The sequence below is a fragment of the Scyliorhinus torazame genome, chromosome 2 (assembly GCF_047496885.1).
Source record: "Scyliorhinus torazame isolate Kashiwa2021f chromosome 2, sScyTor2.1, whole genome shotgun sequence".
NCBI classification, from domain to species: domain Eukaryota; kingdom Metazoa; phylum Chordata; class Chondrichthyes; order Carcharhiniformes; family Scyliorhinidae; genus Scyliorhinus; species Scyliorhinus torazame.
In genome coordinates, this window is record NC_092708.1 from 373,844,396 (window position 1) to 373,988,574 (window position 144,179).

The 144,179-nt window shown below is 50.1% G+C and overlaps 1 protein-coding gene, 1 long non-coding RNA gene and 1 other non-coding gene across 3 annotated transcripts; 1 reads left to right on the forward strand and 2 right to left on the reverse strand.

The window, feature by feature from the left end:
- Positions 1-41,710: 41,710 nt before the first annotated feature.
- LOC140408152 (U2 spliceosomal RNA) lies at positions 41,711-41,901 on the forward strand. Its single transcript, XR_011940068.1, has one exon. It is a non-coding gene; the product is annotated as a U2 spliceosomal RNA (small nuclear RNA).
- Positions 41,902-46,274: 4,373 nt separating this feature from the next.
- On the reverse strand, positions 46,275-103,582 carry LOC140407664 (cation channel sperm-associated auxiliary subunit beta-like). The gene is made up of 7 exons (XM_072494996.1): positions 103,429-103,582; positions 103,249-103,340; positions 101,834-101,983; positions 82,149-82,209; positions 71,977-72,072; positions 46,516-46,674; positions 46,275-46,324 (listed from the first exon to the last, which is right to left on the reverse strand). Exons 1-7 carry the CDS (start codon positions 103,580-103,582, stop codon positions 46,275-46,277), a joined length of 762 nt encoding a protein of 253 aa, XP_072351097.1.
- An 18,886-nt stretch (positions 103,583-122,468) lies between these two features.
- On the reverse strand, positions 122,469-136,669 carry LOC140407926 (uncharacterized). The gene is made up of 3 exons (XR_011939897.1): positions 136,550-136,669; positions 125,705-125,800; positions 122,469-122,797 (listed from the first exon to the last, which is right to left on the reverse strand). It is a non-coding gene; the product is annotated as an uncharacterized lncRNA (long non-coding RNA).
- Positions 136,670-144,179: the final 7,510 nt, after the last annotated feature.

Genomic DNA, 144,179 nt, shown 5'->3' on the forward strand with positions numbered 1-144,179 from the left:
TAAAAAACAAGGCCTCAAACTGTTTGTAGAATTCCACCAGGAAGCTATCGGGCCCTGGTGCCTTCCCCGGCTGCGTTGAACCAATACAGTCAATAGACTCCTCCAATCCCAACCAGTGCCTTTAACCCCTCTCTCTTCTCCCTCTCCACTACCAGAAAGTCTAACCCATTCAAAAACTGCTCCATCCCCAAGTCATCCTCCAGAGGCTCAGATTTGTACAGCCCCCAGTAGAAATCCTCAAATGCCCCATCAATCTTATCCAGAGCAGTAACCAGCCCTCACCCCCACCCTTAACCTGGGCTATCTCCCGTACAGCCGCCTGCTGCCTCAACTGAGTTCAGTGAGTTGGTCACACCGCAGTTAAAAATTACTGAGGGAGATAGAAAATGGGTGACTACCAGACAGAGGAGGAGTAGGAAGGCAGTGTCCCCTGCAGTCATCTCCCTCCAAAACAGATATACCATTTTGGATATGTTGGGGGCGATGGCTCACCAGGGAAAGATGGCAGCAGCCAGGTTCATGGCACCGTGGCTGGCTCTGCTGCACAAGCAGACAGGAAAAAGTGCGGCAGAGCTATAGTCATAGGGGACTCAATGGTAAGGGGAATAGATAGGCGTTTCTGTGGACGCAAACAAAACTCCAGGATGGTATGTTATGTCCCTGGTGCAAGGGTCAAGGATATCTCGGAGCGGCTGCAGGACATCCTGGAGGGAGGAGGGTGAACAGCCAGCTGTCGTGGTGCATATAGGCACCAGCAATATAGGTAAAAAACGTGATGAAGACCTACAATCTGAATTTCAGGAGTTAGGAGTTAAACTAAAATATAGGACCTCAAAGGTAATAACCTCAGGATTCCTACCAGTGCCACGTGCTAGTGAGAGTAGGAATATCAGGATAAGATGAACACATGGCTTGAGAGATGGTGCATGAGGGAGGGATTCAAATTCCTGGATCATTGGAACTGGTTCTGGGGGAGGTGGGACCAGTACAAACCGGACGGTCTGCACGTGGGCAGGACTGGAACCAATGTCCTAGGGGGAGTGTTTGCTAGTGCTGTTGGGGAGGGTTTAAACTAGTGTGACAGCGGGATGGGAGCCGTGCAGGAAGTCGGAGGGAAGTAAAGTGGGGGCAGAAACAAAAGGCAGTAAGGGGAAAAGTGAACCGCAGAGAAACCAAAGTCAAAAATCAAAAAGGGCCACAGTACAGAGTACAGAGACTGTGGATAACCCAGTAAGGCTAAGAGAAATCAAACACAGGGAGAGTGTACAAAACATGACCGGACAGATGGTCTGGGAAAGCAGGGCAGAGAGCAAGGGAAGTCTAGATTAAACTGCATTTATTTCAATGCAAGAGTCCTGACGGACAAGGCAGATGAACTCAGGGCATGGATGGGTACATGGGACTGAGATATTATAACTATTACTGAAACATGGCTAAGGGAGGGGCAGGACTGGCAGCTCAATGTTCCAGGGTACAGATGCTATAGGAAAGATAGGACAGAAGGTAAGAGAGGAGGGGGAGTTGCGTTTTTGATTGTGGAGAGTATCACAGCAGTACTGAGAGGGGATATATCTGAGAGTTTACGGACTGAGTCTATATGGGTAGAACAGAAAAATAACAAGGGAGAGATCACTTTGATAGGCTTGTACTACAGGCCCCCAAATAGTCAGCGGGAAATTGAGGAGCAAATATGTAAGGAGATTACAGATAGCTGCAAGAATCATAGAATTTACAGTGCAGATGGAGGTCATTCGGCCCACCGAGTCTGCACCAGCTCTTAGAAAGAGCACCCTACCCAAGCACACGCCTCCGCCCTATCCCTGCAACCCCATCTAACCTAAGGGCAATTTAGCATGGCCAATCCACCTAACTTGCATATCTTTGGACTGTGGGAGGAAACCGGAGCACACGGAGGAAACCCACCCAGACACAGGGAGAACGTGCAGACTCCGCACAGTGACCCAAGCAGGAATCGAACCAGGGGCCCTGGTGCTGTGAAGCCATAGTGCTAACCACTATGCTGCCGTGCTGATAACACGTGCCCAGATCAGTTTTGGGGCCTTTGTTGTTCGTGGTGTATTTAAATGATTTGGAAGAAAATGTAGCTGGTCTGATTAGGATGTTCGCAGATGATGCAAAAATTGGTGGAGTTGTGGAGAGTGAGGAGGATTGTTAGAGGATACAGCAGGATATAAACTGGTTTGAATCTTGGGCAGAGAAACAATAGATGGAGTTTAATCCGGACAAGTGTGAGGTAATGCACTTTGGAAGGTCCAATGCATGTAGGAATTAAACAATTAATGGTAGATTAATGACAAGCAGAGAGATCTGGGCATGCATGTCCACTGATCACTGAAAGTGGCAACGCATGTGGATAAGGTGGCCAAGAAGGCATACGGCATGCTGACCTTCATCAGTGGGGCATTGAATATAAAAATTGGTAAGTCATGTAGCAGCTGTCCAGGAGCTTAGTTCGGTCTCATTTGTAATATTGTGTACAATTCTGCTCGACACACACCAGAAAGATGTGGATGCTTTGGAGAGGGTACAGAAACGGTTTACTAGGATGTTGCATGGTATGGAGGGCATTAGCAATGAGGAGCGGTTAGATAAACTCGCTCTGTTATCAATGGAACGACGGAGGTTGAGAGGCGACCTGATAGAGATCTGCAAGATTATGAGTGGCATGGACAGAGTGGATAGTCAGATGGTCTTTCCTAGGGTAGGAGGGTCAAGTACTAGGGGACATAGGTTTAAAGTGGGTGGGGAGAAGTTTAGAACTGATGTGCGAGGCAAGTTTTTTACACAGGGGGTGGTAAATATATGGAACGCACTGCCTGGGGAGGTGGTGGGGTACGATAGCAGAATTTAAGGGGCATCTAGACAAATACATGAATAGGGTGGGAATGGAAGGAAATGGACTCCGTAAGTGCAGACTATTTTCGTTTAGGCAGGTAGCATGGTCGGCGCACGCTTGGAGGCCCGAAGGACCTGTTCTTGTGCTGTATTGTTTTTTGTTCTTTGTTCTTTGTCCAGGGGTGAGTTTATGAGTGGCTTGTGTTAAAACAGGAAATTACGCAATGCGGGCATACATCAATTCTAAGGAAATTAAATCCAGGAGGCTGTGCATAACAAAGTAATTTGTAAACGTGAGAGTGCGAAACTAGGAGAATGTGTTAAAGAAAAATAGGATGGTAATAGTTGGGGACTTTAACTTTCCCAACATCGACTGGGACAGCAATAGCATTCGGGGCTTGGATGGGGCTTGGATGGAGAGAGATTTGTTGAGTGTACTCAGGAGGAATTTCTCGTTCAGTATGTGGATGGCCCGACTAGAGAGGGGGCAAAACTTGACCTCCTCTTGAGAAATAAAGAAGGGCAGGTGACAGACGTGTTCGTGAGGGATCACTTTGGCACCAGTGACCATAATAGGCAGCACAGTAGCATTGTGGATAGCACAATTGCTTCACAGCTCCAGGGTCCCAGGTTCAATTCCGGTTTGGGTCACTGTCTGTGCGGAGTCTGCACATCCTCCCCGTGTATGCGTGGGTTTCCGCCGGGTGCTCCGGTTTCCTCCCACAGTCCAAAGATGTGCAGGTTAGGTGGATTGGCCATGATAAATTGCCCTTAGTGTCCAAAATTGCCCTTAGTGTTGGGTGGGGTTACTGGGTTATGGGGATAGGGTGGAGGTGTTGACCTTGGTCAGGGTGCTCTTTCCAAGAGCCGGTGCAGACTCGATGGGCCGAACGGCCTCCTTCTGCACTGTAAATTCTATGAATTCCATTAGTTTTAAGATAGCTATGGAGAATGATAGGTCTGGCCCAAAAGTTTAAATTCTAAATTAGGGCAAGGGCAATTTTGATGGTATTAGGCAGGAACTTTCAAAAGTTGATTGGGGGAGTCTTTTGGCAGGCAAAGGGACGGCTGGTAAGTGGGAGGCTTTCAAAAGTGTGTTAACCAGGGTTCAGGGTAAGCACATTCCTTTTAGAGTGAAGGGCAACGCTGGTAGAAGTAGAGAACCCTGAATGACTCGGGATATTGAGGCCCTGGTCAAAAATAAGAAGGAGGCATATGACATGCATGGGCAGCTGGGAAAGTGGATCCCGAAAAGAGTATAGAGGTTGTCGGAGTAGAGTTAAGAGAGAAATCAGGAGGGCAAAAAGGGGACATGAGATTGCTTTGGCAGATAAAGCAAAGGAGAATCCAAAGAGTTTCTACAAATACATAAAGGGCAAAAGAGTAACAAGGGAGAGAGTAGAGCCTCTTAAGGATCTACAAGGTCATCCATGTGCAGATCCACAAGAGATGGGTGAGATCCTAAATGAATATTTCTCATCAGTATTTACTGTTGAGAAAGGCATGGATGTTAGGGAACTTGGGGAAATAAACAGTGATGTCTTGAGGAGTGTACATATTGCAAAGAAGGAGGTGGTGTCTTAAAGTGCATCAAGGTGGCTAAATCCTTGGGACCTAATGAAATGTATCCCAGGATGTTGTGGGAGGCTAGGGATGAAATTGCAGATCCCCTAGCAGAGATATTTGAATCGTCACAGGTGAGGTGCCTGAAGGTTGGATGGTAGCAAATGTTGTGCCTTTGTTTAAGAAGGGCCGCAGGGAAAAACCTGGGAACTACAGACCGGTGGCCCTAATGTCTGTAGTGGGTAAGTTGTTAGAACCTATTCTGATAGACAGAATCGACAGGCATTTAGAGAGGCAAGGACTGATTAGGGACAGTCAGCATGACTTTGTGAGTGGAATGTCTCAATTTGATTGAGTTTTTGAACGGGTAACCAAGAAGGCAGATGAGGGCAGTGCAGTCGACGTTGTCTACATGGACATTAGCAAGGCATTTGACAAGGTACCACATGGTAGGTTGTTGCATAAGGTTAAATCTCACAGGATCCAGGATGAGGTAGTCAATTGGATACAAAATTGGTTTGACGACAGAAGGCAAAGGGTGGTTGTAGAGGGTTGTTTTTCAAACTGGAGGCCTGTGACCAGCGGTGTGCCTCAGGGATCAGTGCTAGGTCCACTGTTATTTGTTATTGATATTAATGATTTGGCTGAGAATTTAGGAGGCATGGTTAGCAGTTTTCAGATGACACCAAGATTGGTGGCATAGTGGGCAGTGAAGAAGGTTATCTAGGATTGCAACGGGATCTTGTTCAATTGGGCCAGTGGGCCAATGAATGGCAGATGGAGTTTAGTTTAGATAAATGTGAGGTGATGCATTTTGCTAGAGAATCGGGGCAGTGCCTACTCAGTTAATGGCAGGGAGTTGGGGAGAGTTATAGAACAAAGAGATCTAGGGGTACAGGTTCACAGCTCCTTGAAAGTGGAGTCACAGGTGGACAGGGTGGTGAAGAAGGCATTCGGCATGCTTGGTTTCATTGGTCAGAACATTGAATACAGGAGTTGGGACGTCTTGCTGAAGTTGTACAAGATATTAGTAAGACCACACTTAGAATACTGTGCACAGTTCTGGTCACCCTATTATAGAAAGGATATTATTAAACTAGAAAGAGTGCAGAACAGATTTACTAGGATGCTACCAGGCTTGATGGTTTGAGTTATAAGGAGAGGCTGGATTGACTGGGACATTTTTCATTGGAGCGTGTGAGGCTTAGGAGTGAACATATAGCGGTCTATAAAATATTGAGGGGCATAGATAAGGTAGATAGTCAACAATTTTTCCCAAAGGTAGGGAGTCTAAAACTAGAGGGCATAGGTTTAAGGTGAGAGGGGAGAGATACTAAAGGGTCCAGCGGGGCAATTATTTCACACAGGATGGTGAGTGTCTGGAACGACTGCCAGAGGCAGTAGCTCAGGCGGGTACAAGTTTGTCTTTTAAAAAGCATTTAGACGGTTATATGGGAATGCTGGGTATAGAGCGATATGGGCAAAATGCGGGCAATTGGGACTAGCTTAGTGGTAAAAACGGGGCGGCATGGACAAATTGGGCCGAAGGGCGTGTTTCATACTGTAAGCCTCTATGACTCTATAACTAAAACATAGAACATAGAACTGATGCACGATCAATTACACTCAAGACAAAGTGATTTCACAACTGAAGGCTTTAATCGACTAGAACTTGTTCCCCAGCAACTTTGGTACAGAAAGTGAAGGCTGCTGGGACGGCACCGGTTCTTATACTCCGCCTGTCAGGGCGGAGCTACGTATCAACAGCCAATGGTAAACTCCTAGGTTTAACCAATGGTCATCAGCCTCTTAGGTACAGAAATACCTGATTACCACATTCACCCCCTGTTAAAAAAAGAGTCCGGCGGGGGTGGCGGACAGTGCTAACAGTCGCCTTTAACATGGTATGATCAGATATGGAGGTACCGTGATACCTCCTTACAGGGCTGTCGAGAATATTTACAAAGTGTTCGTTCACGGTTAAAGTCACAGCGAAGCAATCAGTCAATCGGGTGGCCTGGTCATCCTTCTGGATCATATGGGCCTCGGTGGTGATTCTGGTGAGGGTCCAGGTGGTTGCGACTTCGGGAGCGTGGTTTCGGCCTCCCTGGCAGCTTCGTCACCCCTAGGCGGCGCTGTTAGGGCAAACGGTTGACCCGGGGGGGCACCTGTAGGGGGCGTCGGTGGGTGGGCGGGCCTCGGCAGGAGCGGCGGAAGTACTGACCCTCCAGTGAGGTGCTGTGGGGGGGGTAATGGTTCGGGTACGTGTGGGGTTCTGGCGGGCGCCAGGTCCCGAAGGGAGACTGTATCTTGCCGGCTGTCAGGGAACGCCACGTAGGCGTACTGGGGGTTAGCGTGCAGCAGGTGGACCCTCTCGACCAACGGGTCCGACTTGTGCGCCCGCACGTGCTTCCGAAGCAGGATGGGTCTGGGTGTCGCTAGCCAGGTTGGGAGCGAAGTCCCGGAGGAGGACTTCCTGGGGAAAACAAGGAGACGTTCATGAGGTGTCTGATTGGTAGTTGTACAGAGCAGCGGCCGGATGGCGTGGAGGGCCACCGGGAGGACTTCTTGCCAGCGGGAGACTGGGAGATACCTGGACCGTAGGGCCAGTAGAACAGTCTTCCAGACCGTTCCGTTCTCCCTCTCCACCTGTTCGTTTCCCTGGGGTTGTAACTGGTCGGCCTGCTTGAGGCAATGCCCCTGCTGAGCAGGAATTGACGCAGTTCGGCGCTCATGAAAGAGGACCCCCTATCACTGTGTATGTACGCGGGGAACGACCGAACAGTGTAAAGATATCCTGGAAGGCCTTGATGACAGTGGTTGCGGTCATGTCTGGGCAGGGGATGGCGAATAGGAACCGGGAGTACTCGTCAATCACGTTCAGGAAATACATGTTGCGGTCGGTGGAGGGGAGGGGGCCTTTGAAATCCATGCTCAGTGTGGTAGTATGTATTGGGGGTCATGTGGGACTGGAAGCCCTAATGTCATTGGCTGACAGATCCCGGGTCCTGGTTGGCCGTTGACCTCATACTCCGCCCTGAAGGCGAAGTATAAGAAGCCGGTGCCTTCCCCCGCAGGCCAGTTTACTATCGGGCTGCTGGGGAACAGACACGCTTAATAAAGCCTCATCGACTTCACTCTTTTCGTCTCATGGAGTCTTTGTGCGCTACAATTTATTAAGCGTGCCTAAAAAGGACTATGGAGCTCAGGATCATTCCAGAATGCCTGAGGATCAGCCCCCACGCAGTGAATGCGGCAGCAGCCTTCAAACACTGGCAGACTTGCTTCGAGGCCTACCTCAGACCGACCACTGGCCGGGTCTCAGACGAACAAAAACTGCAGGTCCTGCACTCGAGGGTGAGCACGGAGATTTTCACCCTCATTGAAGACACTGACGATTTCCAGACGGCGTTCGCAGCACTGAAAAGTCTCTATGTCCGCCCAGTTAACCAAATCTACGCTCGCTACCAGCTCGCGACGAGACGGCAAGCTCCCAAAGAATCGATGGACGAGTTCTACGCCGCGCTACCCGCGCCTACGGCCCCGACCGCGCGGCAGGCCATTGGGCCCCGTACGTACCCGTCGCGGCAAAACCCCCCCCCCCCGGACACCCCAAAGGCTTGCGCGGCCCAAACGCCGAGTCGCACCGGGGGCGCCCGCTGTTATTTCTGCGGCCAGGCGAACCACCCCCGACAACGCTGTCCGGCCCGCGCAGCCATCTGCAATAGCTGCGGGAAAAAGGGCCACTATGCGATGGTGTGCCGATCCCGCGAGGTCGCCGCCGTCCCGGGGCCAGAGGGAGCCCTACAGGCAGTCTATGCCTCCCAACCCCCCCAGCACGCCATGTGTGACCGGCAGGCGCAGCCGCTCTGGGTCCCGACCACCGCGGCCCCGGGAGAACTGGGAGCCCTGCACGCCGCCCACGCTCCCCAACCCCCCTCCCCGCAGTCCATGTACGACCCGCCGCCGGCGCTCCCGATTTGGGTGCCGACCAACACTCTCCACGGAGAGGAATGGGTCTTTCGCGTCCCGAACGCCACCCTCACCCCCCTCCCGCGCCCCACGCCTGACCCGCCGGCTCCGCCAACTTGGGCCCCGACCACCGCTGTCCCCGGTGAGGGAGCTCCGCGCGGTCCTAGCTCTCGCCGCCCCACGCCTGTCCCGCCGGCGCCGCCGACCTGGGCCCTCACCCCCGTCCCGCGCCCCACGCCTGACCCGCCGACCTGGGCCCTCACACCCGTCCCGCGCCCCACGCCTGACCCGCCGACCTGGGCCCTCACCCCCGTCCCGCGCCCCACGCCTGTCCCGCCGGCGCCGCCGACCTGGGCCCTCACCCCGCGCCCCACGCCTGTCCCGCCGGCGCCGCCGACCTGGGCCCTCACCCCCGTCCCGCGCCCCACGCCTGACCCGCCGGCGCAACTTACCTGGACCCCGACCGCCGCTGTCCCCGGTGAGGGAGCTCCTTGTGCTCCTTGCGCTCGCGGACCCACGACTGTCCCGCCGGCGCCGCCGACCTGGGCCCTCACCCCCGTCCCGCGCCCCACGCCTGACCCGCCGGCGCAACTTACCTGGGCCCCGACCACCGCTGTCCCCGGCGAGGGAGCTCCGCGCGGTCCTAGCGCCCGCGGCCCTGGCGCTCGCAGAGAGGGAGCTCCGCGCGGTCCTAGCGCCCGCGGCCCTGGCGCTCGCAGAGAGGGAGCTCCGCGCGGTCCTAGCGCCCGCGGCCCTGGCGCTCGCAGTGAAGGAACTCCGCGCGGTCCTAGCGCTCCCAGACCCCCAAGCACACCATGTGCGACCCGCAGACGCCGCCATTTTGGGTCCCGACCACCACGAGGGGAGGAGGGGCGCCGCCATCTTGGACCGCCCCCGACCTGTACGACGCATGGGGGCGGCCATTTTGTCCACCCCCGACGCCATCTTGTGACCCCCCAGCCACGTACGATGTATGGGGGCAGCCATTGTGTCCATCCCCGACGCCATCTTGGACGGCAACAACGGACCCCACCGCACTACTACAACCACGGCTCGCTTCGGTTACGCTCGATCAGGCTCGGCCCCGGACTCTCCAGACGACGACGACAACGGTCCTAATTAACGGCCACGAGACGCCATGCCTAGTCGACTCCGGGAGCACGGAAAGTTTTATACACCCCGACACGGTAAGACGCTGTTCCTTAACTACCTACCCCAGCGCACAAAAGATTTGCCTAGCTGCAGGATCCCACTCCGTACAGATCCAGGGATTCTGCATAGTCACCCTAACGGTACAGGGGAGGGAATTCAAAAACTACAAACTTAACGTCCTTCCCCAACTCTGTGCCCCCACCTTGCTGGGCTTAGACTTCCAATGTAACCTACAGAGCCTTACGTTTAAATTTGGCGGCCCCATACCCCCACTCACTATCTGCGGCCTCGCTACCCTCAAGGTGCAACCCCCGTCCTTGTTTGCGAACCTCACCCCAGATTGCAAACCCGTCGCCACTAGGAGCAGACGGTACAGCGCCCAGGACCGGACCTTCATTCGGTCCGAAGTCCAGCGGCTACTAAAGGAGGGCATAATCCAGGCCAGCAATAGTCCCTGGAGAGCGCAGGTGGTAGTAGTGAAGACAGGGGAGAAACAAAGGATGGTCATTGACTATAGCCAGACCATCAACAGGTACACACAACTAGACGCGTACCCTCACCCCCGCATATCCGACATGGTCAATCGGATTGCCCAATATAAAGTCTTCTCCACCGTGGACCTCAAGTCCGCCTACCATCAGCTCCCCATCCGCCCAAGTGACCGCAAGTACACAGCCTTCGAGGCAGACGGGCGATTATACCATTTCCTACGGGTCCCTTTTGGCGTCACAAACGGGGTCTCGGTCTTCCAACGGGAGATGGACCGAATGGTTGATCAACATGGATTACGGGCCACGTTCCCGTACCTCGACAATGTAACCATCTGCGGCCACGATCAGCAGGACCACGACGCCAACCTCCAAAAATTCCTCCAGACCGCCAAAGCCTTGAACCTCACGTACAACGAGGACAAGTGCGTTTTTAGCACCGATCGGCTAGCCATTCTGGGCTACATAGTGCGCAATGGGATAATAGGCCCCGACCCCGAACGTATGCGCGCACTCATGGAATTTCCCCTCCCGCACTGCCCAAAAGCCCTGAAACGCTGCCTGGGGTTCTTTTCGTACTACGCCCAGTGGGTCCCCCAGTACGCAGACAAGGCCCGCCCCCTAATACAGACCACGACCTTCCCTCTGTCGACAGAGGCTTGCCAGGCCTTCAGCCGCATCAAAGCGGACATCGCAAAGGCCACGATGCGCGCCATCGACGAGTCCCTCCCCTTCCAGGTCGAGAGCGACGCCTCCGACGTAGCTCTAGCGGCTACCCTTAACCAAGCGGGCAGACCCGTGGCCTTTTTCTCCCGAACCCTCCACGCCTCAGAAATCCGCCACTCCTCAGTGGAAAAGGAAGCCCAAGCCATAGTGGAAGCTGTGCGACATTGGAGGCATTACCTGGCCGGCAGGAGATTCACTCTCCTCACTGACCAACGGTCGGTAGCCTTCATGTTCGATAATGCACAGCGGGGCAAGATTAAAAATGACAAGATCTTAAGGTGGAGGATCGAGCTCTCCACCTTCAACTATGAGATCTTGTACCGGCCCGGAAAGCTGAACGAGCCGCCCGATGCCCTATCCCGCGGCACATGTGCCAACGCACAAATTAACCGCCTCCAAACCCTCCACGAGGACCTCTGCCACCCGGGGGTCACTCGGTTTTACCACTTCATCAAGTCCCGCAATCTCCCATACTCTTTAGAAGAGGTCCGTACAGTCACAAGGGACTGCCACATCTGCGCGGAATGCAAGCCGCATTTTTTCAGGCCAGATGGAGCGCACCTGATTAAGGCTTCCCGCCACTTTGAACGCCTCAGTCTCGATTTCAAAGGGCCCCTCCCCTCCACCAACCGCAACGCATATTTCCTTAATGTAGTGGACGAATACTCCCGCTTCCCTTTTGCCATTCCCTGCTCCGACATGACCGCGGCCACAGTCATTAAAGCCCTGAACAGCATCTTCACGCTGTTCGGTTACCCCGCATACGTCCACAGCGACAGGGGGTCCTCTTTCATGAGTGACGAGCTGCGCCAGTTCCTGCTCAGCAAGGGCATAGCCTCAAGCAGGACGACCAGCTACAACCCCCGGGGGAACGGGCAAGTAGAAAGGGAGAACGGCACGGTCTGGAAGGCCGTCCTACTGGCCCTACGGTCCAGGGATCTCCCAGTTTCACGGTGGCAGGAGGTCCTCCCGGACGCTCTCCATTCCATCCGGTCGTTATTATGTACAAGCACTAATCAAACGCCGCACGAGCGTCTCCTTGTCTTCCCTAGGAGGTCCTCCTCTGGAACGTCGCTGCCAACCTGGCTGGCGGCCCCAGGACCCATCCTGCTCCGAAAGCATGTGCGGGCACATAAGGCGGACCCGTTGGTCGAAAGGGTTCACCTCCTCCACGCAAACCCCCAGTACGCCTACGTGGAGTACCCCGACGGCCGACAGGACACGGTCTCCCTGCGGGATCTGGCGCCCGCCGGCACCACGCACACCCCCCCGACACCATCAACCCAACCGCCCCCCTTCCTGCCACCGCCGCACCCCGCGACCGCCCCCTTCCCAGGAGGATCAGTCCCCCTCCCCTTTGCACCGACAGCTGAAACCGTGCGGCTCCCGGAGGCGACAACGCTGGTACAAGCACCACCACCACCGCGGGGGCCGAGGCGATCGACACGGACGACCAGACCGCCCGACCGACTCGTGGCGTCGATGTAAAACAAAGATGGACTGTTCAATGAACATTTTGTTTTTCCTATACCCTCTGTAAATAGTTGTAACAGGACGATACTGTCCAATACTGTACTACCATGTAACTGTTCTATCCTCCCAGGACCAGCCCTGTAAACTCTTACCACCATACGAAGCATCACCCCGCCGGGTTCATTTTTGACAAGGGGTGAATGTGGTAGTATGTATTGGGGGTCATGTGGGACTGGAAGCCCTAATGTCATTGGCTGACAGATCCCGGGTCCTGGTTGGCCGTTGACCTCATACTCCGCCCTGAAGGCGAAGTATAAGAAGCCGGTGCCTTCCCCCGCAGGCCAGTTTACTATCGGGCTGCTGGGGAACAGACACGCTTAATAAAGCCTCATCGACTTCACTCTTTTCGTCTCATGGAGTCTTTGTGCGCTACACTGAGGCATTCAAACGGACGGGAAGTCTTTATCAGGTGCGCCCTCTCTGGCCGGTAGAAGTGCGGTTTGCACTCTGCGCAGATTTGGCAGTCGCTGGTGACTGTCCTGACCTCCTCGATGGAGTAAGGCAGGCTGCGGGTCTTGATGAAGTGGAAGAAACGAGTAACCTCTGGGTGGCAGAGGTCCTCTTGGAGGGCTCGGAGGCGGTCCACTTGTGCAGTGGCACAAGTGCCGCATGACAGGGCATCAGGAGGCTCGTTTAGCTTCCCCGGACGGTACACGATCTCGTAATTGAAGGTGGAGAGTTCTCTCCTCCACCGCAAGATCTTGTCGTTTTTAATCTTGCCCCGCTGTGCATAATCGAACATGAAAGCAACCGACCGTTGGTCCGTGAGGAGAGTGAATGTCCTGCCGGCCAGGTAATGCCTCCAATGTCTCACAGCTTCAACTATGGCTTGTGCCTCTTTTTCGACCGAGGCATGGCGAATTTCGGAAGTGTACTGGGGAAGAAGGCCACGGCCTGCTCGCTTGGTTGAGTGTGGCGGCCAGAGCTACATCGGACGCATCGCTCTCGACCTGGAAGGGGAGGGACTCGTTGATAGCGCGCATCGTGGCGTTTGCAATGTCTGCTTTGATGCGGCTGAAGGCCTGGCGGGCCTCCGTCGACAGGGGGAAGATTGTGGACTGGATTAGGGGTCGGGATTTGACTGCGTAGTTAGGGAGCCACTGGGCGTAGTAACTGAAAAACCCTAGGCAGCGCTTCAGGGCCTTGGGGCAGTGAGGGAGGGGGAACTCCATAAGTGGGCGCATGCGCTCAGGGTCGGGGCCTATAATTCCATTTCGCACTACGTAGCCTAGAATGGCTAGACAGTCGGTGCTAAATACGCATTTATCCTTATTGTACGTTAAGTTCAGGATTTTCGCGGCCTGGAGAAATTTGCAGAGGTTGGTGTCGTGATCCTGTTGGTCATGGCCGCAGATGGTGACGTTATCCAGATACGGGAACGTTGCGCTTAAGCCGTACCGGTCAACCATTCGGTCCATCTCTCGCTGGAAGACCGAGACCCCATTAGTGACACCAAAGGGAACTCTTAAAAATTGATAGAGCCGCCCATCAGCTTCGAAGGCAGTGTACTTGAGTCAATATTACGGAGGGGTAGCTGGTGGTAGGCGGACTTGAGATCCACCGTGGAGAAGACCTTGTATTGCGCGATCCTGTTAACCAGGTCGGCTATACGGGGGAGAGGGTACGCGTCCAGCTGCGTAAACCTGTTGATGGTCTGACTGCAGTCAATGACCATCCTATGTTTCTCCCCGGTCTTTACCACCACTACTTGAGCTCTCCAGGGACTGTTGCTCGCATCGATGACACCTTCCCTCAGCAGCCTTTGGACCTGGGCACTGTACCGCCTGCTCCTGGTGGCGACGGGTTTGCAATCCGTGGCGAGGTTCGCAAACAGGGAAGGTGGTTCGACCTTAAGGGTCGCGAGGCCGCACAGTAAGGGGGGGTATAGGCCCGCCGAATTTAAAGGTCAGGCTTTGCAAGTTACATTGGAAGTCCAACCCCAGGAGTGTAGCCGCGCAGAGGTGCGGCAGGACATAAAGGTGGAAATTGTTGAATCTCCTGCCTTGGACACTGAGGTTCGCTAGGCAGAACCCCTTTATCTCCACCGAGTGTGACCCGGAGGCCAGGAAGATCCTTTGGTTTACAGGGTGGGTAACAAGTGAACAGCGCCTTACCGTGCCGGGGTGAACAAAGCTTTCAGTGTTCCCAGAGTCAATCAGGCAACACGTCTCGTGCCCGTTGATGAAGACCGTCGTTGTTGCTGTTGCGAGTGTCCGGGGTCGACTTTGATCCAGTGTCACCGAGACCAGATGAAGCAGATGCGAGTTCTGATTGGGCAGCGTGTAATCGGCCGTGTTGGGGGCCTGGGGCCCCATCCAAGATGGCGTCTCCTATGGGTTGCACATGGTGGCCGGGGGTGGACAAGATGGCGGCGGGGATGGACAAAATGGCGGCGCCCACCCGTCCAGGGCGGTGTCCGGGGGGCAAGATGGCCGCGCCCGTGGCCCTCGGATAGGGGGGTGGCGGTGAGCGCTGGCCGGTCGGGTCCTGAAGGGGGGGTTGCCGTGGCTGTCCGGAGTCGCTGGAGACCGTGGCCACGGCACGGGCCTGGCAGACCCCCACAACGTGGCCCTTCTTGACGCACCCTTTGCGGGCTGGGCAACGTGGGCGGGGTTGATTCGCCTGCCCGCAGAAGACACAGCAGGGCCCGGCATCATTAGCGTGCCGCCTTGCAGCGCAGGCCTGCGGGGTCAGGGGGAAGATCTGTGGGGCTGCCGCTGCGGAGTGCCACGCAGCCCAGGGACCGCCGCACGGTCGGGTGCATAGAACTGCGCGTTTTTGTAGGCAACGTCCATGGACCCTGCCAGGGCCCATGCCTCTCTAAGTCCCAGGGTGTCCTTTTCGAGGAGTCTTTGGTGGATCTCTGAGGAGCTCATACCTGCTACAAAGGCATCCCTGATTCAAACTTCGGTGTGCTCGCTACCCGAAACTTGCGGGCAGCCACAGATTCGGCCCAGCACCAGTAGCGCCCGGTAGAAATCCTCCAACGATTCCCCGGGGCTTTGCCGTCTAGTTGCAAGCATGTGACGTGCGTAAACCTGATTTACAGGGCAGATATAATGTTCTTTTAACAGTTCGATCGCGGCATCATAGTCCTCTGCCTCCTCGATAAGGGTGTAGATCCCAGGGCTGACCCTTGAGCGCAGGAGATGCATTTTCTGTCCTTCTGAGGGGGTGCCTCTGGCCGTCTCGAGGTAGCCTTTAAAGCACGCCAGCCAGTGTTTAAATATTGCAGCCGAGTTCTCCGTGTGGGGGCTGAGTTGTAGGCACTCCGGTTTGATTCGGAGATCCATCCTTCCAGCTTAAGTCTAGTCGATTAAATTGATGCACGATCAATTACACTCAAGACGAAGTGATTTCATAACTGAAGGCTTTAATCGACTAGAACTTGTTCCCCAGCAGCTTCGGTACAGAAAGTGAAGGCTGCTGGGATGGCACCGGTTCTTATACTCCGCCTGTCAGGGCGGAGCTATATATCAACAGCCAATGGTAAACTGCTAGGTTTAACCAATGGTCATCAACCTCTTAGGTACAGCAATACCTGATAACACCACAAGAACATTACAGCGTAGTACAGGCCCTTCGGCCCTCCATGTTGCGCCGACCTGTGAACCCACTCTAAAGCCCATCTACACTATTCCCTTTTCGACCATATGTCTATCCAATGACCATTTAAATGCCCTTAGTATTGGCGAGTCCACTACTGTTGCAGGCAGGGCATTCCACGCCCTTACTACTCTCTGAGTAAAGAACCTACCTCTGACATCTGTCCTATATCTATCTCCCCTCAATTTAAAGCTATGTCCCCTCGTGCTCGACATCACCATCCGAGGAAAAAGGCTCTCACTATCCTCCCTATCCAATCCTCTGATTATCTTGTATGCCTCAATTAAGTCACCTCTTAACCTTCTTCTCTCTAACGAAAACAGCCTCCAGTCCCTCAGCCTTTCCTCATAAGATCTTCCCTCCATACCAGGCAACATTCTGGTAAATCTCCTCTGCACCCTTTCCAATGCTTCCACATCCTTCCTATAATGCGGCGACCAGAATTGCACACAATACTCCAAATGCGGCCGCACCAGAGTTTTGTACAGCTGCAACATGACCTCATGGCTCCGAAACTCAATTCTTCTACCAATAAAAGCTAACACACCGTACGCCTTCTTAACACCCCTCTCAACCTGGGTGGCAACTTTCAGGGATCTATGTACATGGACACCGAGATCTCTCTGCTCATCCACACTGCCAAGAATCTTATCATTAGCCCAGTACTCTGTCTTCCTGTTATTCCTTCCAAAATGAATCACCTCACACTTTTCCGCATTAAACTCCATTTGCCACCTCTGAACCCAGCGCTGCAGCTTATCTATGTCCCTCTGTAACTTGTAACATCCTTCGCACTTTCCACAACTCCACCGACTTTAGTGTCATCTGCAAATTTACTCACCCATCCTTCTACGCCCTCCTCCAGGTCATTTGTAAAAATGACAAACAGCAGTGGCCCCAAAACAGATCCTTGTGGTATACCACTAGTAACTGGACTCCAGTCTGAACATTTCCCATCAACCACCACCCTTTGTCTTCTTCCAACTAGCCAATTTCTGATCCAAACTGCTAAATCACCCTGAATCCCATGCCTCCGTATTTTCTGCAGTAGCCGACCGTGGGGAACATTATCAGACGCTTTACTGAAATCCATATACCCTCATCCACCTGTTTGGTCACCTTCTCAAAGAACTCAATAAGGTTTGTGAGACACGACCTACCCTTCACAAAACCGTGTTGACTATCTCTAATCAAATTATTCCTTTCCAGATGATTATACATCCTATCTCTTATAAACCTTTCCAAGATTTTGCCCAGAACAGAAGTAAAGCTCACTGGTCTATAGTTACCGGAGTTGTCTCTACTCCCCTTCTTGAACAAGGGGACAACAGTTGCTATCCTCCAGTCTTCTGGCACTATTCCTGTAGACAAACATGACTTAAAGATCAAAGCCAAAGGCTCAGCAATCTCCTCCCTAGCTTCCCAGAGAATCCTAGGATAAATCCGATCCGGCCCAGGGGACTTATCTAGTTTCACACTTTCCATAATTGCTAACACCACCTCCTTATGAACCTCAAGCCCTTCTAGTCTAGTAGCCTGAATCTCAGTATTCTCCTCGACAACATTGTCTTTTTCCTGTGTGAATACTGACGAAAAATATTCATTTAGCACCTCTCCTATCTCCTCGAACTCCACGCACAACTTCCCACTACTGTCCTTGACCAGCCCTACTCTTACCCTAGTCATTCTTTTATTCCTGACATATCTATAGAAAGCTTTAGGGTTATCCTTGATCCTACCTGCCAAAGACTTCTCATGTCCCCTCCTCGCTCTTCTTAGCTCTTTCTTTAGGTTCTTCCTAGCTAACTTGTAACTCTCGAATGCCCTAACTGAACCTTCATGTCTCATCTTTACATAAGCCTCCTTCTTCCTCTTGACAAGTGTTTCGACTGCTTTAGTAAACCACGGTTCCCTTGCACTTCCTCCCTGCCTGACAGGTACATACTTATCAAGGACACGCAGTAGCTGTTCCTTGAACAAGCTCCACATTTCCATTGTGCCTATCCCCTGCAGTTTTCCTCTCCATCCGATGCATCCTAAGTCTTGCCTCATCGCATCATAATTGCCTTTTCCCCAGATAGAACTTTTTTTAAAAAAAATAATTTTCTAAAGTCTAGTCTTTTTTTTATTTACTTAATTAATTTAAAAGTTGCTGTTTGGTTTAGAAGAAGGTGAATTTTCAATCAGCTTTAAACAAAGGTTCTACTTGTAGGTACTTGCAGCTGGAGCTTATTAATTAGTTAATTGCATTAGGCCAGTTTTCAGAGGCTAGATTCACAGTATAAAAGTGATCCACCTACAGTGCAGACTTTGTTTGCACTGAGTGCTGAATTTGGTGCATTTGAGTGCTATAGTGAGAGTTTGGTGACTGAGGGAGTATAAGGGTTCATTTTTATCTAAAGTCTAGTCTTTCTTTTATTTTGTTAATGAACTTAAAAGTTGCTGTTTGGTTTAGAAGAAGGTGAATTTTCTTTTTTTTTAAATAATTTTTATGAAAGGTTTTCATAAAATATCAATAACAAAATGAGAAAGAAAAAATAACCCAACAGGGTTAAGTACAAAACACAATCTAAAAAATTAACTCCCCAAACCCCTCCCCCTCGTACCTAAATAATAAATTAACATTAACACCCCGACTTAAGACAACAGGTGTATACACCCCCTCAGACCCTTCCAGTGTAAATAACATAAACAACCCCCTGCTGCTGCTGCCATTGATCAATGTCTATCGTTCTGCCAGAAAGTCTAAGAACGGATGCCACCGCCTAAAGAACCCTTGTACCGACCCTCTCAAGGCGAATTTCACCCTCTCCAATTCAATGAACCCTGCCATATCGCTGATCCAGGATTCCACACTTGGGGGCCTCGTATCTTTCCACTGAAGGAGAATCCTTCGCCGGGCTACCAGGGACGCAAAGGCCAGAATTCCGGCCTCTTTCGCCTCCTGCACTCCCGGCTCCTCTGCCACCCCAAATATTGCGAGCCCCCAGCCCGGTTTGACCTGGATCCTACCACCCTCGACACCGTCCTCGCTACGCCCTTCCAAAATTCCTCCAGCGCTGGGCATGCCCAGAACATATGGGTGTGATTTGCTGGGCTCCCTGAGCACCTAACACACCTGTCCTAACTCCCAAAGAACCTGCACATCCTTGTCCCGGTCATGTGTGCCCTGTGCAGCACCTTAAACTGTATGAGGCTGAGCCTCACGCATGAAGAGGAAGAGTTCACCCTCCCTAGGGCATCTGCCCACGTCCCCTCTTCGATCTCCTCTCCCAACTCCTCCTCCCACTTACCTTTCAACTCCACCACCGAGGCCTCCTCCTCCTCCTGCATCACCTGGTAAGTTTCCGAGATCCTCCCCACTCCCACCCACCCCCCCCGAGAGCACCCTGTCCTGTTCTGTGTGTGGCAGTAGCCGTGGGAATCCCACCACCTGCCGTCTGGCAAACGCCCTTACCTGTAAGTACCTGAAGGTGTTCCCCGGGGGGAGCCGGTACTTCTCCTCCAGCTCACCCAAGCTCGCGAACATCCTGTCCACAAACAGGTCCCAACTTTCGTATGCCTGCCCTGTGCCACCCCGAAAACCCTCCACCTGTTCTTATTGGGCGAACCGGTGGTTCCCCCGTAATGGGGTCCACGCCGAGGCCCTAACGTCCCCCCCATGCTGCCTCCACTGCCCCCAAATTTTGAGGGCCGCCACCACCACCGGGCTCGTGGTATACCTCCTTGGAGGGAGCGGCAGCGGCGCCGTTGCCAGCGCCCCCAGACTCGTACCCACACAGGACGCCGTCTCCAGCCTCTTCCATGAAGCCCCCTCCATCACCCACTTGCGAACCATTGTCGCATTGGCGCCCCAGTAGTACCCAAAGAGGTTGGGCAGTGCCAGCCCCCCCCTATCTCTACTCCGCTACAGGAACACCCTTCTCACCCTCGGAGTCCCTCGCGCCCACACAAACCCCATTATACTCCTGTTAACCCGCCTGAAAAAAGCCTTCGGGATAAACACGGGGAGGCACTGGAACAGGAACAAAAACCTTGGGAGCACCGTCATTTTGATTGCACCCTACCCGCCAGGGACAGCGACAACGCGTCCCACCTCTTGAACTCCTCCTCCATTTGCTCCACCAGCCTTGCAAAGTTAAGCCTATGCAGGGCCCCCCAGCTCCTGGCCACCTGGACCCCCAAATATCTGAAACTCCTCTCCGCCCTTTTTAGTGAGGGCTCGCCAATCCCCCTCTCCTGGTCCCCTAGCTGAACTACGAACAGTTCGCTCTTCCCCATATCGAGCTTGTACCCCAAAAAGTCCCCGAATTCCCTAAGCATCCTCATTACCTCTGGCATTCCTCCCACCGGGTCCGCCACATACAGCAGCAGGTCGTCCGCATAAAGCGACACCCTATGCTCCTCCCCATCCCGCACCAGCCCCCTCCAGTTCCTCGACTCTCTCAGTGCCATAGCCAGGGGTTCAATCGCCAGTGCGAAGAGCAGGGGGGACAGGGGACACCCCTGTCTCGTCCCTCGGTGCAACCGAAAGTACTCGGACCTCCTCCTATTTGTGGCCACACTCGCCATCGGGACCTCATACAACAGCCTAACCCACCTGACAAACCCCTCCCCAAACCCGAACCTCTTCAGCACCTCCCACAGGTACCCCCACTCTACCCTATCGAAGGCTTTCTCAGCGTCCATCGCCACCACTATCTCCGCCTCCCCCTCCCTCGCCGGCATCATGATAACGTTCAAAAGCCTCCGCACATTCGCGTTCAACTGTCTCCCCTTCACAAACCCAGTCTGGTCTTCATGGATGATCTGCGGCACACAATCCTCAATCCTCGTGGCTAAGACCTTCGCCAGCATCTTGGCATCTACATTTAGCAAGGAAGTCGGTCTGTAAGACCCACATTGCAGGGGATCCTTGTCCCGCTTCAGGATCAAGGAGATCAGTGCCCGGGACATCGTCGGGGGTAAAGCCCCCCACTCCCTTGCCTTATTGAAGGTCCTAACTAACAGCGGGCCCAACAGGTCCATATATTTTTTATAGAACTCGACCGGGAAACCGTCCGGCCCCGGTGCCTTCCCCGCCTGCATGCTTCCTATCCCTTTGATCAGCTCCTCCAGCCCAATCGGGGCACCCAGTCCCACCACCAGTCCCTCTTCCACCTTTGGAAACCTCAATTGGTCCAGGAAACGGCCCATCCCTCCCTCCTCCCGTGGGGGCTCGGATCGGTACAATTCCTCGTAGAAGTCCCTGAAGACCCCATTGATGCCAACCCCACTCCACACCACGCTCCCTCCCCTGTCCTTAACTCCCCCAATCTCCCTAGCTGCGTCCCGCTTCCGAAGCTGATGCGGCAGCATCCGGCATGCCTTTTCCCCATACTCGTAGACCGCCCCCTGGGCCTTCCTTCACTGCACCTCCACCTTCCTGGTGGTCACCAGGTCGAATTCGGCCTGGAGGCTGCGCCTCTTCCTCAACAATCCTTCCTCAGGTTCTTCCGCATACCTCCTGTCTATCCTCACCATCTCCCCCACCAGCCTCTCCCTCTCCTCCCGCTCCCTCCGCTCCTTGTGGGCCCTGATGGAGATCAGCTCTCCTCTCACCACCGCCTTCAGTGCCTCCCATACCATCCCCACTCGGACCTCCCCGTTGTCGTTGGTCTCCAAGTACCTCTCTATACTTCCTCGGACCCGCTCGCTCACCTCCTCGTCCGCCAATAGCCCCACTTCCAAGCGCCACAGCGGGCGCTGGTCCCTCTCCTCCCCCATCTCCAAGTCCACCCAATGCGGGGCGTGGTCCGAAATGGCTATTGCCGAATAATCGGTATCCTCTACTCTCGCTATCAGCGCCCTACTCAAAATGAAAAAGTCGATTCGAGAATAAGCCTTATGGACATGTGAGAAGAATGAAAATTCCCTAGCCCCTGGCCTTGCAAATCTCCAAGGGTCCACCCCTCCCATTTGGTCCATAAATCCCCTCAACACTCTAGCTGCTGCCGGCTTCCTACCCGTCCTAGACCTGGAGCGATCCAGTGCAGGATCCAACACCGTGTTAAAGTCTCCCCCCATTATCAGGCCCCCCACTTCCAAGTCTGGCATCCGACCCAACATACGCCGCATAAAACCCGCATCATCCCAGTTCGGAGCATACACATTGACCAGTACCACCCTCTCTCCCTGCAACTTACCACTGACCATTATGTACCTACCGCCATTATCTGCCACAATGCTCGACGCCTCGAATGACACCTTCTTTCCCACCAAGATCGCCACCCCTCGATATTTGGCATCTAGCCCCAAGTGAAACACCTGACCTACCCACCCTTTCCTCAGTCTTACCTGGTCTGCCACCTTCAGGTGTGCCTACTGGAGCATAACCACATCCGCCTTGAGCCTCTTCAGGTGCGCGAACACGCGGGCCCGCTTAACCGGCCCATTCAGTCCCCTTACATTCCAGGTTATCAGCCGGATCAGGGGGCTAACCGCCCCCCTCCCCCGCCGACTAGCCATGACCCCTCCTCGGCCAGCCACGTTCCCGCACCCCACACCCGGCCCGTTCCCCACAGCGGCATACCCCCGTCTCGACCCACCCCACGCGCTCCAGCTCCTCCTTGATCTTAGCAGCAGCAGCTCGATTCCCCCCCCCCCCCCTCCCCCCCTGCTAGGATCCATCCTAGCTGGTTTACTCCCCCCATTGCACTTCCGCAAGTCAGCTGACTTCTGCTGACCCCGGCCACTCCCGCCTCCCCTTCGACTCCTCCCATTGTGTGGCACACCCTCCTCTCCCGCTCCCCATTCACAGGCTCTCCCCCTCCGTTCTAAGCGCGGGAAACAATCCTCGCTTCCCCGCCCCGGTCCCGCCGCCCCCCAGTCTTCGGCGCGGGAAACAAATCCCGCGCTCTCCACCTACCAGGCCCCGCCACCAACCAAAACAGTGCCCAACCCACACCATCCACTCTCCCCAACCCGAAAGAGAAAAACACAGAGAAAAAGAAACCCAAAACAATGCAAAGGCCCCCCCGCCCCCCGAACCAAAAATAGGCATAACATATCCACCGCAGTCCCCAATCGCCCATCCCGGCCCTCAGTCTGTGTCCAGCTTCTTGGCCTGAACAAAGGCCCACGCCTCCTCCGGAGACTCAAAATAATGGTGCCGGTCCTTGTAGGTAACCCACAGTCGCGCCGGCTGCAACATGCCAAACTTCACCCCCCTCCTGTGCAGCACCGCCTTCGCTCGATTGTACCCGGCCCTCCACTTCGCCACCTCCGCACTCCAGTCCTGATATATCCGAACCTCCGCGTTCTCCCACCTGCTGCTCCTCTCCTTCTTGGCCCACCTGAGCACACACTCCCGATCGACGAACCGATGGAACCGCACCAGCACCGCCCGCGGAGGCTCGTTAGCCTTGGGCCTCCTCGCCAACACTCTATGGGCCCCAGATAGAACTCTTGCCCTGCGGTATATACCTATCCCTTTCCATCACTAAAGTAAACGTAATCGAATTGTGGTCACTATCACCAAAGTGCTCACCTACCTCCTAATCTAACACCTGTCCTGGTTCATTACCCAGTACCAAATCCATATTTGGCCTCGCCTCTCGTTGGCCTATCTACATACTATGTCAGGAAACCCTCCTGCACACATTGGACAAAAACAGACCCATCTAAAGTACTCGAGCTATAGCGTTTCCAGTCAATATTTGGAAAGTTAAAGTCCCCCATAACAACTATCCTGTTGCTTTCGCTCCTATCCAGAATCATCTTTGCAATCCTTTCCTCTACATCTCTGGAACTTTTCGGAGGCCTATAGAAAACCCCAAACAGGCTGACCTCTCCTTTCCTGTTTCAACCTCAGCCCATACTACCTCAGTAGACGAGTCCTCATCACACGTTCTTTCTGCCACCGTAATACTGTCCTTGACTAACAATGCCATCCCTCCCCCTCTTTTACCACCTTCCCTGAGCTTACTGAAATATCTAAACCCCGGCACCTGCAACAACCATTCCTGTCCCTGCTCTATCCATGTCTCCGAAATGGCCACAACATCCAAGTCCCATAACTGGCTGGCCTTCTCACCGTACTCATAAACTGCCCCTCATGAGCGACGCAGTAGGCTCGCCGCCTTCCCCATTGAATCCGGCTCAAACTCCATCTATAAAGCCTCTTTCTCTCTGCTAACAACTCCACCATCGGGGCTGTGGACTATTGCCGGTCCACCTCCAGAATGGAGTCAACCAATCTCTGCCTTTTTGCCCTCCCAACCTTATCCCTATGGGCCTTATTCAAAATTATCTCCCCTCTGACCACCGGCTTCAAAGCTTCCCAGAAAGTGGAAGGTGAAACCTCCCCATTCTTGTTAAAACCTACATAGTTTCCGATAGCTGAGGCCACCCTTTCACCGAGTACTCAGCTCCCACCCCTGGGAGTAACTATTTCTCCACCCCAGAAAAATCTATGCGGGAATAGACCCGGTGCAATGCGAGAATAAGGAAAACTACCTCTCCCTCAGATATCTAAACCTCCACGGATCCGCTGCTCCCATCTGCTCCATGAACACTGCCAGCTCCTTTATCATCCCCAAAGTTACAAAAGACTTGGGATGACTTATCCATTCTCTGATCCAAAACACAGTTGAAATCTCCCCCCATGATCAATTGGAGCTTGATCAGCTTGACGATGGTTGCCAACACCTTCTCAATAAAGTCTATGGAGTCCCAATTCAGTGCATAGATGTTCATTAAAACCACCAGGGCGCCCGTCAACAACCCACTCACTATCACGTTATCACTGCCCCAGGGTCCGTCAAAATACTGGATGCTGAAAAGGCCATTCTCCTGTTAATCAAGACCGCCACCCCCCTCGTCCTCACATCAAACTTCGAGTGGAACACACCTGGCCCACCTTCCCTTCCTTAGTCTTGTCCGATCCCTGACCCTCAAATGCATCTCCTGCAAAAAGACTACACCCGCCTTCAAACTCTTCAACTGGGCAAATACCTGGGACCTTTTAACCCCCTCACATTCCATGTAACCTTCCAAACTGGGGTTCTCTGGAGCCTCCCTACTAGAATCAGCCATATTGCACCCGTGAGGATTGCCAACAGGGCCAAATCTACCCCAATTCCAGGCCCACCCAAAATGGCCACCATCACCACCATCACACAAACCCATAAACAAAGAAACCTTCATTGCTAGCTGATGCGCGATCAATTACACTCAAGACGAAGTGATTTCACAACTGAAGGCTTTAATCTACTAGAACTTGTTCCCCAGCAGCTTCAATACAGAAAGTGAAGACTGCTGGGACGGCACCGTTTCTTATACTCCGCCTGTCAGGGCGGAGCTATGTACAACAGCCAATGGTAGACTCCTGGTTCTAACCAATGGTCATCAGCCTCTTAGGTGCCGCAATACCTGGTACTACCACATTCACCCCCTGTTAAAAAAGAGTCCGGCGGGGGTGGTGGCCAGTGGTAACAGTCGCTTTTAGCATGGTATGACCAGGTATGGAGGTACCGTGGTGTCGAGGATATTTACAAAGTGTTCACAGTGAAGCAATCAGTCGATCAGGTGGCCTGGTCATCGTTTTGGATCGTCTGGGCTTCAGTGTTGATTCTGATGGGGGTCCCGGTGGTTGCGACTCCAGGAGCGTGGTTTCGGCCTCCCTGGTAGCTTTGTCACCCATAGGTAGCGCTGTTGGGGCAAACGGTTGACACGGGGGGGGGGGGGGGGGGGGGGGGGGGCGTCTGTAGGTGGTGTCGGTAGGTGGGCAGGCCTAGGCAGGAGCGGCGGGAGTGCTGACCCCTCCCACTTCTGTGGGGGGGGGGAGTAATAGTTCGGGTGCGCGTGGGGGTCCGGCGGGCGCCCGGTCCCGAAGGGAGACTGTATCTTGCCGGCCGTCAGGGAATGCCACATAGGCGCACTGGGGGCTAGCGTGCAGCAGCTGGACCCTCTCGACCAACGGGTCCGACTTGTGCGCCCGCACGTGCTTCCGAAGCAGGATGGGTCTGGGTGTCACTAGCCAGGTTGGGAGCGAGGTCCCGGAGGAGGACTGCCTGGGGAAAACAAGGAGACGTTCATGAGGTGTCTGATTGGTAGTTGTACAGAACAGCGACCGGATGGCGTGGAGGGCCATCGGGAGGACTTCTTGCCAGCGGGAGACTGGGTGATCCCTGGACCATAGGGCCAGTAGGACAGTCTTCCAGACCGTTCCGTTCTCCCTCTCTACCTGTCCGTTTCCCCGGGGGTTGTAACTGGTCGTACTGCTCGTGGCGATGCCCTTGCTGTGCAGGAATTGACGCAGTTCGTCGCTCATAAAGGAGGACCCCCTATCACTGTGTATGTACGTGGGGAAACCGAACAGTGTAAAGATACCCTGGAGAGCCTTGATGACGGTGGTTGTGGTCATGTCTGGGCAGGGGATGGCGAATGGGAACCGGGAGTACTCGTCAATCACGTTCAGGAAATACGTGTTGCGGGAGGGGAGGGGGCCTTTGAAATCCATGCTGAGGCATTCAAAGGGACGGGAAGCCTTTATCAGGTGTGCGCTCTCTGGCCGGTAGAAGTGCGGTTTGCACTCTGCGCAGATTTGGCAGTCCCTGGTGACGGACCTGACCTCCTCGATGGAGTAGGGCAGGTTGCGGGTCTTGACAAAATGGAAAAAGCGAGTGACCCCCGGGTGGCAGAGGTCCTCGTGGAGGGCTCGGAGGCGGTCCGCTTGTGCAGTGGCACAAGTGCCGCGGGACAGGGCATCAGGAGGCTCGTTTAGCTTCCCCGGACGGTACAAGATCTCGTAGCTGAAGGTGGAGAGTTCTATCCTCCACCGCAAGATCTTGTCGTTTTTAATCTTGCCCCGCTGTGCATTATCGAACATGAAAGCAACCGACCGTTAGTCCGTGAGGAGAATGAATCTCCTGCCGGCCAGGTAATGCCTCCAATGTCTCACAGCTTCTACTATGGCTTGTGCCTCTTTTTCGACCGAGGAATGGCGAATTTCGGTAGCACGGAGGGTACGGGAGAAGAAAGCCACAGGCCTGCCCGCTTGGTTGAGGGTGGCCGCCAGAGCTACGTCGGACACATCGATGGCACGCATCGTGGCCTTGGCAATGTCTGCTTTGATACGGCTGAAGGCCTGGCGGGCCTCCGTCGACAGGGGGAAGGTTGTGGACTGGATTAGGGGTCGGGCTTTGTCCGCGTAGTTGGGGACCCACTGTGCGTAATAGCTGAAAAACCCGAGGCAGCGCTTCAGGGCCTTGGGGCAGTGTGGGAGGGGGAACTCCATGCGTTCAGAGTCGGGGGCTATAACTCCATTTCGCACTACGTAGCCTAGAATGGCTAGACGGTTGGTGCTAAACACGCATTTATCTTAATTGTATGTCAGGTTAAGGATTTTCGCGGTCTGAAGAAATTTGCGGAGGTTGGTGTCGTGGTCCTGCTGGTCATGGCCGCAGATGGTGACGTTATCCAGATACGGGAACGTTGCGCGTAAGCCGTACCGGTCAACCATTCGGTCCATCTCTCGCTGGAAGACCGAGACCCCATTAGTGACACCAAAGGGAACTCTTAAAAATTGATAGAGCCGCCCATCTGCTTCGAAGGCTTTGTACTTGCGGTCACTATTACAGAGGGGTAGCTGGTGGTAGGCGGACTTGAGATCCACCGTGGAGAAGACCTTGTATTGTGCGATCCTGTTTACCAGGTCGGCTATACGGGGGAGAGGGTACGCGTCCAGCTGCGTAAACCTGTTGATGGTCTGGCTGTAGTCAATGACCATCCTATGCTTCTCCCCGGTCTTTACCACCACTGTGGTAGTATGCATTAGGGGTCATGTGGGACTGTGAAGCCATAATGTCATTGGCTGACAGATCCCGGGTCCTGGTTGGACGTTGACCTCTAGCTCCGCCCTGAAGGCGGAGTATAAGTACCTGGAGTCCTCCCCCGCAGTTCGGTAGTAGACTGCGGGGGAAACAGTCACGCTTAATAAAGCCTCATCGACTTCACGCTATTCGTCTCTCGGAGTCTTTGTGCGCTACAATTTATTAAGCGTGACTAAAAAGGACTATGGAGCTCAGGATCATCCCGGAATGCCTGAGGATCAGCCCCCACACAGTGAACGTGGCAGCAGCTTTCAAGAACTGGCAGACTTGTTTTGAGGACTACCTCAGAACGGCCACCGGCCGGGTCACAGAAGACCAAAAACTACAGGTCCTGCACTCGAGGTTAAGCACGGAGATTTTCTCTTTCATAGAAGACGCAGAGGTTTTCCAGACGGCGTTCGCAGCACTAAAAAGTCTCTATGTCCGCCCAGTAAACCAGATCTACGCTCGCTATCAACTCGCAACGAGACGGCAAAGTCCCGGAGAATCGATAGATGAATTCTACGCCGCGCTACTAATTTTGGGACAAGCCTGCAGCTGCACGTCGGTGAACGCAAATGAACACACGGACATGTTAATGCGTGATGCTTTTGTGGCATGTATGAACTCCTCCCAAATCCGCCAAAGACTTCTAGAAAAAGAGTCGCTAGGACTCTCAGAGGCACGGGCCCTAGCAGCCTCCCTAGGCGTGGCCGTGCGAAATACCCGCGCCTACGGCCCCGACCGCGCGGCAGCCCATTGGGCTCCGTACGTACCCGTCGCGACAAACCCACCCCCCCCGGACACCCCACAGGCTTGCGCGGTCCAAACACCAAGTCGCACCGGGGGCGCCCGCTGCTATTTCTGCGGCCAGGCGAAACACCCCCGGCAGCGCTGCCCGGCCCGCGCAGCGATCTGCAAGAGCTGCGGGAAAAAGGGCCATTTCGCGGTTGTGTGCCGATCCCGCGAGGTCGCCGCTGTCCCGGGAGAACAGGGAGCCTTGCACGCCGCTTACGCTCCCCAATCCCCCCTGCGCCCCATGTACGACCCGCAGGCGCAGCCACTCTGGGTCCCGACCACCGCGGTCCCTGGAGAACAGGGAGACCTGCACGCCGCTTACGCTCCCCAACCCCCCCCCCCCGCGCCCCATGTATGACCCGCCGGCGCTACCACTTTGGGTCCCGACCACCGCTCTCCCTGGAGAAGAGGGAGTTCTGCGCGGCTCTAACGCCCCCCAAACCGCCCCCCCCGCGCCCCACGTATGACCCGCCGGCGCTACCAATTTGGGTCCCGACCACCGCTGTCCCCAGAGATGAGGGAGCCCCGCACGTTCCTAACGCTCCCCAACCCCCCCAGCGCCCCATGTGCGACCCGCAGGCGCAGCCATTTTGGGTCCCGGCCACCACGAGGGGAGGAAGGGCGCCGCCATCTTGGACCACCCCAGACCTGTACGACGCATGGGGGCGGCCATTTTGTCCACCCCCGCCGCCATCTTGTGACCCCCCAGCCATGTGCGATGCATGGGGGCAGCCATTTTGTTCAACCCCGACGCCATCTTGGACGGCAACAACGGACCTCAGTGTCGACGGCTCCACGGGGTTCGAAGAAGACGCTAAACTACTACAACCACGTCTCGCTTCAATAACGCTGGACCAAGCTCGGCCCCGGACACTCCAGACGACGACGACAACGGTGCTGATAAACGGGCACGAGTCACCATGCCTAGTCGACTCCGGGAGCACGGAGAGCTTTATCCACCCCGACACGGTAAGACGCTGTTCTTTGACAACCCATCCCAGCGCACAAAAGATTTCCCTAGCTACAGGATCCCACTCCGTACAGATCAAAGGCTTCTGCATAGTTACCCTAACGGTGCAGGGGAGGGAGTTCAAAAACTACAGGCTCTACGTCCTTCCCCAACTCTGCGCCCCCACATTACTGGGATTAGACTTCCAGTGCAATCTACAGAGCCTTACCTTCAAATTCGGCGGCCCAATACCCCCACTCACTATCTGCGGCCTCGCAACCCTCAAGGTGCAACCCCCGTCCTTGTTTGCAAACCTCACCCCGGATTGCAAACCCGTCGCCACTAAGAGCAGATGGTACAGTGCCCAGGACCGGACCTTCATTCGGTCCGAAGTCCAGCGGCTACTAAAGGAAGGCATAATCCAGGCCAGCAATAGTCCCTGGAGAGCACAGGTGGTAGTAGTAAAGACAGGGGAGAAGCAAAGGATGGTCATAGACTATAGCCAGACCATCAACAGGTACACACAACTAGACGCGTACCCTCTCCCCCGCATATCCGACATGGTCAATCGGATTGCCCAATATAAAGTCTTCTCCACCGTGGACCTCAAGTCCGCCTACCATCAGCTCCCCATCCGCCCAAGTGACCGCAAGTACACAGCCTTCGAGGCAGATGGGCGATTATACCATTTCCTAAGGGTACCATTTGGCGTCACAAACGGGGTCTCGGTCTTCCAACGAGAGATGGACCGAATGGTTGATCAACACGGGTTGCGGGCCACGTTCCCGTATCTCGACAAGGTAACCATCTGCGGCCATGATCAGCAGGACCACGACGCCAACCTCCAAAAATTCCTCCAGACCGCCAAAGCCTTGAACCTCACGTACAACGAGGACAAGTGCGTTTTTAGCACCAACCGGCTAGCCATCCTGGGCTACGTAGTGCGCAATGGGATAATAGGCCCCGACCCCGAACGTATGCGCGCCCTCATGGAATTTCCCCTCCCGCACTGCTCAAAAGCCCTGAAACGCTGCCTGGGGTGTTTTTCATACTACGCCCAGTGGGTCCCCCAGTACGCAGACAAGGCCCGCCCCCTAATACAGACCACAACCTTCCCTCTGTCGACAGAGGCTTGCCAGGCCTTCAGCCGCATCAAAGCGGATATCGCAAAGGCCACGATGCGCGCCATCGACGAGTCCCTCCCCTTCCAGGTCGAGAGCGACGCCTCCGACGTAGCTCTAGCGGCCACCCTTAACCAAGCGGGCAGACCCGTGGCCTTTTTCTCCCGAACCCTCCACGCTTCAGAAATCCGCCACTCCTCAGTGGAAAAGGAAGCCCAAGCCATAGTGGAAGCTGTGCGACATTGGAGGCATTACCTGGCCGGCAGGAGATTCACTCTCCTCACGGACCAACGGTCGGTAGCCTTCATGTTCGATAATGCACAGAGGGGCAAAATCAAAAACGACAAGATCTTAAGGTGGAGGATCGAGCTCTCCACCTTCAACTACGAGATCTTGTATCGTCCCGGAAAGCTGAACGAGCCGTCCGATGCCCTATCCCGCGGCACATTTGCCAATGCACAAATTAACCGCCTCCAAACCCTCCACGAGGACCTCTGCCACCCGGGGGTCACTCGGTTTTACCACTTTATCAAGTCCCGCAACCTCCCATACTCCTTAGAGGAGGTCCGTACAGTCACAAGGAACTGCCACATCTGCGCAGAGTGCAAACCGCATTTTTTCAGGCCGGATGGAGCGCACCTGATTAAGGCTTCCCGCCCCTTTGAACGCCTTAGTCTGGATTTCAAAGGACCCCTCCCCTCCACCGACCGCAACATATACTTCCTTAATGTGGTGGACGAGTACTCCCGCTTCCCATTCGCCATCCCCTGTCCTGACATGACCGCGGCCACAGTCATTAAAGCCCTGAACACCATATTCACACTGTTCGGTTGCCCCGCATACATCCACAGCGACAGGGGGTCCTCCTTCATGAGTGACGAGCTGCGCCAGTTCCTGCTCAGCAACGGGATAGCCTCGAGCAGGACGACCAGCTACAACCCCCGGGGGAACGGGCAAGTAGAGAGGGAGAACGGCACGGTCTGGAAGACCGTCCTACTGGCCCTACAGTCCAGGGACCTCCCAGTTTCACGGTGGCAGGAGGTCCTTCCAGACGCCCTCCACTCCATCCGGTCACTACTGTGTACTAGCACTAACCAAACGCCTCATGAGCGCCTCCTTGTCTTCCCCAGGAAGTCCTCCTCTGGAACGTCGCTGCCGACCTGGCTGGCGGCCCCAGGACCCAACTTGCTCCGAAAGCACGTGCGGGCGCACAAGTCGGACCCGTTGGTCGAAAGGGTTCACCTCCTTCACGCGAACCCGCAGTACGCTTACGTGGAGTACCCCGACGGCCGACAGGACACGGTCTCTCTGCGAGATCTGGCGCCCGCCGGCAACACACACACCCCCCCGACACCAATCACCCAACCCCCCCCCTTCCTGCCACCGCCGCACCCCGCGACCGCCCCCTTCCCAGGAGGATCAGTCCTCCTCCCAGGCCCGACCAGGAATGAAGCCCAAGCTGAAACCGTAAGGCTCCCGGAGAAGACAACACCGAAACAAGCACCACCACCACCACCGGGGCCGAGGCGATCGACACGGACGACCAGACCGCCCGACCGACTCGTGGCGTCGATCTAACAGTACAATGTGGACTTTGTGGACTTTTAACGAGAACATTTTGTCTTTTCCTGAGGATTACTGTAAATAGTTTGAAACAAAAAAAAACAACCTTGTACATACTGTTATAACATGTGAAAGTTTTCCTGACAAGACCAGCCTTGTAAACCCTTACCACCATGCGAAGCATCACCCCGCCGGGTTCATTTTTAACAAGGGGTGAATGTGGTAGTATGCATTAGGGGTCATGTGGGACTGTGAAGCCATGATGTAATTGGCTGACAGATCCCGGGTCCTGGTTGGACGTTGACCTCTAGCTCCGCCCTGAAGGTGGAGTATAAGTACCTGGAGTCCTCCCCCGCAGGCAGTCTACTACCGAACTGCGGGGGAAACAGTCACGCTTAATAAAGCCTCATCGACTTCACTCTATTCGTCTCTCGGAGTCTTTGTGCGCTACAACCACTACTTGAGCTCTCCAGGGACTGTTGCTCGCATTCGATGACCCCTTCCCCCAGCAGCCTTTGGACCTCTGGCCTGATGAAGGTCCAGTCCTGGGCACTGTACCGCCTGCTCCTGGTGGCGACGGGTTTGCAATCTGGGGTGAGGTTCGCAAACAGGGAAGGCGGGTCGACCTTAAGGGTCGCGAGGCCGCAGACAGTAAGAGGAGGTATAGGGCCGCCGAATTTAAAGGTCAGGCTTTTCAAATGGCATTGGAAGTCCAGCCCCAGGAGGGTAGCCGCGCAGAGGTGCGGCAGGACATACAGGTGGAAATTGTTGAATTTCCTGCCTTGGACAGTGAACAGCGCCTTACCATGTCAGGGTGAACAAAGCTTTCCGTTCTCCCAGAGTCAATCAGGCAATTCGTCTCGTGGCCGTTGATGAACACCGTCATTGTAGCTGTTGCGAGTGTCCGGGGTCGACTTTGGTCCAGTGTCACCGAGGCCAGATGAAGCGGTTGCGAGTTCTGATCGGGCAGCGTGTAGTCGGCCGTGCTGGAGGCCTGGGGCCCAATCCAAGATGGCGTCACCCATGGGTCGCACATGGTGTCCGGGGATGAACAAGATGGCAGCGGCAATGGACAAAATGGCGGCGCCCACCCGTCCAGCGTGGTGTCCGGGGGGCAAGATGGCCACGCCTGTGGGTCGCACGTGGCCCTAGGATAGGGGGGGTGGCGGTGAGCACTGGCCGGTCGGGGCCTGAAGGGGGGGTTGCCGCGGCTCTCTGGAGTTGCTGGAGACCGCGGCCATGGGGCGGGCCAGGCAGACCCCCACAAAGTGGCCCTTCTTGCCGCACCCTTTGCAGGTGGCGGTGCGGGCCGGGCAGCGCGGGCGGGGATGATTCGCCTGCCCGCAGAAGAAATAGCGGGGCCCGGCGGCGTTAGCGGGCCGTCTCGTAGCGCAGGCCTGCGGGGTCAGGGGGAAGGTCTGTGGGGCTGCCGCTGCGGGGTGCCACGCAGCCCAGGGGGCCGCCGCACGGTTGGGCGCATAGGACTGTGCGTTTTTGTAGGCAACGTCCATGGACCCTGCCAGGGCCCGTGCCTCTCTAAGTCCCAGGATGTCCCTTTCTAGGAGTCTTCGGCGGATATCTGAGGAACTCATACCTGCTACGAAAGCACCCCTGATTAAAAGCTCCGTGTGCTCGCTCCCCGAAACTTGCGGGCAGCCACAGTTTTGGCCCAGCACCAGTAGCGCCCGGTAGAAATCTTCCAACAATTCCCCGGGGCTTTGCCGTCTAGTTGCAAGCATGTGACGTGCGTAGACCTGATTTACAGGGCGGATATAATGTCCTTCTAGCAGTTCGATCGATCGCGGCATCATAGTTCTCCGCCTCCTCGATAAGGGGGTAGATCCCAGGGCTGACCCTTGAGCGCAGGAGATGCATTTTCTGTCCTTCTGAGGGGGTGCCTCTGGCCGTATTGAGGTAGCCTTTAAAGCACGCCAGCCAGTGTTTAAATATTGCAGCCGAGTTCTCCGCCTGGGGGCTGAGTTGAAGGCACTCCGGTTTGATTCGGAGATCCATCCTTCCAGCTTAAGTCTAGTAGATTAAATTGATGCGCGATCAATTACACTCAAGACGAAGTGATTTCATAACTGAAGGCTTTAATCTACTAGAACTTGTTCCCCAGCAGCTTCGATACAGAAAGTGAAGGCTGCTGGGACGGCACCGTCTCTTATACTCCCTCCGCCTGTCAGGGCGGAGCTACGTACAACAGCCAATGGTAGACTCCTGGGTCTAACCAATGGTCATCAGCCTCTTAGGTACCGCAATACCTGGTACTACCACACCAGCATTCTACCCTTTCCCCCAACCCCTGCCCCCCCAACCCCCCACCCAACATTACTCCCCATCCCTTCCCCCTTCAAGCTACAGATAACCAACCCGCCCAGCTCCAAAAAGCGCCCTTCCCAATCCCCCACCCCAAAGAAAGCCCAGTCAACCTAGGCTAGTTTCTTTACCCCACAAACAAAACAGGAAACACGCCCTCCCTCTCAGGTAAGCAGTCGCAGCCCTCTCCCCACTTTGCTCCCGTTTACTAGCATACCTGCTAGCAGGATGACCCCCACTTGGGGATCAAGAAAAGAACCAAACAACAAAAAATCAAACACCCCCTTTTCCCAATCCCTCATCAAATACTGGGAAGAAAGAACCCGCATCTTCCGTCGATGAAACAAGCAATCCCATACTACCATGGGGAGGAAAAAAAATGTAAAACAAAATAGCAAAAACGCAGAAAAAGGCAAGAAACATGAACATGTAGCTTTCAAAACTCCATCACATCCAACAACCACAATCAGATCTCTCCCAGTCCATTTTTCCTCACAAAGTAATTTGTTTCCTCCAGCATATTACAATAATGGTCTCTGTTCCTTGAACAATCGAGCCAGGTACACCACTCTGAACTGCAGCTTGCACTTGTAGAGCGCCACCTTGGCCTTCTTGAACCCAGTTCATTTTGCCAGTTCTGCCTCGATGTCTTGATAAACTCGGATGGGATCGCCTGAACCGAATCTCCTGGTCATCCACCTTGACATTCAATACCTTTTGGGCCTCCACCAACAACACCACTTCTGACTCCAAAGACGTTTTCCAGTCACTCTGGTCTGTGACCGCCTCCTCCACCTCCCAAATCGTCGTGGCCTGCGATTCCAACCACTGCTCCACCCTATCCAAATCACGCGAATGGGTCTCACTGCCACCTCAATCACTTTGGACAGGTCCTCCAACATTGCTTCTGGAACTCCCCCACAAGTTTTGTTTGCACTGAGTGCTGAATTTGGTGCATTTGAGTGCGATAGTGAGAGTTCGGTGACCGAGGGAGTTAGGTGAGGAGGGAGTAAGGCGCTCCTTTCATTTTGTTTCCGACATTTCCGCAAAGAGTGCGAAGAGAGCCAGGAGTTTACAGAAAGTGTAGCTGACTGGGAGCAGGGTCGGTGGGCGGAGATCTAGTTAGTCCACAGGGCAGCTATATTCTGTCAGGTAAGAGGGGATGGAGGCTAGGCCAGTTACATGCTCCTCCTGTAGGATGTGGGTGGTGAGGGATACCACCGGTGTCCCCACTGACTATACCTGCGGGAAGTGCACCCAACTTCAGCTCCTCAAAGACCGTGTTAGGGAACTGGAGCTGAAGCTGGATGAACTTCGGATCATCCGGGAGGCAGAGGGGGTGATTGAGAAGAGTTACAAGGAGGTAACCACACCCAAGGTACAGGACAAGAATAGCTGGGTTACAGTCAGGGGGAAAAAAACAAACAGGCAGAAAGTGCAGGGATCCCTCGTGGCCGTTCCCCTTCAAAACAAGTATACCGTTTTGGATGCTGTTGGGGGGGATGACCTACCGGGGGAAGGCCCTAGCGGCCAGGTCTCTGGCACTGAGTCTGGCTCTGGGGCTCAGAAGGGAAGGGGGGAGAATAGTAAAGCAATAGTTGTAGGAGATTCAATGGTTAGGGGAATAGATAGGAGATTCTGTGGTCGCGAGCGAGACTCCCGGAAGGTATGTTGCCTCCCGGGTGCCAGGGCCAGGGATGTCTCGGATCGTGTCTTCAGGATCCTTAAGGGGGAGGGGGAGCAGCCAGAAGTCGTGGTGCACATTGGTACCAACGACATAGGTAGGAAAAGGGGTGTGGAGGTAATAAACAAGTTTAGGGAGTTAGGCTGGAAGTTAAAAGCCAGGACAGACAGAGTTGTCATCTCTGGTTTGTTGCCGGTGCCACGTGATAGCGAGGCTAGGAATAGGGAGAGAGTGCAGTTGAACACGTGGCTGCAGGAATGGTGTAGGAGGGAGGGCTTCAGGTATTTGGATAATTGGAGCGCATTCTGGGGAAGGTGGGACCTGTACAAGCAGGACAGGTTGCATCTGAACCAGAGAGGCACCAATATCCTGGGAGGGAGGTTTTCTAGTACTCTTCGGGAGGGTTTAAACTAATTTGGCAGGGGAATGGGAACCGGATTTGTAGTCCAGCAACTAAGGTAGCCGATATTCAGGACGCCAAAGCGTGTAATGAGGCAGTGGGGAAGGGAACACTGACAAAGGAGAGTACTTGCAGGCACGGAGAGGGGTTGAAGTGTGTATACTCCAACGCAAGAAGCATCAGGAATAAGGTGGGTGAACTTAAGGCATGGATCGGTACTTGGGACTACGATGTGGTGGCCATCACGGAAACTTGGATAGAAGAGGGGCAGAAATGGTTGTTGGAGGTCCCTGGTTATAGATGTTTCAATAAGATTAGGGAGGGTGGTAAAAGAGGTGGGGGGGTGGCATTATTAATTAGAGATAGTATAACAGCTGCAGAAAGGCAGTTCGAGGAGTATCAGCCTACTGAGGTAGTATGGGTTGAAGTCAGAAATAGGAAAGGAGCAGTCACCTTGTTAGGAGTTTTCTATAGGCCCCCCAATAGTAGCAGAGATGTGGAGGAACAGATTGGGAAACAGATTTTGGAAAGGTGCAGAAGTCATAGGGTAGTAGTCATGGGCGACTTTAACTTCCCAAATATTGAGTGGAAACTCTTTAGATCAAATAGTTTGGATGGGGTGGTGTTTGTGCAGTGTGTCCAGGAAGCTTTTCTAACGCAGTATGTAGATTGTCCGACCAGAGGAGGGGCAATATTGGATTTAGTACTGGGTAATGAGCCAGGGCAAGTGATAGATTTGTTAGTGGGGGAGCATTTTGGAGATAGTGACCACAATTCTGTGACTTTCACTTTAGTAATGGAGAGGGATAGGTACGTGCAACAGGGCAAGGTTTACAATTGGGGGAAGGGTAAATACGATGTTGTCAGACAAGAATTGAAGTGCATAAGTTGGGAACATAGGCTGGCAGGGAAGGACACAAATGAAATGTGGAACTTGTTCAAGGAACAGGTGCTACGTGTCCTTGATATGTATGTCCCTGTCAGGCAGGGAAGAGATGGTCGAGTGAGGGAACCATGGTTGACAAGAGAGGTTGAATGTCTTGTTAAGAGGAAAAAGGTGACTTATGTAAGGCTGAGGAAACAAGGTTCAGACAGGGCATTGGAGGGATACAAGATAGCCAGGAGGGAACTGAAGAAAGGGATTAGGAGAGCTAAGAGAGGGCATGAACAATCTTTGGCGGGTAGGATCAAGGAAAACCCCAAGGCCTTTTACACATATGTGAGAAATATGAGAATGACTAGAGCGAGGGTAGGTCCGATCAAGGACAGTAGCGGGAGATTGTGTATTGAGTCTGAAGAGATAGGAGAGGTCTTGAACGAGTACTTTTCTTCTGTATTTACAAATGAGAGGGGCGATATTGTTGGAGAGGACAGTGTGAAACAGATTGGTAAGCTCGAGGAAATACTTGTTAGGAAGGAAGATGTGTTGGGCATTTTGAAAAACTTGAGGATAGACAAGTCCCCCGGGCCTGACGGGATATATCCAAGGATTCTATGGGAAGCAAGAGATGAAATTGCAGAGCCGTTGGCAATGATCTTTTCGTCCTCACTGTCAACAGGGGTGGTACCAGGGGATTGGAGAGTGGCGAATGTCGTGCCCCTGTTCAAAAAAGGGACTAGGGATAACCCTGGGAATTACAGGCCAGTTAGTCTTACTTCGGTGGTAGGCAAAGTAATGGAAAGGGTACTGAAGGATAGGATTTCTGAGCATCTGGAAAGACACTGCTTGATTAGGGATAGTCAGCACGGATTTGTGAGGGGTAGGTCTTGCCTTACAAATCTTATTGAATTCTTTGAGGAGGTGACCAAGCATGTGGATGAAGGAAAAGCAGTGGATGTAGTGTACATGGATTTTAGTAAGGCATTTGATAAAGTTCCCCATGGTAGGCTTATGCAGAAAGTAAGGAGGCATGGGATAGTGGGAAATTTGGCCAGTTGGATAACGAACTGGCTAACCGATAGAAGTCAGAGAGTGGTGGTGGATGGCAAATATTCAGCCTGGATCCCAGTTACCAGTGGCGTACCACAGGGATCAGTTCTGGGTCCTCTGCTGTTTGTGATTTTCATTAATGACTTGGATGAGGGAGTTGAAGGGTGGGTCAGTAAAATTGCAGATGATACGAAGATTGGTGGAGTTGTGGATAGTAAGGAGGGCTGTTGTCGGCTGCAAAGAGACATAGATAGGATGCAGAGCTGGGCTGAGAAGTGGCAGATGGAGTTTAACCCTGAAAAGTGTGAGGTTGTCCATTTTGGAAGGACAAATATGAATGCGGAATACAGGGTTAACGGTAGAGTTCTTGGCAATGTGGAGGAGCAGAGAGATCTTGGGGTCTATGTTCATACATCTTTGAAAGTTGCCACTCAAGTGGATAGAGCTGTGAAGAAGGCCTATGGTGTGCTCGCGTTCATTAACAGAGGGATTGAATTTAAGAGCCGTGAGGTGATGATGCAGCTGTACAAAACTTTGGTAAGGCCACATTTGGAGTACTGTGTACAGTTCTGGTCGCCTCATTTTAGGAAGGATGTGGAAGCTTTGGAAAAGGTGCAAAGAAGATTTACCAGGATGTTGCCTGGAATGGAGAGTAGGTCTTACGAGGAAAGGTTGAGGGTGCTAGGCCTTTTCTCATTAGAACGGAGAAGGATGAGGGGCGACTGGATAGAGGTTTATAAGATGATCAGGGGAATAGATAGAGTAGACAGTCAGAGACTTTTTCCCCGGGTGGAACAAACCATTACAAGGGGACATAAATTTAAGGTGAAAGGTGGAAGATATAGGAGGGATATCAGAGGTAGGTTCTTTACCCAGAGAGTAGTGGGGGCATGGAATGCACTGCCTGTGGAAGTAGTTGAGTCGGAAACATTAGGGACCTTCAAGCAGCTATTGGATAGGTACATGGATTACGGTTAAATGATATAGTGTAGATGTATTTGTTCTCAAGGGCAGCACGGTAGCATTGTGGATAGCACAATTGCTTCACAGCTCCAGGGTCCCAGGTTCGATTCCGGCTTGGGTCACTGACTGTGCGGAGTCTGCACGTCCTCCCCGTGTCTGCGTGGGTTTCCTCCGGGTGCTCCGGTTTCCTCCCACAATCCAAAGATGTGCAGGTTAGGTGAATTGGCCAATGATAAATTGCCCTTAATGTCCAAATTGCCCTTGGTGTTGGGTGAAGGTGTTGAGTGTGGGTAGGGTGCTCTTTCCAAGAGCCGGTGCAGACTCAAAGGGCCGAATGGCCTCCTTCTGCACTGTAAATTCAATGATAATCTATGATTAATCTAGGACAAAGGTTCGGCACAACATCGTGGGCCAAAGGACCTGTTCTGTGCTGTATTTTCTATGTTCTATGTTCTATGTAAGTATTTCCACTAACTTCTCCATTGCCCATTGGGAAGGCACATCGATGACACGGAGGCTATGGGTCCTGAGAATATTCCGGCAATAGTACCGAAGGCTTGTGTTGCAGAGTGTGCCGTACCCCTAGCCAAGCTCTTCAAGTGCCACTTGATAGCACTGTTGAAGACCCCTTTCACCACTTTACTGATGATGGAGAGTAGACTGATGGAGCGGTAATTGGCTGGATTGGATTTGTCCTGCTTTTTGTATACAGGGGATACACAGGGCAATTTTCCACATTTCCAGATGCCCATATTGTAGTTGTACTTGAAGAGTTTGGCCTTTGTAGTATCTAGTGCCTTCAACCAATTCAATGAAGAATGCAAGAGGGCATGCCAAGAGCAGCACCAGACATACTTAAAAAGGAAGTGTCAACCTGGTGAAACTATAACACAGGTCTAATTGTGTGCCAAACATCATAAGCAGCAAGTAATAGACAGAGCTAAGCAATTTCACAACTAACAGATTCAGGGTGCGAGATATAGGAGGGATGTCCGAGGTGGGTTCTTTACTCAGAGAGTGGTTAGGGTGTGGAATGGACTGCCTGCTGTGATAGTGGAGTCGGACACTTTAGGAACTTTCAAGCGGTTATTGGATAGGCAAATGGAGCACACCAGAATGACAGGGAGTGGGATAGCTTGATCTTGGTTTCGGACAATGCTCGGCACAACATCGAGGGCCGAAGGGCCTGTTCTGTGCTGTACTGTCCTATATTCTATGCTAACAGATCAGACGTAAACTCTGCAGTCCTGCCACAACCAGCCGTGAATGGTGGTGGACAATTAAACAACTCACTGGAGAAGGAGGCTCCACAAATATCCCCATCCTCAATAATGGAGGTGCCCAGCACATCAGAGCAAAAGATAAGGCTGAAGCACTTGCTATAATCTTCAGCCAGAAGTGCTGAGTGGATGATCCATCTCGGTCTCCTCCAGAGGTCCCCAGCATCACAGATGCCAGTCTTCAGTCAATACGACATGGACAACATTCAGCATTGAACAGATAAATGGCAAGTAAGATAATTGCACAAATGTCAGGTAATGATCATGTCCAACAAGGGAGCATCTAACCATATCACCTTGATATTCAATGGTATGACCATCTCTGAGTTCTGCATCAGCAACATCCTAAGCTTCACCACTGAATAAAAAATTAACTGGACAAGCTGAACAAATACAGTTGTTACAAATGCAGGTGAGAGGTTTGCTTGGGAATTCTATGGCAAATATCCCAACTCTTGGTTCCTTAATCCTGTCCATTGCGTAGGGGGCATAAGTCAGGGAACTGTCTGGGTGAGTGCAGTTCCAAAAACACTCAAGAAGCTTAACACAACCCTGAATAAAGCAGCCTGCTTGATGGACACCGACTCCACCATCTTAACCATTTAATCCCTCACAAGTGGCTGCAATGTATACCATCTACAAATGCACTGCAATAACTTGCCATAGCTATTTTGACAGCAACTTCCAAACTCAGAACCGTTGGCACTTAGAAGGGCAACGGCAAGAGGTGCATGGCAATACCATCACCTGCAAATTCCTCTAAGTCACACACCATCCTGACTTGGAAACATCACCATCCTGACTTGGAAACATATCACTTTCACTGTTGCTGCGTAAAAACCTTTAAACTCTCTCCCTAATAGCCCTGTGGTTGTACCTATACTATGTGGATTGCAGCAGTTCAAGAAGGCTGCTCACCACCACCTTCCAAAGGTCATTTAGGGATGGGCAATGAATCGCTTCATGGCCTTTTGGCTCAGATCAAGTGTAGTATCTGTTCTTATCAGTTTGGTACCTGATACGTCCCCTATCTGGGGACCAAATATTAAATTGATTTTTGGGACTCAGAGATGGTTCAGGGGCTTGCTCCTTCCGCTCCAAGCATTAACTTGGTCTGGCAGTGCTTCCAGGAATGGTGCCCTCACCCTGCTTTGGGGATGTAAAACAAAAGGGATGGGCAATGAATACAGGCCTTGTCAGCAGTGCTGACATCCCATAAATTAATTTTTTTCTAATTCTTTTTCGTCTTATTGCTACAGATTTCTGATTCTGGATTTTTATGCATCTTCCCCATACATTTCTTTCGACACACCGACAGCAGCAAAGTCTTTGGTTTTCTGGACCGTAATTAATTTCCCTAAATTCCACTGCTCTTGACTTTTCAACTTCTATAACCTGTTTCTTGCCAAACGCTTTCACTACAGCTTAATGTCTATTGCCTTATCTAGTCTCACTTATCTTGTTCTTTTTCTTTTAAAGTGCTTTAGGACACTTTCTACCCCTAATTAATGTTCATTATTGTAGATATGCCATTATTTATTCCCTTAGAATGTTCTCTAAATATTTTATTTAATATGGTTGTCAGAGTCTTAGGTTTATAATTCCCAGAATTTTCAGTTTTCAGGCACCATTCCTGTTACCAATTAAGCTCTGAAGGAGCCCATTGGTTGATGCCTGATTTAAACCCACAAAACAAATGGGACGTTTTAACCTAAAAACTAATCTTCAAGAGAATAAATTAATTCAAATTACCTCCTTTGAGTACAGCACACAAGGTAGGTTTGACATCATACCACTGGTCGTATTCTGATGTAAATCCACTCCTGGTTACCAACAGATAAATACCTATACAGAAAAAAATAATAAGGATTAGTCAAGAAATACTGCAAAAGAATTTGTTTAAAAGATGCAGTCCACAATGTTTCATTTTTCATTTTCTGGAAGCATACGTAAAGAGAATAGAAGATAGAAAGAGTGAGACAGAAATCATGAGGAATTATTATTCAGTGATGTATATCTTAATGGGAAAACTGTGTGCCTGCTTGAGAAAGAGTACTTGGAACTACGATGTTGTGGCCATTCTGGAAACATGGGTTTCGCAGGGGCAGGAATGGTTGTTAGATGTTCCGGGGTTTAAATGTTTTAAGAAGAATAGGGAGGGAGGTAAAAGAGGAGAGGGAGTGGCACTGTTAATTAGGGAGTGCACCACAGCTGTAGAAAAGGAGGTAGTCGAGGAGGGTTTTTCTACTGAGTCAGTAGGGGTGGAAGTCAGAAACAAGAAAGGAGCAGTCACTTTATTGGGAGTGTTCTATAGACCTCTCAATAGCAGCAGAGAGATGGAGGAACAGATTGGGCGGCAGATCTTGGAAAGGTGCAGAAGTAAGAGAGTTGTTGTCATGGGTGATTTCAACTTCCCCAAATTGACAGGAACCTCCTTAGTGCAAATGGTTTGGATGGAGCAGATTTTGTCAGATGTGTCCAGGAAGGATTCCTGACTCAATATGTAGATAGGCCGACTAGGGGGAAGGCCATATTGGATTTGGTGCTTGGCAACGAACCAGGCTAAATGTCAGATGTCTCGGTGGGAGAGCATTTCAGTGACAGCGACCACAACTCCTTGACCTTTACCATAGTCATGGAGAGGGACAGGAACAGATAGTATGGGAAGGCATTTAATTGGGGGAGCGGAAATTATACTGCTAATAGACAGGAACTGAGGAGCATAAATTGGGAACAGTTGTTCTCAGGGAAATGCACAACAGTAATGTGGGGGTTGTTTAAGGAGCATGTGCTGCGAGTGCTGGATAGTTTTGTCCCACTGAGACAAGGAAGGAACGGTAAGGTGAAGGATGCTTAGATGACAAGAGAAGTGGAGCTTCCAGTCAAGAGGAAGATGGAAGCTTACGTAAGGTTGAGGAAGCAAGGATCTGGCACAGCTCTAGAGGGTTACAAGGTAGCCAGGAAGGAACTCAAAATTGGACTTAGGAGAGCTAGAAGGGGACATGAAAAAGCCCTAGTGGGAAGGATTAGGGAAAAACCCCAAGGCGTTCTACACTTATGTGAGAAATAAGAGGATGATCAGAGTGAGTGTAGGGCTGATCAGGGATAGTGGAGGGAACTTGTGCCTAGAGTCTGAGGAGATAGGGGAGGCCCGAAATGAATATTTTGCTTCAGTATTCACTAGAGAGAGGGACCTTATTGCTCATCAGAACAGTGTGAACCAGGTTAATAGACTCAAATAGGTTGCTATCAAGAAGGAGGATGTGCTGGAAATTTTGAAAAGCATCAGGATAGATAAGCCCCCTGGGCCAGAAGGGATATACCCAAGGTTACTACGAGAAGCGAGGGAGGAGATTGCTGCACCATTGCCGATGATCTTTGCATCTTCACTCTCACTGGAGTAGTACCGATGATTGGAGGAAGGCGAATGTTGTTCCCCTGTTCAAGAAAGGGAATAGGGAAAGCCCTGGGAATTACAGACCAGTCAATCAGACTTAAGTCTGTGGTGAACAAAATACTGGAAAGGATTCTGAGAGATGGGATTTATGATTATTTAGAAAAACATAGTTTGATTAAAGATAGTCAGCATGGCTTTGTGAGGGCAGGTCATGCCTCACAAGCCTCAATGAATTCTTTGAGGATGTGACAAGACATATTGATGAAGGTTGGGCAGTGGATGTGATGTATATGGATTTCAGTAAGACATTTGATAAGGTTCCCCATGGCAGGCTCATTCAGAAAGTCAGGGGGATGGGATACAGGGAAATTTGGCTGTCCAGATACAGAATTGGCTGGCCAAAAGAAGTCAGCGAGTGGATGGAAAGTATTCCGCCTGGAGGTCGGTGACCAGTGGTGTCCCGCAGGGATCTGTTCTGGGACCTCTGCTCTTTGTGTTTTTTATAAATGACTTGGATGAGGAAATGGAACGGTGGTTTAGTAAGTTTGCCGATGACACAATGGTTGGTGGAGTTGTAGATAGTGTCGAGGCCTGTTGCAGGTTACAACAGGACATTGACAGGATGCAGAGCTGGGCTGAGAAGTGGCAGATGGAGTTCAGCCTAGATAAACGTGGTGATTCATTTTGGAAGGTCAAATTTGAATGCTGAATACAGAGATAAAGGCAGGATTCTTGGAAGTGTGGAGGAACAGCGGGATCTTGGGGTCCACGTACATAGATCCCTCAAAGTTGCCATCCAGGTTGTTAGGGTTGTTAAGAAGGCATATGGTGTGTTGGCTTTCATTAACAGGGGGATTGAGTTTAAGAGCTGCAAGGTTTTGCTGCAGCTTTATAAAACCCTGGTTAGACCACACTTGGAATATTGTGTCCAGTTCTGATCGCCTTATTATAGGAAGGATGTGGATGCTTTGGAGAGGGTGCAGAGGAGATTTACCAGGATGCTGCCTGGACTGGAGGGCATGTCTTATGAAGAAAGGTTGAGGGAGTTAGGGCTTTTCTCACTGGAGCGAAGAAGGAAGAGAGGTGACTTGATAGAGGCGTACAAGATGATGAGAGGCATGGATAGAGTGGATAGCCAGAGACTTTTCCCCAGGGCAGAAATGGCTGTCACGAAGGGGCATAATTTTAAGGTGATTGGAGGAAGGTATAGGGGAGATGTCAGAGGTAGGTTCTTTACACAGAGAGTGGTGGGTGCATGGAGTGCACTGCCAGCGGAGGTGGTGGAGTCAGAGTCATTAAGTATAGTTAAGCAACTCTTGGACAGGCATGGACCGTAGTAAATTGAAGGGGTGTAGGTTAGGTTGATCTTAGATTAGGATAAATGGTCGGCACAACATCATGGGCTGAAGGGCCTGTACTGTGCTGTACTGTTCTATGTTCTATGTGAGTACACACATCTGTGGAAGACAGTGACAGGAAATATGAATCGGATTGAGAACAAGAAGCAAAAGCAATAAAAATATACTTTATAATATTACCTTGTGCTACATGATGTAACTATCATGTCATTATAAACAGCATAGCTCTGACTGAATGCCAAATCATGAGGTTAACTCGTCATTTCAGTCTTTACTGTTTTTGAGAAATTACTATGTGCAAAATGGCTTTTATGTTTTTCTGCATCAGGCGTTTCAAAATAGTTCATTGTGTGAAGCAATTTTAAGACATTTGTTAGGCTCGTGATAAAGCACTAGATATTAACTATCCAAATAGAACAATTCTCTTCAAATAAAATCTCTCACTGATCAATAGAATCTGCAGAATCCCTTTAGTGCAGAAGAAGGCAATTTGGTCCATCGAGTCTGAACCGACCTCTGAAAGGGCCCCATACCGAGGCTCACTCCCCCACACTACCCGTAATCCCACCTACCTGTACATCTTTCAACAGTAAAAGGTAATTTTACCATGGCCAATCCATCTAACCGGCACATCTTTGGGAGGAAACCGTAGCACCGATAGGAAACCCACACACCCAGGGGGAGAGCATGCAAACTCTACACAGGCAGTCGCCAAAGGCCGGAATTGAACCCAGGTCCCTGGCGCTGTAAGGCAGCAGCACTAACTACTGTGTCACCATGCTCTTGTAACACTTGAATATAAGATTTTCATTACCTGGCACAAAATCACAGAGTTTGGCAAATTATACCATCCTTAAAATGTGTAAAGGATAGTGAACTAGCTGCACACATCAACTATATATGCCTTGTCTAACTATATTTGAGTACAGACAATATCCACTACCTCTGATGTAAAATGTGTGATTTATATAACACATTGATTCAAAACAACTGCAATCTATGTACCTGTATTAGGCATTTCATGGCTGCTCAACAGAGGTGCAATAATCCCCACGTCAGAAGCACAAAGCCGACTTGCAGCTAATAGGGTATGTGCAACTTGTAGAACTGGAAGTACTTCAGATGCACCAACTTCTACACCAATTCTCCACTGCAAGAGAGGTTCTATAAGAACACAATGGTAAAAGGAAAATACACCAGGACTGTTGTTAAATATGGTATTTTGTCCTGAAACTTTATAGATATAATTTTACAAGGCACAGCTACTGACAGAACCTCACGAGTCATGAACGCCAGTTGGAAACAAGAGAATAACATTAAAACCCAATTCTCTGTCTCCCAACAGATTTCCAGACAGTGCAATCCAGATCCTAAACATTCACTGCATAAAAAGTATTCCTCAAGTCACCTTTGGTTCTTTTACAATTTATCTTACCAGGATTTTCTAGTTCTCAACCCCTTTTTTATTCTTTCATGGGATGTGAGCAATACTCCAGCACATGATGCCCATTTCTCATGGCCCTCGAGAAAGTAGCCACCTTTTGAACACTTCAGAGCATCTGGCATAGGTTCATCCACAAGTAAGGGATACCAAAATATTGACTCAGTGATTCTGAATGAATACCATTATATTTGCAAGTTTGGATTTGGATTTGTTTATTGTCAAGTGTACTGAGGTACAGTGAAAAGTATTTTTCTGCAAGCAGCTCAAACAGATAAAGATTAGTCTGATTATAAGAGATGTAAAAAGAGGATCTGTTTGGGAGAGCTTGCAGAGAGTCGCCACGCTCCGGCGCCATCTTGCCTGTCAGGATGGTACATGGCTTGGAGGGGAACTTGAGGGTGGTGTTCCCATGCGTCTGCTGCCTTTTTCTTCTAGATACTAGGGGTCATAGTTTCGGAAGGTGCCATTGAAGAAGCCCTGGTGAGCTGTTGCATCTTGTTTATGGTATACACTACTGGAACCATGTGTCAGTGGTAGAGCGAGTGAATATTGAAGTTAGTGGTTGGAATAATGATCAAGCTAGCTACTTTATGTTATTGATTTCAAAATCAGTAGTTTTAGTGTGACTATCATTTTGTAGTTTAATTTAATATGTTCTTAAGCATTTTTTGCTAAAATTGATGGAAGCCATTTTAATAATATCGAACTAGTATTATAGGAAATCAGGCATATTAGTTAAGTAGACATCCTTAATTGGGAGACAATTAAAGAATAAATAATTCATTAATAGATATTTTAGAAAGGCCGGAAATGTAATTTGGAACACAAATGTTTATAACGTCCATAATTATCAGCATATTATTAACACTTGATGTAGATTTAGATTTATTGCCACATTTACCAAGGTACAGTGAAAATTATTGTTCTGCGCAAGTGCAGGCAGATTGTTCCATGCATGAACAAAAACATAGGACATACAATAAATACACAATGTAAATACATAGATAAAGACATCGGGTGAAGCATACGGAGTATAGTGCCACAACAGTAGTGAAGATGTGTAGCGAGATCAGTTCAGTCCATAAGAGGGTCATTCACGAGTCTGGTAACAGCGGTGAAAAAGTTTTTTTTAAATCTATTGGTCTTAGCCCTTTGTAACTTCTGCCTGATGGAAGAGGTTGGAAGAGAGAGCAACCCGGGTTGGAAGGGTCTTTGATTATGCAGCCCGCTTTTCCAAGGCAGCGGAGGGGAAAAAGAAGAGTAAATGGATATGAGGTGGGTTTGCATGATGGACTGGGCTGTGTCCACGACTCTCTGTAGTTTCTTACGGTCTTGGGCCGAGCAGTTGCCATATAAAGCTGTGATGCAGCCGCTAGGAAGCTTTCTATGGTGCGTCTTTAAAAAGTGGTAAGAGTCAATGCAGACATGCCGAATTTCCTTAGTTTCCTGAGGAAGTATAGGCGCTGTTGTGTTTTCTTGGTTGTGGTATCGATGTGGGTAGCTCAGGACAGATTGTTGTGATGTGTACACCTAGGATTTTGAAGCTATCAACCATCTCCACCATAATCATAATTCAACGGCACCACTGATGTAGACAGGGGTGTGCACGACACTTCGCTTCCTGAAGTCGATGGCCAGTACTTTAGTTTTGCTGACATTGAGGGTGAGATTGTTGATGTTGCATCATGCCATTAGGTCCTCTATTTCCCTCCTGGAGCTGACTCATCCTTGTTTGAGATCCGACCCACTAGTCACGTCATCAGCAAACTTGTAGATGGAGTTGGAGCTGGATTTTGCCACACATTCGTGCGTGTATAAGGAGTATAGTGATAGCTAAGTATGCAGCCTGGTGGGCCCCCGGTATTGAGGTTTATCGTGGAGGTGAAATTGTTGTTTATCCTTACTGATTGTGGTCTATGGGTTCAGGAAGTCAAGGATCCAGCTGCAGAGAGAGGAGCCAAGGATTATGAATACAGACATTTAAAGTGTGTGAGAGAAAAGATTAATGTGTGTTTCTCAGGCCACAGAATAAAGAGATCACATGAATGTTAACCTTGACTATGAGAAGGACTGAATAGGCCATTGTCGCAACTCCAGACAGCCAATTATTGGTCGAGACCCAAGCCTACCTCAACATAAGAGATATAGGGCGTGATTTAACGGAAAAGTTTCTAAGTGTGATAGCGAGCGGGAACAGCGGGTGTTTGCCGATGGCCGACCTGGAGAGGCCGCCACCGTTATCCAACGTTAATTCGGGCACTTTATGACGCCCTACGGGCTGGAAATGACTGCCCTGCCAGCTAATTCACCTGGACCGGACTCGGCATCTCCCCGCGAACAAGGGACAGCAGCTCTTGAACCAATCCCGCAGAGCAAACCCTAGACAGCACGCAGCCATGCCACCGCGTTTCAGTGATGTCAACTTGGCCCAACGGTTGAACGCGTTGGAGTCCAGACGGGATACCCTGTTCCCTGAGGGGGTCGAACGGTCAGCCACAGGGCAGCCAGTGTCGTCTAGGGTGCAGTGGCGGCGGCCATCAGCACGAGGGGGACCGCCGCCGTGTGCCATGAGAAGCTAAACGGGTGAGTTGGCATTGACTCCCTGGCACCGGTCCCGCTTTCCACCTCCGGCTGTCCCCACGCCCGACAGAACAGCGGTTGGCACCGCATCACAACACACCATCCCCAGCACAATAACGCAGCCGTGCCTCTGCGCACCCTGGCACCCACCTGTGTATCTTACCCATGCTCAGTGGCAGTGCCCACCTCTGACGGCGCCATAACACCCACCCCACGAGACATGAAGTGTGCGGCTCACAATGTCCTTTCTTTGTCCTTGCAGGAGATGTTGGCCCACAACAGATGGCAAAGGGCCCAAATAGGTGGCGGGATGCTGGAAATCAGAGTCCTCACCTCCTACGAGGAGCAGGCCCTGAAGGTTTAGGGGGGTGGCCGAAGACAGATCGGTCACCGACATCGAACTTGGCCTGTGCCATAGAGGTGAGTATCCACCGGCCCCCACCCAGACCATCTGTCACATGTGTGTTCATGTCATACATAATGATTCTTCCCTCTCACTGACCACATGTCCTTTCTCCTGCAGGATCTCCAAGCGATGGCCCTGGCCCATCCGGGATGGGGTTGCAGCCCCCTACCGTCCAAGAGAACACCTCAGAGGAGAGCTCTGAGGATGCCACCACTGAGGTGTCACAGCTGTCATCCCCAAACCTACCAGTGCAGAGACTCACACCTCGGTGGGCGAAAGTAGTGGACAAGCTTCTGTGGCACAATCTGGTGAGCACCACACAGTTGTTGATGCACATCAGGCAGAGCCTGTCCTGGGGGGACAGCAGTTGGACCTCTGCTGGATCCCAGGACCCAGATGTCAAGCCTCTGGACCTTTTTAAACAGTTCCTTTGTTTACGAAAGATAGCAAGGATAATCCAGGGAACTGCAGGCCGGTGAGCCTTATGTCAGTGGTAGGGAAATTACTGGAGAGAATTCTTCGAGACAGGATCTACTCCCATTTGGAAGCAAATGGACGTATTAGCGAGAGGCAGCATGGTTTGTGAAGGGGAGGTCGTGTCTCACTAACTTGACAGAGTTTTTCGAAGAGGTCATAAAGATAATTGATGCGGGTAGGGCAGTGGATGTTGTCTATCTGGATTTCAGTAAAGCCTTTGACAAGGTCCCTCATGGCAGATTGGTACAAAAGGTGAAGTCACACGGGATCAGGGGTGAGCTGGCAAAATGGATACAGAACTGGCTGGGTCATAGAAGGCAGAGAGTAGCAATGGAAGGGTGCTTTAATGATTGGAGGGCTGTGACTAGTGGTGTTCCAGAGGGATCAGTGCTGGGACCTTTGCTGTTCGTAGTATAGATAAATGATTTGGAGGAAAATGTAACTGGTCTGATTAGTAAGTTTGCAGACGACACAAAGGTTGGTGGAATTGCGGATAGCGATGAGGACTGTCAGAGGATACAGCAGGATTTAGATTGTTTGGAGACTTGGGCGGAGAGATGGCAGATGGAGTTTAATCCGGACAAATGTGAGGTAATGCATTTTGGAAGGTCTAATGCAGGCAGGGAATATACAGTGAATGGTAGAATCCTCAAGAGTATTGACAGTTAGAGAGATCTAGGTGTACAGGTCCACAGGTCATTGAAAGGGGCAACACAGGTGGAGAAGGTAGTCAAGAAGGCATACGGCATGCTTGCCTTCATTGGACGGGGCATTGAGTATAAGAATTGGCAAGTCATGTTGCAGCTGTATAGAACCTTAGTTAGGCCACACTTGGAGTATAGTGTTCAATTCTGGTCGCCACACTACCAGAAGGATGTGGAGGCTTTAGAGAGGGTGCAGAAGAGATTTACCAGGTAGTTGCCTGGTATGGAGGGCATTAGCTATGAGGAACGGTTGAATAAACTCGGTTTGTTCTCACTGGAACGACGGAGGTTGAGGGGCGACCTGATAGAGGTCTACAAAATTATGAGGGGCATAGACAGAGTGGATAGTCAGAGGCTTTTCCCCGGGGTAGAGGGGTCAATTACTAAGGGGCATAGATTTAAGGTGCGAGGGCAAGGTTTAGGGGAGATGTACGAGGCAAGTCTTCTACACAGAGGGTAGTGAGTGCCTGGAACTCGCTGCCAGAGGAGGTGGTGGAAGCAGGGACAATAGTGACATTTAAGGGGCATCTTGACAAATACATGAATAGGATGGGAATAGAGGGATACGGACCCAGGAAGTGTAGAAGATTTTAGTTTAGACGGGCAGCATGCTCGGCACAGGCTTGGAGGGCCGAAGGGCCTGTTCCTCTGCTGTACTTTTCTTTGTTCGTTGTTATCCAGGAGCAGATGCATATGCTAATGTATGGCCCTAAAATTCAGAGGGGGATGTTGGCGACACTCTAGTGGGTCCATAGCCGATTGGAGGAGTCCCAATGGCTACAGGCACAGGAGGTGACAATGAGTGGCATCGAGGCCAACACTGGCAACCGCAGTGGAAAGCCTGGAGCACGATATCAGCAGCATAAGTAGTGATGTTCAACGCATTGCTCAATCAGTGACAGCCATGGTTGAGGGCCTGACAGCATGCCTGGTCACTGGGGAACGTGTCCCTGATGCAGGTGGACCCTGCCGAGGCACTGAAGAGCATGTCCCACTCTAGGTGGGCATTGCTGAGGGGCTGCAGATGTCCCACCTCACTGAGGAACGTGTCCCAGGTGCAGGTGGGGATTTGCGAGAGCATGGCCCGGTTGCAGAGGGGCATTGCTGAGGGCATGGACACCATGATGCAGACAATGGGGAGCCGCCTGGGCTGGCAGAGCAAGATAATGCACAAGCCTCTGCAACTGTCCACCCCCCTCCGTCCCAAGGTGACCCCCAGGGCCCTAACGACCAGAAAGAGGGAGCAGTGGAAGCCAAACTGCAGTCGCCCTCCAGTGAGACTAATCACCAGCTCTCTCGAGTCCCCCCTCCTGACAATGGCATGTCTTGGGGTCAGCGGCAGGACAGGGTGGCACGGCATGGCATGTGCCACTGGCAAGTCAGCCGGGTCCTCGGGCCCCACACCCTCCAGAGGTGGGCAGCAAAGGCCTCAGGGCGTGGTAAGCAGCAGGGTGCCTCCACCTATGATGGGCACCTTGGGGACACACCTAGATGTAGCGGACGAGAACGGAGGGCTAAGACGATTGAGGATCACTAAGAGGGCACAAAGTGGAGGGCATCATCGGTAGCTGGGGACAGTTAGGGTCATGATTGTAAACCATTAAACATCCTGGGCGCGATTCTCCACTCCCACGCCGGTTGGGAGAATCGCCTGGGCCGCCAAAATTTCCGGGGACGCCGGTCCGACGCCCTCCCGCGATTCTCCCAAGAGGCGGGAATGGCCCGGTCGAATTTCGCGGGCCGCAGGCCGGAGAATCGCCGAAGACACACAAAATGGCGATTCTCCGGAACCCCTGCTATTCTGAGGCCCGGATGGGCCGAGAGGCCAGGCCAAAACGGCGGATTCCCCCCGGCGCCATCCACACCTGGTCGCTGCAGTTGTGGGTGGTGCGTGAACGCTGGGGGGGCGGCCTGCCGGGGGGGATCCTGCACTGGGGCGTACCTCAGATGTGGGGTGGCCCGCGATCGGTGCCCACCGATCGTCGGGCCGTCCTCTCTGAAGGAGGAACTCCTTCCTTCCGCGGCCCTGCAAGATCCGTCCGCCATCTTCTTGCGGGGCGGATTTGGACAGGACGGCAACCACGCATGCGCGGGTTGGCGCCGGCCAACCCGCTCATGTGCGGATGACGTCCGTTATGCGGCGCCGGCCGCGTCATCTATTCGGCGCCGCTTTTACGTGGGCGACAAGGCCTGGCGCGGGTAGATGACGCGGCCCCGATACTGGCCCATTGTCAGGGCCTGAATCAGTCGGGACCGGGGCCGTTCCGCGCCGTCGTGAACCTCGACGGCGTTCACGACGGCGCGGCCACTTCGGCGTGGGGGTGGAGAATCCCACCCATTATGCTCGAGACATGTGAAGCCTGTCACATTATTCCGCACTGCGAACCAGCCTGCACCCATTCCCCGTTTGCCCTCCTCCCAGCTCCAGACCCCCAGCCACAGTGGCCCTAGATCTGCCACCCCTCCCAAGGCATTCCATATGCAAGTGTGAATGCGCTGGGAGCAGACAGACAGGACAGACATGAGTCAGACAATGGCCTAGATTGAGGTGCTCATCTCACAGCAGGTTATCATCACCCTCCAGCCTTATACATTGACCCACTGACAGTGTCGACACAGGCCCATCACCCTGGAGTGATGCAACACAGACACTGGGAGGGTGGAATAAGGCGATTGGTGGGGAAGGGGGTTGGCGGATTGGGCGGGGGGATGAGTGGGGGGGGGGGAAGATGGTGGGTGTGAAGGGGAGAGGGGGTGAGATGACAGACAAAACCACTGTCTAAGACAAGCAGGTGAGGTTGAGGACCTCCCTGGCCCTCGGACATTCCGGACCCATGCTGCTGCTGCCTGGCCTCCATCCTCTAGCTGCTCCTGCGGGTCGTCCCCGGGCTTCCCCTCCAGTCCCTCTTGGTCCTGCTCATCCTGGTCCTTCTCCTCTGATGAGGCCGCATGTTACTCCTCCTCCACCTCCAGCAAGATGCCCCGCTACTGTGCCAGGTTGTGGAGGGCACAGCAGACCACCACACAGCAGACGACACTCCATATGCCATCTTGTGCCAAAAGTGTGGCACTCGGCACACAGCAATGGAAACGTTTGTTCCAGGTGCGTTTTGTTGGCCCTTTTGCAAAACAGTGTTTTACGCGTCCTTCAATTCACTATATAAGATCAGTAAATGTAGTTGATGAGATAAATCCGACTAACAGTTCTTCATCAATCTCATTGCAACCATGGGCCAGAAGAGTCCGAATAAAAAAGATGAAAGTACAATTTCAGAAAAAAACGAAGCTAGTAAGAACTCTCCGAAACCATCAAAACCAGATGGAAATCGATGATGTTACTGAATAAATCATTATTACCTTGCGATTTTGACGCTAAAATGAGAGCCAACCTCCTCAGTCGGTCTGCTTTGTACAAGCTGAACGTGCAACTGAAAGTCGCTGATCAGCCAGGACTGCCGGTATATTACGGAACAGAAAAGGTGGAGACTTTCAGTGAATGTGAACTTCAGCTCTCCGTGTTGATATGAGGTACATGTTACTGTTTCATATTGTAGACATAGACACTGAGTCCATTGTAGGAGTGGATTCATGTGAATCCCTGAACCTAGTTGAGCGACTGTGTGCCCCAGAAGATGGCTGGTCAGCTGGATACTACAGATCCCTCCAAGATATTAGAGTGTGCACGTTTTATGTGGATTCAGAAGAAATCCAGGTGGAGGACGAGAAATCAGACAAGAAGATTAAACTGCTAGTGCGCATTCCTGAATTCTGGCTAACAGTCTTCAAGAACATGCATGTTCAGTGGCATGATACAGGAGCATGATGAGCCCATATTAAAGAATCTGCAAGTTGTGAATGTTAAATGTTCCGAGCATGAGAAGCGGAGGAGTTTCACTCTGGAGTTTAAGTTCGAGCCCAATGAGCATTTCATAAATGAGCTGATCACGAAAGTATATCAATTGGATTTGCGGCCACTTTAATTATTCTTTTTTAAAAATAAATTTAGAAACCCAATTAATGTTTTCCAATTAAGCGGCAATTTAATATGGCCAATCCACCTAACCTGCACATTTGGGTTGTGGGCGTGAAATCCACGCAGACACGGGGAGAATGTGCAAACTCAACACAGACAGTGACCTGGAGCCGGGAACAAACCTAGGTCCTCAGCGCCGTAGGCAGCAGTGCTAACCAATGCGCCACTGTGCCACCCTCACTTAAATCATTCTTTGATGAACCAGAAAACATGGGATGCACAGGCTGTAAGATTGATTGGAGGGAGGGCAATAATGTAACGGTAGAAACAATTCAAACGAAACCGAAGCACAAAGGTCGAAGCACTCGCAGAACAGTTATGAAAACTGTAGCAAATGAATCATTCTTTAATTTCTTCAGTCCTCCTAAAGCTCCACAGCATAGAATTTTAAGCCAAAGTTCAGCAGTCAAACTCAAGGCTGACTTTGAACACGGCACTCTACTGCGTGAACACATAATTCCGTGTGTAATGTTATATTTTATAGGAGAAATCATTGCAGACGGTGCTGAATCCAATTTTGACTACTACGAATATATGCTTGAGGATTTAGAAGAAGATGCAGAAAGCAATAGCGTGGAAGGTGAGACAGATGAAACAGATGAAGACCAGTATGAACTACTTGTAGATCTTTTTCGCAGGAGCAAAGATGGGTTCAATGACAAGGAGTGCTACTCCAGTGGTTTGGACGGAATTACGAAGTGGTCACAGGAGACGTCCAGACCGCACTGGCAACTGAGAAGAGCGGGAGGGCGGAGATGGTGCACTCAAAAATAAAAACTGCAATCGAAGCTGCTGATACCACAGAGGACCACCACAGAAGACCAGCCACTGACCAAGCTTGAAACAGAGATATCCTCTCGATATTAGAGAAGCTTGTTCCAGAGGTACTTTATGTCCCGTTCCAGCCCTTTGAAGCGATTCCTGTAGTTGATCCCCAGATCACCGAGAACACTGAGAATGAGTGGAAAGACATTGATGGTGAGGATGATGGCAGCAACTCTGATGTTGGAGAGTTTGACAACTCCAAGACTGAAACAGTGGAGATCCTTGAGGATGCTGACGATGAATTGGAAGATATTGATGATGAATACGGTGACAGCATCTTGGATGTCGAAGTGATTGGCAACTCTGAGAGTGACCCAGAGAAGGAGCTGATAACAATCTCATTATGCAGCTCAACAGATCACTCACACTTTCTTGAATTTGACCAAGATGACCCAATGCCTGGATCATCGTGACCAGCGAGCATCGTAATCTCCAGTGAAGAAGAGCAATTGAGCGATGCTCCAGCGAGCCAAGAAGGGGTGGCACCTGCTGCTGCACTTCCAACCTCCACCCAGGCACCAGAAAGCAAGGCGCTTCAATATTCTATAGAGGCCGCAGAAGTGGGCGTGATCACACAACCCAGTGATGACGCATCGGCCCCTCAGGGTGCACCTGAAACTCCGCAGACCCCCGAACACAGGGTGAAGACCAGTACAATGCTGCCAAACATAAACACAAACATAAGAAACTTCGTAATTCCATTCTCAGAACAAAAAGAAGAAAGAGGAGAAGACTGGGAGAGTTAGCTCATCCCACTAACAAACCAGAAACAGAAACAAAGAGAAGCAGCAAACAGTATTGTGGCAAGAAGAGGAAAAGGAAGCTGGTGACGCAAGCGTGGCAATCATGGACACAGGCCTTTCAAAGGCACAGAGCAAAGAGGAGAAGAAGCAAGAGGCCGGCACGTCTTCAAAGAGGCTGGCAATAGCCCAAATGATCACAGAGGTGATCCCGTGAGGGAGTTACAATGACCTGTGTGAAAGAGACGGACACTGCCCAGGCATATCATGTATATGGACACCCTAATTAAACTTATTCACATTGTTAGACATCGCATGAATGTATAAAATTTAAAGATTAATATTGGTTGGAAACAAATCTTAATGTTTTCTGAGGAAGGGAATGTCGTGAGATGCCTGTGAGCAATATCACAGATGGCTGGTGGTGCGACCTACAACCAGTAGGTGGCGGTACAGACACACATGTGGTCTCAGGACAGTGGTCATGTGACAAGGTACTCCAATATAAGTGGGGGCAAATCCGGCCATCACCACATGGCTGTAAGACATACAAGTGAACAGTCGTGCTAGGTGTAGTTCCAGAGGAGTACAAAGTGATGTGTTATGTACTCTGGGATAACACAGGCTGCAACTCGATGCAGCTTTGACCAAAAGCTACTCCAGACTTTGAAGTAAGTTCAATGTGATTTATTGAACCATTAGCACAGTTCTCTATGAGTTCGACTCTCCTGCTAATCTTGCTATAGTAACGCAGTCTAACTAACCAGTCTGCTCTAAGCCACGCGGCGGATGTGATGCTTCTGATCTGCCCCTGTCCTTCTCGCTAAGTGTCGCCTGTGGAAAGAGACAGAGCATGTGTGCCCTGTCCTTTTATATGGGTTGTGTAATGCTCCCTTGTGGTAATGCCACCTCTGGGTGTCTTGACTGCCCATTGATCATGTCTTACTCTATGTGTTCATTAGCTGTATGTCTGCATGTCATAACATCTCCAGTGCTCCCTCTAGTGTTTACTTAGTTGTAGTGTATTTACATTAACCCCTTGTGTATATACAGTGATGCATATCGCCACACAAAGGAACTCCATGATAACTTGCTCTGTAACAGATTGCTATTTTACCATGTGTGATTCAATAAAGATCCTGGTTTGGACAAGTCAAGGTGTTTGGTAGATTCTTTGCTAGACAGCAAACACCAAACACAGCAAATTGCAACTGTGAATGAGGGGACAAGGTCGGAATATACCAGGGCATTAGAGCGTTAGCCTGCTGGGTTCAACAGGGCCAAGGCAACTCTCTATCAACGGCAGATCTGGTTCAGGATGCTATACCCGGCGAAACTGTGGGTAACCTCTGAAGACCGGGAGTACTATTTTGAAACCCCAGAGAAGACCAACGACTTTATTAAACAGCATAAACTGGGGGAGAACTTAACTTTGATGGAAGACGGAGGAGTTGGCACAGTGGAGTTCAGAGGACACGAGTAGTGTGGGCGTTGGAGGGTGGGGGGGGTGCATTTATTTCTTTTCAGACGGGGAATCTCATTGGGAGAACCATTTGTGAAGGGGTAATAAGTTTGTAAGGCGGCAGCCGCATTCCCTCCTGCTCTCCTGCTGCCTGTGTGTTTTGGAGGGGTTGACCTGTGGTTTTGGATGTGCCTTGGTTTAGGTGGGGGAGGGGGGAGTTCCATAGGGAGCCGCTTGCACAGATAAAGGAGGAAGGGGTGGTGAGAGGGGTGGAGGGGTAGGTAGGAGGAGCCTTCAGGCAGGAGATCCCACACTGGTAATGCTGGTGAACGGAAGTGAGGTGGGGGAAATGGCCATGAGAGATGGCTAAGGGGGGATGGGTAGTGGGGGAGAGAAGAGGGAAGGAAGGGGGAGGGAGATGTGACATGGCAGTATTGGAGGAGAAGAGTGGTCATAGGTGGTGAAGGCGGCCATTTTGGATGGGCTCGGTTCAGAGTGAAATTAATGGGGACAGAATCGGTAGGGGAGGATGGCGGACAGTAGAGGGCAGTGGAGGCACAAGCCTCCAGTAAGGTTCATAACATGTGTGGTGAATGTATTATATTAATAATCCACCATTTGTATCTGTGCTATTCTGTTGCCCTTGTGGGCTCCACCTATGAGCCATTGTATGGCATTATCCATAAGGTAACATGTTGGGGCCTGTATGGGCTCCGCCCATGGCTCCTCCCTTGAAGGGAGGTATAAAGAGCAGTCGACCAGTAGGCGGCTCTCAGTGTTCAATCAGTCGCAGGCAGGCACTGTTCTAGCTGATTAAAGCCACAGTTTATTTCTACTCTTGTCTCGAGTGAATTGATGGTCGCATCAATTTAATCAACTACAACGCAACTATGGAATCGGCCCTCAAACCTGACCGACTGGAACTCGATCTGCAGGCTACGGAGGCGAATTAAATGTTTTCGCACTGGCTCCGCTGTTTCAAGGCCTATCTCGCCGTCTTCTCCACGTCTTCCGTCACCGATGAACAGAAGCTGAGCCTCCTCCACGCACGGGTGAGCCATCGAATCTCTGTTCAACTCGAGGAGGCCTCCTCCTATGCAGACGCCCTCGCGATGCTTAAACGCCTCTATGTAAGGCCCGTGAACAAGGTATCCACGTGACACATCCTCACCACTTGCCGCTAGCGTCCCGGGGAATCGCTAGAAGACTACCTACACAACCTCAAAGTCCTCGTAAGCAGCTGGAACTACCAGGCCGTAACGGCCACTCAACATGTGGACCTCGCCGCCCGAGATGTCTATGTGGCGGGAGTCCGGTCCAACTACGTGAGACAGCGCCTACTCGAAAAAGGGGCCCTAGACTTGGATCGGACGGTAAAATTAGCCTGCTCTCTGGAAGTAGCGTTCCAAAGCCTTGACGCGTTCCCGTCTGACCACGCGACCACCTCATGAACCCCCGACCAAAGACTACTCCATGCCTGTGCCGCGCGGCTGCCCGCCCACCATGGGGGGCTACCCTGCTATATCTGCGGCCAGTCCCAACACCCCCGGCAGCACAGCCCGGCCCGTAACACGAACTGCAGCAGCTGCAGGAGAAAAGGACATTTCGCCAAAGTTTCCCTGGCCAGGTCCAAGAACTCTAAACCGCAGGCACGACCCTCAGACTCACAGGCCCACAGACCACGCAGTGTGGCAGCGTGTCTGCCGACTCCGCCCCTGTAGGCGCGTCATCCGCCTCGTGCTATCCGTGGGGGCAGCCATCTTCCAGCCCACACAGCACGTGCGACTCACAGGGTCCGCCATCTTGGCCGCCATCTGCTACGCCGCTCAACACGTGCGACCAACAAGGGCAGCCATCGTGGAATCGCCCCAGCGCCTCCAACCACGCCGGCTACCCGTAACTCAGCGTCACTCTGGACCAGTCGCGACCCAAACACCTCTGGAGTTCCATGATGACCGTTCGGGTAAACGGGCATGAAACGCCTTGCCTCTTCGACTCTGGGAGCACAGAGAGCTTCATTTATCCGGACATGGTAAGACGCTGCTCGCTCCCAATTTTCCCAGCGCACCAAACCATCTCCCTCACCTCTGGGTCGCACTCGGTGCAAATCCGAGGGTGCACTACTGCAACCCTAGCAAGACAGGGCGTCGAGCACGCCGATTTTAAATTATACGTACTCCCAGACCTCTGCGTTCCTCTCCTATTGGGACTAGATTTCCAATGCAATCTCAGGAGCCTAACCCTGAAATTCGGGGGGTCCCTACCCCCCTCACCGTATGTAGCCTCGCGGCCCTAAAGGTCAACCCTCCCTCACTCTTCACAAACCTCACCGCCGACTGCAAACCAGTCACCATCAGAAGCAGGCGGTATAGCGTACAGCACAGGACTGTCATCAGGTCTGAGGCAAGCGACTCTTGCGGGAGGGAGTCATCGAGGCCAGCAGTAGCCCCTGCCGAGCTCAGGTGGTGGTCCGCAAGACCAGGGAAAAGAACCGATGGTTAATCATGGTTAACCAGATTGCACACTACCGGGTGTACTCCACGGTGGATCTGAAGTCTCCATATCACCAGCTCCCAATTCGCCCGGAGGACTGCCACTACACGGCTTTTGAGGCAGACGGCCGCCTTTTCCACTTCCTCCGGGTCCCCTTTGGCGTCACGAACGGGGTCTCGGTGTTCCAAAGAACAATGGACCGAATGGTGGACCAGTACGGGCTGCGGGCCACATTTCCGTATTTGGACAATGTCACCATCTGCGGCCATGATCAGCAGGACCAAGATGCCAACCTCCACAGATTTTCCAAACCACCCAAACCCTTAACCTCACTTACAACAAGGAGAAATGCGTTTTCCGCACAACCAGACTAGCCATCCTCGGCTACACCGTGGAAAACGGGGTTCTAGAACCCGACCCCGACCGTATGCGCCCCCTCCTGCAACTCCCCCTCCCCCACTGCCCCAAGGCCCTGAAAAGGTGCCTCGGGTTCTTTTCATATGATGCCCAGTGGGTCCCCAACTATGCGGAGAAAGCCCGCCCACCAGGCCTTCAGCTGCATCAAGGCGGACATCGCCAAAGTCCGTCCCCTTCCAGGTGGAGAGCGACGCATCCGAGGTCACTCTCGCCGCTACCCTCAATCAAGCAGGCAGACCAGTAGCGTTTTTTTCACGCACCCTCACCACCTCCAAAATTCAGCACTCCTCAGTCGAAAAGGAGGCCCAAGCCATCGTGGAAGCCATCCGGCACTGGAGGCACTACCTCGCTGGTAGGAGATTTACCCTCGTCAACCACCAATGATCGGTAGCCTTCATGTTTGATAATACGCAGCAGGGCAAAATCAAGTACGATAAGATCTTGAGGTGGAGGATCGAACTCTCCACCTATAATTATGATATAGTATATCGTCCTGGGAAGCTCAACGAACCCCCAGATGCCCTGTCCCGTGGCACATGCCCCAACGTGCAAGATGTCTGACTACGTGCTATCCACGATGACCTCTGCCACCCGGGGGTCACCTGGCTTATCCACTACATCAAGGCCTGCAACCTGCCCTACTCCACTGAGGAGGTCAGAACTATGACCAGGGACTGCCAAATCTGTGTGGAGTGTAAACCGCACTTCTATCGACCAGATAAGGCCCACCTTGTGAAGGCATCCCGGCCCTTTGAGCACCTCAGTATCGATTTCAAAGGGACCCTCCACTCCAACAACCGCAATACATATTTTCTCAACATTATCGATGAATTCTCCCGCTTCCCCTTTGCAATCCCTTGCCCCGACATCACCACAGCCACTGTCATTAAAGCCCTACATAGTGTCTTCACCCTGTTTGGTTTCCCCAATTATGTCCACAGTGACCGGGGCTCGTCGTTCATGAGCGACGAACTGCTTCAGTACCTGCTCAGCAAGGGCATCGCCTCGAACAGGACTGCCAGTTATAACCCTAGGGGAAACGGGCAGGTGGAGATTGAGAACGCGACGGTCTGGAAGACCATCCTACTGACCCTACGGTCTAGGAATCTCCCAGTTTCCACTGGCAGGAGGTCCTCCCCGACGCGCTCCACTCTATTAGGACCCTACTTTGCACGGCCAGTAAAGAGACCCCTCATGACCGCCTATTCATTTTCCCCAGGAGATCCACCTCAGGGGCCTCGCTTCCGTCATGGCTGAAGACACCGGGGCCCGGCCTACTCAGAAAACACGTCAGGAGCCATAAGTCCGACCCTCTGGTAGAGAGGGTCCAGCTCCTACACGTCAACCCCTAATACGCATACATCAAACACCCCGACAGGAGACGGTCTCCCTCCGGGACCTGGCACCTGCCGGTTCCACCACCACCGCCACCGCCACTCCACCCTATCCCGCCCAACCTAACATGACCAGCGCCCCACCCCTATATGGCCCCGCACCCCCTTCCGCCCGCCATCCTCCCTTCACGGACCCACAGGAATGAAGCTCCAGAAGAGACGCTTCCGGAGTCCACGTCTGTACCTGCACCGGCGCCCTCACTACCGATGCCAGCACGGACGAGTTCGACACCCGGGCCAGCAACAACGCCAGAGCTACAGCGATCACAGCGCACAATCCGTGCGCCGGACCGGCTGAACGTATGAACCCGTCACCCCCGCCAGATTTCATTTTTTAACAGGGGGTGAATGTGGTGAATGTATTATCTTAATAATCCACCATTTGTATCTGTGCTATGCTGTTGCCCTTGTGGGCTCCACCTATGGGCCATTGTATGGCATTATCCATAAGGTAACATGTTGGGGCCTGTATGGGCTCCGCCCATGGCTCCTCCCCTTGAAGGGAGGTATAAAGAGCAGTCGACCTGTAGGCGGCTCTCAGTTTTAGATCAGTCGCAGACAGGCACTGTTCTAGTTGATTAAAGCCACAGTTTATTTCTACTCTTGTCTCGAGTGAATTAATGGTTGCATCAACATGGAATGTGTGGGGGCTGAATGGCCTGGTGAAGAGATCTCAGGTCTTTGCGCACCTAAGGCGTTTGAAGGCAGGGGTGGTCTTCTTGCACGAGACGCACCTCTGGGTGAGAGATCAGGTTAGGCTGAGAAAGAGATGGGTGGGTCAGGATTTCACTTGGGATTTGACTCAAAGTCACGGGGTTTGTAAGGGCTAAGGAAGTATGGGACCTGGATGGGCAGTACGTGATGGTGAGCGGGGTGTTGGAGCGGACGCCGGTGGTGCTAATGAATGTATGCGTGCTGAATTGGGACGATGTGGGTTCATGAGGGGGCTGCTGGGAGCGATTCCGGACTTGGCCACACATTAGATGATTATGGGAGGGGACTTTAATTGATTGCTGGAGCCGAGGGTGGACAGGTCGTGCCCCACATCAATGGGAAGGCTGTGGATGGCGAAGGAGCTGGGAGGATTTATTGAAAGGATGAGTATGGTGGACCTGTGGAGATTTAAGAACCCGGGGGAGAGGGAGTATTCCTTCTTTTCGCACGTGTCTAAGGTATACTCCAGAATCGATTTTCTTTTTTTGTGTTGAGCCATGAGGTGTTGGTGGGGGTGTTGGGGGCAGAGTACGCGGGGATAGTAATCTCGGACCATGCGGCGCACTGGCTGGAGGTTTGTCTTAACTCGGGACAGGAGCAGAGTTCGGGATAGAGGTTAGACTCAGAGCTGTTAAGAGGACAGGGGGTTTTGCGATAAAGTGCGGTCGGTGATTAAGGACTACGTGGAGTTGGACCAAAATGGGGCGGTATCGGCAACCACATTTTGGGAGGCACTAAAGGCTCATGGAGATAGGAAAAGAAGATAGGAGGACAAACGATTATTGGGCGTGTTAGTCGAGGTGGACAGGAAGTATGCGAGGGGTCCCACTGTGGAGAGATTTGCGAAGAGAAAGAAGTTACAGGTGCAGTTTGATGGGTTGACAATGGGAAGGTCAATTGGGCAGCTACGGAGGGCGAGGAGGGTGCAGTATGAATATGAGAGAAGGCGAGCTGCATGCTAGCCCATCAGCTATGGAGGTAGGCCGTGTCTAGGGAAATCTTGAGGGTATGGACAGGGAAAGGGGAGGTAGTGTTGGAGCCAGAGAAGATAAATGAGGCATTCAGGGACTACTATGAGGAATTGTACAGGGCTGATCCGGGGGTTGAGAATGGGGATATGGGGCGGTTCTTGGATGGGTTGGAATTTGCATGGTTGGATGAAGAGAGGAGGCAGGTGCTAGAGGAGCCTCTAGGGCTGAGGGAGGTAATGGAAAATATAAGGGGGATGAAGTTGGGGAAGGCCCTGGGGCCGGATGGTTACCCAGCAGAGTTTTATAAGGAGTTTGTAGTGGAGCTGTCACCACACACACTGGGGGCATTTAGCGAGGTATTTGGAGAAGTGGGAGCTGCCAGAGACAATGAGACAGGCGACGATCACACTAATACCAAAGAAAGGGAACCACCCATTTCAATGTGGGTCATACAGGCCTCACTGTTGAATATAGACGTGAAAGTGTTGGCTAAATTAGTGGTGAGGAGGACATAAGGATGCGTTCCGAGGGATGGTTGCAGAGGATCAAACGGGCTTCGTGAAGTGCAGGCAACTCTCGAGTAATATTAGGCGGTTGTTGAATGTGGTCATGATCCCGTCGAGGGGGCGTGTACCGGAGCTGGTGGTGTCTATGAATGCGGAGAAGGCCTTTGGTCGGCTGGAGTGGCAGTACCTGTTCAAGGTTCTGGGAAGGTTTGGGCTTTGCGCCAAAGTTTGTCACTTGGGTGCCCCCGTGGCAAGTGTACGGACCAATGAGATGAGCTCATGGAGTTTCGGGTTGCATAGGGGCACGAGGCAGGGTGTCCGCTGTCGCCGCTGCTGTTTGCGCTAGTGATAGAGCCACTGGTGATGGCCCTTAGGGGATCAGCAGAGTGGCAGGGGATTAGGAGGGTGAGTACGGAGCACCAGGTGTCACTGTACGTGGACGACCTGCTGTTATATGTGTCAGACTTGCTGGAGAGTGTGGGAAGGATTATGAGCCTATTAGAGAGGTTCAGGACTTTCTCGGGTTATACATGCAAACCACAGCATTATGTTCTTGGGCTTGGAGAAGTTAGATACTGGGCGGGAATGTTTGGGATGCCAGCAAAGATTGTGGAGAAAAGCTCGGGCTGGACCCGATGGTGGAGATTTTGGGGATATTGGAAATGCCGGAGCTGATGGAGGGGAGAAAGGCCGACGTCGCGGCCTTCGCCTCTCTAGTTGCCCAGCGAAGAATTTTGCTGGAATGGCGGTTGACAACGCCGCTGGGAGTGGCGGCCTGGCTAGGGGATCTGTACGACTTCCTCAAGTTGGAGAAAATTAAGTTTGAATTGAGAGGTTCAGCGGAGGGCTTTGAGGCAAGGTGGGGCTTGTTCGTGGACATGTTCGAGGAATTGTTCGTCGCGGGGAGGGGTGGGGGGGGGAGACGAAAAAGGGGGAAAACGTGTACAGACTATATAAACTGTGAGATGGGGAGAGTGTTCCCCGGATTATTTATGTTTTTGTATTTTTTGAATATGTTTTGAATAAATATATTTTTAAAAAAGAAACTTAGAAACTTGTAAGTGGCAATGGGAGCAGCAGGACATGACGAATATTGAACGCTTTTACAATAACACTTAATAACACTTAATGCTGCATGTTTGGAAACATTCTGGCAACATCTAACTAACAATACCAGGCTTTAAAGATGAAGCACAAGCTTTCTGTTTCATTTTAGTGCCAAGTTAAGCGAGACCGTTTATCTGGAAAAGAGTTTGAGATACTACATCCCGAATGCTTATTTAAAACAGATGATGTTTGATTTGGGGAAGAGATTGATTTTATTCAGTCCAAGGTTAACAGTAAGATATGGAAGTTATCCAAATATAGGGATCTTTTAGCGTATGGCCATCATTGTTGTGCTGTCAGAAGTGATGGTATGATCAGAGACAAATTAAAGAGATTCTTTCAGCTCAAAAAACAATTGAAACAGGAGAAACAACTCCGTTCAAAGCATGTACCAGACCAATCAGAGCAGCTAGAAAAAGAGAGAGGAACCCATTCAAAGCAGCTGGAGCAAGAGAGAAGACATGCATCAGTTTTGTTACAGCAGCAGGGCCATATCATTGCCTCTGTTAATGAGACAGTTGCAAAAGCGGAAGATTATAAGCAGAGATTTTCACAAGCTGAGGAAGAAATGACGAGGGCGATTCTCCCAAATGGAGCCCAAGTGTTCGCTCCGTCGTGAACGCCGTTGTGTTTCCCGATGGTGCGAACCGGACCCGGGTACGACCTATTCTGTCCCCCACAGGGGACCACCATGGCGCTGGAGTGGTTCACGCCGCTCCAGCCGCCAATCCCGGCGCCAAATGGGCGCCACGCCAACCCGCGCATGAGTAGTTGGGCTGCGCCAACCTGCACATGCGTGGGGGACCTCTTTAGCATGCCGGCCCCGACTCAACATGGCGTTGGTGTTCAGGGGCCGGCCGCGCAGGGAAGTAGGCCCGGGGGGGAGAGGCCGGCCCGCCGATCGGTGGGCCCTGATCACGGGCCAGACCCCATCGGAGGCCCCCCCCTGTTGAAGGAGCCTCCCTCCCACCCCCACAGGCCGCTCCCCGACCGTTCGCGCAGAGTTCCCGCCAACAGCGACCGGGGTGAACGGCGCCGGCGGGTCTCTATCGTATCTGCGCAGCTGCTCAGCTCATTCGGGCCGGAGAATCGGCGGCCCCGCCGATACCAGCGGCCCACGGCCAGAGCCGCGCTAAATGCGCCGGCGCAAATGGCGCCAATTCTCCGCACCTCGGAGAATCACGCGCCGGCGTCGTGGCACGGTTGCGGCGATTCTCCGGCCCAGCACTGGGCTCGGAGAATCGCCCCTGACATGTCTCAAACTGGAATTGCATTACTCAGGCTGCTGTTAGGGAGTGTTTGAGAGTGGAACTAGATCATACACATCGTGAATTGTGATGAATGTATATTTTTATTTGTTGCAATAATGTTATTAAAAACACTGGATTAAAACACATGCAGGCACTATGCCTGCTAAAGCTGTAATTAAGGTAATGTAAAAGAGGGAGGTAATTATTGTTTCGAATCATTTACTTGGTTACAGATAAATCTAATGGTATGTCGTTATAATTGCTGGAGATTTCCTGGAGAGTATATAATTTATGAGGGAGTGGCATGTATTCCTAGCACAGCAGATCATGGACTTAGTGGGACACAAATGATGTAATTAATAGGGTGAGCCAGGTTTGCCTGTAGCTTTGTGATCTGTTGTAGGATTTGACGTTGAAAAGCAGTTTGCCATTAGATTTGGGTTTGACAAGACAGAAGTCTTGGACCTGCTCTTGAAAGGAACGCTCTCCAAAAATCTTTACACAGCTAAGCAAGTGACCTGTTTTGTTAACTTTATTTATAAGTGGCATTTGAACTGTATTGGGTTGTGTAATTGGAATTAGTGGCAGATGTAGATATTACGTTTTTTCACCCTTGTTTAAGAACTCTTTAACTGCTAATTGTATGCTGGGGATGAAGGTGGCCCGGGGTTCAGAGGTAGGTTCAGGGTGTTGGAAGATCCAGGAGTCCAGGGAGCGAGAGAGACAATGTCTTGCCCTTTGCCTCCTTGATAGCCCGGAGATGGATTTTGCTCGGATGGAGGGACTCGGAACCGCTGAAAGCGTGGTGTGGATGAGTGATCTGGTGGAATTCCTGAGGCTGGAGAATGTCAAGTTTGTCTTGAGGGGGTTGGTTGATGGTTTGCTCAGAAGGGGAAGCCGTTCATTGACTTCTTAAAGGAAGATTGAGGGGTCAGCAAAGTGGGGAGAGGAGAAGGCAGGATGGGAGAAGGGGGTGATGGTGGGGAGCGGGGGGGAGAGTGGGGGTTGGTTATTTATAATGTTGTATGATACTTCTGCTTTGGTTTGTTTTTATGAAAATGTCTGATTAAAAGATTTTTTAAAAACTGTTAATTGTCAAGCTATTTCTGTGTTTAAATCAAAGTTTGTTTTAACATACAAGGGCCAGGGTTCTCCGAGCCTCCTCGCTGAAGTTACACTCCCCGCAGGGGTGGAGAATGGGGCGTCAGACCCGCAATCGGGTGACCCACTGACCGTCCACTGTGCCCGTGGTTGTGCAGAGTGGCACCGGCCGTATGGGTGCACCCACTCTACCATCCCCGCACACCATCCCTCACCCTCCACCCCAGCACATCATCCCACACCAAACCACCCCTGCATTCCAACCCCCACCCTCCACCACATCAACCCTCCCCCCAACCCCAACAGGCTATCACCCACCAGCATGACAGCATACGACCCAACCAAGGGCAACGCCCACAGTAGCCCCTACAGGAGGGCGCCGGTGGGAGGCCGCGGAGCGTACGCTGGCATAGGTAGTGCCAGGCAATGGTAGCACCGGCAGCAGGGACGGGCACCAGGGCCCCCACGTTGCTGGGCACCGACGAGGCTAGGGGTGCAGAGGGCACAGTGCCAGGGGGAATGTCCGGGTGTGGGTAAGGAGATTGGGAGCGGAGGGGAACATGTGAATCAGTGTCTGCAATGCAGACCGAGGCCACCGTGTAGCCCGTTGGACCTGGTTAGGCATGGGGTACACACCAGGCTATGTTTTCCTTTCACCCCCTACAGACAATGGACTTCGGAATCCAACCGGAATGGTGGAATTCATCCGAGTGCCTGCGGCAAACTCCCTCCCCTGGATGATGCACTGAGCCTGTACGAGCTGGAGCTGCTCGATTTTAAGGATAACAAAAGTTACAAACTATGCCTCATACTACAATGTTCACGGTAAGGACATGATCCAAGTAAGCCAGGAGGTTAACTATGGTGAGATCCCCCACATTCTGAAACCAAGTGGAGACGGCACCCAATATAACGTCTGTAGATTTCTCATCAAATCCTCCAGATGCTTATCACACTGTGAGCCAACTGGGCTCACTGGAAATTTTGACTTCCACACGTTCTTCCAAGCCCCATTCTCAAAAAATACACCTTAGAATCTCCCCCAAACAACTATTTCTCTAGGATGCCTTCACCAAAGATCTACTTCCAGGATTTCAGTCTCCCCTTTCAGTATTCCTTTGCCTTGGATTGCTATGTGCATTCAAGATTCCACACAATCTCTCAGGTACCCAGCCATGCTAACAGCACACAACTACTTTTACAGGCTGTATTGTCATCAAACTTTTGATTTTCCTCAGATGTTTGGCTTCATATCTAGCTAATATTAAATCTAATTGAACTGTCTCCTTACTCAGAACTTTTGTTAACTTGTACTTGACTTCTCCTGAACAGGACCTTGTATAAATCCTTGTTCTTTGTTCCTTTTAATTTAATTGGCTTCCTGCACCATACCTTTTGTCGCAACTCTCTGGTTTCTGGGATTTCTTGTGTTATTTTGGGAAGTCTGCTTTTTGCAGCTCCCTGGTCCTGTCCGGTTGTTTCTGGGTTCAGCTTAAGTGGCTCGGGTTGTTAGGCAACAGCCTAGAGTGGCTCGGGTTGTTAGGCAACAGCCTAGTCTTTCTTTGTTTTCATGGCATAAATCCTTTAATTGCAATGCAGACACAATTGGAAATGAAACCAAAACCTAGACATGCAAGCACCTCTGTTTAACATGAGCTAAATGAAGTTTTAACCCTTTATTATACAGAAGCACAGAATTAAACTTTAAATCTATACTTTACTTCTAATATCCACAAATACAAATATAGATTTCTTAAAACTGCCTGATTCCTGACAGAGACAAATCTGTGTTATTCAGCGAGTGGCTAAGGTATGCAAATTGCTGCCTGAGAGTGTGGTGGAGGCAGGTTCAATGGAGACATTCAAAAAGGAATTAAAAGGTCATCTGAAAAGGAAATAATGTACAGGGTTATGGGGAGAAGGCAGGGAATAGCATTTTGTGAATTATTCATTTGGAGAGCGAGTACAGACATGGTCGGCCAAATGACCTCCTTCTGTGCTGTAACAATTCTGTGATTTGGCAATCCAATTATGATTTCTGTAAATTTAATTACTATGATTATCTAAATCAAGTTGCTAGTGTTTGTCATATACAACAATATTAAGATACAAGGTAATTCCAAGGTGTGTGCTTCTCAGAGGATACAGGTCAATGAATCACTCATTGCTATTTTTTCTCCATTTGAGCACTGATTAATTTATAGAATTAGTGCTATAATTATAATGTTTCCATAATAGAAATCTACTAAAACCAAATACATTATAATATAGAAGAGGTACATTGCTGCTGGAGATTCCCGTACCAGCCTCCCCAAACAGGCGCCAGAATGTGGCGACTAGGGGCTTTTCACAGTAACTTCATGTGAAGCCTACTTGTGACAATAAGCGATTTTCATTTCATTTGTTACAATCCAAGCCACTGCTTTCCTGTTTTGCATTAAAAGTTGCTATTGTGTAGTTCTCAAACATTATGTTGATCATAATTTATATTTATTATAACTAGTATTTCTATCTGTTAAGTATTATGGCACTCTGCTGGCATTTTGCACAAAGGCGAGCACACACAATGGTAGTAGGTAAATGGAACTTTGCGCATGGTAAAACACAGACATCAGAGTTTTCTATGACTTCAAGTTTACAGGAGATAATGGGCAGGATTTTCCGTTCCCCCCTCCCCCCACTCCCAGTAGCGAGTTTTCCGACAGCGGAGGCAGCTCTTCATTGGCCACTGATGCGATCTTCTAGTCCGGTCGATGTCTACTCCGTTTTGCATGGCTCTGCCAACCCCACTGCCATGTGAAGTTGCCATCAGCGGGACCAGAAGATCCCACCAGTGGGAAGGGCTGGAAAATCCTACCCAAAATACGGCAGAACAACCCAGAGTGCATTGGAATGGTAGGTAACAAATGCATGAAAGAGGGTTTCAATGGCAGATGAACTGAGGTGAAAATAGGCAGTCTTAGTAATGGCATGAATATGTGGGTGCAAGCTTATCTCCAGGTCCAGATTTGACACCATGGCTGTGAACAGACTGGTATGGTCTCAAACTATTGTCAGCAGAGGGATGGAGTTGGACTCTAGCGAACAGGATTTGGAGCAGGAACCGAAAACAACAGATTCTATTTTTCCAATATTTAATAGGAGTAAATTGCTGCTCATCTAGTAGTGGATGATATATTAGAGATGCAATGGTGATGTACGTCTAGGTATCCTCTGCGGTCATGTGAAAAATAATGTGATGCCTGAGGATGATGTTACCAAGGGACAGCATGCAGATGAGAAATTGGAGCGAGAAGCCACTGCAAGTGATACTTAGGCTGTGATTAGATAAATACAAATAAAATCAAACAAGAGTAGTCCCAACTAACTGGATGGCAGTGATAGCATGATAAACAATGTCAAAAGCTTCAGACCGATCAAGGATAAGAAGGGATAGTTTAACTTACCACAGTCACAAAGGATGTAATTTGAGACTGATAAGAATCATTTCTCCCTGCACTGGAAACCTGATTGTAGGAATTCAAATATGGAGTTCTGAGAAAAATGGACACTGATTTGGGAGATCAAAAGCACATTCAATGAGGGGAAGGAGAGATTGGAGATGGGGCAGAGGTTTACAATGATCATAGGTTCAAGGGTTTATTTTTTGAAGAAAAGGGTGTTGACAGAAGAATGTAAAGGACAAAGGAACAATGTCTGAAGAGAGAGAGCCATTAACAGCATTGGCTAACATAGAGACAATGAGAGATTTGGGTGCTCAGCAGTTTAGTGGAAGTTTAGTAGATGTAGACACTTGTAAACCAAATTGACTAAATGCTGAACTGGTTCAATTTTCAACCTACCTCTCACAACATCCAGCAAAGTTCCTTCTGTTAAGAACAAACGTGACCCATAGTGCACTTTTAATTTCACATGCCATTCATCGCCGGGAAATACATCTATCACATAAAACAATAAATGTCAGTTTTACGCTGATAAAATAATTCCAAAAAATCTGACAGTTAAATTAGAAGTTGGAAGTTCTGCTTCTCAAATAATTAGATCTACTGTATTGAATCATCCATTGTGTTTTTGGGATTCAACTCGGTGAAGGGATTTGTTGTCAACCTTTATTGAATGATGCTGGTCGAAGGGAACCTTGTGTTGGGGAATCTGAAATGAATGAAATGTTCGGGAATGTGGGCCTATGTTGGCAGGGAGAAGTTAATTTCAACCAGAATGAGATTCAATGGCCCCTCTCATTTCGTCCAGTTGCATATAGTGGATGTAGTTGCCTCCCTGTCTCCTCCTCTCCATTTAGTAAGGACGCTTAGAAAATTAAAAGATAGAAAGATGTGCGTACATATCGCACTTTACACAACCGTTGGATATCTCAAAGTGCCAATTCGGCCATTTAATAAAAAAATCTAACCACTGTTGGAAATGCAGACGCCAATTTGCTTAGAGCAAACTCCCACAAACAGCAATGTTATAATGACCAAATAATCTATTTTGTGGTGTTATTGAGGAATAGGTATTGGCCGGGGTACTGAGGATAATTCTCCTGTTCTTTTTAGAAATAACACCCAACAAAGCAGATGAACTCTTGAATTAATGACTTATCCAAAAGATTGCACCTCTAGCGATCCATCACTCCTTCAGTAATCTATTGGAGTATCTGCCTTGATTTTTGTGCTCAAACTCTGAAGTGAAAATTGAGTCGGAACCTTGTGAATCAGAGGCAAGCATGTTACCGACTGAGCCACAGCTCCAGTATAATGCTGCAGCATTTGAACAACTGTCATTTATATAACAACCTATGTTTCACAAAGATGGAAGAAAAAACTGGGCATCAAACCAAAGAAGGCAGAGAGAGAAAGTGGAGAAGCAGAAGGGTTTAGGGAGGTTGTGATGTTCCTTGTGGAGTATCTTAAGGTGGCTAAAAGTCATGGTGCTGTCAAAGAACATCAAGCTATGTATTTCAAACAAAGTTAGTTTATTTACACTACTTTAAGTGATTTGCCCACCTTACTAAGTAATAACTAAGAAAAGAACAGTATTAAATCTATGCTACAGAATCTATATCTCCCTAATACAACTAGCACCCTCTCTCAACCCTTAACTAACACCTTCTCCAACACCTCTCCCAGAACCTGTATATTTATATGACTACTCATGGTGCCATCTAGTGTTGAGATGCATGAACACCATCTTGTTAACCTGTTGCACTCGCTACACTATACATACCATTACAGAGGATGAGGTCTAGTCTGCTGAACACTGAGGTGTCATGATGAGGCAGGGATAATCCTCAGGCAAACCATTGTACCCGATGTGATGAATGTAAGAAATTGGTATATATTGCAATTTATGTATTTGGTGAGTAATGTTTTTGAAAGCCTGGGTTAGGGCATGCCTATATCTGCTAAAATAATATACTTTTAAAATCCTGTTTGAAAGACAGTCAGACATTGTGGCTGCAAAAGATGCAATGAAGGTGCTGTAAAATTGAGCTCACCCTTCTTTCCAACCTGTATTTGTTTACAAAGAGAGGCCTAATGGATTTTTGTTAGATTTCTGGGGATTCCCTGGGGAGAACATAATTAGAGACATTGGACACAATTCAATGGAAACATTTCTAAGTGTCATTTTGGGCGCATTTGGCAGGGTGTTTCTCGGTGGCTACATTAGCGAGATCGTGTCCCATATTCAACGGCACTTAGTGCCAAAAATTAGCCTCTTTGAGATTTCCCTGTTACTAGGCTTTTTTGCCATCTGATTCATTGGAATCATGCCTCAGCTTCTCACTGCTAACAAGGGAGAGATGCTTTTCTCACCATTCACTCACAGGCAACACACAAGCATGACAATGCACAGACCTGCTCCTTGCTTTGGCGATGCCGACTTCACAAGGCTGCTCAATGCTGTGAATGAGAGGCAGGGAATCCGATATCCTGTGGGGGTTGGAGGACAGCAGCAGGGTCAGCAATGCCACCTGGGAGGCAGTGGCAGCAGCTGTCAGTATGGGCAGCATGACCAGGGGGACCGGCATCCAATGTCGGAAGAAGACCAATGGCCTCCACCGTACTGCAAGTGTGAGTTACCACCTCCCCCTGGCATCAGTTCCACCTGCCACCCCTCAAATTCACAAACCTCCACAAATCAACGGCTGACACTTCGCACCCTCCTCACATCCGATCTTTGTGATTGTTCCTCAATACCCTGGCACCCACCAGCACAACTCCTTCATTTCCAGGTGTGATGTCCACACACATGCCACTGACCCATCAAGCATGCAAATCACAATGCCCTCTCTTTGTCCCAGGAGAAGATAGCCCTCAGAGAGCTTCAAGAAGACCACCAGCGAGGCATCACAGCTATCACCCCCACCTTCTACCAGTGCAGAGTCACATACCTCGGGGGTAACATTAGTGGACAGGCTTCGGGGTGCAATCTGGTGAGCACCACATAGTTGCTGGTGTAAATCAGGTGGTGGGAGGAACATCTAAGGGAGTCAGCAATCAGAGGTCTGCTGGATCCCAGGATTCAGCTGGGTCCCAGTCAGATGATTACCCTCTGGATGAGGTTCTCCCAGAGCTGATGCAGATGATAGGACACAGCCGTGACATTCAGGAGTAGATTTCAGCAACATTCTTGCGAGTGTCCCAAAGGATTCTGGCACAGGAGATGGTGCACAGGAGATTGTGTGGCATCGAGACCAACACTGGTAGGATGGTGACCGCAGCGGAGCACGAGGTCAGCATCTTGAGAGGTGGTGCCAAGGCATGGCTCAGTCTGTGACCATCATGTCCAAGCCGCTGAGGGACGTGTCCCAGATGCAGGTGAACCCTGTCATGGCACTCCAGAGCATGGCCCAGTCACTGAGGGGCATCACTGAGGGCGTCAACACCATGGTGCAATGCGGAGCCACCAGGACTGGCAAGACCAGATGACTCAGAAGCCTCTGACGCTCACTCCAATTGCCCCTCCGCATGGAGTCCCCCAGGGCCTTAATGGACACAGGCAGGGAGGAGGAGGTGCTGGACACCAACCTGGAGTCTGACACCGAGGGGACGACATCGGTCTCCAGTTCTTCTGAATCCACTCTTCCCCCCCCCCCCCCACCTCCTGACACCAGCGCATCTCAAGGACAGTGGACAGATCAGGGTGGAGGATGTCTGCCATATTAAAGACCACAGGGAGCAGAAAGCAGCAGGCTGCCTCCACCTCTGATGAGCATCCTGGGGACATGCCTAGACGTAGCCAAGACCATGAAAGATCAGGAATTGTGAGGATCACTGAGTGTGCACTGAGGGTTCACTATCTGTAGCTAGGGGGAATGGAAATGTCAAATGTTCACTATTAAAACATGTAACACCTGATGCATGTGAAGCCTCTGTCACGCTAATCTTCACAGTGAGCCTGCTTGCATCCCCGCCCACCGTTGCCCTCTGCTCCCCCGCCCCTCCCTGGGTACAGTGGTGCAAGATCAAAAGCCCCCATGCAGACCCCGTTTAGAAAGACTGGAGTCAGAATTTTGCAGGAGCTGAGGAGCACCAGAGCTTTCCTCACATCAAGTGATCATCACTCTCCTGCCTTGTATATTGGCCCACTAACAGTGCTGACACAGACCAATCACCCTGGAGTAATGTTACACAGACCATCGAACAGGGTGCACGGTTGTGGGGGGGTGGGGTGCAGTGTGATGTGAGGAGGACAGGGAATGGAGGGGACTGGGAGGTAGAGGAGATTGGGGGAGGGGGAAGAAGGGAAATGAGGGGGGGAGGAAGAATTGGGGGAAGGAGGGAAATGGGGGAAAGAGGGAGAAGGAGGGATTGGGGGGAGGGAGGGAAATGGCAGGGTTGAACTGACAGACACAGCCTCATCCTGTGAGAATCTGAAAACGATGAGGGCCTCCCTGGTCCTCTGGGCATGTTGGACCCTTGCCGCTGCCTGTCCTCCACCCTCTGGCTCCTCCTTGAGCTCGTCCTCCAGCCCATCCTGGTCCATCGCCTCCTGAGATAAGGCCGCACGTCCTTCATCTTCCTCCTCCAGCATGTCGCCCCGCTGCTGTGCCAGGTTGTGGAGGGTGCAGCAGACAACCACAAAATGGGAGACCCTCTGGGGGTGTACTGCAGGGCAGCCCCAGAGCGGTCCTGGCATCGGATCCATATTTTCAACAGTCTGATGCACCGCTCAATGACAGCAAGGGTGGCAACATGGGCCTCATTATAACGGGTCTCCGCATCGATCTCAGGCCTCCGCACTGACATTATCAGCCATGAGCTCAGCAGGTATCTCTGGTCCCCCAAAGGTTAGCCCATCATCCTGGGGTGATCCTCGAAGACACCAGGGATCTCAGAGTGCCTGAGCATGTAGCTGTCATGCATGGTCCCTGAGTAGCATGATACGGAGGCGGTGGTCGCAATCGATCTGAACATTCAGGGAGTAAAATCCCTTCCTGTTAATAAAGGGCACTCCCTGATGTCCCTTTGTGCACAGGACGACCTGTGTCCCATTGATTGCCCCCTACCTGGGGCACCCTGGCAATGGCAGCAAATCCTGCAGCCCAGGCACCTTTGTAAGCCTGGTCCAGCTTAAAGGTGATAAAGTCTGATGCCCGAGCATACATGGGATGCGTGTCTACCTGGATGCATCTGTGGACTGTAGATTGTGAAATGCCGCACGGGTCCCCCCGCCGAGCCCTGGAATGAACCGGTGGCATTGTGGTCGGGGATATTAGTGACCTTCACAGCCACTGGGAGCAGGTGCCTTGATCCTCCAAGGGGTGCCATTTCCATGAGGAAGTGGTACAATTGTCACACTGTCTCTCTCCTGAGACGGAGCCTTCTGCGGCACTTGCTGTCCGCCATCTCATTGAATGAACAATAATGCCTGTACACCTTTGGCCATCGCTAGCCACCCCTTCTGTGTCCCTCCTCAACCTGATAGGTGGCCGGATCTTCCGGGTGTGTGGCGGCCCCCTGCACATGGGGTGCCGCCTACAGCTTGCATTGTCGCTGCTGCTTTCACTGGCGTCTTCGCTGTCGTCAACAATGCGAGGGCAGCTGTTACAGGATCAACTGCAGCAACCATTTTTGTATCTGTAAGGAATTGGAGAAGGAGATACATGGACAATCAGTTAGGGCTTCCATCCTGTGACCATCAAATCCCTCAGCCTACTCCACCCTGACATGCCCTGCCTTCTCTCAGTGTGCCTTCCAGCGAGCTAATTGTGCTGGCAACCCTTGCTCTGCACATTGACCCCAACCACATCCGGAGCCCCTAGACCCCAGATCTCTGCTGGAAACATTAGGGAGTCCATGCTCAGGTGCCCTCCCCTGATCCACACACTTACCCTTTGGTCGTGGGAAAATCCCCAGTGCTAAAGGCCTGCTCTTTAGTGCTTGATTGTAAGCAGCTGCCTCTATGTTGCTCTTGAGGGTGAATTGTGATGAGGATGCAGGGATCCTACAGCATGATCTGGACAGGTTGGGCGAGTGGGCAAATCAATGGCAGATGCAGTATAATTTGGATAAGTGTATGGTTATTCACTTTGGAAGTAAAAACAGGAAGGCAGATTACTACCTGAATGGTTGTAAATTGGGAGAGGGAAGTGTGCAGCTGGACCTGGGTGTCCTTGTGCACCAGTCGATGAAGGTAAGCATGCAGGTGCAGCAGGTGGTAAAGAAGGCTGATGGTTATGTTGGCCTTCATTGCGAGAGGTTTCAAGGATAGGAGCAGGGATGTGTTGCTGCAATTATACAGGGCCTTGGTGAGGCCACACCTGGAATATTGTGTGTAGTTTTGGTCTCCTCTGATGAAGGATGTTCTTGTTCTCGAGGGAGTGCAGCGAAGGTTTACCAGACTGATTCCAGGGGTGGTGGGACTGTCATATGAGGACAGGTTGACTCGCCTGGGATTTTTCTCGCTGGTGTTCAGAAGAATGAGGGGGGATCTCATTGAGACTTATAAAATTTTAACGGGACTAGACAGGGTAGATGCAGGGAAGATGTTACGAATGATTGGTGTGTCCAGAACCAGGGGTCACAGTCTGAGGATTCAGGGTAAACCATTTCAGACAGATATAAGCAGACATTTCTGCACACAAAGAGTGGTGAGCCTGTGGAATTATTTACCACAGGAAGTAGTTGATGCTAAAACTTTGAATATATTCAAGAGATGGCTAGATATAGCACTTGGGGCGAATGGGATCAATGGGTATGGGGAGAAAGCAGGATTAGGCTATTGAGTCCGCTGATCAGCCATGATCGTGATGAATGGCGGAGCAGGCTCGAAGGGCCAAAAGACCTCCTCCTGCTCCTATCTTCTATGTATCTATGATGCTCCTCAAGTTCACACTGTTCAGGCATCAAAGTTTGCTTGACATCCAATGCACTAATCATCCTCTGAGACACAGTTGAGAGATGAGGAGCGTGAAGTGCTATCACAACTAACAAGGCTAATTCCTCAGTTGAAATAGCATTCAACTGTGAAGCTAGAAGTTGGTCACAGTCAAAGGGAGTGAAATTGATTTTCATGAGATAAGCCATAGCAGGGCTCTGTCCTGGAAGTGTTTGGTAGGACAGACAGGCTGCACTATAGTTGCCCCTGTTATGGGTCTCCACAACACTTAAAGATGGCTTGAAGGCCTCACAGACAAAAAGCCCTTCACTACCCGGTCCAGCGGTGACTGCCGACCTAGAATGTTTCAGCCTTCTGACCAAGCCCAAACCACCCCCTCCCCCCTCCGCCGAGCACTGGGGCAGCAGCTCTGGTGCCCTTAAGCTGCATGCCGGGAAATGGAAATGGCCACTCGCTTCCCCTCAGCAGCCATTTCGCCAGCTTCATGTTTTTGAAAAGGAGTACTAAATGACACCCACATGACTTCCCACTGGGGAGTCAGGTAATTCCCGGGAGGCCGCTGCATTCGACTTCGCTGATAAGATTTCAATTAATGCAAATGAGGATTAATGGTATGCTCACCATTTTGGGATGAGATCCGGAACTCACCATCGGGAGCGGGCCAGGTGAATTGCAAATTGGTTCATGCCCGGCGCAAATCTCGATTTTGGCCTTTCTCTCTATTTACCCGGCATGCCGAGATCCGCGCCAGGCACAACACGGTGGTTAAATTGTGCCCCTTGTGTATAAGCGTAAGCAAATAGGTCATGGGATTCGAGTAGGATAGGGATGATGCAATGAATGGGTGGAGCCAAGCCTGTAGCAGGCAGTCAGTTTAGTTTCTGGAAGCTGTGAGCTGAACAGTTCCACCGAACGCTATTAGATATTCAGCATTAATGTGACAGTATCTCGCTCGCTCTACAAGCAGTTTTTCAAACGATCTCTGTATGCAAAGATTGGTAAGTAATCCTACGTCTGCTAACTGTACTTAAATGTGAAATTTTGACCTGTGATGGGTTTTGCTTGATTGGAGATAAAGACGGTATCCGTTGGAAGTTAAAGTGTTTATTTTTATTGTTAAGTATTGTTTAACTAGTAATTCTAAGCTATATTTCTGTGATGTTAAGGTAGTTTAATACTGCATTAATAATAAAGTTTGTTTTAATATACCATAGAATCACTTCTAGAGTGAAGTAGTTTTACAAATTTTAAAAAAGAGTTGTCCAGTATCCAAGCAAATGTTGGGGTCAGGTCATAATACAGAACATCCTTGAGTAAAGTCAAAGGGAAATGAGAGGACAGATTGAGAAGATTCCATCTCAACTCATTAAAATAATAGAGTTGGGCTGCACATATGCAAACCCAGCACCTAGAAGGACAAGAGTCACAGATGCATGGGAATACCACCACCTGACAGTTCCCCTCCAAGTCCCATACCATCCTGACTTGGAAATATATTGTCATTCCTTCACTATCACTGGATCAAAATCATGGAAATCCTGGAACAGCACCATGGGGGTTCTTACAAAACACAGACTGTAATGGTTCATAAAAGACAGCACATCGCCACCTTCTCAAGGGGAACTAGGGATGTACAATAAATGGTCCTGGCCAGCAATGCCTACATCTCATTAATGAATAAGAAAAAAAAAGTGTATGCCCAATTGCGTCATGAAAATGCCCCAGGAAATAACAGAAGACACAATGGGGTACAGGACCTCATGTAGTAGGTTGGCACAACTTTTTTTTCTGCTCTGTGGCTAGGAAATACCCATTTCCCAAGCTCATTACAGAGAAAAATCTTCCAAATAATCTAAAGCTATTTCCTTGCCCTTTTCTTTTAACAATAATAATCTTTATTAGTGTCACAAGTAGGCTTACTGCAATGAAGCTATCCAATACATACTCAATTAATTTAGCTGATTTTGTTCGTCTGTTCTCAAAAACCACTCAACACAAAGCATTTTATGTCTAGGAGCCCAATATGAAAACATTGGAAGTATCCTGTGATAAGAATGTAACAGCCAGGAGGGCTGTCCTCGCCCTGGCCTTGAAACCACCTTTGAAATTCCAGTTCTGGAATGAAGGAGTTGACACAACTGTGACCGCTCTTTTGCAGCTCTTCGCCTCCCCAGATTCTGTTCCTGGCTCATTGCTAAGATCCTTGCAAAAGATCCTTTGTGGGTATGATGTTTTGGCATGTCCTCTTTCTCTTACTTCCTGGCAAAGCTTCATCTCTCTGTCCCCTACCCACCATGTTTTGCTCATATAGGAAAGCAAGTGACATTGCAACAGTTCTCCCCAAACCTATGCAAGGTATTGTATTCTCCTGCTCAGCAAAAACCTCCAAGTTGCTCCAAGAACAAACTTTGCTTTGCAAACTTTCCCTCAGCATAAGTAAATCTGCACCTCATCTGCAATTTAGGGTACCCGTTTAAATAATGCTTGTTGATTCACTCATGAATGACAAATACTGCCTGTTGGTGTTGACCAAATCTGGTATCCCAGCTTTGGATCAAACCATTTAGGTTGTTGATGTCATGTTATCACAATTTCAAAGTCTTAAAGTTCACACAGGGGATGAGGTACTTTATTTCATTAATGTCAAGTGTAAGAAATGGCCAGCAGTGCTTGAAATGAAAATGAAAATGAAAAATGTGCATGTGCATGAAAAACCTTTGTAGCTTTGTAGCACTGCCACTTCCATGCCTCAAGAGTTTCTGTTTTAACCTGCACAGATCCTATTGGGTGGGACAATTGGTTACCCCATGGATCTTGGGGAATATGAGCTCCCCTGATAAGGGGGCTGGCCAATCGTTAACCTTTTCTATTGTATAAATAGAGCTGGCTAGTTAGGTACCAGCTAGAGAGAAATGGGTAGTGAACTACTGATGCATGTAAATATTAGTGTAAATAAAGTTTTAAGTTTCGTTTGACTCACAAACTCGTGTTGGATTCTTCATGGTCCTCACAAAGGTTTCTACTAGTTCAATGTTTAAATTAATGCTCACTAATAAATAAAGATTAGAAATGTCAGCACAGGGATTGCAATGAGTATGTGGTTTTAGATAGTGAAAATATTCCAGATGGCCACATCAGTAGGAAATGTGTCTGCCTTGAGACACCAGCTGTTGTTGAAGAGTCCAGTGCAAGGGGCCATGACATTAAAATTAAGGCTAGTCATTCAGATGGGTGGTGTCAGAAAACATACAAAGTATAATGAAAATTTGAAGCCAATTCCCTAAAAGCTGTTGAGGCTAGATCAATTAAAATCTTCAAAACTGATTTTTATCGGGCAATGGTATTAAGGGTAACTGAATCAAGACAGATGGACTGGGTTAAGATATGGATCAACTATGATTGAACTGAATTGTACACAGGATGATGGACTTCATGGTCTATTCCAGTTCCTATGCCTGAAGCATTCAGTGGTGATACATGGGGTATTGCAAAGAGTGCACAGTCCCAGGCTCCCAGTCACATGAGTGGGAACTAATAGTTTAGAAAGCCAGTTGGGAGACAATTTCTCCCTGAAAATATAGCCAGGTTTAACAGGTATTATTTCTAAAGAGTAAAGGGAGACTTTATTTATGTTTAGTTCTGAGCATCAACCATCAACCCCCAAAATCACCTGTAGCCGTTATAATCTTTTCTCTAGGAATTTCCAGATGCCATGCAGCCATATCCTGCACCTGGGTGAAATTGGAAATAAAATAAATACAAATCAGTACAACAATTTTTGTAACAAATGTTGGTTAAATAGATTAAAATTCTTATTGCTAAAAAATGTTATGCCTTAGGCATATACACACATCCACACACATGCATACAATAATATACCAAAAGAGAAAATGCTGGAAAATCTCAGCAGGTCTGGCAGCATCTGTAAGGGGAGAAAAGACCATTTCGAGTCCAGGTGACCCTTTGTCAAATACAATATATATTCTTTTCACTATAATCTTTACTTTGGAACACAGGTTATTGTCCAGATTTTGTGGTGGAGTGGCAGTGTTCATTGTTCACCTCAAGATAAACTTGTCCACAAAGATTCAGTGGGTTCAAGAACCAATAATTGAAGAACATCCACATACAGTAAACCAGGAAATGAAAAGTATAGATTATTAATCACATGTTAATTATTTTACAAGAAAGAGAAATAAAGACGTGGGATAAATGAAGAAGCTCAAATTTCAAACAAATTTTAGAAAAATAAAATAAGAAATTATTTTTCTTTACAAGTCATGGAATTATAGACGAGCACAATGAGGCCAGTAGAAGGATAAAAACTACAGCAGAACTGAGACCAAGTGAATAGTGAGGTCAGTAGGAGCATTAAAGAGAGATGGCAGCAGCACCAAGACTGAGTGCACAGTAAGTTCAGAGGGAGGATAGAAGAGTGGCATTTATAGCACCGAGAGCAGAGTGAAACTAGCTGGAGGATCAAGAATGGCAGCAGCGCCAAAAGCGAGAGATCAACGAGACCAATGGAAGAATAAAATTGTAATAGCAGCAGCATTTAAGAGGGAGTGCACAGCGGAACCAGCAGGAGGATGAAGAGCAGCGGGAATACTGAGAACAAATTCACAATAAGACAAGTGGGTGGTTAAAAGAACAGTTGAAACAGCACTAAGATCAAATGCATAACAGTACCAGCAGGAGGATAAAAAAGCAGTGGCGGTACCACCGAGAACAAGTGCACAGCAAGAAAAGATAAAAGAGATGCAACCAGCAGTACCTAGGGCGAGTGCACAGTGAGACCAGTGGAGGGATAAATGAGCTTAGATCCAACCAAACATATTCAAAACAAAATCAAAGAGCGATGTTACAGGAAAGCAATTATTGGGTGGCAAGTATTTTTCTCCTCTGTCTCAAAAATAGGGGGCGGGATTCCCCAACTGCCGGCGCTGGAAATGCAAAACATGATTGGGTGGAGAATCAGTTGTGACGACAAAATAGGCCACGGGGCCAGGCGCGGCACCCGCCACAATGCCATGCTCCGGAGTCAATGCGTTCCACTCCGCATGTATAGCAAACGCCGTTCGCATATCAATAGCGTGCCTGACCCAGTATTCTCCGGGGCCTCCGCAATTCTCCAAATCCATTCAGGCAAAATCCTGACGGCGAGGTTCACTTGTGATTTTAAAAGTCGGGAAAACAGGCACAGGGAGAGGGAGGAAGGAGGACATGCAGAGGCCCCGCCATGGGCTGGCGGACCTGCCACTGACAGGGCTGGCTGGGGAGTGGGGGGGCCTCCACAAGGCCCGAGCGGGACAACGGGAGATGATGGGGTCTGATCAGGGGATGAGCCATGGGGTCGGGGTGACTGTGAGTGTGTGTGGGGATGGGGAAGGGAAAGCATGGACAGGATATGCAGAGAGGGGCCACCATGTAGCCCAGTGGACATGGTCGGACATGGGGTACACAACCATGCAAACATGCCTGCTTTTCATATCCTGCAGACAATGGAGTTCGGAATTCAACCAGGAGTGGGAGCCTTCATCCTGGTCGCCACAGGCCTGGGTGATGCACTGACGCTGTACGAGCTGGAGTTGTGTGAGGAGAGTCCTGCAGCAGCGAAGCTTGCCCCAGAGGAACAGGAGCCAGCCGTTGTGGAGGGGGAGCCGGCCACCCAACTGGCCCAGGAGGAGGACGTGGGAAGGAGATGCTGCATGAGGCCTCCGGTGTACCTCAGCAGTGCCTGTCTGTCGAGGACCTGACGGATCGGGCATGCCGTTGAAGACTCCGGTTGAGCAGAGGGACAGTGTGACATATATGCCAGATCATGGCACACCTGGCACCGTGGGGTACGGAGGAGGACACCAGCTCCCCGTGGCCGTTGAGGTAACAGTTGCCCTGAATCTTTACACCACAGGGTCCTTCCAGGCGTCGCTTGGGGAATTGTCCGGAATCTGACAGACCTCGGTGCACAGGTGCTTCCGCACTGTCACGGAGGCCCTTTATGCCCGGTTGGGTCAATTAATCAAATTCAATGTGGACTGAGCCCAGTAGGATACCCTGGCAGCTGGGTTCGGCGAGAACACTGAGATATCTCCTGTCCGGGGGTGATCGACTGGATGCCCTAGGAGCACCAGCCCATGACAGGCCGGTCTTCAGAAACCGAAAGGGGTTCCACCTGATGAACGAGCAGCTGATGTGTGACCAGGAGCTGCGCATCATGCACGTCTGTGCCCGATAACCAGGCAGTATGCACCACGCCTTCATCCTGGCACAATCAACGGTTCCTAACCTCTTCGAGGCTCACCTCCAGCTAAGGGATCGGCTCCTGGGTGACAGTGGTTATCCACTGCCACTGTGACTGATGACGCCCATCTGGAGGCCAGATCAATGTGGAGACCCACTACAACAATGGCCATGCCATGGCCAGGGGCATGATCGAGTAGTGCTTCGGCATCCTGCAAATGCGGTTCAGGTATCTGGACCGCTTTGGAGGGGCCCTTCAGTATTGCACTAGGAGAGCCTCCCACATCGTGATGGCCTGCTGCGTCATCCACAAAATCGTGCTGCAGAGGGGAGACAAGCTGGAAAAAGAGAATGAATGCTAGTCCTTGTCCGACTAGGAGGATGCAAGGGAGGGCGCGAATGGGCAGAACATGGGGCCCGGGCAGGAACGGGAGTCCGCACAAAGTGTGCACTGGGCCAATGCGCACAGAACATTTTAATTGCCTCCAGGTTCACCAACTAGGGGGCCTGGCCAGCAGCACGGACATCGCATTCCAAATCTCCCCCCACCAGCTGACCACCCATCCCATGAACACCCTCCCTGCACAACCACAACCCCCCTCATTCCTACCTGTCTCATTACGAGATGCCCCATGGTTGGCACTAGGCATCCCGCTCTGTGATGAGCTCTGGTGCTCCGCGTTGTTTGACAACATCTGACTCCTTCCCACGGTAGCACTTTCCACCGTCCACCTGGGTGATCCCTGCACATGAGCTGGCCATTCCATCACACAGTCCCATCAGATCCTTGGGGTGGCAGAGGTGGGGACAGTTGAGGTGGAGGGGAATGGGGGTTGGGACACTGGAGCAGTGAGCGCTGGCTGAACTGGGGACCCTGCGTCAAGCCCACCCCCAATGTCCGCCCATTCCCCCTCGCCCCCTCTACCAGACAAGCCCTACCCATCTCTCACACCCTTCCAACCTTCTGACAGAGCACTGAGGCAGGCTGTAACATTGTGATCAGATGCTGAATATGAACATATATATATACAGCTTTATGCCCTAGTCCCTATCGTGATCCTATGTTCTGCACCCGTGCCAACTTAATCGCCCTGTGATCTGGGTCACGTATGGCATCCGTTGTAGTGATCTCTGTGTGTGTATGTGGGGTTAATGTGTAATCTAATGGGTATAAAAGCCAGACTCAGGCTGTTCCTCTTTTGTTACTCTTCTGTGGTATGTTTGGTTATACTACTGAACGTAACATACGTTACTCAATCCAGTTGCTGATGAGGTTTTCTGTATCTTGATGAAAAAGACTCAAAGTCGTCCATAAGCAATGAAAGGTTTGTTGAGTAACTAAATCAACAATTTTGTGAGTTCTTTACTTGAAGATTGATACTAGTAGTAAGGTTACAAGATCTAAATACAGTAACTATGTTTGACTACACTAATCACTCCGAGCTAAATCTATGCTCCTGCTCTCGTCACAGTACAACCTAAAAGAGAGAGAGGAACAGCCTGAGTCTGGCTTTTATACCCATTAGTGCTGCCCTCTAGTGATCTTCTGATTACACATTAACCCCATATGTACATGCACATAGAGAGATCACTACAGCCGTCTTCTGGGGCGACAAGCCTTGGATTCTGCTCGGGTGTCCCAGGTGGCATGGTGCCATCTTGTTCTGCCCGTTGCCCACCAGATGTGCCAGAGACAGGAGGGGGGAATCCAAGGCGCCGTAGAGTTCCGGCACCTCCTCTGCGGGAGTCATTGGCAAGGGCCCCCATCATCTCCTCCTCTCTCAGGCTGCTCCATGGCCCCCAGGCTACTTCATGGGATGGGGGTGCAAGCACAGCTAACCCCTGAGGCTCCCTTGCCACCTGGTGCTGCCAGTCCTGGAGGCCCACGACCGCCCCGACCAGGTTCTCGATACTCGCTGCCACAGAAAGTGGACCGATGTCCTCAGCCATGACCCGCTGTGACTGGGCCATGCTCTGGAGCGCCGCTGCAATGTCCAGGTGGCCCTGGAACATGGCTGCTTGGGATGGGACAGCCCTGTTCTGGGCCTTGGCCACCACCTGCACAGAGTGCCCAAGCCTTGGACATCCTGACCCATGGCTGAAACCTTCGCTCCCAAGACTTCCACTGCGGATGCGACCAGTGCAATGCCAGCCTGGGTGGCATGCATTGTTGGCACCATTCCCAGCTCCTCCTGCTCCTACCGGCGGTTGGACTCCTCCAACTGCACCTGGGTGCCGACAACCCCTCATGCAGTCCCTGGCTCCGCGACGAGAGCTCCACTATAGATAGGACCATCCTTTTCAGAAGCCCCAAACCCTTCTGGGCGGCAGTTACTCCCTGGGGATGGGCCGCCTTCTGACAGTCCGCCCCTTGGGAATTCCTACCCCCACCTGCTGTACCGCAACATGTGTGTGGTGCACACTGATAGTGTCCCAGAAGCCTCTTCACCAAGGGACCCAGCTGAGGTGAGTATTTCTGGGATGGTGGAGGGTGTTTGAGATAGCAGTGACGGAAAGTCAGTGTCGTCCCCGGACTGGTGCTCCAGGATGGCTTGTCCTGCAGGCCAAGGGCTCCCATCGGTGTCCATTTCTTTCTCCTTGCTGCTCTCCTCCTGGGGTTTAGATTTCATAGAATTTACAGCGCAGAAGGAAGCCATTCGGACCTTAGAGTCTGCACCGGCCCTTGGAAAGAGCACCCTACTTAAACTCGCATCTCTACAGTATCCCCGTAACCCAGTAACCCCACCTAACCCTCTTGGACACCAAGGGCAATTTAGCATGGCCAATCCACCTAACCTGCACATCTTTGGTTGTGGTCGGGAACAGGGCACCAGAAGGGCCTGCCACATGGCCAGGTGATCCTGCAAGACACAAGACAAGACGCATGATTGGACCGTTGGTTGGGGTGGCGGGTGGTGGTGGAGGGGGCAGTGTGGAGGGGGTGGTGGATATGATGGTGGAGGAGGGGGAAGTGGGGGGGGGGGGGGGGGGGAATGGTGCTGGGGAGTGGAATGCTTATAAGCGCTGCAGCTTGTCAGCCACTCAATTATCAATCGCGACTCCGGCAAATCAAACGTTTTCATTGGAATCAGTCGTGTTCCAAATGGCGCCGCTGCTCGCCCATTAACAGTTGATGAATTGCTCTGGGAATGCCGAGAATCTTCCCATCATAGAACACCACAGATTCATTCCCAGTGTCAATACTTAGTCTCTGAACAGGCAATCCAGACGAGGTTATTTTTTTGAGTTCGGAGTGCGGAATTTAAAATGTTCAAATGAGTCAAGAAAAACAGTATTGTGAGGACCATGAAGAGTCCAGCACGTTAGTTGAGTCAAACAGAAAGTAACTTTTATTTACAACAATATTCACACAGCACCAGTAGTTCACTACTCGTTCTCTCTCTCTAACCGGTACCACACTGGCCAGCTCAATTTAAACAGCGGAAAGGTTAACGATTGCCCTGCCCCTTTTACCGGGGAGCTCATATTCCCCAAGAGCTCCAAGTGGCTGTAGGTTGTGTGTACTCTGTGCGCCTGTGTTCAGCAGCAAAACTGCTTGAAGACCTAATATTTTGTTTGCTGGCTGCCTTTTCTGCTTCTGAAGCCTGGGATGAGACAAAGGAAAACAGTGAACAAACCTACTGCCAGTCTGAAGAAGGGGAAGAGTTACTTTCTTCCAAGCACGAGGGCATACGAGTGTGAGGGCAAAGCGAGTGTGAGGGATTGTTTTAACATAGAACTGGAGGGTGTCCCGAGTGCGAGGGCATACCATGTGCGAGGTCATACCGAGTGCGAGGGACTGTTTTAACATCAAGTGGACGGTGTCCCTTGCGCGAGGCCATACCGAGTGCAAGAGCATACCGAGTGCGAGGAACAACATCATGCTAAGTGCGAGGACATACGCCACGTGCGACCCGTGGGGGCCGCCATCCGTCACGTGCGAGTCATGGAGGCTACCATTTTGGGACCACCCCTCTACCGCCGACCGGACCAGTCATTCGCAGCTAGGCTCTGTTACACTCGACCAGTCCCGGCCCCATCACCTCAAGAACTCTATGATGGCCATCCGGGTCAATGGGCATGAGACGTCCTGCCTCTTCGACTCCGGGAGCACGGATAGCTTCGTCCATCCGGATACGGTAAGGCGCTGCTCCCTCCGGATTTTCCCCGTGTCCCAAACAATCTCCCTTGCTTCCGGATCACATTCCGTGCAGATCCGGGGGTACTGTGTTGGAAACCTTGTGATACAGGGCGTCGAGTACGCCAACTTTAAACTTTACGCGCTCCCCTCTTATTAGGACTGTATTTCTAGTGTAACCTCCGAAGCCTGACCCTGAAGTTCTATGGACCCCCGCCCCCTCGCACAGTCTGTAGCCTGGCGACCCTTAAGGTCGCCCCTCCCTCGCTCTTTGCGAACCTCACCCCCGACAGTAAGCCCGTCGCCACCAGGAGCAGACGATACAGTGCTCAGGACAAGGCCTTTATCAGGTCGGAGGTCCAGCGACTCTTGCGGGAAGGGATCATTCAGGCCAGTAACAGCCCCTGGAGAGCCCAAGTGGTAGTCGTCAGGACCGGGGAAAAGAACCGGATGGTCGTCGACTACAGTCAGACGATCAACCGGTACATGCAACTCGATGCGTAGCCTCTTCCCCGCATATCTGACATGGTCAACCAGATTGCGCACTACCGAGTCTTCTCCACGGTATACTTGAAGTCCGCGTACCACCAGCTCCCTCTCCGCCCGGAGGACCGCCACTACACTGCCTTCGAGGCAGATGGCCGCCTCTACCACTTCCTCAGGGTCCCCTTTGGTGTCACCAATGGGGTCTCAGTCTTCCAACGAACGATGGACCGAATGGTTGACCAGTACGGGCTGCGGGCCACATTCCCGTATTTGGATAATGTCACCACCTGCGGCCATGGTCAGCAGGACCACGACGTTAACCTTAAGAAATTCCTCCACACCGCCCAACTCCTTAATTTGACCTATAACAAGGAGAAATGTGTTTTCCGTTTCGTGGAAAACGGAGTCTTAGGGCCCGACCCCGATCGCATGCGCCCCCTCCTGCAACCTCCCCTCCCCCACTGCCCCAAGGCCCTGAAGAGATGCCTGGGGTTCTTTTCCTACTATGCCCAGTGGGTCCCCAATTATGCGGACAAGGCCCGCCCACTTATCAAATCCACCATTTTTCCCCTGACGGCTGAGGCCCGCCTGGCCTTCGACCGCATCAAGACAGACATTGCCAAGGCCACGATGCACGCTATGGACGAGTCCATTCCGTTCCAGGTGGAGAGAGATGCTCTCGGACTTTGCTCTGGCCGCTACCCTCAACCAGGCAGGAAGTCCCGTGGCTTTGTTTTCCCGTACCCTCCATGCCTCCGAGATCCGACACTCCTCTGTCGAGAAGGAAGCTCAAGCCATTGTGGAAGCTGTGCGACTTTGGAGGCATTACCTGGCCGGCAGGAGATTCACTCTCCTCACTGACCAACGATCGGTTACATTCATGTTCAATAACACACAGCGGGGCAAGATCAAGAACGACAAGACCTTGAGGTGGAGGATCAAACTCGCCACCTATAACCACGATATCTTGTATCGTCCTGAGAAGCTCAATGAGCCCCCAGATGCCCTGTCCCGCGGTACATGCGCCAGCGCACAAGAAGACCGACTTCGGGCCATCCACAATGACCTCTGTCATCCGGGGGTCACCCGGCTTCTCCATTTCATCAAGGCCCGCAGCCTGCCCTACTCCACCGAGGAGGTAAGGACCATGACCAGGGTCTGCCAAGTCTGCGCGGAGTCCAAGCCGCACATCTATCAGCCAGACAGAGCTCACCTGGTGAAGGCCTCCCGCCCCTTTGAACGCCTCAGCGTCGATTTCAAAGGGCCCCTCCCCTCCACTGATCGTAACGTGTACTTCCTCGACATCGTTGACGAGTACTCCCATTTTCCGTTTGTGGTAGTCACCACTGTTGAATTATATTGTATATATGGGTATTACGGTAAGGCCCCTGTACTACAGGTATGGGGTAGATCCCTGCCTGCTGGCTCCGCCCAGTAGGCGGAGTATAAACGTGTGTGCTCTCTGAACAGCAGCCATTTCGTAAGCTGCTGTAGGAGGCCACACATCTCGGTAGCACGGTAGCATTGTGGATAGCACAATTGCTTCACAGCTCCAGGGTCCCAGGTTCGATTCCGGCTTGGGTCACTGTCTGTGCGGAGACTGCACATCCTCCCCGTGTGTGCGTGGGTTTCCTCCGGGTGCTCCGGTTTCCTCCCACAGTCCAAAGATGTGCAGGTTAGGTGGATTGGCCATGATAAATTGCCCTTGGTGTCCTAAATTGCCCTTAGTGTTGGGTGGGGTTACTGGGTTATGGGGATAGGGTGGAGGTGTTGACCTTGGGTAGGGTGCTATTTCCAAGAGCCGGTGCAGACTCGATGGGCCGAATGGCCTCGTTCTGCACTGTAAATCCTATGATAAATCCTATGATAATCTCTGTGTAATAAAGCCTCAATTACATTCTACTCTCGTCTCGTCGTAATTGATAGTGCATCAATTTATTACACGGAGATTTTTCAGAGATGGACCTCCGCATCAAGCCGGATCATCTGCAGCTGCATCCTCAAGCAGACGCCAAAAAGGACTTCCAACATTGGCTAGCTTCCTTTGAAGCCACCACCTTGCCTGCGCCAGACCCAATCTCAGAAGCACAGAAGCTCCAGATTCTGTACACGCGGCTGAGCTCCAACGTTTTTCCCCTCGTCCAGGACGCGCCTACCTACGCAGAGGACATGGTGCTTCTGAAGGAGAATTACGCTCAGCAGACCAACAAGATCTACGCCAGGCACCTCCTATCCACGTGGCACCAACTTCCCGGTGAGTCTGTGGAAGATTTCTGGCATGCCCTGCTCGCCCTGGTGAGAGACTGTGGCTGCCAGGCCATTTCGGCCACTGAACATTTGAACCTGCTAATGAGAGACACGTTTGTTACGGGCATAGGGTCTGACTACATCCGCCAGCGCCTCTTAGAAGGGGGCACGCTTGACCTCGTGGCGACCAAGAAACTAGCGCTCTTGCTCACGGTCGCCTCACGCAACGTACAGGCTTATGCCCCCGACCGCACGGTCCAACCCCCCCCCCGATCATCGTGGACCCCGCCAGCGGCCACCCCATCGTGGACCCCATCAGCGACCACCCTCAGCCAACCCCACGCCTGCGCCGCGCGGCAGCCAACCAACCCCAGGGGACCCAAGTGCTACTTCTGCGGACAGACAAAACACCCCCGGCAGCGCTGCCTGGCACGGAGCGCGCTCTGCAACGCCTGTGGCAAGAAGGGACGTTTCACTGCAGTGTGCCAGGCTCGCTCAATCGCCGCTATTGTCATGGCACCCCCCACGTGCGGCCAGTGGGCGCCATCATGTTCCTCTCCAACCACGTGCGGCCCGCGGGCGCCGCCATCTTGCTCCACTCACAACACGTGCGGCCCGTGGGCGCCGCCATCTTGCTTGCCTCAGAACCAATGGGCACCGCCATCTTGACTGCCCCAGGACACTTGCGGCCTGAGGTAGCCGCCATCTTGCCTGCACAAGGACACGTGCGGCCCGTGGGCGCCGCCATCTTACCCGCCTCAGGACCCCTGCCCGTCGGGCACGTCATCGGGCCGCTCATCGCCTGCAACCGCCGACGACCAGTCACGTCTCAGGTTCATGGCACTGTGGCTGGCTCTGCTGCGCAGCAGGGAAGGAAGAAGAATGGCAGGGCTATAGTGATAGGGGACTCAATTGTAAGGGGAATAGACAGGCGGTTCTGCGGACGCAATCGAGACTCCAGGATGGTATGTTGCCTCCCTGGTGCAAGGGTGCAACTTGTAAACTCACTCCCAGTGAGTTCTCCCAGTGAGCCAGAGAAGACGGAGCCAGGAGTAAGACACAGCTAAGAGTGAGTTTGGGAATTTGAATCTCGGTGGGAATTGAATTAAATCAGTAAGGCAGCTCCTTTTAAATTTCAGGAGTTTAAATTAATTTAAATTAAGCTAGTATTGTGCAGTGTGGGTTAACAAGGGCTGCCCCACCCACTCACATAACTGGTTGGCAGTTAAGTGTCAGTTACTTAAATCTACCTTGATCTAAAAGCAGGTGGGGGAGGGGAGTCAATTCAGGACAGTTTAAAAATAGCAACTTGTAAACTCACTCCCAGTGAGTTCGCCCAGTGAGCCAGAGAAGACAGAGCCAGGAGTGAGGCAAAGCTAAGAGTGACTTTGGGAATTTGAATCTAGGTGGGAATTCGAATCTGGGTGGGGAGGAAGTGCTTTTTATCACTGGTAAGTGACTGGTAAGTAGTGTTTCTGTTTTTCTGTTTCTTTTCATTGGTATATTTATTTATTTTTTCTTTGTTGTTTTTTTTGTTGAAATTGTAGTTGTTGAAGTTAACCGAAGGTTTAAGACATGGCAGGAGATCTCAGACCCGTGTCATGCTCCTCGCGTGTGATGTGGGAGCTCAGGGACACGTCCACTGTCCCTGGCTCCTTCACGTGCAAGAGGTGTGTCCAGTTGCAGCTCCTGTTAGACCGCTTGATGGCTCTGGAGCTGCGGATGGACTCACTTTGGAGCATCTGCGATGCTGAGGATGTCGTCGATAGCACCTTTAGCGAGTTGGTCACACCGCAGGTGAAAGGTACTGAGGGAGATAGAAAATGGGTGACCAAAAGACAGAGCAAGAGTAGGAAGGCAGTGCAGGTGTCCTCTGCGGTCATCTCCCTGCAAAACAGATATACCGCTTTGGATACTGTTGAGGGAGATGGCTCACCAGGGGAAGGAAGCAGCAGCCAGGTTCATGGCACCGTGGCTAGCTCTGCTGCGCAGCAGGGAAGGAAGAAGAATGGCAGGGCTATAGTGATAGGGGACTCAATTGTAAGGGGAAAAGATAGGCGGTTCTGCGGACGCAATCGAGACTCCAGGATGGTATGTTGCCTCCCTGACGCAAGGGTCAAGGATGTCTCGGAGCGGCTGCAGGACATTCTGGGGGGGGGGAGGGTGAACAGCCAGCTGTCGTGGTGCACATAGACACCAACGATATAGGTAAAAAACGGGACAAGGTCCTACAAGCTGAATTTAGGGAGCTAGGAGTTAAACTAAAAAGTAGGACCTCAAAGGTAGTAATCTCAGGATTGCTACCAGTGCCACGAGCTAGTCAGAGTAGCAATGTCAGGATAGAGAGGATGAATGCGTGGCTCGAGAGATGGTGCAAGAGGGAGGGATTCAAATTCCTGGGACATTGGAACCGGTTCTGGGGGAGGTGGGACCAGTACAAACCGGACGGTCTGTACCTGGGCAGGACTGGAACCGATGTCCTAGGGGGTGTTTGCTAGAGCTGTTGGGGAGAGTTTAAACTAATGTGGCAGGGGGATGGGAACCGATGCAGGAAGTTGGAATGTAGTAAAACAGGGACAGAAATAAAAGGAAGTAAGGGGGAAAGTGTAAGGCAGAGAAGCCATAGTCAAAAATCAAAAAGGGCAACAGTACAAGGTACAGTGACTGAGGGGAGCTCAGTGAATAGGACCAGGAATACTAAAAGAAATAAAACGGGAAGTGAAAACATTAATGGTAAGCGATGCGGCAGGTTGTTACATGAAGATATGGGTTCAATGACAAGGAAAATTAGGAGGAAATATAACTTAGGAGAGGTTACTGATCAAGGTGTTAAGATTCAGAACAGAGGTAAAAAAGCCAACATAAGTGTACTTTACCTGAATGCTCGTAGTATTCGGAATAAGGTAAATGAGTTGATGGCGCAAATCATCGTGAATGACTATGATTTAGTGGCCATTACTGAAACATGGTTAAAGGATGGTCACGACTGGGAGTTAAATATCCGAGGGTATCAAACTTTTCGGAAGGACAGAGTGGATGGTAAGGGAGGTGGTGTAGCTCTGTTATTTAAGGATGATATCCGGGAAACAGTAAGGGATGACATCGGTGCTATGGAGGATAAGGTTGAATCCATTTGGGTGGAAATCAGGAATAGTAAGGCGAAAAAGTCACTGATAGGAGTAATCTATAGGCCACCAAATAGTAACATTATGGTGGGGCAGGCAATAAACAAAGAAATAACAGATGCATGTAGAAATGGTACAGCAGTTATCATGGGGGATTTTAATCTACATGTTGATTGGTTTAACCAGGTCGGTCAAGGCAGCCTTGAGGAGGAGTTTATAGAATGTATCCGCGATAGTTTCCTAGAACAGTGTGTAATGGAACCTACGAGGGAACAAGCGGTCCTAGATCTGGTCCTGTGTAATGAGACAGGATTGATTCAGGATCTCATAGTTAGGGATCCTCTCGGAAGGAGCGATCACAATATGGTGGAATTTAAAATACAGATGGAGGGTGAGAAGGTAAACTCAAGCACTAGTGTTCTGTGCTTAAACAAAGGAGATTACAATGGGATGAGAGAAGAACTAGCTAAGGTAGACTGGGAGCAAAGACTTTATAGTGAAACAGTTGAGGAACAGTGGAGAACCTTCCAAGTGATTTTTCACAGTGCTCAGCAAAGGTTTATACCAACAAAAAGGAAGGACGGTAAAAAGAGGGAAAATCGACCGTGGATATCTAAGGAAATAAGGGAGAGTATCAAATTGAAGGAAAAAACATACAAAGTAGCAAAGATTAGTGGGAGACTAGAGGACTGGGAAATCTTTAGGGGGCAACAGAAAGCTACTAAAAAAGCTATAAAGAGTAAGATAGATTATGAGAGTAAACTTGCTCAGAATATAAAAACAGATAGTAAAGGTTTCTACAAATATATAAAACAAAAAAGAGTGGCTAAGGTAAATATTGGTCTTTTAGAGGATGAGAAGGGAGATTTAATAATGGGAGATGAGGAAATGGCTGAGGAACTGAACAGGGTTTTTGGGTCGGTCTTCACAGTGGAAGACACAAATAACATGCAAGTGACTGATAGAAATGAGGCTATGACAGGTGAGGACCTTGAGAGGATTGTTATCACCAAGGAAGTAGTGATGGGCAAGCTAATGGGGCTAAAGGTAGACAAGTCTCCTGGACCTGATGGAATGCATCCCAGAGTGCTAAAAGAGATGGCTAGGGAAATTGCAAATGCACTAGTGATAATTTACCAAAATTCACTAGACTCTGGGGTGGTCCCGGCGGATTGGAAATTAGCAAACGTGACACCACTGTTTAAAAAAGGAGGTAGGCAGAAAGCGGGTAATTATAGGCCAGTGAGCTTAACTTCGGTAGTAGGGAAGATGCTGGAATCTATCATCAAGGAAGAAATAGTGAGGCATCTGGATGGAATTGTTCCATTGGGCAGACGCAGCATGGGTCCATAAAGGGCAGGTCGTGCCTAACTAATTTAGTGGAATTTTTTGAGGACATTAACAGTGCGGTAGATAACGGGGAGCCAATGGATGTGGTATATCTGGATTTCCAGAAAGCCTTTGACAAGGTGCCACACAAAAGGTTGTTGCATAAGATAAAGATGCATGGCATTAAGGGTAACGTAGTAGCATGGATAGAGGATTGGTTAATTAATAGAAAGCAAAGAGTGGGGATTAATGAGTGTTTCTCTGGTTGGCAATCAGTAGCTAGTGGTGTCCCTCAGGGATCAGTGTTGGGCCCACAACTGTTCACAATTTACATAGATGATTTGGAGTTGGGGACCAAGGGCAATGTGTCCAAGTTTGCAGACGACACTAAGATACGTGGTAAAGCAAAAAGTGCAGAAGATACTGGAAGTCTGCAGAGGGATTTGGATAGGCTAAGTGAATGGGCTAGGGTTTGGCAGATGGAATACAATGTTGACAAATGTGAGGTTATCCATTTTGGTAGGAATAACAGCAAAAGGGATTATTATTTAAATGATAAAATATTAAAACATGCTGCTGTGCAGAGAGACTTGGGTGTGCTAGTGCATGAGTCGCAAAAAGTTGGTTTACAGGTGCAACAGGTGATTAAGAAGGCAAATGGAATTTTGTCCTTCATTGCTAGAGGGATGGAGTTTAAGACTAGGGAGGTTCTGCTGCAATTGTATAAGGTGTTAGTGAGGCCACACCTGGAGTATTGTGTTCAGTTTTGGTCTCCTTACTTGAGAAAGGACGTACTGGCACTGGAGGGTGTGCAGAGGGGATTCACTAGGTTAATCCCAGAGCTAAAGGGGTTGGATTACGAGGAGAGGTTGAGTAGACTGGGACTGTACTCGTTGGAATTTAGAAGGATGAGGGAGTATCTTATAGAAACATATAAGATTATGAAGGGAATAGATAGGATAGATGCGGGCAGGTTGTTTCCACTGGCGGGTGAAAGCAGAACTAGGGGGCATAGCCTCAAAATAAGGGGAAGTAGATTTAGGACTGAGTTTAGGAGAAACTTCATCACCCAAAGGGTTGTGAATCTATGGAATTCCTTGCCCAGTGAAGCAGTAGAGGCTCCTTCATTCAATGTTTTTAAGATAAAGATAGATAGTTTTTTCAAGAATGAAGGGATTAAGGGTTATGGTATTGTGGAGCTGAGTCCACAAAAGATCAGCCATGATCTCATTGAATGGTGGAGCAGGCTCGAGGGGCCAGATGGCCTACTCCTGCTCCTAGTTCTTATGTTCTTATGTCTCGCCTCAGTCACGATTGACCAGTCTCGACCGCACAACCTCGCGACCGCTTCGACAAAGGTGAAGGTCGACGGGCACGGGATATCCTGCCTCCTGGACTCTAGGAGCACTGAAACGGTAAGGCGCTGCTCCCTCGCGGTACACCTCGCTAACCAAAGAATCTCCCTGGCCTCCGGATTCCACTCCGTGGCGATCCGGGGGTACTGCACCACCACCCTCACCGTCCAGGGCATAGAGTTCAGCGGCTTTCAGCTCCACGTCCTCCCCAACCTCTATGCTGCCTTGGTACTTGACCTGGACTTCCAGTGCACCCTCCAGAGCCTAACCCTGAAATTTGGCAGGCCCCTACCACCCCTTACTGTTTGCGGCCTCGCGACCCTTAAGGTCGACCTGCCTTCCCTGTTTGCAAACTTCACCCCGGATTGCAAACCCGTCGCCACCAGGAGCAGAGGGTACAGTGCCCAGGACAGGACCTTCATCAGGTCTGAGGTCCAGCGGCTGCTGCGGGAAGGTATCATCGAGGCCAGCAACAGCCCCTGGAGAGCCCAAGTGGTAGTGGTGAAAACCGGGGAGAAAAACAGGATGGTCGTCGACTACAGTCAGACCATCAATCGGTACACGCAGCTCGATGCGTACCCACTCCCACGCAAATCTGATATGGTCAATCAGATTGCACAGTACCGAGTCTTCTCGACAGTGGACCTGAAATCTGCCTACCACCAGCTCCCCATCCGTAAGGCAGACCGCCCATACACTGCATTTGAAGCAGACGGCCGCCTTTACCATTTCCTTAGGGTTCCCTTCAGCGTCACCAACGGGGTCTCGGTCCTCCAATGGGAGATGGACCGAATGGTTGACCGGTACGGGCTGCGAGCTACTTTCCTGTACCTGGACAACGTCACCATCTGCGGCCATGACCAGCAGGACCACGGCGCTAACCTTTCCAAATTTCTCCACACCGCCACACTACTCAACCTAACTTACAACAAGGAGAAGTGTGTGTTCAGCACGAACCGATTAGCCATCCTCGGCTATGTGGTTCAGAACGGAGTTCTAGGGCCCGACGCCGATAGCATTCGCCCCCTCATGGAACGCCCCCTCCCCCAAGGCCCTCAATTGATACCTGGGGTTCTTTTCGTATTCCACCCAGTAGGTCCCAAACTATGCGGACAAGGCCCGCCCACTCATGCAATCCACCGTTTTCTTACTGACGGCCGAGGCTCACCTGGCCTTCAACCGCATCAAGGCCGACATCGCTAAGGCCGTGATGCATGCGGTCGACGAGACGCTCCCCTTCCAAGTCGAGAACGATGCACCAGACGTCGCTCTGGCCGCCACCCTCAACCAGGCAGGCAGGCCCGTGGCATTCTTTTCCTGCACCCTCCATGCCTCCAATATTCGGCACTCCTCCGTCGAAAAGGAAGCCCAAGCGATCATTGAAACTGTGCGACATTGGAGGCATTACCTGGCCAGCAGGAGATTCACTCTCCTCACTGACTAACGGTTGGTTGCCTTCATGTTTAACAACACACAGCGGGGTAAGATCAAAAATGATAAAATCTTGAGGTGGAGGATCGAGCTCTCCACCTACAATTACAAGATTTTGTATCGCCCCGGTACGCTCAACGAGCTCCCGATGCCCTGTCCCGAGGTATATGTGCCAACGCACAAGTGGACCGACTCCGGACCCTGCACGACGATCTCTGTCACCCGGGCGTCACCCGCTTTTACCACTTCATTAAGGCCCGCAATCTGCCCTACTCCATCGAGGAAGCCAGGGCTATCACCAGAGACTGCCAGGTCTGCGTGGAGTATAAACCGCACTTCTACCAGCCAGACCGTGCGCGCCTGGTGAAGGCCTCAGCGTGGACTTCAAAGGGCCCCTCCCCTCCACCGACCGCAACACGTACTTTCTTAATGTGGTTGACGAGTATTCTCGATTTCCCTTCGCCGTCCCATGCCCCGATATGACGTCTGCCACCGTTATCAAAGCCCTCAACACCATCTTTGCTCTGTTCAGTTTTCCCGCCTAGGTCCACAGCGACCGGGGATCCTCATTTATGAGCGAGGAGCTGCGCCAGTACCTGCTCAACAGGGGCATTGCCTCGAGCAGGACGACCAGCTACAACCCCAGGGGAAACGGGCAGGTGGAGTGAGAGAATGGGACGGTCTGGAGGGCCGTCCAGCTGGCCCTACGGTCCAGAAATCTCTCGGCCTCCCGCTGGCAGGAGGTCCTCCCCGACGCACTTCACTCCTTTCAGTCGCTCCTGTGCGCCGCGACCAACGAAAACCCCCAACATCTCTTTGCCTTCCCCAGGAAGTCCACCTCCGGGGTTTCGCTCCCAACGTGGCTGGCAGCTCCAGGACCCGTTCTCCTCCGCAAGCACGTGCGGCTCCACAAGGCGGACCCGTTGGTTGAGAGAGTACAGCTACTCCATGCGAACCCGCAGTACGCCTACGTAGCGTACCCCGACGGCCGCCAAGACACAGTCTCCCTCAGGGATCTGGCACCAGCTGGGTCCCCCCCCCCCCCCCCGATCTGGCGCCACCCTCCCCTCACCTGGCGCACCCCACCGCAGCCCCCACTCCAGGACAATCCGTCCTCCCCTTGCTCCCACCCGGGGAGGAAGAGGATTTCGACACGCTCCCAGAGTCACTGAGGATCAAGCCGACGCCTGAGTCGCCACCAGCACTGCGGCGCTCTCAACAATAGATCAAGGCGCCGGATCGTCTAAATTTGTAACCTTCTCTGTAATTTTAAAACCAATCTGTATGTATATAGTTTTCCACCACCACCGCTGGACTCATTTTTAACAGGGGGTGAATGTGGTAGTCACCACTGTTGTATTATATTGTATATATGGGTATTACGGTAAGACCCCTGTACTACAGGTATGGGGGTAGATCCCTGCCTGCTAGCTCCCCCCAGTAGGCGGAGTATAAATGTGTGTGCTCTCCGAACAGCAGCCATTTCGTAAGCTGCTGTAGGAGGCCACACATCTCTGTGTAATAAAGCCTCGATTACATTCTACTCTCGTCTCGTCGTAATTGATAGTGCATCACCCTTTGCCATCCCATACCCCAACATGACCTCGGCCACTGTCATCGAGGCCCTACACAGCAACTTCACCTTGTTCGGTTTCCCCTTCTACATCCACAGCGATTGGGGCTCCTCTTTTATGAGCAATGAGCTGCGTCAGTTCCTGCTTAGTAAGAGCATCGCCTCAAGCAGGACCACCAGCTATAACCCCCGGGGAAACGGGCAGGTGGAGAGGGAGAATTCGATGGTCTGGAAGGCCATCCTTCTTGCCCTATGGTCTAGAAGTGACCTAGTCTCCCGCTGGCAGGAGGTCCTTACTGATGCGTTCCACTCCATCCGGTCGCTTCCCTGCACCGCCACTAACGAAACCCCTTACGAACATTTGTTTGTCTTCCCCAGGAAGTCCATCTCCAGGGTCTCGCTTCCATCCTGGCTGACAACACCAGGGCCTGTCCTCCTCAGGAAGCATGTGAGGAGCCATAAGTCCGACCACCTGGTCGAGAGGGTTCAGCTCCTCCATGCAAATCCTCAGTATGCATACGTGGCACACCACAACGGAAGGCAGGACACAGTCTCCCTCCGGGATTTGGCACCTGCAGGTTCCCCAGCAACCTCACCAACGCACCCACCCCTACACCGCCTATCACCATCACTCGAATGTTGCAGGACTTGGCACCGGCAGCCCTGCCTGGGGCCATTACCACCGCCCCCGCCCCTACAACGTCTCCCTGTCAACACATCGCAATGAAGCTGCAGACGACATGCTCCCAGAGTCGAAGGTCCCGACACCCGTGCCCACACCGCAGCCGGGGCTGAGGCGATCACGGCGGAAGATCAAGGCTCCCGTCAGACTCAACCTGTGAGTCCACTTCACCCCCGCTGGACTTTTTTTTAAACTGGGGGTGAATGTGGTGAACCTTTACCATTATTCGTCCTACTGTTATACACCACTGTATATATGTTCACTGTTGTTCTTATTCACTGTTACTTACTGTTGTTGTGTTAATGCTTCTGTTGGCTCTGCCCCTCGCGGGAGGTATATAACTGGCAGACCTGTGGCCAGCTCTCGGGAGCAGCAGCAGGCTAGCATACTTCTTAGCATATTAAAATCACTGTTCTCTTTGTGTGAATTGATGGTCCATCAGCAGTCAGGCGAAAGCTCCTTGACCATGCTACTTGGACCTGCTAATGACAGCTTTGGCCAGGTCTCTGAATGCACTTGCTCTATGCAGTACTGATTTTATGGGGGTTTGGGGAAAATAGCAACATTGTAGAAAAAGAATGCAATGAAAAATAAAATAACCCTGAAACTGGGAAAGTTTGGATTTGTTTTAATTATTAGTATGTCTTAATTATATTAGTATGCCTATTTCTTGAAGACTAAATTCTCTTAATGCTGTTTGATCTTATTGAGGTCATAAATATAAATTTGTATATAAAGTCGGATCTTACCAAGGTTTTTTCAAACTTGAATGACATTAGGGAAGTTCTGTTAAATATCTCAATACTTGGAATCAATCCCATACTGGTATAGATAGGAGAAAGTATGCTCAAATCGCCTCTATCAAGATGATTTATAACGTACAAATTACAGCTGACTTCCTGAAAGATAGAAGATTGTTTTTAAAAATTATCGTTCAAACCATTCAAGTATTGTGAACAACAGAATTAGTAAGAATTTTTGATAATGAGAAATAGACAAGGGGGCAGACTAGGTTCTAAAGTCCTCATTCTTTGGGCGCTCACTTTCAACAAGTGTGCCAGATGCAATATTTGTTAAAGGAGTTTGCTGCATGCATACGCAAAACATTCAGTGCAAAAAAATCATGATACACTAATAATGCCAAGGTAGAGCTCCACATTCCAACCTATGCCCTCTCTTACCACCCCATAGCTTAACATATCATGAAGGAGCACCCCACCAACATCCTTATTTGGTGTTACTTAACAGGATCCTGAAATATTTCAGAATAGGTACAATGTTATTTCCTTTAGCTAGCTGCAGTTAGAAATGCTTTGGATGCTTTTCCTAAATTGAAAAAATATCAATAGATTACAAGTTGTCCAGCTAACGATAAAGAACCTTTTGGTAATTTTAAGGTTTGTACACGGACCAGTTGCTTGGGCGACCAAGTATCACTTTGTTTTGGCATCAAACATAACTGAGACACTGCGCAGAAACCATGTACAACTGGACAAGCTGCCAGAAAAGGGAGGCGGAGAAAGTAAATAAGGGCAGAGGATGTTTATGGGGCAGTTCTCATACCTGAACTTCAGTGACAACTGATGCTTGAGGCGCCTATGCTTCATTAAAGATGTTGGTAGAGCTCCAACCTGAGATCAAAGCAAGCACTCTGAACTTTGATTCATCGGGCTCCTTCCAGGCTGCTGCTGAGATGTATACATCTCAGTCTGCATTGCATTCCTGCATATGAGAGGTCACTGAGGTTCTTCAATGACAACTTCACTGCATTCCCTTTTGCCAGAGACAAGCAGCTGGAGTGATCATCCCCATAATGCAGTATGCCTTAGAAATAATTACTTTGCATGTATCTCATGTCAAATCGGGCCAATTACCTGAACTAAAAGGGATTGCACTGGAGTGTAACCACAGACATTGTATCAAGCAGCTCAATGGTGATCCGCTGATAACGCAGCTCATGACTCTGGTCTAGAACACATATACACATGCACAGCAGCCATCCACCGGCAGTTACGCTGCCACAATTAACCTTATATAGCTGACCATCTGCATCCTCGGTGTTTCTGCTGCTTGGACAGCTCTGTACATGATCAGGAAATCCGTGAACAATATCAGTAACTTCAACCTCAATTCCCCATTCACCCAACAGTCCCACAATCCTCACCTTTTCTCTGACTATATCGTTATCCTTGTTCTCACAATGCAAATATAAAAATAAACCATATTCAAATACATATTCAAATCCAAATTTATAACCTAAAATATGCCATTGTGAATACAAGGGGCATTCCAATTAGCTCAATTGGCTAGATAGCTAGCATGTAGTTCAGAATAACACAAATACCAAAGGGTTCAATCCTTGAAATAGCTGCGGTAGACTTGGAGATCTGCTTCTCTTTCCTAGTATCATCAACATTTAAATAATTGAGGATACTACCTGGAGAAGAACTGAATGGTATCACCCTTGCGCTCTCACTTTTAATGCCTTGCTCATGCATCTTTGCCTCTCCTAGTGCTCCTATAAGGTGTTTTCTGACAGGTAAAGCATTGTTCCCGACTTTCGGGAGAGGAGGCTTCAGGTGACATTGGTCAGTGAAAGTCTAAGGGGCCTGGCTACAGGCTGTTCCATCTAAGCATCAGCTGCAGCAATTTGACTTGTCTAACTGACATACAACAGCAAAGGCAGTCACAAAGTGACAGTGGTGGAAGCACAAACGCCAATCTCCCACAAGAGCATTGCAAGTTCCTAGTCCATAGAGCCACTCCTACTCTCTAGAGCTGGTCCACGATTGAGGGCTGTTATGCCCGCAAAGATCATTTGAACGCCGACACAGTGGCATAGTGATTAGCAGTGCTGCCTCACGGCGCCCAAGGACTCTGGTTCGATCCCGGCTCCAGTTCACTGTCCGTGTAGAGTTTGCACATTCTCCCCGTGTCTGCGTTGGTCTCACCCACAAAACCCAAAAGATGTGCAGGGTAAGTGGATTGGCCACACTAAATTGCCACTTAATTAGATTTTTTTTTCTTAAAAGACCCTTTGAACACTGGTATCCAGAATCATGCTGGCCACAGTCAAGAGATTCCAAGTCAGAAAGTTGAGATTCCATGTCAGCAAATTGAGCAACTCTCATTTAACAACTAAGTGAAAGGGCATATTCCAAAAACACCCCATCTTCAATGATGTGGGATCCTAGCACATCAGTGCATAAAGAAAGGCTGATTAATTTTCCACCACCTTCAACTAGAATGACAAGTGGGTTATCCATATTTGATTCATTCCATGCGATATCAAGAAACAAGTGAATGCAATAGATACAGCAAAGACTATAGGCCCTGACAACATCAGAACTAGCCGTACCCTCAGCTAAACTGCTCTATTACAGCTACAAGATTGGCATCTACCGACAATGTGGAAAATTACTCAGTTATGCACTATGAATGAAAAGCAGGACAAACCAATCGAACCAATTACTGTCCCATAAATCTACCCTCAATCATTAGGAAAGTGGCGGAATTTGTTCTATCTGTTGTCAGTGCTAGCAAGTGGCATTTATTCACCGAATATCTGTACACCAAAGCTCAATTAGGGTGCTGCAGGGGCACATAGCTTCAGATTTCATTACAAGTTTGGTCCAAACATGTCAAAAGATAATGAAATCATAAGAGGTAAGAGCAGCGATAGACCACAGTTATGGTGAGTGACTTCCCTGGACATCAAAGCAATATTTAGAATAGAATAGAATAGAATCATAGAATACCTACAGTACAGAAGGAGGCCACTCAGCCCATTGAATCTGCACCGACCTTTCGAATGACCACCCGATCTAGGCAAAATCCTCTGCCCAATTCATGCAACTCCGCCCTAAGGGGCAATTTGACTGAGTGTGGCATCAATGAGCCCTAATAAAATTAAAGTTAATGGGAATCAGGAGGAAAACTCTCCATTGGTTGTAATCATATTAGAACAAAGGTTACTGGAGGCTAATCATCTCAGTCTCAGGACATTGCTTCAGGAGAACCTTGATGTAGTGTCCAAGGTCCAACCATCTTCAGCTACTTCATCAATGCTCTTCCCTCCAACATAATGTCAGAAGTGGGGATTTTCACTGATGATCGCACATTCGTGTACTCTCAGATACTGCAAGAGCTGGGCAACATTCAGCCTTTGACTGCTAAATGGTAAGTAATATTGACATCACACAAGTGTGGGCAATGACAATATCCAACAAGAATCTAAGAATTTCTCCTTGATATTCAATGGCCCACTGAATTCCTCACAATCGCTCTTCTGGGCGTTAGCACTGAAAACACACAATTCGACTAGCCTTATAATGATTGTGGCTTTATGCGCAGATCAAACAATTCTGTGACGAGTAACTCCCTCCTGATGGCACGGTGGCACAATGGTTAGCACTGCTTCCTCACAGCGCCAGGGATTCGGGTTCAATTCTGGCCTTGAGTGACTGTCTTTGTGGAGTTTGCACATTCTCCCCGTGTCTGCATGGGTTTCCTTTGGGTACTCCGGTTTCCACTTAGAGTCCAAAGATGTGCAGGTTAGGTGTATTGGCCATGCTAAATTTCCCCTTAGTGCAGGTTAGGTTATGGGGGTAGGGTGAATGGGGAGTGGACCTGGGCCGAGTGCTCTTTCAGAGGGTCGGTGCAGGCTCGATGGGCCGAATGGCTTTCGTCTGCACTGTAGAGATGCTATGATTCTGTGACTGTCCAATGTCTATCCACCATCTACAAGGCACAAATCAGGAATATGATGCATTATTCACTTGACTTGCATGGTTACGTGCAGCTCCAAAAACACTCAAGAAGCTCAACACCATCCAAGCAAAGCAGCCCACTTAATTGGCAGGGTAAATACCACCTTTATTATCTCTACCACCAGTGCACAATGGCAGCAGTGTGTACCATATACAAAGTGTACCCAGGCTACTTCCACAGCACCCTCTAAACCCACAACTTCTACCACTTAGAAGAATAAGGGTTAGGGTTTCTTCCAAGTCACACACCATCTTGACTTGCAACCGTATCAGCTTCACTGTATTAAAATCCTACAAATCTCTCCATAATTGTAATGTGTGCAGCTACACCAATTGGACTTCAGCAGTTCAAGAACGCAACCCACCACCACCTCAGGGGCAATAAATGTTGACCTTGCTAATGATGCTCACATCCCAGGAACAAATAAGAAAAGACATTGGGGAGTATTGCTTGTATTGCAGTGGAACCTACAGCAACGACCATGAAATGCTACTACAGCTCCACAGTTATAATGATCAAGTTGGTCATCCATTCGATGTTGAAAAGTAAAGGCTCCAAATTCTATCGATGCTGGACTCCTTCATGTTGCTTGGCATGAAACATGAGTTTTTAGCAGGCTCCTGAGTGCAGAAAGCCTTTTATTGTGCATATCATCAGCTTTCCTCTGTAGCCTGGCAGATCAAAGTCCTCATGTGAGTCCTCTGCAGCTCACAATCCAGCAATCTGGCACCTAAACCATGCTTTCCTCATCCCTGACTTCAGCTCACATGTGCCTAGTGTCTCACCACCTGCAGATCCCACCTGTATCCTCTAAATCAGATGCAGTGCCAATATATGAGTTTGTGGCTGTGACTGTGAAACCAAATGATGGTATTCACTTCCTTCCTCCTCCTTCTTCACTGCCTGGCCAGTTTTCAGTTCTTGAGTATCTGAAATGATAAAAGGAAAATGGATTGGGATGAAGAAGTGTCTGCTTACACCAAATGCAGCTTGCAAGTCAGAAGAGTGTGGGGGATGAGGTAGAAGTTAGATGAGAGGAAGAGGATTAAATTTGCATATACCCTTATCTTAAATCATTCCCACCATTAGTCACAGCCTAAGAAATTGCCTTTTCCATAATGGCCAAAATTGTCTCAACATGGTGATTCAAATATTCAGGCATGCCTCTCCCTCTCCAGTTAATTTCTTCCACGGAGTATCCCTTCTCCTGGAAGCAAAAGTGAATTGTGTCAGTGAGTGTTCAGAAAGGGCAGCAAGGTGGTGCAGTGGTAGCACTGCAGTCTCACGGCGCCGAGGTCCAAGGTTCGATCCCGGCTCTGGGTCACTGTCCATGTGGAGTTTGCACATTCTCCCCGTGTTTGCGTGGGTTTCGCCCCCACAACCCAAAGATGTGCAAGGTAGGTGGATTGAACACGCTAAATTGCCCCCTTAATTGGAAAAAATGAATTGGGTACTCTAAATTTTTTTTTTTTAAGTGTGTTCAGAAATCTGTTTAATGTAACTATCACAGTTGAATGGCTAGCTGCCAACATGTATAAACTTTGAGATGTAGGTGCAAAACTTGCAACACTGAAATGTACAAGAGTGAGGTGAAGCATATGAATGTTAGGTTTGAGTCCTACTTGATAGAGATTGTTGCTAGGTAGATAGGTGATGGGCATATAAGAATTGAATAGTACTTGGGGATAGAGGTGCAGCTGGTAGCATACAACATCTGAAAATGTACTCACTAACAACTTATGTGAGATTGTTAAACCACTTTCTGCTCCACATCCAGGTCCTTCAGGCTACATTCCCAACAGTGATCTGCAGAGTTATCTCTTGCCACTACTCTCTGAGCATGTGTCAAGAGGCAGCTCTGGCCCACCTGAGGATGCAGGACATTTCTTCTTTTTTTTTACCTCTTCTATCAGGAATTCCAATGGTGGACGGCATCAAAAAAACTTGCTGGATGCTCTCTGCCATGGTTACCCATTGTTGATGACAGGATCACAACATAGTTCAAAGTGACTTTGCTTACTATACTATAAGCTATTTCTTTCATAAAAGTAATGTTTTCCTATATCAATTTAACTTCTTTCACCGTTATATTTTTGTTCATTATATTTAAGAAAATTTACAATCAACTTTCATTATTAAATATGAAATTCTGAACTTAAAACTATTTTCTCAAAAAACATTGTTCATGGTATTGTTCACGTGGTAAAATGTGCCTCGATCTTCTGGATCAGGTGTTCATTGCTCAGTGTTGAGTTCAAAACATATATTGACATTTCTGAAGGGTCATATTCAAATTGAAACATTGGGTGGGATTTTTCGGCAGCGCCCGCCCTGAGACCATATATTCCTGCCCAAGCTCAATGAACCTTTATATGGTCCCCGTCCCATCCGTGACGATTCTTGCGGCAGTGTTGTCAAAAATCCCACCCATTAACTCTGTTTCTCTCTCCACAGATGCTGCCAGATCTGCCAAGTAATTTGCAGGACTTTAGCCGGGCAGCACGGTAGCATTGTGGATAGCACAATTGCTTCAAAGCTCCAGGGTCCCAGGTTCGATTCCGGCTTGGGTCACTGTCTGTGCGGAGTCTGCACATCCTCCCTGTGCGTGCGTGGGTTTCCTCCAGGTGCTCCAGTTTCCTCCCACAGTCCAAAGATGTGCAGGTTAGGTAGATTCGCCATGATAAATTGCCCTTAGAGTCCAAAATTGCCCTTAGTGTTGGGTGGGGTTACTGGGTTATGGGAATAGAGTGGAGGTGTTGACCTTGGGTAGGGTGCTCTTTCCAGGAGCCGGTGCAGACTCAATGGGCCGAATGGCCTCCTTCTGCACTGTAAATTCTATGATCAAAAATTCTATGATCTATGATCTTTATTTCAGGTTTTCCAGCAGCCGATGTATTTGATCGTTATATTACTATACTGGCGGTTTTTGTGACTATTGCTTCTGGCGTTGAAGGGGTTGTGCTTCATTTTACTGGTGTTGTCTCATTTGTTAGTGATGTTGATGATGTTACACCACTTGTTGAAGATGCTATTGATGTTAGCCCATTTGTTTTTTAAATTTATTTTATTACAAACACATTCAAATACAGACAACAAATAACATGTCACACAGCGTTTGTCAATTTTCTCCTAAATCTCCCCCCCAGCCAGCGATGCCCACATCCCATGAATGAATTTTTAAAAAACACAACCATCTTCCTTTGTGCAAGGTATGACTCCAACCAGTGGAGGGTTTACCCCTGATTCCTACTGACTCCAGTTTTGCTGGAATTCCTTGACACAATACTCAAATGCTGCCTTGATGTCAAGGGCAGTCACTCTCACCTCGCCTCTGGAGTTAAGCTCTTTTGCCCATGTTTGAAACAAGGCTCTAATGAGGTCAGGAGCTGAGTGACCCTGGCGGAATCCAAATTGAGCATCGGTGAGCAGGTTATTACTGAGTATGTGCCGCTTGATAGTGCAGTTGATGACCTCTCCCATCACTCTATTTATGATCATAATAAGACCATAAGACATAGGAGCAGAAGTAGGCCATTCGACCCATCAAGTCTGCTCTGCCATTCAGTGAGATCATGACTGATCTGATGTGATAATCCTCAACTTCACTTTCCCGACTTATCCCTTGATACCCTCACTCATTAAAAATCTGTCTATCTCAGCCTCCATCTGAACAGACTTAATGACTCAGCTTCTACAGTTCTCTGAGGTAAAGAATTCCACAGATTCCCTCTGAGAGAAGAAATTCCTCTTCTGTTTGCCTTCTCCATTACCTGCTGAACTTGCATGCTTGCTTTTTGTGATTTACGCACGAGGAGCCCCAAATCCCTCTGTGCTCCTACTTTCTGCAATGTTTCCTCATTTAAATAATATTCAGCTCCCTTATTCTTCTGACCAAAGTGCATATCTGTACATTTTCCTACAATATATTCCATCTGCCAAGTTTTTGCCCATTCATCTAAGCTGTCTATATCCCTCTGTGTCATTCTCACCACTTGCATTCACATCTATTTTTCTGTCATCTGCAAACCTAGCCATAGTACAGTAAGAAATCTTACAACACCAGATTAAAGTCCAACAGGTTTGTTTCAAATCACTAGCTTTCGAAGCACTGCTCCTTCCTCAGGTGAATGAAGAGGAATGAAGAGGATTCACCTGGGGAAAGAGCAGTGCTCCGAAAGCTAGTGACTCAAAAGAAACCTGTTGGAATTTAACCTGGTGTTGTAAGGCTTCTTACTGTGCTCACCCCCATCCGGCATCTCCACATCCTAGCCATAGTACATTCACTTGCTTTGTCGAAATCATATTGTAGATAATTGTGGCACCAGCAGTGATCCCTGTGGCACTCCACTAGTTACAGGTTGTCATCCTGAAAATGCGCTTCGCCCTTCTCTCTGACTTCTATCAGTTAGTCAATCCTCTATCCATGCTAATATACTACTCCCAACACCATGAGTTCTTATTACGTATCGGTACCTTAGCAAATGCTTTTTGGAAATCCTCATCTATTGGCTCCCCTTGATCTATCCTGCTCATTACCATCTCAAAAGAATTCTAATGCAATTGTCAGGCATGATTTCGCCTAGCAGGGAGGGTGCAGACGATCAAGATTAACGTGCTGTTCAGTTTCCTCTCCCTGTTCAGATCTCTCCCGACCTACATCCCCAAGGCTTTCTTTAACACAGTTGATAAATTGTTTATCATGGCGTTTGTTTTGTGATATTGGGGGGGGGGGGGGGGGGGAGAGAAGAACCAAGGAGCCCCAAAAGGGTCCTACAAAGAAAAAGAAGCACAGGAGGCCTAGCCCCCCCCCCCAAAAAAAAACCTACATACTATAGTAGCCACACTCCGGACCTGGAACCAACTGAGACAGCACTTTGGTCTGACCGAAATGTCCACCATGGCCTCCATCTGCAGCAACCACAGGTCCGTGCCATGTTTTAGAGGTGGAGACAGGACGGTGAGACACTGACAGTTCGGGACTTCTACACAGACGACAGACTAGCGATGTTAGAGGAACTGACGGAAAGGTTGCAACTGTCCAACAAGGAGGCAACATCATACCCACGGATGGCGAGACACTCAATGATAGAGGAGCGATTGGACATGGGCGACTTAGTGGGGGGAACTGCGGGGACCTGTACGGATGACTGTTAGAGGAGGCATGCTCCCCGCTGGACGAGACACGGGAAAAATGGGAGGAAGAACTAGGGACAGAAATAGGGTGGGGACTCTGGAGTGAAGCACTGAACAGGGCCAACTTCATATGTGCAAAGCTAAGCCTAATACAACTGAAAGTAGTGCACAGAGCACACCTAACTAGAAACCGAATAGACAGGTTCTCCTCAAAGTTGGAGGACAAATCTGAATGGGTGACGGGGAGGCCTGGCCAACCACACCCACATGTTCTGGGCATGCCCCAGACTTGTTGGGTTCTGGACAGCCTTCTTTGAAGCAATGTGGTGGTCACAATTTTAATTAATTGACGCAATGTCAGTTAGAAGGGTGCAGTGCTTAGACTGTGAGATGTGGCAGGTCCGGGAGGTTTCCAGCGTCCCGGATGGCTTCATCTGCAGAAAGTGCACGCAACTGGAGCTCCTCACAGACCGCATGATTCGGTTGGAGCAGCAATTGGATACACTTACGAGCATGCAGGTGGCGGAAAGCGTCATAGATCGCAGTTCTATAAATGTGGTCACACCCAAGGTGCAGGCAGAGAAATGGGTGACCACCAGAAAGGGCAGGCAGTCAGTGCAGGAATCCCCTGTGGTTGTCCCCCTCTCGAACAGGTATACCCCTTTGGATACTGTCGGGGGGGATAGCCTTTCAGGGGAAAACAGCAGCAGCCAGAGCAGTGGCACCATGGCTGGCTCTGATGTTCAGAAGGGAGGGTCAAAGCGCAGAAGAGCAATAGTAATAGGGGACTCTATAGTCAGGGGCACAGATAGGCGCTTCTGTGGACGTGAAAGAGACTCCAGGATGGTATGTTGCCTCCCTGGTGCCAGGGTCCAGGATGTCTCCGAACGGGTAGAGGGCATCCTGAAGGGGGAGGGCAAACAGGCAGAGGTCGTTGTACATATTGGTACTAACGACATAGGCAGGAAGGGGCATGAGGTCCTGCAGCAGGAGTTCAGGGAGCTAGGCAGAAAGTTAAAAGACAGGACCTCTCGGGTTGTAATCTCGGGATTACTCCATGTGCCACGTGCCAGTGAGGCTAGAAATAGGAAGATAGAGCAGCTAAACACGTGGCTAAACAGCTGGTGTAGGAGGGAGGGTTTCCGTTATCTGGACCACTGGGAGCTCTTCCGGGGCAGGTGGGACCTATATATGAAGGACGGGTTGCATCTAAACTGGAGAGGCATAAATATCCTGGCCGCGAGGTTTGCGAGTGTCACACGGGAGCGTTTAAACTAGTATGGCAGGGGGGTGGGCACGGGAACAATAGGTCAGAAGGTGAGAGCATTGAGGGAGAACTAGGGAATAGGGACAGTGGGGCTCTGAGGCAGAGCAGACAGGGAGAAGTTGCTGAACACAGCGGGTCTGGTGGCCTGAAGTGCATATGTTTTAATGCAAGAAGTATTACGGGTAAGGCAGATGAACTTAGAGCTTGGATTAGTACTTGGAACTATGATGTTGTTGCCATTACAGAGACCTGGTTGAGGGAAGGGCAGGATTGGCAGCTAAACAATCCAGGATTTAGATGTTTCAGGCGGGATAGAGGGGGATGTAAAAGGGGAGGCGGAGTTGCGCTACTGGTTTGGCAGAATATCACAGCTGTACTGCGGGAGGACACCTCAGAGGGCAGTGAGGCTATATGGATAGAGATCAGGAATAAGAAGGGTGCAGTCACAATGTTGGGGGTTGACTACAGGCCTCCCAACAGCCAGCGGGAGATAGAGGAGCAGATAGGTAGACAGATTTTGGAAAAGAGTAAAAACAACAGGGTGATGGGAGACTTCAACTTCCCCAATATTGACTGGGACTCACTTAGTGCCAGGGGCTTAGATGGGGCGGAGTTTGTAAGGAGCATCCAGGAGGGCTTCTTAAAACAATATGTAGACAGTCCAACTAGGGAAGGGGCGGTACTGGACCTGGTATTGGGGAATGAGCCCGGCCAGGTGGTAGATGTTTCAGTAGGGGAGCATTTCGGTAACAGTGACCACAATTCAGTAAGTTTTAAAGTGCTGGTGGACAAGGATAAGAGTGGTCCGAGGATGAATGTGCTAAATTGGGGAAAGGCTAATTATAACAATATTAGGCGGGAACTGAAGAACATAGATTGGGGGCGGATGTTTGAGGGCAAATCAACATCTGACATGTGGGAGGATTTCAAGCGTCAGTTGAAAGGAATTCAGGACCGGCATGTTCCTGTGAGGAAGAAGGATAAATACGGCAATTTTCGGGAACCTTGTATAACGAGAGATATTGCAGGCCTCGTCAAAAAGAAAAAGGAGGGATTTGTCAGGGCAAAAAGGCTGGGAACAGACAAAGCCTGCGTGGAATATAAGGAAAGTAGGAAGGAACTTAAGCAAGGAGTCAGGAGGGCTAGAAGGGGTCACGAAAAGTCATTGGCAAATAGGGTTAAGGAAAATCCCAAGGCTTTTTACACGTACATAAAAAGCAAGAGGGGAGCCAGTGAAAGGGTTGGCCCACTGAAGGATGGGCAAAGGAATCTATGTGTGGAGCCAGAGGAAATGGGCGAGGTACTAAATGAATACTTTGCATCAGTATTCACCAAAGAGAAGAAATTGGTAGATGTTGAGTCTGGAGAAGGGTGTGTAGATAGCCTGGGTCACATTGATATCCAAAAAGACGAGGTGTTGGGTGTCTTGAAAAATATTAAGGTAGATAAGTCCCCAGGGCCTGATGGGATCTACCCCAGAATACTGAAGGAGGCTGGACAGGAAATTGCTGAGGCCTTGACAGAAATCTTTGGATCCTCACTGTCTTCAGGTGATGTCCCGGAGGACTGGAGAATAGCCAATGTTGTTCCTCTGTTTAAGAAGGGTAGCAAGGATAATCCAGGGAACTACAGGCCGGTGAGCCTTACTTCAGTGGTAGGGAAATTACTGGAGAGAATTCTTCGAGACAGGATCTACTCCCATTTGGAAGCAAATGGACGTATCAGTGAGAGGCAGCATGGTTTTGTGAAGGGGAGGTCGTGTCTCGCTAACTTGATAGAGTTTTTCGAGGAGGTCACTAAGATGATTGATGCAGGTAGGGCAGTGGATGTTGTCTATATGGACTTCAGTAAGGCCTTTGACAAGGTCCCTCATGGTAGACTAGTACAAAAGATGAAGTCACCCGCGATCAGGGGTAAGCTAGCAAGGTGGATACAGAACTGGCTAGGTCATAGAAGGCAGAGAGTAGCAATGGAAGGATGCTTTTCTAATTGGAGGGCTGTGACCAGTGGTGTTCCACAGGGATCAGTGCTGGGACCTTTGCTGTTTGTAGTATATATAAATGATTTGGAGGAAAATGTAACTGGTCTGATTAGTAAGTTTGCAGACGACACAAAGGTTGGTGGAATTGCGGATAGCGATGAGGACTGTCAGAGGATACAGCAGGATTTAGATTGTTTGGAGACCTGGGCGGAGAGATGGCAGATGGAGTTTAATCCGGACAAATGTGAGGTAATGCATTTTTGAAGGTCTAATGCAGGTAGGGAATATACAGTGAATGGTAGAACCCTCAAGAGTATTGAAAGTCAAAGAGATCTAGGAGTACAGGTCCACAGGTCACTAAAAGGGGCAACACAGGTGGCGAAGGTGGTCAAGAAGGCATACGGCATGCTTGCCTTCATTGGCCGGGGCATTGAGTATAAGAATTGGCAAGTCATGTTGCAGCTGTATAGAACCTTAGTTAGGCCACACTTGGAGTATAGTGTTCAATTCTGGTCGCCACACTACCAGAAGGATGTGGAGGCTTTAGAGAGGGTGCAGAAGAGATTTACCAGAATGTTGCCTGGTATGGAGGGCATTAGCTATGAGGAGCGGTTGAATAAACTCGGTTTGTTCTCACTGGAACGAAGGAGGTTGAGGGGCGACCTGATAGAGGTCTACAAAATTATGAGGGGCATAGACAGAGTGGATAGTCAGAGGCTTTTCCCAGGGGTAGAGGGGTCAATTACTAGGGGGCATAGGTTTAAGGTGAGAGGGGCAAGGTTTAGAGTAGATGTACGAGGCAAGTTTTTTACGCAGAGGGTAGTGGGTGCCTGGAACTCGCTACCGGAGGAGGTGGTGGAAGCAGGGACGATGGTGACATTTAAGGGGCATCTTGACAAATACATGAATAGGATGGGAATAGAGGGATACGGACCCAGGGAGTGTAGAAGATTGTAGTTTAGTCGGGCAGCATGGTCGGCACGGGCTTGGAGGGCCGAAGGGCCTGTTCCTGTGCTGTACATTTCTTTGTTCTTTTGTTTGTCTAAGGTTGTGGGTGTGAGGGTGGAGCCAAGCCTGAAAGTGGCAATCTTCGGGGTATCAGACAAGCAGAACTATTCATGGAAAGGGGTCCAACGTCCTTGCCTTTGCCTCCCTAATCGGCTGCCGAAGAATCCTGCTCGGCTGGCGATCAACGGCACCACCCAAAGCTGCAGATTGGCTGGCCGACCTGTCAGAATTTTACCACCTGGAGAACCCTCCGTCCATCTTTCCTGGGACAAACCTATGGTTGTTCCTGATCGGGGACCACACCGAGGCACCCGTCATCCCCCTGTGTCGCCTCCACTGCCCCCAGATCCTTAAGGTTGCCACCACCACTGGGTTTGTGGTATACCTTTTCGGGGAGAGCGGCAGCGGCGCCATCACAAGCGTCTTTCGGCTCGTTCCCTTACAGGACGCCATCTCCAGCCTCTTCCACGCCACCCCCTCTCCCTCCCTCATCCACTTACAAACCATCACCACATTGGCGGCCCAGTAGTAGTCGTCCAGGTTCGGCAACGCCAGTCCCCCTCTGTCCCTGCGACGCTGCAGGAACCCCCTCCTTACCCTCGGGGTCTTCCCTGCCCACACTAAACTCATAACGCTCCTGTCTATTTGCTTGAAAAAGGCCTTCGTGATCAGAATGGGGAGACATTGAAACACGAAAAGAAACCTTGGGAGAACCATCATTTTTACCGCCTGCACTCTGCCCGCCAATGAGAGCGGCAGCATATCCCACCTCTTGAAATCCTCCTCCATCTGCTCCACCAGCCGCGTCAGATTAAGTTTGTGTAGAGTTCCCCAGCTCCTAGCTACCTGAATCCCCAAATATCGGAAGCTCCTTTCCACTCTCCTTAACGGCAGCGCGTCTATTCCTCTTCCCTGGTCCCCAGGGTGTATTACAAAAAGCTCACTCTTCCCCATATTTAGCCTGTATCCCGAAAAATCTCCAAACTCCCTCAATATCTGCATAACCTCTGTCACCCCTCTACAGGATCCGCCACATATAGCAGTAGGTCATCTGCGTAGAGTGACACTCGATGTTCCTCTCCCCCTCTAACCACCCCCCTCCATTTCTTAGAGTCTCTCAACGCTATGGCCAGTGGTTCAATTGCCAACGCGAACAGTAATGGGGACAGGGGACACCCTGCCTTGTTCCCCTATGTAACCGAAAATACTCTGATCTTTGCCGGTTTGTGAGTACACTTGCCACTGGGGCCCCTCTAGGAGTCTGACCCAACTGACAAACCCCTCCCCGAACCCAAACCTCCTCAACACCTCCCATAAATACTCCCACTCTACCCTATCGAATGCCTTCTCCGCATCCATCGCCACCACTATCTCTGCCTCCCCCTCCACTGGGGCATCATTATCACCCCCAACACCCGTCGAACGTTGACATTCAGTTGTCTCCCCTTTACAAACCCTGTCTGGTCTTCATGCACCACCCCCGGGACACAATCCTCAATCCTCGTCGCCAGCACTTTTGCCAGCAGCTTGGCGTCTACATTTAGGAGTGAGATAGGCCTATATGACCCGCATTGCAGCGGATCTTTATCCCGCTTCAGGATTAGTGATATTGTCGCCTCCGACATTGTCGGGGGTAGAGTCCCCCCTTCTCTGGCCTTGTTAAAGGTTCTCGCCATCAGTGGGGCCAACAAGTCCACATATTTCCTGTAAAATTCCACCGGGAACCCGTCTGGTCCCGGGGCCTACCCTGCCTGCATATTCCCCAGCCCTTTAGTCACCTCATCCACCTCAATTGGCGCCCCCAGACCTGCCACCTCCTGCTCCTCCACCCTCGGGAACCTTAGTTGGTCCAGAAACTGTTGCATTCCCTCTTTTCCCTCCGGGGCTTGGGACTTATATAGCCTCTCATAAAAGGTCTTAAACACCTCATTTACCTTCCCTGCTCTCCGCTCCGTAGTTCCCGTTTCATCCCTAACTCCCCCAATCTCCCTCGCCGCTATCTTCTTGCGAAGTTGGTGGGCCAGCAGCCGGCTCGCCTTTTCCCCATACTCATATCTCATCCCCTGTCCTTCCTCCACTGTGCCTCTGCCTTTCCTGTGGTCAGCAGGTCAAACTCCGTCTGAAGTCTTCGCCTCTCTCTATATAGTCCTTCGGCCGGGGCCTCCGCATATCTTTTATCCACCCTCAAAATCTCCCCCACTCATCTCTCCCTTTCTTTTCCCTCTTGTTTCTCCTTGTGAGCTCTAATGGAGATCAACTCTCCCCTAACCACCGCCTTCAGCGCTTCCCATACTACACCCACCTGGACCTCACCATCGTCATTGGCCTCCAGGTACCTCTCAATACATCCCCGCACCCTTCCACAGACCCCCTCATCCGCCAATAGTCCCACATCCAGTCGCCAGAGTGGGCGCTGCTCCCTCTCCTCTCCTAATTCCAGATCCACCCAGTGCGGGGCATGGTCTGAAATGGCTATGGCCGAGTACTCCGTTCCTGCCACCTTCGAGATCAGTGCCCTACTCAAAACAAAGAAATCGATCCGGGAGTATACCTTGTGGACATGGGAGAAAAAGGAGAACTCTTTGGCCAACGGCCTAGCAAATCTCCACAGATCCACTCTCCCCATTTGCTCCATGAACCCCCTAAGCACCTTGGCCGCTGTCGGCCTTCTTCCGGTCCTGGATCTAGACCGGTCTAGCCCTGGATCCAGCACAGTATTGAAATCCCCCCTCATTACCAGGCTTCCCACCTCCAGGTCCGGGATACGTCCCAGCATCCGCTTCATAAATCCCGCGTCATCCCAGTTCGGGGCATGTACATTTACCAGCACGACCTCCTTTCCCTGCAATCTACCACTCACCATCACGTATCTACCCCGTTATCCACCACTATATTCCTAGCCTCGAACGACAGCCGTTTCCCTACCAATATTGCCACCCCCCTATTTTTCGCGTCCAACCCTGAGTGGAACACCTGTCCCACCCAACCCTTCCTTAACCTAACCTGATCCGCCACCTTCAGATGCGTCTCCTGAAGCATGACTACATCCGCCTTCAGTCTTTTTAAGTGCGTGAACACTCGGGCCCTCTTAATCAGCCCATTCTTCCTCTCACATTCCACGTGATCAGCCGGATTGGGGGGCCACCCACCCCCCCACCCCCCTCCCGCCGACCCCTATTCTAGGCCAGCCCCCCGTCCGGGTCCCGCGCACCCACCCATCCCCCAGGCGGCGCCTTCCCGTCCCGACTACCTCTTGCCAGCTCCCCCTTGCTCTCAGCAGCAGCAACCCAGTTAGTCCGTCCCCCCCCCCCCGTCCGCTAGATCCCCATCTAGCATGATTACTCCCCCCATGATGCTTCCGAAAGTCAGCTAACTCTAACTGACCCCGGCTTCCCCCGTTCTCTCCTTGACCCCCCTGTGCGTGGAACTCTCTTCCTTCCTGCGCCTATCTTCCCGCCATCATCTCCATAGCGCGGGAAAAACCCCGCACTTTCCTATGGCACAGCTCCCCCATTCCCCATCCCCCCTCTCAGTCCCTTTTTCCACCGGCGCCCACATTTCTCCGTGTCCCCCCATCAAGAGGAGAAAAGTTCCCCGCCTATCGTTTCAATACTATAAACCTCCCATTCCCCAATTTACACTTCTGTACAACAACCTCGTTGTCTCCCCCCCAACATCAGTCTCTCAGTTCTAGTCCAGTTTCTCTTCTTGGACGAAGGTCCATGCCTCATCCGCTGTTTCGAAGTAGTAGTGCTTGCCCTGGTGCGTGACCCACAATCGCGCCGGCTGCAGCATCCCAAATTTTATTTTCTTCCCGTGAAGCACCGCCTTGGCCCGATTAAAGCGCGCCCTCCTTCTCGCCACCTCCGCACTCCAGTCCTGATACACTCGTATCACCGCATTCTCCCACCTGCTACTCCGTACCTTTTTGGCCCAGCTCAAGACAGACTCTGTCCGTGAAGCGGTGAAATCTCACCACTATCGCCCTTGGTAGTTCTCCAGCCTTTGGTCTTCTCACAAGGACCCGGTGAGCCCCTTCCACCTCCAGGGGGCCCGAGGGGGCCTCAGCTCCCATTAGCGTATGGAGCATCGTGCTCACATAAGCCCCAACGTCAGCTCCCTCCATTCCTTCGGGGAGACCTAGAATCCGGAGGTTCTTCCTCCTCGAGCTGTTCTCCAGGGCTTCGAGACTTTTGATACACCTCTTATATAGCGCCTCATGCGTCTCCGTTTTACCACAAGGCCCTATATCTCATCCTCGTTTTCGGCTGCCTTTGCATTCACCCCACGGAGCTCTATCGCCTGGGCCTTTTGTGTTTCTGTCAGCCCATCGATTGCCAATAACATCGGCGCCAGCACCTCCTTCTTTAATTCCTCCACACACCAGCGGAGGAATTCCTGCTGGTCCGGGCCCCATGTCGTCTGGGCTCCATCCGTCGCCTTCTTGCTTCTTCTTTCTCTTCTCTGCTGCTGCTCCATAGGATCCTTCGCTGGCCACTGCCACTGGTCTTTTCCACACACACCCGGGGGGACATCTTCCTTCATCACCCTACACTGGGTTTGGTCTGAAAAAATTTCCGTTGTGGCTCCCGAAAAGAGCCCAAAAGTCCGTTAGAACGGGAGCTGCCGAAACGTGCGGCTTAGCAGTGCATCGCCGCAACCGGAAGTCGCCCTTCTTCCTTTTTCTGATTGTACATGTCAAATTGTCACATGTTAAAAACTAAAACCCAATAAAAACATTTAAAAAAAAACAATGATTGCTGTCACCTAGGGGCTCCTTTGCCACGAGTTACTGATTAATCCTGTTTCAATTCTCATTACAAGGTTTACAAAAGCCTGCTCCTTCATTGGCTCTAGAATGTACTGCTCTAAGAAATTGTTCTGATCACACTTGAACTCATTTTCTAGGCTACCCTTGTCCATCTGATTCAGCTAATCTACATGTGGTTTAAATAGATTATTGTAGTACCTCTCTTAAATGCCCCATTTGTCTCCTCCTGTATACTGTCTTACAGTGTAACTACTGTTAGAGGGCCTAAAAACAACTCTTACAGATGACTCCTTACCTTTTCTATTTATCTCAACGCAAACTGAGGACCGTGATTTCCGGCACTCCACCTCCAGTCTGGGACCTCTCACTACAATGATGCACGAGTTTGTCCTGCATAAAGACAGAGTGTGTGAACAAGATGCATATCAGGGCAGATGACAAGGAAGCCTGACATGTGTGGGTGGTGAGCGAAGCCATGAAAGGGATGAGGACATAAGCTCAAGAGGCGATGAGGCCAGATGAAGATGTGAAGTTATGACTGAGAGAGTGATTGTTGATATCCTTTGAGCTGGCAGTGAGCAAAATCAATGTGTATGTGAGGGTTTGTGAGTGTGTGAATTGAGTTATATGAATGAGATCATTCATCCTCTTCATGCACTGGGTGACTGACCTCTTCTGTACTGCATTGACACTGGCCACCACTATCACCATCTCCCAAGTCAGAATGTTCACCTTGCTGGATTTCCGACAACCAGAGCGGGTAGAGGACTTGATGGAAGTCACGACTGCAGCCAGCAGGTGCTCCAGTGAGGCCTCACTGAATTTAGGTGCTGCCATCCTCTTGGGTTTTAGGGCTATGTCTTCAATGAAGTACTCCTGGGCTGCCGATATTGAGAAGGCTGTGCATGGCTGCATTCTAAATATGGTACCTGAAGTGAGGAATCAGTGAGCTCATGGTGAGGTGAGCGAATCAAAGGCTACCTGCCAACAATCTGGTCTGTTTCCCTTATGTGCCAAATTAATGCTGGAGGGAGTAGGCGATACAGCGCGAAAACCCACCATTGCGGCCAGTGGGTAGAACTCCGTTTTTCAAGACCGTGCCTGAACTTAGTGCAATGTGGGGGAGAAATTCCCGTCCTCTGTCTTTTTACCATATTTGCACTCTCTCTCAGGCCTTATCTGTTGGTGCAGTCTTAAGTTGGTACCTTCCTACCACTCTCTGACAATCATCACCTAAATCACTGCTCTATTACCTTATTGTTTATCTTTGATTTATCACGTATCCTCCCACATGATCCATTCCCTCCATCAGTTAGTTTAAATCCCTCTCTACCACCCTAATTATCCAACTCGACAGAACACTGGTCCCAGCACGATTCGTGAAGACTGTCCCAAAGGTGCAGCTTCCATTTTACCCAGTAACTGAGACAGCTAAAACACAAGACTAGTCAACATAGTCAGTTCTTAGGGCTACGCTTTGCATGAAGGTGCTTACACTTGGAAAAATCATAAGGCAGAGTGCAACGCCTTCTATGTCTTCAATGCACAATTCAAACAGTCTACATCACGTGGCACTCTACGTCACTATGGCCATTGATTTGACATTGCAGTCATTCTGCTGATGTCATATTTGCACCAGGAAATACAAATTTAATCACAATATCCGTGAAACATTCAACTTGAGCTGTTCAAACCCTTATTCATCGCATTCTTATGATGCAGGAGAACTACAATGTGCCTTGTAGGACTTTGTTATCTATGTGAAAAAAGGGGAATTTAAATTTCAGGATCCACAAAATCACATTCGTATATCATTCATTTTTAAACACAGAATTTGAAAAATTGGCCTTATATATTTAAATCAGCCCTCCTCATTGGAGCAACAAAGTCATATTTAGAACATCACAAATCCTGGTTACATTCTCCAGTTGCAATGAAAGGCAACAAATAGATTACTACACTGAGCTGGACTACGCTGAGAAAATACCATACAGTATCATATTTATTTCATAGTTCAGGTACTGTTGAATCAGCTGTGGTCACCTGGGTATGGGAGTCAGGAATCAGTCCAAACACATAATATACAAAAATTAATATCTTGTTCAAATAGAATGATTCACTAAGACTTACAAGTTTCACATTTGCTCAAAAAATCATAATGATTAAAATAATGTAAACAAAGATTTATGAAATGAAACAATCTGAAGGGGGAAATTTGATTCATGTAACTTCAAAGACATTTCCCCACTAATATCACTGAGGAAATCCACACAGGCCATGAAGGTAGTAGCCCACAGTACTCTCTGTCGCCGGGGAATCAACATAGTCTGCAAGGTGATATATTAATTCAGCTCGATGCAAATCATTTTTTTCTCAAAGACTTTAATCTTTTTCAGAAGATCGGACATCGTACGATCCAGACAGGGAGAGAAATACGATAACTACTTAAATTTATAGAGAACTTTAACAAAAGTAAAATGCCCCCAAGGCACTTCACAAAAGGAGTAAGGGCAGGTAAGAAAAAATTAACCAAATTTGTATATTTTAAGGAGTGATTTAAAGGAGAGAAAGGAGATATGTGTGGAGCTAACAAAGGCATAAATGATGGTTTCAACAGCAACACTTTTGAAACATATTCAAAAGTAGTTATCAATATAATAGAAAAAGCAATTCCTATATGCTTATATTCATTACCAATTTTTCTACATAAAGAAACATTCTGATCCTGTCAGCAAAATTGGCTCCTTCTTCTGCTGTACATCTAAATTTTGCAGAGTCTCCAGCTAAATGGAAAAGAAATATGGTTATAATCTTACACAGATTAACTCAGAGCATAAAATAAGAATATAAGTAATATCAAGGACAATTAGGGATGGGCAACAAAAATGCTGGCCTTGCCAGTGAAGCCCACATCCCATAAAAAAAGGAGAAAGCCATGTAGCCCCTCAAGCCTGCACTGCCATTTAATAATATCATGACTGATCCGATTGTGATCTTAACTCCACTTCCATGTCTGTTCCCTATAACCCTTGACTCCCTTATATTTAAAGAATATATCAATCTTGAATATATTTAATTACTCAAGTTACCCATAACTCTCCTGGGTAAAGAATTCCAAATATTCACGGCACTCTGAGAGAAGAAATTACTCCTCACCTCCGTCTTAAATGAGAGGCCCTTTATTTTTAAACTATGTTCCCCAGACCTAGATTCCTCAACAATGGAAAACATCCTCTTAGCATCTACCCTATAAGCCCGAATCTTGAATTAATAAGAGAATTTCTCACTCTTCTAATTTCTACTGAGTATGAGCTCAACTTTTCTTCATAGGTCAAACCCTTCATCCCAGGAATCAATTAAGTGAACCTTCTCAGAACGACAACGCAAAAAGAGCATATCCTTCCTTAAATAAGTCAATCAAAACAGTGTGCAGTACTCTAGGTGCAATCTCACCAACACCCTTTGCAGTTGTGGTAAGGCTTCATTACTCTTCATTATCCAACACGCCTCAGCAAAGAAACGCACCAACCTCCTCAGAAGACAAACACGGGACAAAACCGACAGAGTACCCTTCGTCGTCCAGTACTTCCTTGGAGAGGAGAAACTATGTCATCTTCTTCGCAGCCTTCAACACATCATCGATGAAGACGAACATCTTGCCAAGGTCATCCCCACACCCCCACTACTTGCCTTCAAACAACCGTGCAACCTCAAACAAACCATTGTACCCAGCCTTCAGAACAGCGACCACGATACCACACAACCCTGCCATGGCAATCTCTGCAAGACGTGCCAGATCATCAACATGGGTACCACCATTACACGTGAGAACACCATCCACCAGGTACGCGGTACATACTCATGGGACTCAGCCAACGTTGTCTACCTCATACGCTGCAGGAAAGGATGTCCCGAAGCTTGGTACATTGGCGAGACCATGCAGACACTGCGACAACGGATGAACGGACATCGCGCTACAATCGCCAGGCAGGAATGTTCCCTTCCAGTCGGGGAACACTTCAGCAGTCGAGGGCATTCAGCCTCTGATCTTCGGGTAAGCGTTCTCCAAGGCGGCCTTCAGGACGTGCGACAACACAGAATCGCAGAGCAGAAACTTATAGCCAAGTTCCACACCCCAACCGGGACCTTGGATTCATGTCGCATTACATTCACCCTCCACCATCTGGCCTGGGCTTGCGAAATCCTACCAACTGTCCTGGCTTGAGACAATTCCCACCTCTTTAACCTGGGATTACCCCTCTCTCTGGCTCTGTAAAGACTTAATTACCTGCAAATGCTCGCATTCAAAGTATCGGCATTGACTTTGTCTATATAAATGTTTCTGGAACCTACCTCTCCATTCACCTGAGGAAGGAGCAGTGCTCCGAAAGCTAGTGATTTGAAACAAACCTGTTGGACTTTAACCTGGTGTTGTAAGACTTCTTACTGTGTTCACCCCAGTCCAACGGCAGTATCTCCACTTCATTATTCTTGTACTACAATCATCTTGCAAAAGAGCCAGTATTCCATTTGCCTTTCTAATGGCCCGTTGTACCTGTACATTATTTTTTGATGTTTCATGTACAAGGACACCCAAATCCCTCTGTATCAATGTATTCCTAGTTTCTCCATTTAAAAATTAGTTAATTTTTCTATTCTTCCGACCAAAGTGGATTAATTTGCATTTACTCACATTATATTCCAATGCCAATTTTTTGCCTCGTCACTTAACCTATCTATATTCCCTTGCACTCTTTATGTCCTCCTCACAAATTGCCCAAGAAGCGAAAGTCCTGCCTCCAGGCAATTATTGCACTTTGGAGCATTAAATGACTGTGGGGTAGTCGACATTGGTTGATTGGGCATGAAGCTCAGCAGCACCACCAAGAATGGTGGCTACTGCTGGGACTACAAGCAGTTCCACTGGTCTAAGTGGCAGCGTCCATGGGATCATGTAGGTGCAGGGTCCTGAAGTGAAGACAGGAGGGGAGTTCCAAAGGGTGAGGGGAGACGAGGGAAAGGGGTATGATGGTAAGTCCAGGAGGGGAGGTGACACTCCTGGAGGAGACGAGATCTTGGTGGAATGTTCAATTTGGAAAGGGGGCCAATAATTGAGGTAGTTGCCTTTTTCCCTCCCAAAGCTTGAAAAGGGTGATCTGCCAGGCTAACCGCTCCCCCCCCCCCCCCCCCCGCCCCTCCACCCCCATCTCACCGGCCCATCCATGAATTCCTCACATAGGTTTAAAAATGGCAGCGGGCAAGAAGCCGCCATTAAATGGCCAATAAGGACCTGAATTTGGTCAAAGAGGACAGGCTTGTAATAACCTGCATCCCACAACACTGCGGACAAGTCGCAAGTGGGTGGTATAGCGGTGAGAAGGCCACCCAGAGAAATCTGTATACACCACCACCTGCAAATCCATTAGTGGGAGACTGTACAATTCTGCCCTTAATATGTGGCACTGGGCATTTTGGATAGTGAGATCCACTCAGTGACTGATAACACAAGAGTCCTGATAAGCTGAAGCATGATTATGGGTTGTATTATTGACTCCAGCCATCAACATTTTTCAAATATCAATGTTTACCATAAGTTCACCTCTGCTTTTGAAATTTTAAGTACAATGCAAAATGGACAGATAAATGATGCAATTATGGGATTTTTAAAAAGGTTAATAATTATACAGCACCTCCGGTATTGAATACGGGCTGTGATTTAGAAAGCAAAAGTTTCACCATAATAATGATGACCACATGCACCCATTCCATGCTGCTAAAAGACGTTCCTGAAATTAAGAAATGATACAACCGTTACTGAATGTGCAGTTATCAGTAAAACACTACTAAAAGCCTTCAAACAATAATTCTATATGAATTGATGACAATGTAAATTATTTTCAATTCTTGAGTTGGAGAAGTGTGCTTTTATTTCAGGTGGCAAAAATTCAACTGAATGTCAATACTTTAGACAAAAACCCTCCTATTTCTTTATTCCGTCGATGTATTATGTCAATTACTAAAATAAAATGCAGTTTTTCTAGATCGACTATTCTAACAAAATGTACCCAGTATCAAAGATTCAAACTTACATAATATTAGAGTAACTTCTACTTAGGAAAGAAAATTCTCTCTATTCAGTACAACAAATCTAAAATATTGTTGTCTTAAAAAGTCATTGGTTTGTCTGTGTGGAATTTGCAAATTCTCCCCGTGTCTGCGTGGGTCTCACACCCACAACCCAAAGATGTGCAGGGTAGGTGGATTGGCCACGCTAAAGTGCCCGTCACTTGGGGAAAAAAATGAATTGGGTACTGTAAATTAATTTTTTTTAAAGTCATGGGAACATCAGGTCAGTTAGAATGTGAAAAATAAAATCAGAAGAGCATCCACTATTAACGTCATCTCTATAAATATATTTGTAGAGAACAAGGATTTAGACAGAGGCCATGAGATAACGAGCAAAATTTATCTCTGTGAAGTCCATTTTTCAGTGCTATAAGACACACTGAAGTTTAAAAATGGCATGCATAATGTGGGTGCACACTTCCAACATGAAATGTATTTGACACCACGGCCGGAATTTTCTGCCCCCACCATCCCCAGCATGTTTTCCGATGGTGGAGGCAGCTCGCCACTGGCTGCAGAAGGGATCTTCCAGTCCCACCGAGGTCTATGTCATTTTGTATGGCTTGCCCGCCACGCCGATGGGGAAAGCAGAATGCAGGCACACACCCAGTACCCACCTATTCATGCAGAACAGACCAATCATGATGTCAATCATTTTGCAAAGCTGAGTTGCTACCATTCTGGGGCTCCACGCTCCAGCTTTCCCTGTCCTAACAGCTTAAAATGGTATGAAGGACTCCTCACCAGTACTAATTAAAGGAGTCATAAACTATTCACAGCTTAACTGTAGATTATTTCTTCTGGCTGTTGGTATAATTCTATAGACTCTAACATCTGATGGCATAGCAACTGAGTCAGATTGCCACTCTGCTCGAAAATACTTACCTGAAAATCCAGCAGACTCTATCCCGCCTGACCTTCTGGAGTACGGAGAGGGGTGTAAGGAACTAGGCTTTGTGGTAGGAAAGTTGGGAGTCAGGCCTTGGGATCAGGGGAGAAAGGGACCGTAGTTCCCATAGTGGGGTAGGGGAAGAGCATCGATGGGGTGGGGAGTTCCTGTGGGGGAGGTAGGAGAGTCCCGTGGGGGTGGGGAATCCTCTGGGGGAGGTAGTTGGATGTCAGAGGTGGGGGGTCCCATGGTGGTGGCTGTTTTGGGGAGTCCCTTGGGGGGGGGGGGTTCAGAGGTTTGGGAAAGTCCTGTGGTGGTTGGGGGAATCCGGTGGAGGGGGGGGTTAGCACCCTGTGGAAAGTGGGGATTGGGGTTGGGGAAGTCCAATGGGAGGGATTTGGATTTGGATTTATTTATTGTCGCGGGTACCGAGGTACAGTGAAAAGTATTTTTCTGCGAGCAGCTCAACAGATCATTAAGTACATGGGAAGAAAAGGGAAAAAAAGAAAATACATAACAGGGGAACACAAGGTATACAATGTAACTACATAAGCACCGGCATCGGATGAAGCATACAGGGTGTAGTGTTAATGAGGTCAATCCATAAGAGGGTCATTTAGAAGTCTGGTAACAGTGGGGAAGAAGCTGTTTTTGAGTCTGTTCTTGCGTGTTCTCAGACTTCTGTATCTCCTACCTGATGGAAGAAGTTGGAAGAGTGAGTAAGCCGGGTGCGAGGGGTCTTTGATTATGCTGCCTGCTTTCCCCAGGCAACGGGAGGTGTAGATGGAGTCAATGGATGGGAGGCAGGTTTGTGTGATGGACTGGGCAGTGTTCCCGACTCTGAAGTTTCTTGCGGTCCTGGGCCAAGCAGTTGCCATACCAGGCTGTGATGCAGCCAGATAGGATGCTTTCTATGGTGCATCTGTAAAAGTTGGTAAGGGTTAATGTGGACATGCCGAATGTCCTTAGTTTCCTGAGGAAGTATAGGCGCTGTTGTGCTTTCTTGGTGGTAGCATCGACGTGGGTGGACCAGGACAGATTTTTGGAGATGTGCACCCTGAGGAATTTGAAACTGCTAACCATCATCACCTCGGCCCCGTTGATGCTGACAGGGGTGTGTACAGTACTTTGCTTCCTGAAGTCAATGACCAGCTCTTTAGTTTTGCTGGCATTGAGGGAGTGATTGTTGTTGCTACACCACTCCACTAGGTTTTCTATCTCCCTCCTGTATTCTGACTCTTCGTTATTTGAGATCCGGGCCACTATGGTTGTATTGTCAGCAAACTTGTAGATGGAGTTGGAACCAAATTTTGCCACGCAGTCGTGTGTGTACAGGGAGTAGAGTAGGGGGCTAAGTACACAGCCTTGCGAGGCCCCGGTATTGAGGACTATTGTGGAGGAGGTGTTGTTGTTCATTCTTACTGATTGTGGTCTGTTGGTCAAAAAATCGAGGATCCAGTTGCAGAGTGGGGAGCCAAGTCCTAGGTTTTGGAGCTTTGATACTGAGCTTGGCTGGGATTATGGTGTTGAAGGCGGAGCTGTAGTCAATAAATAGGAGTCTGATGTAGGAGTCCTTGTTGTGGGGCGGGGTGGGGGGGGGGGGGGAGATTGGTGTGTACCTGTTGTTATTGAAAATATGGAAAGATGTGTAATTTGAAACATGGAAGTCTGGTAATATCTGGTCTGAGAGAAACATGAGAGAATACAGGGCAAGGTCCCACAAAGGGTTAACAGCAGCTGCCAGTGAAGGATTGTAAAATGCAGATAGCCTTGGTCAAACAGGCTTAGCAAACAAGACAAACAGGATTTTTGTTTGAAGCCATAAACAATGGCTCATGCCTTCATTGAAATTAACTATCTTAGTAAACAGCTGGAAAGGAAAGGGTGAGGTTCAGTTGAATTTGGTGACAATTCTAGGTGTGAAATTTTGCTAATACCAGGTAAATTAAAGAAAACTGGAGACGATCAGTCTACGAGAAACATAATTCAAAGCCAAAATCAAAGTCAAAATTATGAGCTGAGGACACAATTGGAAAATAAAACTATAGAAATGACAGGAACCAAACCAAAATTCACACCTCTTGAAACCAAAGCATTTTTGAATATCACAAAGGAACTTTGAATATCACAAAGGAAACAATGTAATCAGAGACCTGAGAGCTGAGGTCATGTCAAAATGTTGGATTAGAATGTTTAGATCAAAGATACTTTTTACAATCAAAGTGATAAAAGTTACTTTACAATAAAGTCATAAAAACTAGATAACTGTTAGAAAGAGAATATAAACCTAGAGACCAGAGCAGGAACTACCAGAACCCGAACCCAGAGAGCGGCGGAGAAGCAGAGAAGGAACAAGCAGCTCAGAGTCAGATTACAGTCAGCTCGGCCATGGGAAAGGGACAGGGCAAAGCAGCCGAGCTAAAACAGCTAATACATCCAAGGAAGACTAGAATTTAAAGAGTAAGCAGAGTCAGCTCAGAGACAGCCAGTAGAGCCAGCTCTCACAGCTCGGTACATGGGAAAGATAGGACATAGCAACTGAGCTCACCAGCGAATACATCTAAAGACCAGATTTTAAAAAGATTGATTGTCAAGGTGGGCCTGAAGGTCCCTTCAACCAACCAGAAGGATCCAGAAGCAAGATCTTTTTCCTTTCTGTTAAGAAAGTAATTGCAGCTTTTAAAAGAAAAAATATAATAATAAAATAACTTAATTTAACCTGAAATAGTGGTTATTCCAAAGTCTACTTTACTTACTTAGCAGTGCGGGACCCAGGATCGATGCTACTGAGTGGTAAGTAGATGAAATCTTCGGTGAAGGTATGGGTTATACCGGGGGATAACTTGAAAATATAGTTTGACCTGAATAGCACCCACTGAAGCCTGCATCGGAGTTGGGGAGTGAGAATCCCTGTTTACCATTTAGAATGTCGGCCCTTTTTGGTATAGGGGGACTTCTAAGAATAGTGGTGAGTTTTCAACAACACTGTACAATAGTTACCCAGAAGGTAGAAGTGGTTTTAATTATTCTATCTTTTTCTAGGTAACTATTGATGTAACACATCGGAACCATCCAATGTTTACGATTTAAATTGCATTTTCAGATGGTTCCCAGTGCAGGACAATTGCCTATCGGATGTTTGCACTTCCGGGCAATTTTCATGCAACCTTACCCGGGAACCTATGGGGGAGGGGGGGGGGGGGTGCAGCACCCCTAAGTTACAATGGCCTGGAGCTTGGAGGTTGCAGCCAAACGCACCTGCACATATGGTCATATCGCTCAACCAACAGCTTTGTTGCACCCGGCCTACTGCTTGCACATGACCTCCCACTCCTACCCTACCCTACCCACCCCTCCCGTCAGTCACTGGCCCGCTCCCTCTGCCATCCTGAGCCTCACCCACCTTGTCCTTTGCACTTGAAGTGCTCTTGTCTCCAGCCATTACAAGTGCCAAGTTTATCTCAATTCACTGTTCAAATATATTGCACTTCCAGATGTTTAGAGAAGTACTTAATTTCTGGATCATTAGTATATTACAAGCTGATAATGTGTCAGGCTGTCTGATGTGTTAGGCAGGTAGGTTCGATGTGGACTGCACTCGATGCAGGGAAGCTAGAAATAGACGTATAACACTGGAGAAGATTCAACACTGTTTTATTCAACGATAGAACTGATGTATATATTCAGCTGTGGGTCGACACTATACTGAACTGACTGGAGACCTTGTAGTAGCCTGACCAGACGTACTAACTACCGCATGGTGTTTGCACTTGCTAGCTAGTGGACTCTGACTGTCTCAGTGGCTGGGTCCAGAGAGAGCGGGAAACGTAGTGCCCTCTGGCTTTATAGTGGTAGTGTCCTGTCTGGTGATTGGCTGCACTGTGTTGTGTGCTTACTGGTCATCCCGTGTGTCAATCACTGCCTGTCTGCATCTCATTGTATACATGAGTGGATATTATGACACTGTCCATATTGAAATGGCAATAAAGCTTTTTTTAATTTAAGCCATGAGCTTTAACAGTGTTAAATGTAAAGCAGCTCCATGCGCATTTTTGAAATCTCCACATTGATGGACACAACATTTGTTTCTTTCCACTCAAACGAATAACACTAACTACCAATTTTTTTTTAAAATCATTTGCAGAATGTAGGCATTGTTAGCTAGGCCAGCATTTATTGCCCACTCCTCAAGAAGGTGGGTAATGAGCTGCCTCTTGAATCGCTGTAGTAGCATAGGTACACCGGCAGTGCTGCGAGTTCCAGGATTTTGACCCAGTGACAGTGAAGGAACGCCGATATATTCCCAAGTCAGGATGGTGAGAATTTGCATGTGGTGGTGTTCCCATGTGCCGCTGACCTTTGGAGAAATGAATAAGAAAATCAACTAATTCTTAAGATGGGGCCCTGTGAAGAAAACAGTACATGGAATTTGTGTGGTGAAACCACTGTGTTGTGTGTTGCCACTGTATTACGTGTTGTACAGTTTTGCCACTATATTACATGTTGTACGGTTTTGGCTCTGCCCGTGGCTCCTCCCCTTAGGGCCTGGGTACATAAGCTGCCGACCTTACACACTGCCTCATTCTGGGGCACACTGCCAGTTCTGTTGTAAGTCAATTAAAGCCATAGTTAATTCACTTTGCATTCTCCGTCTTAATTGATGGCACATCAATTTAATTGACTTACATTAAATCAAAGAGCTGTTTAACATGGATCCGGGTCTCAAACCGGACCTCCTGCAGGTCAACCCCCATTCAACTGACGCCGATGTCTTCCTCGCACACTGGCTTCGCTGTCTAGAATCCTTCATCAATTCTGCCGCCGTCGCCGTCTCCGAGGAACACAAGCTGCGAGTCCTCATCTCCCGGGTGAGCCTGCAAATTTTTCTCATCTTCTGGGACGCGGCCTCGTTTGATGAAGCCATTACTCTCTTGAAAGGACGGTATGTGAAGCGGGTTAACGGACTGTTCGCCAGCACCTCCTTGCCACGCGGCGTCAGCGCCCTGGAGAGGCGCTGGCAGAATTTCTGCGCGTTTTGCGGGTGCTCGGCAGGGCCTGCAACTGCGAGACGGTGTCGGCTGCTAAGCATACCGAACTCCTGATCCGGGACGCCTATGTTGCCGGCTTTGACTCACACTGCGTTCGCCAGCATCTGCTAGGGAGGGAGACAATCGACCTCCGGGAAACGGTGCAGCTTGCTGAATCGCTGGAGGTGGCCTTCCGTGACATGGGTGCCTCCGACCACACGGCACCCTTGGGGACGCGGGGGACGCCATCTTTGATGCCACCCGCCACATGCAACCCGTGGGGCCGCCATTTTCAATGCCACCCACCACGTGCGACCTGCGGGCACTGCCATCTTCGCAAACCGCCACGTGTGACCCTTGGGACCGCCATCTCCGACACCATTTTTGAAGTCCACCGCCACATCTTCAACGCCATTTTTGAAGTCCACCGCTGCAACTCCGACGCCATTTTTGAAGTCCACCGCCGCCTCCCGGAACTCCGACTCGCCCGTCCGTCAGCTGGCCTCCACTACTCTCAACCGGCCCGCCTGCTGTCTGAAGCCCGCCCGCCATCTGAAGCCAGCCCGCCGTCCGGTGGCCACCTCCATCACCCTAGATCAGTCTCGGCGTCGCAGCCTCACTAAATCTATGATGGCGGTCCGGATCAACGGCCACGAGATGGCCTGCCTTTTTGACTCCGGGAGCACAGACAGCTTCATACACCCGGACACGGTACGGCGCTACTCCCTTCCCGTTTTACCCGCAGCCAAGAAAATCTGCCTGGCCTCTGGGTCACATACCGTGCAAATCCGTGGGTACTGTGTTGTGACCCTCATGGTACAGGGCGTATCTTTCAAAAATGTTAAGCTCTTTGTCCTCCCACACCTCTGCTCGGCAATTCTTCTGGGTCTCGACTTCCAGTGCAACCGCCAGAGTATCACCCTGAAGTTCGATGGACCCCTGCCCCCTCTCACCGTCTGTAGCCTCTCGGCCCTTAGGGTCACCCCTCCCTCGCTCTTCGCCAACCTCACCCCAGACTGTAAGTCCGTCGCCACTAAGAGCAGACAATACAGTGCTCGAGACATGACCTTCATCAAGTCGGAGGTTCAGCGACTCCTGTGAGAAGGGATCATAGAGGCCAGTAACAGCCCCTGGAGAGCTCAGGTGGTGGTCATCAAGACTGGGGAGAAGCATCGGATGGTCATCGACGACAGTCAGACTATCAACCGGTACACGCAGCTCTATGCGTACCCACGTCCCCGCATATCTGACATGGTCAATCAGATTGCGCAGTACCGGGTCTTCTCCACCGTGGACCTGAAGTCCGCGTACCACCAGCTCCTTATCTGCCCGGAGGACCGCAGTACACTGCTTTTGAGGCAGCTGGCCGCCTCTACCAATTTCTCCGGGTTCCCTTCGGCGTCACCAATGGGGTCTCGGTCTTCCAGCGAGCGATGGACCGAATGGTGGACCAGTACGGGCTGCGGACTACATACCCGTACTTAGATAATGTCACCATCTGCGGCCATGATCAGCAGGACCACAACACTAACCTCAAGAAATTGCTCCACACTGCCCAGCTCCTTAACCTGACATACAACAAGGGGAAGTGCGTTTTCCGCACAACACGGCTAGCCATCTTCAGCTACGACGTGGAAAACGGAGTCCTAGGGCCCGACCCCGACTGCATGCACCCCCTCACAGAACTTCCCCTTTCCCACAGCTTCAAGGTCCTCAAACGATGCCTGGGGCTTTTCTCCTACTATGCCCAGTGGGTCCCCAACTATGCGGACAAAGTCCGCCCACTTATTAAAACCACTACATTTCCCCTGACGGCTGAGGCCCGCTCGGCCTTCGGCCGCATCAAGGCCGATATCACTAAGGTCGCCATGCACACGGTGGACGAGTCCATCCCCTTCCAGGTCGAGAGCGATGCGTCAGACGTCGACCTGGCTGCTACCCTCAACCAGGCGGGCAGGCCAGTAGCCTTCTTCTCTAGAACCCTCAATGCTTCCGAGATTCGACACTCCTCTGTCGAGAAGGAAGCACAAGCCATCGTGGAAGCTGCGCGGCATTGGAGGCACTACCTAGCTGGTCGGAGGTTCACTCTCGTCACCGACCAATGGTCGGTAGCCTTTATGTTTGACAACGCACAACGGGGAAAAAATCAAAAACTATAAGATACTGAGGTGGAGGATCGAACTCTCCACCTACAGCTATGATATCCAGTATCGTCCTGGGAAGCTTAATGAGCCCCCAGATGCCCTTTCCCACTGTACTTGTGCCAGCGCACAAATAGACCGACTGCGGGCCCTCCACAATGGCCTCTGTCACCCGGGGGTCACCCGGCTTTTCCATTATATCAAGGCTCGCAACCTGCCTTACTCCATCGAGGAGATCAGAACCATGACCAGGGTTTGCCAGGTCTGCGCAGAGTGCAAACCGCACTTCTATCGGCCAGACAGAGCACGCCTGGTAACGCCACAGCATGGATTTCAAAGGGCCCCTCCCCTCCACTAACCGTAACGTGTACTTCCTCAACATCCTTGACGAATACTCGCGCTTCCCTTTCACCATCCCATGCCCTGACATGACCTCTGCCACAGTCAAAGGCCCTGAGCAGTGTCTTCACCTTGTTCGGTTTCCCCACTTAAATCCATAGCGATCGGAGTTCCTCCTTCATGAGTGATGAGCTGCGTCAGTTCCTGCTTAGCAAGGGCATCGCCTCAAGCAGGATTACCAGCTACAATCCCGGGGGGAACGGACAGGTGGAAAGGGAGAATGCGACGGTCTGGAAGGCTGTCCTTCTTGCCCTACGGTCTAGAGGTCTCCCAGTCTTCCGCTGGCAGGAGGTCCTTCCTGAGGCGCTCCAATCCATCCGGTCGCTTCTCTGCACCGCTACTAATGTGACCCCCCACGAGAGAATGTTTGCTTTCCCCAGAAGGTCCGCCTCGGGGGTCTCACTCCCAACATGGCTGACGATTCCGGGGCCCGTCCTCCTCCGACGGCATGTGATGACTCATAAGTCGGATCCTCTGGTCGAGAGGGTTCTTCTTCTCCATGCAAATCCCCAGCACGCCTACATGGCTCACCATGACGGGCGGGAGGACACAGTCTCCCTTCGAGATTTGGCACCCGCAGGTTCCCCAGCGACTGTCACCGGTGCTCCCGACCCTATTCCTCTCCTTTCTACTACTCGACCCGACCGTCAAGATTTGGCACCCGTAGGTTCCCCAGCGACTGTCACCGGCGCTCCCGACCCTATCCTCCCCTCTCTACTACTACTCGACCCGACCGTATACCCCCTTCCCCCGTTGCTGCCTACCCGTCTGGGAACACAGAAGCTGTCTTGCTCCCGGACACGCCGGCCTCAACGCTTCCACCGACTACGATGCCCACACCACTGCCGGAACTGAGGCGGTCACGACGGACAATCAAAGCCCCGTCAGGCTCAATCTCTGACGCAACTTGTTCACTTCACCCCCGCCGGACTTCTTTTTTCAACAGGGAGTGAATGTGGTGAAATCACTGTGTTGTATCGTGTTGCCACAGTGTTACGTGTTGTACAGTATTGCCACTATATTACATGTTGTACAGTTTTGGCTCTGCCCGTGACTCCTCCCCCTCGGGCCTGGGTACATAAGCTGCCGACCTTTCACACTGCCTCATTCTGGAGCACACTGCCAGTTCTGTTAAAGCCATAGTTAATTCACTCTGCGTTCTCTGTCTTAATTGATGACATATCAATTTGTTTTGGTGAAGTTCACATATGTGTTTAACATAGAACATAGTACTTAGTTGATAAATAAAATAACGCAGGTTTTGGAAGCTGAAGACTGTAGTCTCAGTCACTGGATTTGACATCACAAAGTGCAAATATATCTTTGGGAAGTGTACCTTCTAAAGTTGCCGTGTCGTCAAACTCTGCCAACTTTAAAGGCCAATCCATTTTTTTTTTAAAATGCATTATCTTCTTTGTAATATAAACAGCAACTTCACAATCAACATTAATTCAAATGGTTAATGGTTATCGCATTTTTTGGACAATACAAGCAAGAGCCCATTTTAAATGTGGCCATTTCGAAGTGGTGGGGAGGGGCCGATGCAACATTCGGGGAAAGGACCTGGAGACCATTGGAGGGAAACATCTCAGGAGCTGTAAAGACACCCCTTAAGTTCATCTTAGTTCCGAGAATGAGTGAACCACAAAAATCAGGAGGATGGCAAAAAACGAAAGCAGGCTAAACGGTGGGAGAAGAGATGGGAATGAAAGGGGTCGGGACGGGGAACCGCATGACCGCATCTGGAACCGCATGACCGCATCTATGGAAAGAGACGATCAGATAAAGAGCCACGAGGGGCAGCAAGTGGCACGGTAACATCGACGAGACTCCTTCTGGCAATTGAAGTGAAAGACTTGAGTGCTTATTTTTGCTCACTCCCGATCTCCCTACACAGGGAATCGGACCGTTTTTCTCCTCCCTCCCCCCCCCTTCCCCTTCCCCTTCCCCTACCTCCTTGTCTCGGGGCCCAGCCTGTCGGTTGGTAACCCGTGGCAACCGTTTAAAGGGGGCGCGCGAGAGCTCGGCGCGGCTTCCGGGCCTCGAGGATCGGGCGCCCACACCGCCAATCAAAATGGCCGCCCTTCTACTGGCGGCCCCCTCGGAACCATCATCAGTCACCATCGCACGATCGGCCACCGGGGCGGAGATCAGCTGGGAGCCGGTCATCTCGGCACAGAACACAGCCCACCGCCTTAAGTTCATTTTAGCTCCGGGAATGAGATCAGGAACATTGCATCAGCTCAAAATCACTGAAGCAAGCAAGGAATGTCAAAACCCTTCCCGCTGGTTCGGCCTTAACTGGAGTGTTACGCCAGTTCTGTGTGCAGCACTCTCCAAAGAATGCAAAGGCATCAAACTGAGAGTGCAGAAAAGACTCAGGACAATGATTCGTCAGGAACGAGAAACTTCAGTTACTTGTGGGGTGGAGAAGCTGGGACTGTTTTCCTTGGAGATGAGGGGCGGAATTCTCAGTTTCTGAGACTAAGTGCTGACGTCAATGGAGAATTTGTGGACTTGTACGACAGAAAAGTCGACGCCACACCTGGAACGATTCCGCTACCGTTGAAGCCTAGCACCGGCACCTCGTGGAACACTGTCGATTCCAATGAAAAACGGTCAGGATTGGCCGGGTCCGTCATTGACACTCGGGAAGTTGACAAGCTGCAACCGCACACTCCCCATACACACACTTATCAAAGCCAAAAAGATGCTACTGATTGAGCTGGACCGGGCCCATTCAGCTGATGGTCAGCTGGGGCCAGAGGTCACCCAGGGAAGTGCCCCAAGGGACACCTATACAAACGCTGGCACACAATTTAAAGTTGGCTGTTAGTGGTGTGCGCAGCTGCATGGCTGCCTTGCCAGCCACGGCAATTGTGCTCCACGTCCGTCCATCCCGACCCCACAACCCACCTCTTGGTCACCCCCCACTACTCCCTTCGGCCCTGGCAGAAGCCCCCGGCCAGCAGCACAACTGTCGGCAAACTATGGTGATGTTGGACACTGTCCCTACACCCTCTCTTAGCAGCCACCATGCCAGGTTCATGATTTTTGAAAGCCCAAGTGAACCACGCCATTGGGATCTTGGGCCATTGGAGGTGGAGAATTGCAGGTGGGCCCACTACTGATTATGCAAACGGTGTTTAAAGTACGCGTGGAGTGAAACGCAGTGATGCCGTTTTTGAGGTGAAAGAGAATCATGATTTGGCGTCAAATCTGCGCCTGCAGTGATTTTGGCGTCGGAAGCTATTCTCCGCCCAATCGCACTCCCCGATTTCGGCGTCAGCTAACGAAGAATCCCACCCGAGAGGTTTGAGAGAAAATTTTAGCCTAGAGAGAAAGGGCAGAAAATGTTTGGAGGATTGTACTGAAGGGAATGGATTTCAGGTAATCCGCAAAAGAAGCAATTACTACATGTGGGGGGGGGGGGGGGGGGGGGGTTGTTGATGGAGGCAGGTTCAACCACCTGCATTTAAGAGGGAATTAGATCATTATCTGAAAAGGAGAGAATGCACAGGGCTACTGGACCGAGAAGGCAGGGAAGTGGTGAATTGCTCCTTTGGAGATCCAACACAGGCGTGAGAGGCCAAATGGCCTGTGTTGTAACCATTCGGATATTCTGTGATTTTTTTTCCTGTTATCGTGGAGCCAAACAGCCAGGCGCCAGGAATAGTGCAGGTGCAAGCTACTTGCACTATGTCTACTGGCACATGCGCAGTTTTTCCCATCATTGAGGGATATAGAGCTGCGGGTCCTCTGGTCGGCTGCATCAACACCCCGTTTGCTGCTGTTATTTGTAAGCCTGAAAGCATCCATTAGGAAACCACTTTTGTGAAAATAACTGAGTTGGTCCCATTGCCAAGTGCAGGCTTGGGACCCACATTTTATCTGGATGTTGGACTCCCAAAGCCTCTGGTAAAGTCATGCCCTATATTTGTACATCTCAAAGGGCATGCTCTAACTACCGCGTCCGACTCAGGATGCAACGCGGCCGATAAATCTCCAGAGAGCTCGTCATGCCTCGCGTGATCTCATGGGGCAGGTGGCACTTCCAGGCTGGCAGGAGCAGTGCCAGGGTGCAAGGCAGGCAGTGCCCAAGTGGCATTTTGCCCATGCCGAGGATTGGGCCCGGGGTGCCCTGCCCTTATGAGGTGGGGTGAAGAGGGACTTGAGGACCTCCTAATCAAAGCTCCTCAGTGCAGGAAATGAAGGTAAGTGAGACCCGGTGGGGCCTTCCTCGCTGAGGCCCAAAAAGAGAAGAGTCCCATTTATTAGCGGGGTCATTCTTGGTGTTGCAGGCGGCAGCACTGTGGCACAGTGGATAGCACTGCTGCCTCACGGCGCCGAGGTCCCAGGTTCGATCCTGGCTCTGGGTCACTGTGTGGAGTTTGCACAGTCTCCCTATGTTTACGTGCGTTTCGCCCCCACAACCCAAAGATGTGCAGGCTAAGCAGATTGGCCACGCTAAATTGTTCCTTAATTGGAAAAAATGAATTGGGTACTCTAATTTTATTATTTAAAAACTTCTTGGCGTTGCAGGTGCCAGGAAACACCCCGCTAAACACACCCGCAGCGTGACTCTTTTTCCATTAAATGTCACCTATAATATCTCCAAATTTTGAAATTATACCCTAAATCCACTTTAAACTTACTTCCTGCAAGACGATCATTGTTCTCAGCTTTCTGTCCCTCGGCCAATTATGTGTCCATGCTGCCAATGCCTCTTTAATTTCATGGGTTATAATTTTGCTAACAGCTTTATTCTGTGACACTGTTGGCCCATATTTACGGCCACGCTGCGCCCGAAAGCAGTTCGCCACAGTGTAGCGTGGCCGATAGAAGTTGGGAGACCCCACTTCCGGGATCTACCCGCTCGCAATGCCTCACAATATCTAACACGATCTTGCGAGACGTTGTGATGTAAATCCCGCCCATTGTGGGCCGGATTACTTTTTAACAAATCTGCATATTAAAGCAAGACAGCTAGTCTCACTTAAATGTGCAGATTCCCGAGGCGTGGGATCTATCTCCATTGCCTCGGACCTCGGGCGAGCGCCGTTCAGTACTAGTTTCCACAAAAGGGGTCCAGACAGAACGGCGCTCAAGGGGATCCCCCAGAGGATCGGAGACCCCAGGGGCATGCCCTTTGGGCAGGATGGCACCCTGGCACTGCTGATGCCAGCCTGGCAGCCCGACAGTGCCACCTGGTGTGAAGGTGCCCAAGTGGCACTGCCAGGGTGCCAGGTTAGCACTGCCAAGCTGGCAATGTTTGCGGTGGCGAGTGGGCCGCAGTGCCCTGGGGGGTGCTAGGGACCCTCCCACATTGTGTTTGGGCTTGTGGGTGGTTTGGGGGGTCGCTTTGGGTGCGTCCCGATATCACAATACCCGGAGGATTTCCGGCGAGCGGAGCTCCTCGATGTACAAAACGGGGTTATCCGGCCTCGGCCGCGCATTCCTTCGCTGAGGCCCCCTATCAAATGCAAGTTTTGTAGCATTGTGTTTCTTGGCGCTGTGAGCGCCTGGAAACACACGGCTAAACACGCTCGCTATGGGACTTTGTTCCCATTTAGTTAAATCGCGCCCTTTATCAAACACCCCTTGGAGTTCATTTACACAGAAGCAACCATATTGCCCTTATCAACCCTTTCAATTGTTTCAGGAGCAAAGTTGAAACGTTAGTCATATAAAATTTGCCTTTAACTAAGCCATGCTGGCTTTCATTTATTAGTCCATATTGTTCTAAATAATAATTAATTTTGTCCAAGATTAATGTCTCTACAAATATCCCCACCACTGGCAGTACAGGCTGGCTGGTCTGTACTTATTGAGCTTAACCATCTCCCCATTTAAACAGAAGTAAAACATTTGCAATCTTTCAGTCCTGTTGCACCTCATCCATATTTCAGGAAGATTCGAAGAATGTGACCAGAGCATTTGCAATTCTCACTCTTACTTCCCTCAGTAACCTTGGATGGATCCCATCTGGGCCAAGTGATTTTTCTACTTTGGTGACTGCCAACCTTTTGGTATCTCTTTATCCTATTTTTACACAATGTAATTTCATTCTTGCTGTGTCATTTACTGCTACATACGTAGCACCTTATTCTAGAATGAAGACAGATACAAATGTATAAATGGGTGGCACGGTAGCAAAGTGGTTAGTTCACAGCTCCAGGGTCCCAGGTTCGATTCCCGGCTTGGGTCACTGTCTGTGTGGAGTCTGCACGTTCTCCCCGTGTCTGCTTGGGTTTCCTCCTGGTGCTTCGGTTTCCTCCCACAGTCCAAAGATGTGCAAGTTAGGTGGATTGGCCATGCTAAATTGCCCTTAGTGTCTAAAAAAGGTTAGGTGGGTTACTGGATTACAGGGATGGAGTGGAGGTGTGGGCTTAAATAGGGCGCTCTTTCCAAGGGCAGGTGCAGACTCGATGGACCAAATGGCCTTCTTCTGCACTGTAAATTCTATGATTCTACATTTAGTGCTTCAACTGTGTCCTCTGGCGGAGTAACTCCTTTTTCATCCCCAGTTAGCCAACCCTTCTTTTGACTATTTTTTACTCTTTATGTCTTTATGAAAGACTTTTGGGTTGACTTTTATGTTAGCCACTAATCTATTCTCATATACCCCTTTTTGTTCCTCTTATTCATTTCATTAGATCACCTTCAGTTTGGTTCTGTACTGTTTAAAGAAGCTTATGAAATCAGCTTGTCAGATCCCACTTATAGGACTGAATTCAGTTATTTTGACTTTAAGATTTGAACGATCTCTTTCTTTGTATCTTCATACTGGTTTTGTTTTTTAATTATTATTTTTAGTTCCTTTATGCCTTTGTCTCATGAATGTTAGGCTTTTCATTCTGGTGACAGGGATGTACTGAGCAGTCGCTTTAAAGGTGGCTCTACATAAGAACTAGGAACAGGAGTAGGCCATCTGGCCCCTCGAGCCTGCTCCGCCATTTAATGAGATCATGGCTGATCTTTGTGGACTCAGCTCCACTCTCCGGCCCGTACACCATATCCCCGAATCCCTTTATTCTTTAGAAAGGCATCTATTTTTTTCTTAAAAACGTTGAAAGAAGGAGTCTCAACTGCTTCACTGGGCAAGGAATTCCAGAGATTCACAACCCTTTGGGTGAAGAAGTTCCTCCTACACTCCGTCCTAAATCTACCTCCCCTTATTTTGAGGCTATGCCCCCTAGTTCTGCTTTCCCCGACCAGTGGAAACAACCTGCCCGCATCTATCCTATCTATTCCCTTCATAATTTTATATGTCTCAATAAGATCCCCCCGCATCCTTCTAAACTCCAATGAGTACAGTCCCAGTCTACTCAACCTCTCATCATAATCTAATCCCCTCAACTCTGGGATCAACCTAGTGAATCTCCTCTGCACTCCCTCCAGTGCCAATATGTCCTTTCTCAGGAAAGGAGACCAAAACTGAACACAATACTCCAGATGCGGCCTCACCAACACCCTATACAATTGCACCATAACCTCACTAGTCTTGAACTCCATCCCTCTAGCATTGAAAGACAAAACTCGATTAGCCTTCTTAATCACCTGTTGCACCTGCACACCAACTCTTTGCGACTCGTGCACCAGCACACCCAGGTCCCTCTGCACAGTAGCATGTTTTAACATCTTACCGTTTAAATAATAATCCATTCTGCTGTTATTCCTCCCAAAATGGATAGCCTCACACTTGGCAGCATTGAATTCCATCTGCCAGACCCTAGCCCATTCACCTAACCTATCCAAATCCTTCTGCAGACTTCCGGTATCATCTGCACTTTTTGCTTTACCACTCATCTTAGTGTCGTCTGCAAACTTTGACACATTGCACTTGGTCCCCAACTCCAAATCGTCTATGTAAATTGTGAACAACTGTGGGCCCAACACTGATCCTTGAGGGACCCCACTAGTTACAGGTTGCCAACCAGAGGAACACCCATTTATCCCCACTCTCTGCTTTCTACCCATGCTACCACTTTACCCTCAATGCCATGCATCTTTAGTTTATGCAGCAACCTTTTGTGTGGCACCTTGTCAAAAGCTTTCTGGAAATCCAGATATACCACATCCATTGGCTCCCCGTTATCTACTGCACTGGTAACGTCCTCAAAAAATTAGACCAAATTAGTCAGACACGACCTACCCTTTGTGAACCCATGCTGCGTCTGTCCAATGGGGCAATTTCCCTCCAGGTGCCCCGCTATTTCCTCCTTAATGATAGATTCCAGCACTTTCCCTACAACCGAAGTTAAGCTTACCGGCCTATAATTACCCGCTTTCTGCCGACCCCTTTTTTAAACAGTGGTGTCACATTTGCTACTTTCCAATCCTCTGGGACCACCCCAGAGTCTAGTGAATTTTGATAAATTATCACTAGTGCGTTTACAATTTCCCTAGCCATCTCTTTTAACACTCTGGGATGCATCCCATCAGGGCCAGGAGACTTTTCTACCCTTGGAGACTTCAGCTTAGGTGCTGTTTAACTGAAAATTGACCGCTAAGTCGACCAAAATCCTCCCTCTACTGTCACCCGAAACCATCCGACACCCAAGGAAATGCCTTGAACCACCAAAGAGGCAGAAAAGCGAATAAGGGCAACAGAAGTCGGGAAAGGAAAGCCGAGGCGGCAGACATGAAGAGTGAGTCGGAGTGGGACATGGTGGAGCGGGCGGAGTAACCGACGCTAACGCAAGCCCACCCGCCGATCGGGCAATGGATGGAACTCCTAACCAAAGAGCTCCTGAAACACAGGGTCGCCATCAGGGAGGACCTGATGGCGATGGTGAAGTCGGTGGCGGCAGACGCCCTGGCTCCCTTCAAGGAAGCACTGGAGAAGACAGAAAGGCAGCTGGAAGCACGGAGGTGGCGGTGCGAGAAGGCTGCCACCGACCAGAGTGACTGGATCACGTCACTGGAGGCGGAGGTGGTAAGGTTGGTGGCGGCCCAAGGAACGCTAAAGGGGAAGGTGAAGGACCAGGAAAACAGGTTCTGCCGCCAGAACCAAGCTCCACTAGTTCCAGGACAAGGAGCGAATCTTGGACTGGGCACGAAACACACGATCCTGCAAGTGGGAAGGGCAAACGATCCGCGTGTACCAAGACATTGGGGCAGACTTGGCCAAGCACCGGGCCGAGTTTAACGGATTCAAGAACAAGATGTGGATCGGGATTCTGTACCCGGCCAAACTGTGGGTGACCTATCAGAGCAAAGAATGCTACTTCACATGGGAGAAGCAGAGGGATTTATCCACAGGAATGGGCTGGAAAGGCAGCATGATTAATGGACACAGAGAGACCACTGCTAATGACAATGTTTCTTTGCTTTCTTGTTAATGCAATCCTAGGCCAGGAGGGGAAGAGTGTCGAGGGGCACCAAATCTGGACTGGAGGGGGAGAGGAGTAAAATGGGTAGCGGAGGGGAAGCCACCATGCTGGCGAACCTGTTGGTACAGGGATGTAAGTGGATGGAAAGGGGAATTGCAGCGCAGTTCCGGAAAGGAAGGGAGCACCTGGCAGAAGGGGAGGGGCACAGCGCTAGATCGGGGGCAAGGTGGGTCAGGAGAACAGGGAGT

What these genes read in the sequence shown, in the direction of transcription:
- LOC140407664 (XM_072494996.1), bottom strand. Translation starts at nt 103,582, where the DNA reads ATGCATGAGCAAGGCATTAAAAGTGAGAGCGCAAGGGTGATACCATTC. An exon ending in TCAAGTTTGAAAAAACCTTG is followed by an intron (nt 82,210 to 101,833) that starts GTAAGATCCGAC and finishes AATTTCACCCAG; the next exon opens with GTGCAGGATATGGCTGCATG. An exon ending in AAAGATTATAACGGCTACAG is followed by an intron (nt 72,073 to 82,148) that starts GTGATTTTGGGG and finishes TTTATGTGATAG; the next exon opens with ATGTATTTCCCGGCGATGAA.